This window comes from Lampris incognitus, chromosome 8, assembly GCF_029633865.1.
Source record: "Lampris incognitus isolate fLamInc1 chromosome 8, fLamInc1.hap2, whole genome shotgun sequence".
Lineage (NCBI taxonomy): Eukaryota > Metazoa > Chordata > Actinopteri > Lampriformes > Lampridae > Lampris > Lampris incognitus.
In genome coordinates, this window is record NC_079218.1 from 44,359,656 (window position 1) to 44,490,933 (window position 131,278).

Here is a 131,278-nt window from a genome sequence, read left to right on the forward strand (position 1 = left end):
CTGGTAGAGGAGAAGACAAACTAGCCATCCTACTGGGAGAGGAGAAAACAAACTAGCCATCCTACTGGGAGAGAAATCAAACTAGCCATCCTACTGGGAGAGGAGAAGTAAACTAGCCATCCTACTGGGAGAGGAGAAGTCAAACTAGCCATCCTACTGGGAGAGGAGAAGTCAAACTAGCCATCCTACTGGGAGAAGAGAAGTCAAACTAGCCATCCTACTGGGAGAGGAGAAGACAAACTAGCCATCCTACTGGGAGAAGAGAAGACAAACTAGCCATCCTACTGGGAGAGGAGAAGTCAAACTAGCCATCCTACTGGGAGAGGAGAAGTCAAACTAGCCATCCTACTGGGAGAGGAGAAGACAAACTAGCCATCCTACTGGGAGAGGAGAAGACAAACTAGCCATCCTACTGGGAGAAGAGAAGTCAAACTAGCCATCCTACTGGGAGAGGAGAAGACAAACTAGCCATCCTACTGGGAGAGGAGAAGACAAACTAGCCATCCTACTGGGAGAGGAGAAGTCAAACTAGCCATCCTACTGGTAGAGGAGAAGTCAAACTAGCCATCCTACAGGGAGAGGAGAAGACAAACTAGCCATCCTACTGGGAGAGGAGAAGTCAAACTAGCCATCCTACAGGGAGAGGAGAAGACAAACTAGCCATCCTACTGGGAGAGGAGAAGTCAAACTAGCCATCCTACTGGGAGAGGAGAAGACAAACTAGCCATCCTATTGGGGGAGAAGAAGACAAACTAGCCATCCTACTGGAAGAGGAGAAGTCAAACTAGCCATCCTACTGGGGGAGGAGAAGACAAACTAGCCATCCTACTGGGAGAGAAGTCAAACTAGCCATCCTACTGGCAGAGGAGAAGTCAAACTAGCCATCCTACTGGGAGAGGAGAAGTCAAACTAGCCATCCTACTGGGAGAGAAGACAAACTAGCCATCCTACTGGGAGAGGAGAAGACAAACTAGCCATCCTACTGGGGTAGGAGAAGACAAACTAGCCATCCTACTGGGAGAGGAGAAGACAAACTAGCCATCCTACTGGGAGAGGAGAAGTCAAACTAGCCATCCTACTGGTAGAGGAGAAGTCAAACTAGCCATCCTACAGGGAGAGGAGAAGACAAACTAGCCATCCTACTGGGAGAGGAGAAGTCAAACTAGCCATCCTACAGGGAGAGGAGAAGACAAACTAGCCATCCTACTGGGAGAGGAGAAGTCAAACTAGCCATCCTACTGGGAGAGGAGAAGACAAACTAGCCATCCTATTGGGGGAGAAGAAGACAAACTAGCCATCCTACTGGAAGAGGAGAAGTCAAACTAGCCATCCTACTGGGGGAGGAGAAGACAAACTAGCCATCCTACTGGGAGAGAAGTCAAACTAGCCATCCTACTGGGAGAGGAGAAGTCAAACTAGCCATCCTACTGGGAGAGGAGAAGTCAAACTAGCCATCCTACTGGGAGAGAAGACAAACTAGCCATCCTACTGGGAGAGGAGAAGACAAACTAGCCATCCTACTGGGGTAGGAGAAGACAAACTAGCCATCCTACTGGGAGAGGAGAAGACAAACTAGCCATCCTACTGGGAGAGGAGAAGACAAACTAGCCATCCTACTGGGAGAGAAGACAAACTAGCCATCCTACTGGGGGAGGAGAAGACAAACTAGCCATCCTACTGGGAGAGGAGAAGACAAACTAGCCATCCTACTGGGAGAGGAGAAGACAAACTAGCCATCCTACTGGGGTAGGAGAAGACAAACTAGCCATCCTACTGGGAGAGGAGAAGACAAACTAGCCATCCTACTGGGAGAGGAGAAGACAAACTGCAACACAGCAGCCAAATATATTGTTGCATGTCACAATCTGAGGGACAGTGAGTGAGCGCCCCGTCCACACACTGACACACACTCCGACACACACCTACACACACATACACACACATACACACACAGGTTTCTTCCTTTTCTATATTTTTGTTCTTCTCTTCTTTGTCCTTCAAGTTCAATTAACGTTTGCACTACTAAATTCATTGTTAAACTGGTTGATTGTTTGTTTCTTTTTAACAATACAGCAACTTTTCTTCCTGTTATTGTTTGTATGTTATAAACGGTGCTGTACTGTTTTGTACCACCTTGGGCTTTGGCAATACTGTGTAACAGAATAGGGTCATGCCAATAAAGCCCTGTTGAATTGAATTGGAGTACTGGAGGGTAGAGACAGAGAGAGAGAGGGGGGGGGGGGAGTAATGGAAGGTAAAGAGAGAGAGAGAGAGAGAGAGAGAGAGAGAGAGAGAGGCAGTCGTCACTGCCGTCACCGCACCTCAAAGCGACGTGAGGCAACCGTGTCTAAATAATGTATGGTACCCGAGGGATTAATATCTGTCTAATATTAAACATCGTGCTCTAACATACTTCGAACGGCATACGGTGTATCTGAAAGAGTGATTACGGCGTAATACATCCCGTCTTGTGCAGCCTAAGTCCTTGTGACATCTAATCCAGCGCTCCACCTCCCTGCCCGGCGGGCTGTCAGTCACAGCCCGCCGGGCAGCTTCACCCAGTGTAGTCGGCGATGGGTTTCATATGCACGCCGTACCAGCGCAAACGGTGGAGCGACTCCAACTCCCTCTGCCGACTCCACCCGGGTAGAGGAGGGCTGTGTGCCCAAAACCTTGAGATGTTTTTTTTTTTTTTTTGGTCTTACGAGTGAATCCTTTTAATTATAAAGCCCCAAGCTTTTAAGGCCCCTCCCGAGAGAGTCCGTCCCGCAGTCACCTTACGCAGCGCCTCCTCCATCAGAAGACACTGATGAAATAAACTGCTGCATGTTAGAAGAGAAACCAGACTCGGCAGCTGACTTTGAATCTCTCTCTCTCTCTCTCTCTCTCTCTCTCTCTCTCTCTCTCTCTCTCTCTCTCTCTCTCACTTTACCTTCCACAACACTCTCTCTTTCTTTACCTTCATTTCTCTCTCTCTCTCTCTCTCTCTCTCTCTCACTTTACCTTCCACAACACTCTCTCTTTCTTTACCTTCATTTCTCTCTCTCTCTCTCTCTCTCTCTCTCTCTCTCTCTCTCTCTCTCTCTCTCACTTTACCTTCCACAACACTCTCTCTTTCTTTACCTTCATTTCTCTCTCTCTCTCTCTCTCTCTCTCTCTCACTTTACCTTCCACAACACTCTCTCTTTCTTTACCTTCATTTCTCTCTCTCTCTCTCTCTCTCTCTCTCTCTCTCTCTCTCTCACTTTACCTTCCACAACACTCTCTCTTTCTTTACCTTCATTTCTCTCTCTCTCTCTCTCTCTCTCTCTCTCTCTCTCTCACTTTACCTTCCACAACACTCTCTCTTTCTTTACCTTCATTTCTCTCTCTCTCTCTCTCTCTCTCTCTCTCTCTCTCTCTCTCTCTCTCTCTCTCTCTCTCTCTCTCTCTCTCTCTCTCTCTCACTTTACCTTCCACAACACTCTCTCTTTCTTTACCTTCATTTCTCTCTCTCTCTCTCTCTCACTTTACCTTCCACAACACTCTCTCTTTCTTTACCTTCATTTCTCTCTCTCTCTCTCTCTCTCTCTCTCTCTCACTTTACCTTCCACAACACTCTCTCTTTCTTTACCTTCATTTCTCTCTCTCTCTCTCTCTCTCTCTCTCTCTCTCTCTCTCTCTCTCTCTCTCTCTCTCTCTCACTTTACCTTCCACAACACTCTCTCTTTCTTTACCTTCATTTCTCTCTCTCTCGCTCTCTCTCTCTCTCTCTCTCTCTCTCTCTCTCTCTCTCTCTCTCTCTCTCTCTCTCTCACTTTACCTTCCACAACACTCTCTTTCTTTACCTTCATTTCTCTCTCTCTCTCTCTCTCTCTCTCTCTCTCTCACTTTCTCACTTTACCTTCCACAACACTCTCTCTTTCTTTACCTTCATTTCTCTCTCTCTCTCTCTCTCTCTCTCTCTCTCTCTCTCTCTCTCTCTCACTTTACCTTCCACAACACTCTCTTTCTTTACCTTCATTTCTCTCTCGCTCTCTCTCTCTCTCTCTCTCTCTCTCTCTCTCTCTCTCTCTCTCTCTCTCTCTCTCACTTTCTCACTTTACCTTCCATTACTCTCTCTCTTCCTCTCTCTCTCTCTCCTCCCCCCTCCCATATGTACTGTGGAGATGCAGGGCTGGGGAGGTTGTTTGCTGGCATTGGTGTTGGCGTGGCCTCTGGCGTTCCAACAGGAGCAAAAGGAACGTACACAAATGCCCTCTGGCAATACCGTCATGGAGGAGAAGGAGAGAGACATGGAGAGAGAGAGACATGGAGAGAGAGAGAGACATGGAGAGAGAGACATGGAGAGAGAGAGACATGGAGAGAGAGAGACATGGAGAGAGAGAGAGACATGGAGAGAGAGAGACATGGAGAGAGAGAGACATGGAATAAGCAAGAGACTGGGCAGGAGACAGGGTTTATAAAGCGTGGTGGTTGGTGGGAGGGAAACAAAGACAAGTAGAAGATGAGAGGAGAAGAGGTTGCGGGGCGGCGGGGAGACGGAAATCAATGAAGAGCCTTTGAGAGAGACGGCCGGGCAAACACGACAGCCATGTTGTAGGCGGAGAGAAAAACACAAGGCAGCATCGGGACGGAAGAGGGGGAAAAAAAAAAAAGACGGATGAGGAGGATAATGGAACAAGTAGGGAGAGGGGGAATCGGATAATCTAAGCAAAGAGAGGAAGGAGGCGAGCAGAGAAAAATGAGGGGGGGGGGGGATGGCCTCCGACGAGAAGAGCCGCAGCAAGGGGGCAAGCTGAGGGGTGCGGTGAGGGAGCTGCAGAGCGGGTCCCCGTCTCCTCCCTCCGCCTTAACACCTGCGCTACTGTCCCTACAGCTCTGTTTAAGTAGGCTAACGGAGCAGACACACACACACACACACACACACACACACACACACACACACACGAGTCCTATAAATACTGTTCCGAGCGTGTCCTTGGTGACACAATAAAACCCCTGCACAGACGCATCCGGTGACAACTTCTATTAAAATGTGCCGGTGGAGATGAAGTCTGCAAGCCAGTACGCGCAGTAGCCATCACTGCTGCGGGGGGGGGGGGCGCTACGCCCTACATCGTGCGGCTTAATGCATCTTCTGGGTGTCATAATTTGTCTTTGTATGGACGTCGAGGCGCAGCACACACATACCTGATGAGACACTACGTGCAAGGTGAATTCTCGGGTGGGAGGGGTGGGTGGGTGGGGGTCCTACCGGTCATCTGGTGTAGCAGACACCCTGCAGCATGGCCACGCTGCAATGTCAACACCCGCTGGCCTTAATATAAAAAAAAAATCAAGCGACGACACAAATAAATGACACGTTCCAGAACAATCTGGCCACAGGATGACGCACATTTTCAGCAAGTCTGTCAGAGATGACGCATCAATAAAAAAAAAAAATAGATTAGTAATTAAATCCATAATCATTTTGCCAACAGGCACTGAAAAACCAACATGAGAGAAAGAAACGAAGGCCGGTTAATGGAAGCTGCTATATTCTTCCTCGTCTATCACTTCTGCGTGTATGTGAACAGAAGCCATGCTGCAGTAACGACTTTCCCGGGTCGTCCATTTTATAAACCGCACTGAGGGGGCTTCTGGCTGGCGTGGCGGTCTATTCCGCTGCCTACCGCCACGGGGATCGCCGGTTCGAATCCCCTTGTTACCTCCAGCTTGGTCGGGTGTCCCTACAGAGACACAATTGTCCTGGTCGCTGCACTAGCGCCTCCTCTGGTCGGTCGGTTGGGGCGCCTGCTCGAGGGGGAAGTGGGGGGAATAGCGTGATCCTCCCACACGCTACACCCCCCTGGCGAAACTCCTCACTGTCAGGTGAAAAGAAGCGGCTGGTGACTCCACATGTATGGGAGGAGGCATGTGGTAGTCTGCACCCCTCCCCGGATCGGCACAGGGGGCGGAGTAGTGACCAGGACGGCTCGGAAGAGTGGGGTGATAGACCGGATATAATTGGGTAGAGGGGGGGGGGTCACACTGAGCTACTGCTTTTCACTTGCCATCAAAGGCTTTTTTTAAGCTCTTCCTCCTCGGTGAAGGTGAACATTTCCACAAACTGATCATCAGATCCAACACTCCTCCACTTGGGCTCTGACATGTCCCTAGAATTACACCCACACACACACACACACACACACACACACAAATGCTAGCATGCACACACACACACATGCACACACACATGTACATGCACACACACATGCACAATACATGCATGGTACATGCACCAACATGCATGCGCGCACACACACACATGCACAAACACATGCATAATACATGCACAAACATACACACGCGCGCGCACACACACACACGCATGCACATGCACAAACACATGTACATGCACACACACATGCACAATACATGCATGGTACATGCACCAACATGCATGCACGCACACACACACATGCACAAACACATGCATAATACATGCACAAACATACACGCACGCACGCACACACGCGCATAATACATGCACCAACATGCACACGCGCGCACACACACACACACACGCATGCACATGCACAAACACATGCATAATACATGCACAAACATGCACGCACACACAAACAAACACACACACAAAAACACACACACACACACAGCACTGGTAGTCGCACACAGGGAGGCTTGAGTAAGCCAGGTGTTAAGATAAGAGCACAGCAGAGATAGACTTTGATCAGGGCCATGACTTGAGTGATAACCACTGCTCAACTCAGTCAGCTGTCCTTGGAAAACACACACACACACACACACACACACACACACACACACACACACACACACACTGCACTGACACGGACAGAAACGGAGAGGTAGCGAGAGAGAGATTCAGGGGAACATATTCACCCTGCTGCAAAGTCCAGAACTCAAACGGCACACCGGCAGTACACGTTCCCGAGAGGAAGATATGACGACCCCACCGCCGCACAGCGATAAAGCTCCTGACGGATAATACGAAAATGTATTTTCTTTAATCTCTGCACTCTGCCACCGTGCTCCTCTGCCCCATAATGCCTCGGGGCTGGATGGCGGCGGGGGGGGGTGTGCAGGCTGACGCCTCTCCATCTAAAGTCTCAATCACCGCTTACCCCTTTCCCCAGCGAGGCAGCGGGAGGAGGGCCGGCCCGGAGCGGGCGGCTAAACTCCAGCCTGCTCTCCGCATTCCGGCAGCCGGAGAAGCGGAGCGGCACCAGCCGCGTGCTGCGCTTCCACCGAGAACCACGACCGCCGACCAGGCCTCGAGACGCAACCGACTTCCTGATCTCACGTGCCCTTTGACCTTTCTGTGCAAATGTGGAGATACTCTCTTGCGCCAGAATTACAACGGCAAATTAAAAAAAGACTCCATGTCCAGAATGACACAAGTTTTCTTTTCTTTGACCCGAAAAGCTTTTTAAGGAAGAGCCAAGAGCAAGCCTAAAATAACCAAATAAATGTAACCGGTTATTTTCTTGCCCGGTGCGGGATTCGATACGCGGTGTACTGCACCATAAGGCGACATCACTAACCGCTCGGCTAAAGGGTCAGACCCATTAGCTACGGGCTAACGTGTCTTATTAGTAGTTTACATAAATAATCAGAATTACCGACTTATTGCTCATCGTACTTTTGGGGAAAGTAAGGTGAGCTTCCCGTCACCGCTCACTTTTCTCGTCGATTATCTCCGCCTGTCAAACGTCCAATATGACATTTACATCCGGGGCAATACGGCATCCCATAATTGCTGCCGTTATGGAAATAAGGGAACGGAGCCGGCAAAAAAAAAAAAAAAGAAAAAGAAAAAAAGAGTTTGCTGAAGTCCCAAACTCGGAACACCCTCTGCTTGGAGATAATGGAGGGGGAAGTTGAGGTGAAGGTGACGCGAGGATAGAGATCAGTCGGTGTGTGTATGTTTTAATCTTCCAAACCCTCTCACTTGTGCACATGCGCGCCCCCACCACCACCACCACAGAGCACGGCTCCGAGACAGCAGAGGGCCCTGATGGTAGAAGGAGGGAAAGAAGCAGCTTACTGCCACCATGAATCAGCGTCTTGCCCTTGAGCCACACCTTATTTAAAATGGCTGCCACTAAGAAACTTTCTTTGACCTTAGAATCTTTACCGCTTCCGGTGTGGGAAGATGGCGGCGCGAACTTACATTTGCGGCGGCCTCACCCAGTGCCGTCTATGCAGTGTCTTTGCCCGCGTCTGGGTTTGTGTCTTCGTCTGACTGCCGGGAGAGCTGGCGCTGGATCGGCTGGGGGAGCCTGGTCTGCTGCGTCCCGTGGGCCCAGGGACCGGGGCCTTGCCCGGAGCTGCGCCCGAAGAGGAAACACCGAGGGCGGTCTGACAGGACGCGGAAGCGGGGCAGGCTAAGCTAACTGCTAGCTCATGCAGACCGGCAGTTCTTGACAGTCATCCTGGCTGGCGTTCGCTCTCTTGGACAGCAAATTTTTATTTTATTTTATTTATTTTGTGTAACGGCTAAACTGTACTCATGTAGTGGGGTGTTGCCTTTTGTGCGCTGGTATCGGCCTAAGTGAACGTGTACCCACCTCACAGCTTCCCACCCCTTTCTCTGAAGCTAGCAGACAGAATTGGTAGAATGGTGAACTGGAACAACAACAAATTTATTTAAACTTCACCCAGCAGTTACTCTCCAGGAAAAAAAATAAAAATAAATCTTCACCGTGTCTCTACACACCTTGATACAGTATAAAATCAAATCAATAAATGCAGTCTTTTCTCACACCGGTGGGGTTTCTTCAAAGTGTCCCAGGGCAATAAAACAACCCAATTCCTATTTTCGGTATGAAATTCCTGCCTAAACTGCTTTACTCTGCTACTGAGAAAAAATGTGAAGGCAGCGCTTCCAGAATGTAACCCTAATACAAGATTAGGGTTACATTCTGGAAGCGAAGCCTTTCAGGGGTGATCAGGGCCATTACCCCTGAAAACCAGACTTTGAATGTTACATCAAACCCGGACGGCAACCTCACTCAGTCTGCTCTTCCAGCAGTACAACAAACATTTCACAACAACACAGTGTTGCAGTCATCATACCGTAACGTGCACGGGTAAGTAGACACGTTAGCCCTTGGCCAACGGGTCGGACCATTTAATCGACTGGTTAAGGTAGTCGCCCGTGGTGCGGGAGATCCGGGTTCGCGTCCCGGCTGCAGCGATTCCCGGGCTTGCCTGCCCCCCCCCCCGAATTCGCTGAAGCAAACTTCCAGAAAACGTGCAGAAATACGGACGAAATGAACGCGGAGTACGGACAGAAGGCTCCGTCCGTCCGTATACGTATTTAACGTTGAGCATAAACGAGGCTTTAGTCGACTGGTTAACGGAGTCGCCTGTGGTGCGGGAGACACGGGTTCGCGTCCCGGCTGCGATGATTCCCGGGCTGCCCCCCCCCCCCGAATTCGCTACAATACATTCCGTCGCACAATTCGGATAAAGTTGGTAAATTGCCACTCGTGTAAACCGTCAACAGGGTCCGTTTTCCTATCCATCCGTTATCCGAACCGCTTATCCTGCTGTCAGGGTCGCGGGGATGCTGGAGCCTGTCATTGGGCGGCAGGCGGGGAGACACCCTGGACAGGCCGCCAGGCCATCACGCAGGGCCAACATACACGCGCACACGCGCGCGCGCCGATTCACCTGACCTACATGTATTTGGACTGGAGGAACCCGGAGCTCCCGGGTCAGGCACGGGGAGAACACGCAAACTCCACACAGAGGACGATCCACCAAGGTTGGACTACGCCGGGGTTCAAACCCAGGACCTTCTTGCTGAGAGGCGACCGCGCTAGCCACTGCGCCACCGTGCCGTTACCCAGCCATGCCATTCTTCACCTCATTAAAGACCAAGTTGTGGAGTTAGAAAACAACGAGACAGGAGACGTGAGAGTAGACGTAGTCGAGGTAGTTTACTAGCTCCAACTTAGCATGTCATACATTTAGACGATACTGAACTCTGAACCGGAAGCGGAAGTGCATTATCTGACCCCTCGCCTCTTCCTTTAAAGGTACACCGTCCTCTTAGGTGAATGTCTCCCGTTATATAGATGTGGGTCACCACACAGTCATGATTTTCTGATTTTTCAGCAGTTTAAAAAAAAACCCATCAGTGCCTCCGTGTGACGGTTAGGCGCCCTAATCAGGTGCATTTTGAGCAAAACGGACTGGTTTCAAACTTTTCTTTGAACCCTGCCCTAACCATATCGATTAGTCTCTGCTGAACCCTGCCGTGACCATATCGATTAGCTTCTGCTGAACCCTGCCCTGACCATACTGATTAGTCTCTGCTATGCTAACTGCATACCACATGTAATTCCTCCAGTCTCTGCCGGAATGTACCAACATTTCAGGCTATATCGTACCACGTGTGCTTAGCAGAGGATGGAGTTGACATCGGAGGCATTTCCCCCACGATAATGAGCCAGCGAGGTGCTGCTTCATTCTGAGTGCAACCGGAAGATATGGATATAAAAACAAAAAACATCAGCCAGCTAGCAGCTACATCAAATCAAATCAAATGTCTTTATTTCGAACATGGAAAAAAAAGACCAAGCATAAAAAAAAAACTAAAGCCATTAGAATTCAACAACACAATCCTCAATACAGAATCCAACAAATGCGTGTTCAGAAATGAGCAGGAGGAAGTTACCACTTGTAATTTCCTGCCCCCTCTTCATCCATCCATCCGTTATCCAAACCGCTTATCCTGCTGTCGGGGTCGCGGGCACGCTAGAGCCTATCCCCTATTCCAGCAGGCATTGGGCGGCAGGTGGCAGGGAGACACCCTGGTCAGGCCTGACCAGGCACTGTCGGAACCTCGTATCACTCCGCCAAGCTCGGTAGGAAATGCCCACTTGGAGATGGACGCATGAACATAAACACACCATGGAGATGGTGTAACACAGTGTTTCTCAACCGGGGGTCCGCGGACCCCTAGTGGTCCGTGGTGTAATTGCAAGGGGTCCGTGACAATAAAATATCCTTTAAAAAAAGATCCTATGACATTTATAGAAATAGGATTATTTTACTCAAATGTGACTAAGACCTTTATCTACCTAAACTATAAAGGGTAACGGGAATTTTTTCTCTACTTACATCTGTTTCACAAGTGTAATTTATTGTATTTTAATAAGAGATCTCGATCCCGTTTGCATTGTTAAAAGTTACTGCATAAAAATTCTGTTGTTACATATATCTGAAAGTTACTGAATACATATTCTGTTTTGTTACATATATCTGAAAGTTACTGAATACATATTCTGTTTTGTTACATATATCTGAAAGAGTGAATAAATGCTGTAATGCAATTTAAAATGCAGTTTCTACTGTTTCTACCAAATTGCAACCCCCCTCCCCCAAGATCAGGTGGAGGGGTCCTCAGGGTAGATCAAAAATACGCAGGGGGTCCAGGACCCCAAAAAGGTTGAGAACCACTGGTGTAACACATTTAACACTCATAACAATAAAACGCGCGTCAGTGCAAACACGTTCACTTCGCTCGTCTCGCAGGCGAGCCGCCACGTGGGCGTAAAAAGGACATTTAAAGAAAACAACAGAAATATCCCGAGACTCGTCTCCTTCTGTATGTGATTCGACAAACAACGAGCGGGAGAAAACCGCAGATAAGAAGCAGGCTACTGCGACCCAAATTAACAAAATATCTCCTACATAACATATATTATATATTTCTTTAAAATGTTTATTCTTCTTTTTGAATTTTTTTTTAAAAAAGCCAAAAAAATAGGGCTGTCAACGTTAACACGCTAACATTAACGACGGTGACGCTGAACATTCCAATGCAAATCCTTCCGCCTCCCTCCGCTGCCTCGTATCACTCCGCTAGGCCCCTCCCACCAAACGACCTCGCGTCGCTCTTCAGCCCCTCGTGTACAACCAGGATTAGTCAAAGCGAGATTCATGAAGCTCTCGTAGTTGATATTTTTTTCAGTGACTCTCTGAGTTACACTAATATTGTTCACGTGAAGCAGCCATTTCGAGGTGGTCTTGTTGATGTTTAGGGTTACAACCACAAGGCGACCAGCGGGACGGGGCGGAGGCAAATTGATCATGTACACGCGCATCTCTAGGTGCATCACAGCCAATAGGAACGCCCTATCTCTGAACTGGCCCGTGATTGGCTAAAATCTTCAGTCCTGGGCTCGATTTTACTCCCCATGTGAATCAGTGCCTTCTAAAAAAGATTTAAAAAAAAAAGAAAAAAATCAGCTTCTTCCCCTTGAGCCACACCTTCTCTAAGATGTCTGCCACTCCTGCCATGCCATGCATGACAAACTAATCATGCATTTCATTATTGCAATACCACACGTGTTTATCTCCCCCAAAACACTAGCATCTTAAACTTGTGCTTAATCATGATTAATCACAGCTTATTATTGTGATTAACGTGATTAAATGTTCTATCGATTGACAGCAGTACAAAAAAATAAAATGAAATTGTGAACCAAAGTACTGCAGTGAATTCAGGGGGGCAGTCGCGGGAACCGCCGCCACCAGGACGCGAACCTATACGTCACGGTCTCACCATCCCACTTCTGACACCAATGCAGCGAATTCAGGGGGGCAGCCCGGGTACCGCCACAGCCTGGACGCGAACCCGTATCTCCTGCATCGCGGGCGACACCGTTAACCAGTCGATTAAAGGGTCCGACCCGTTAGCCACTTATTCGTGTTGTTACACTACCCCCCCCCCTCTTTCGGGAAGTGCGTCCACGCGCTTCAGCAGATCAGCTCCCTGAAAAAAAAAAGTCAGACCTCTTCTCAGTTCTTAAAGAGGTGGTTTCCTCTGTGAAGCAGGGGAGTCCCAGTCTGGTCCAGGGGAAGTCAGAATTCCCACACATTAAAGAGGAAGAGCAGGAACTCTGGATCTGTCAGGAGGAAGAGCGGCTTCAGGGAGTGGAGGAGGAGGCTGCTATCATCAAGTTTCCATTCACTTCTGTCCCCCTGAAGAGTGAAAATGATGAAGAGGAAGCTCAGTCCTCACATCTTCATCAACGACAAACTGAGGAGGAAGCAAGCAGCTCAACTGAACAGATGAAAGCAGAAGCTGATGGAGAAGACTGTGGACTGTCAGAACCAGCCAGGAACTTGGATCCAGCTGCTGATGTACAACCAGCGAGTGATGGACAGTTCCTCTCCTCACACTGCTATGAAACCAAGATGGAGATTGGTGAGGATGAGGGAATGTAGACCAGAGAACTTCAGTCAGGTTTAAAACACTGACAAGTAAGAATCTTGTTAGTGGTATCTTGTTAGTGGTAAGAGTTTTACAATGGAGAAACCCTCAAGTCATGCTCAAAGAGCTCATCATTTGGGGAATATGCAGGCCCACATTAGATAGGTCAGCAGAGAGAAAGCGTTCAGTTTCCATTCACTTGAGTCTTATCCTAGCATAGCGTACTAGGTACCAGTCATTTACCCCAGCAACCGTTCAGCATGAACTATTACTGTAACACATCAGATTCACAACATGATACTGTATTTCCAATGCAGCGAATTCAGGGGGGCAGCCGGGGAACCGTCGCCACAGCTGGGTTGCAAACCCATATCTCCCGCACCGCGGGTGACAACGTTAAGCAGTCGACTAAAGGATCTACTTATTCGCGTTGTTACACTACCCCCCTCTTTCGGGAAGTGCGTCCCCGCGCTTCAGCATATCAGCTCCCTCAAAAAAAAAAGTCAGACCTCCTCTCAGTTCTTAAAGAGGAGGTTTCCTCTGTGAAGCAAGAGTGGAGTCCCAGTCTGGTCCAGGGGAAGTCAGAATTCCCACACATTAAAGAGGAGGAACTCTGGATCAGTCAGGAGGAAGAGCAGCTTCAGGGAGTGGAGGAGGAGGCTGCTATCATCATGTTTCCATTCACTTCTGTCCCTGTGAAGAGTCAAAATGATGAAGCTCAGTCCTCACATCTTCATCAACGACAAACTGAGGAGGAAGCCAGCAGCTCAACGGAACAGATGAAAGCAGAAGCTGATGGAGAAGACTGTGGACTGTCAGAACCAGCCAGGAACTTGGATCCAGCTGCTGATGTACAACCAGCAAGTGATGGACAGTTCCTCTCCCCACACTGCTGTGAAACCAAGATGGAGATTAATGAGGATGAGGGAGTGTAGACCAGAGAACTTCAGTCAGGTTTAAAACACTGACAAGTAAGAATCTTGTTAGTGGTAAGAGTTTTACAATGGAGAAACCCTCAAGTCATGCTCAAAGAGCTCATCATTTGGGGAATATGCAGGCCCACATTAGATAGGTCAGCAGAGAGGAAGCGTTCAGTTTCCATTCACTTGAGTCTTATCCTAGCATAGCGTACTAGGTACCAGTCATTTACCCCAGCAACCGTTCAGCATGAACTATTACTGTAACACATCAGATTCACAACATGATACTGTATTTCCAATGCAGCGAATTCAGGGGGGGAAGCCGGGGAACCGTCGCCACAGCCGGGATGCAAACCCATATCCCCCGCACCGCGGGCGACAACGTTAGGCAGTCGACTAAAGGGTCCGACCCGTTAGCCAAGGGCTAACGTGTCTACTTATTCGTGTATGTTATAGTACTTTATCAGCAAAGTAACTCAAATGTCTTTCTGAAAATAATTATGAAATAAAAGTAATTCAGATGGCCATTTTGCGGATGCTGCTGATGAGTCTCCTGCTGTACTCTCTGTGGTTGACTGGTTGAACTTCCATCACTGTGGCCTTCACTCGACTCTCATCCTGAAAGAGAAAAACACAGTATTGACATGATTGTACCATTGTCAGACCAACTGACACGTTCTACTTTTCTCATTAGAATATGGACTGCTGTAACTGGAAGAAGAAAAACATTTAACAAACTTAGTACATTTTATTGGCAAGTAAATGGCCTTTATTGATCGCATTCATACAACTGTTAGAAAAATATATTCTAATTTCCGCGTTGCACATATTAAATTTCAACGTTTCGAGTGAATAACATGTCACGTGGCATTTTACTGAATGTCCACATTCAAGTTTTCAAAATATTTTTTTCTTTTCAAGCAGTCCTATCCAAACAATCTCCACGGCCAAAGAATTAACGTAAGTTACACTCCATACACAATATATTCAAAGTTTTATTTTCTCCTAAAGGCTCAGAAGTCAGTAGTACTTCCACTCTCACCAAATAATCACGGGATGATTCATTAATCACACAATTATAAATTCAACTAACAATCTTGGGAACAACACCAACAATATATCAATGTTTACGTCCATTATCGCGAATGTGACTCAACACTTATTAATATTTTCCAATTTGCATCTACTTGAGGATGGCAGACAAATTAAACTTATCAGGGAGGCTGACAAGAAACTGGTCCAACTTGAAATAAGGTGACAATTTGTTTAAGAACAATAGTGGTCCAAAGAGCAGAGCGTAGAGTGTGTGTGTGTGTGTGTGTGTGTGTGTGTGTGGGTGTGTGTGTGTGTGTGCGTGAGAGAGATTTTTAATTTGATGTCTCGCCGCTAATATCGCAATCACATCTGGAGAAAACAATTACTGAGGGGCCTAACAATCGCCACCTATTCTGTGATTCAATTACAAACTGGGATGTGCCAGTACACATTACAATGCACCGGCACAACATCCTGATGCTCGAAAACAGAAATGTTGCTTAACACATATGAACAAAATCTAACACAAGCAGCACACAAGTCAATAACATGGGCACTTGCAGATACGTAAAACACACAAAATCTGCAAGGGACAGGTGTTGATCGAATCCAACGGAAGTTTGATATTTTAAATGGCTGGTTTTTGGAAAGAGCTGACATCTGCATGCATGGATTGCAATACGGACTTCCTGTTTTGATTTATAAAAGGATTCTCTCAGACAAAGACATCTCATTCAATGGGGTGTTGACAAGGTCCCCTCACAGAGTGGATTGGTCCACAAACGCCAAGTGAATGATGCCGAGTGCGTTTGTGTGGCTCTCAATGGCCCAGCTGATAAGACAGAGAGGGACAACTTCAGCCCTCTGACATTAATGGATTCATCAGGACACACTTTCAAAAACCGAACCGAGCAAAAATAAAGCCAACTGAAGGTGCCAACTAAATCTGTTGTTCTTGTCATACAGCACATCACAGACTGGCTGACTTCAAATGAAAGGAAAAGTAAACTGATAGTAAAAATACAGCTATGAAGATGGATTAATTCAGCTTTTTAGCAGAACATTCTCATCAAGCACGACGTAGTGAATGCCGCCATTGAAACTATTTTAGCCGCTCAGAGAAATCCTCGGGGCTGCTTATGTAAATGCTCTGATTTCATGTCATTTCGGCATGTGGTGATTAAGACTTGAAGCGGTGTGATGGTATGTCATTACATCCACCGTTTTCTACACCGTTTCCCTACACTGAAGGGCACTGGTAGCCAAATTCACATCGGCTGCTAAGTCGCTTTCTGCTATCATGTCTGTGGGAACTGATTTCCATTTATGCGTTTTGCCTCTTCTGTAATGAACACTGATGCCGGTGGAGTCTCTCGGGGTTGAGTCTATGCGTGGCTCTTCCTGAAGACTGCATGGTGCCTCTCCTAATGGCAACAGAACAGCCATACAGAAATGCCCACAACCCTCTCTTAAATTGTCTGAACATTTCTGAAAACCAGCCGTGCATTTATTTATGCTACATTTTCTTTTTTTTTTCCAAATTTTTTTTCTCCCAATTGCAACCCGGCCGATTACCAATTAGCTCAAGTTGGACGGTTTGGAGACAAAGCAAGAGAGGCAAGATTGAGATGGCTTGGATATGTGTGGAGGAGAGATGCTGGATATATTGAGAGAAGGATGCTGAATATGGAGCTGCCAGGGAAGAGGAAAAGAGGAAGACCAAAGAGGAGGTTTATGGATGTGGTGAGGGAGGACATGCAGGTGGCTGGTGTGACAGAGGAAGATACAGAGGACAGGAAGAGATGGAAATGGATGATCCGCTGAGGCGACCCCTAATGGGAGAAGCCAGAAGTAGTAGTAGTATTCAGCCAATTACCCCACTGTTCTGAGCTGTCCTGGTCGCTGCTCCACCCCCTCTGCCGATCTGGGGAGGGCTGCGCAGACTACCACATGCCTCCTCCGATACATGTGGAGTCGCCAGCGCTTCTTTTCACCTGACAGTGAGGAGTTTCGCCAGCGGGATGTAGCACGTGGGAGGATCACGCTATAACCCCCAGTTCCCCCTACCCCCTGAACAGGCGCCCCAACTGACCAGAGGAGTTACTAGTGCAGCAACCAGAACACATACCCACATCCAGCTTCCCACCCACAGACACGGCCAGTTGTGTCTGTAGGGACACCTGACCAAGGCAGAGGTAACACGGAGACTCAAACCACCCATGCACGTGGTGGTAGGCAACGGAATAGGCCACCACGCTACCTGGACTCCCCTGTGCTACAATTTCTATCTCATTGAGGATGGAATGTGAAGGTGTAACTTGACTTTTACATAACTTATTGATAGAGCTGATAATGTAGTCCTCTCTCCCTTTACAGGAAAGCTGTAATCTGACATCTCGATTTTAATGCATCACCTGCTCAAGACTTGAAAATGAAGTCTTACTAAATTAAAATCCTCATGATCATTCTCCTCTCCCAAACTCCCTCTGTTGTTCAGTCCATTGACTTTTTAATGCAACATTATACGACAAGAAGCCCTTTAAATACACTGCCTAAATCGCTTTACCTTTGCGACACCTGTCAAGTCCTCTAAACGTTTGTCTTTTGTGCACTAATGTTGCTGTGGGAGTATGGGGTACCGGGGCAGTTGCTACAAGCCATCTGGTCCTTGTATAACCAAAGTGAGAGCTGTGTCCGCATTCTCAGTACAAAGTCAAACATGTTTTCGGTGGGTGTCGGACTCCGCCAAGGTTTTCCCTTGTCTCCGATTCCGTTTGTGATATTCATGGACAAGATCTCAAGGTGCAGCCAAGGTGAGGAGTGTGTCCGTTTTGGGAACCTCAGAATTGCATCTCTGCTCTTCACAGATGATGGGGTTTTGTTGGCTTCATCAGCACTGGGGCATATTGCAGCTAAGTGTGAAATGGCCGCAATGAGAGTCAGCACCTCCAAGTCTGAGGCTATGGTTTTCTACTGGAAAATGGTGGATTGCTCCCTGAGTTGTTGCCTCAAGTGAAGGAGTTCAAATATCTCAGGGTCTTGTTCACGAGTGAGGGTAGGATGGAGCGGGAGATTGACAGGTGGATCGACGCAGCATCAGCAGTAATGTGGACGTTGTACCGGACCGTTGTGGTGAAGAGGGAACGGAGCCGGAAGGCAAAGCTCTCAATTTACCAGTCAGGCTTCGTTCCAACCCTCACCTATAGTCATGAGCTTTGGGTAGTGACCAAAAGGGTGAGATCGTGGATACAAGCGGCTGAAATGAGTTTCCTCCGTAGGGTGTCTGGGCTCAGCCTCAGAGATAGGGTGAGGAGCTCGGCCATCCGGGGGGAGCTCGGAGTATTGCCGCTGTTCCTTCGCGTCGAAAGGAGCCAGTTGAGGTGGTTCAGGCATCTGATTAGGATGCCTCCTGGGCACCTTCCTTTGGAGGTTTTCCGGGCACGTCCAACTGGAAGGAGACCCTGGGGAGGACCCAGAACTCGCTGGAGGGACTACATGTCCAATTTGGCCTTGGAACATCTTGGGATCTCCCAGGAGGAGCTGGAGGACATTGCTGGGGAAAGGGACGTCTGGAGTGCCCTACTTAGCTTGCTGCCACCGCGACCTGACCCTGGAGAAGCGGCTGATGATGAGATGAGAACTAAAGCCCAGTATAAGACAGCCATTACCACTGCTCCTATTCATTTTCCATTTGAAAACTACATACTTTTGAAAAATTGATTTCTTGATTGTAAATAATATTTTGATAAAGACCAAACCACTATGTCAGTTCTTCTGGCCTGCAAACAAATATGGAAATGCAGCCAATAAAATACTCTGTTTTAGAGCCGAATATTCATACAAGTGCAACATTCAGAATTCTCTGCAATCCCCAAACAATTTCAAGACCTGGAAAACAGCACATCAATTTAAAATTTTACCCAAATCTGTACAGGCTTACATAGGACCCCTGCACTATATTTCAGATGGGGATTGGACGACAGTGTGGATAAAGAGCGCAGGTTAAATTCCGAAAAACATCCTAGATTCTGGCCAAAACCTCCTTGCACCAGACTCTGAATCCCTAAACTGCTTGCTCACTGTAACTCCCCCTCAAAAAGACTGTTTACTGAATCACTTAAAAATGACAGCTGTAATGAAGTTCATACGTCACGTAACCTTGATGAGATCACACACGGGACAGCTCTGAGCCTGTGCTACAGCCAAATCATCCCACTCAAGACTCCCACAGCATGCACCTCCAGTAGAGAATTACCCTTTCAATAATTAAGCTAATTAGGCTTAGACAGACAATAGCTAAATGCTAATTAGTGCCTAATTAAGAGAAATGGATCTGGAGCCATATTTGTCTTGTACAATCCAAAGTGCAATGACCACACAATTCCCTTGTCGCGTAGGGAACTATGGGAATATTTCCAGATTTACATTGTCTGGTTTACATCCAGTTCTCATTATACTGGTTTGTGTGTATCTTGTTTCGTAACCGTACTTGTAAGACATACCTAAGTGTGTGCTTGGCTGTTAGGAATTAATGAATGACTTGGAGTATAATAATTAACAGGACGTAGTGTCAGGTACGGACTGGTTTACACAAGGAGATTACTGCCACAGATTATTAAATCAACAATGTTCATTTTTTCTTTGACTATAAAGGTCACTTGTTCACCGTTAACCTTGAACAAATTTTAACTCTTAACTAAAAGTGACTTTCTCTTGTTCTTTGGTAAATAATAGCAGCAAGTTCATTTTATATGGTCAGCCCACCCCTTAAAGGTTTCCCTACTTTATGGCAATTATTGAACACAAAGCTGATTTCCTGACCATCATGTTGTTACAATAATATTAGGTCAAAAAAAAAGGAAAGAAAAAAAATCTTGATCTTCCACTTATTTAATTACCCCATTTCTACTTTTGTAACTGACAGTGCCGTCGGTCAAGGGAAAATCAGGGTTGTGCTTGCTCGCTAACCAATAATAATAATAATAATAATAGTGCAGAAGTTAGTTGTATTTTGACAAGACAAAAAAAAAACCTGTAGGATAGTGGCACTTTATCAACACCTTGAGCATTCTGAAGGTCTAATTATTCAAACCATTATGCTAGCTGATATGCAACGCCTGCAAGCACATTAGTTTGGAACGGTGGTAAGGCTGCTGATGTTAAGATACTCCTACCAGCCGGTCAGACAGTATAGCATTCACATGAATCAGTGGAAACAGAGGAAATCACTGAAAGAATTCCCATTGCTAGGGATGCAATAATGTGCTCCATTGTACGCCATTCAATTCTTCTGTATTCTAACGCGGGCTTTAAATTCCATTATGTCACGTTCTATTGTTGCTACTTACATTGTAGGTCTCCAGCTTGACTCGGATTTTAAAGATGTGAGTGGTGCAGTTGGCTTTTTGGAAGACTTTGTCGAATTCAGCCTCATCCTTCCGAAATAGGCGTGTGGGCGCACGGCATAAGACACACACACACACACACACACACACACACACACACACACACACACACACATTAACATGTAGAAGATGTAAAAGTCAGGCCATCATGTGGGAGGGCGGGACAGCAGTTGCTTTACAGAAGGGAGTCAGCTGAAGTTCGAGCTTCCTGAAAAACTAAACAAGTTTTCTTCTTTGCACGGATATTTACAATAGCTGAAGACGGAACTGGTTTGTGTGGTTTTGTGTGTGTCTGTGTGTGTCTCACTGTTTCTCTGAGATGTCCCAGTGTTTCTGCGTTGTGTCCCAGCAGGACCTCGGCTGTCTCCTGGAAGCACGTTACCCACTGGTTATCCTCATAGTCTGCTATGTTAGCCTGGAAGAGAGGAGAGGGAAGGGAGGGGAGTGAGTGAGGGACAGTGTGTGTGAGAGAGTAAGACTGTGTGTGTGTGTGTGAGTGAGAGAGAGAGCGAGAGACTGTGTGTGTGTGTCTGAGAGAGAGAGTGCATGTGAGAGAGTGAGAGAGTATGTGTGTGTGAGAGAGTTAGAGAGTGTGTGTTTGTGTGTGAGAGAGAGAGTGCATGTGAGAGAGTGAGAGAGTATGTGTGTGTGAGAGAGTAAGAGAGTGTGTGTTTGTGTGAGTGTGTGTGAGAGAGAATGAGGCTGTGTGTGTGTGAGAGAGAGTGTGCATGTGTGTGTGTGTGTGCGTGAGAGACAGAGAGAGAGAGAAAGAGCAAAAGAGTGTTGGTTTGTGTGAGAGAGCGTCTGTGTGTGTGTGTGTGTGTGTGTGTGTGTACACATCACAATATTCCTCAGAGCGAGGGGGGCTGCGTGTTTCGATGGCAAACAAATATGTACAGAGGTGTTTGTGCGTTGCACCCACAGAGAGCAGGAGTCTGTGTTTAAAGTTGGGGTACTCTCTGTTGCACTTCTCACAGCGGTACAGCCCGTTGTGCTGGTCTATGACCTTCTTGCTGCAGTCTGCAGAGGGACACGCCTGGTAGAGACAGTTCTCCTTACGGCAGTACAGCATCGTGGCCACACAGCTGAAGTAATCTGCCTGAGGTCCAAAAAAAAAAAAGGAGGGGGGGGTATTAGTGGAGAACTGGGCAGGGCCGCTGGTTCACACAAGTTTTTCCCATTCATTTCACCAGCTGGAAATCTCACTTTTATAACGATTACCACAGTAATCCCAAACGCAGGGAAACGGGAGTCTCCCAGACGATTCGGCCTTACTGTTGGGTTGCTTCATGGCTGCGGTTATAAAAGTCCCAACTTCCTTTCTGAGAAATCACGTTTTTTAGTCTTGTTTGGTACATAAAATAAACTACAGTGACCTCGAGCTTCAACGGCCGTTACGACGGAGAACCCGCCGCGCCTTCGCAGAGTTAGCCGAAGGAGGGCGGCGGAGTAAACATCGACGCGCTTCAGACCAGCGGACCTGGCCAGGAACACAACAATACCACGTCGTTCTCCGTGCTGAACAGACCGAAATGACCGCCGAGTTATTTTATCCGAAGCTCCACCGGTGCGGGCAACAGAATTTCAAACTCTATAATTGGATGTTTCTTTAAACACAATGCTCGTTGGGACTCGTCGCGGGCTTCTCCCGCGCTGGTTATGAAAATAGTCTCGTACCCTTCACATTTCTTCAAGGAACCACAATCCTGTCCACTGCAGTAGCCCGCTGTTTATGCTGATGACTCAACCGGGAGAGCTTCATCGCCACCCAACTAGTAAAAACGCCCAAACGGCCGGTCACGTGACACATCGTATGGAAATAATGAATGGGATTTTTCTTCCAGGATCCAAAAGGCCCCCCTGATATAACTCTGGCCATTTCTCCACCTCATTTCTTCCAGTATATTCATTTTCTGTCAGTTGCTGCATTGAAACCGATTAAAACCAATAGTGCAGATAGGAAATATACCAACTCATTAGCTCATGAGAGTAACCAACATCCATCCATCCAGTATCCAAACCACCGATCCTGCTCTCAGGATCGCAGGGATGCTGCAGCCTATCCCAGCAGTCATTGGGCGGCAGGCAGGGAGACACCCTGGACAGACCACCACACACACACACACACACACACACACACACACACACACACACACACACACACACACACACAGGGACAATTTAGTACGGCCAATTCGCCTGACCTACATGTCTTTGGACTGTGGGAGGAAACCGGAGCAACCCCACGCAGAGAACATGCAAACTCCACACAGAGGGCGACCCGGGACGACCCCCCGAAGGTTGAACCATCCCGGGGCTCGAACCCAGGACCTTCTTGCTGTGAGAAGATGGCGCTGACCACTGCGCCACTCTGTAACCAACATCCATCCATCCATCCATTATCCGAACCGCTTATCCTGCTCTCAGGGTTGCGGGGATGCTGCAGCCTATCCCAGCAGTCATTGGGCGGCAGGCGGGGAGACACCCTGGACAGGCTGCCAGACCATCACAATGTAAGAAACATAAGCCCAAAAAATTAGAAAAAAAAAACTGATATTAATGTGTCCTCCTAGAGTTTGTCCAGCTAAAATCACACCTGTTTGTGACTTCCAAATGAACTCGGATCAGAACACAGTTTGAAGAGAGATGAGGGAGAGCATGGGACTGTAGTGCATAATAAATGGAGCGTGGACCTGATCTAATACATACATAAGACAGCCACACGAAAAAACACACGAGTGCACATGCAACCCCGCATCAAACCTACACATTTGCAAAACAGATCCAGTGACTTAACTTCTTCAGTTATGAATTTAAATTAAGGTGTGCACACTCAAAAAGAATGAAATTAAAATACGGCGGCGTTGCGGTAATTTGAACGGATATTAGCACCCTAGGCGGCAGAACTCACACTGGTAGAGTCAACAGCTAAAGAGGGAAGAAATGCTAATTTTGAGAGAGAAAAGGGCTATTCTCTCATCCTGTGGAGAGGCATGGCATTGCATTTCCATAAATATAAATAAATATAAAGGACGCACGCAGCAGATCATCTCTGTCTCCCAGGGATGAGACACACACACACACACACACACACACACACACACACACACACACACAACAACACATCAGTGTACCCTCTGACATAGACACACCATATGCAAACACAGAGAGATGTGAGGGAGACCGAGCGGATGTGGACAAATCTGTCTTGACAGCATTACTCTCCACCTCACCAGAGAGCACTTTCCTACCAGGAGTGCAGCTCTAAAACAACATGGTGGAATTAGAGCCAGAATTAAACAGAAAGACTCCTTCAAAATGGATGGAATCCTGAACAAGAAGCTACAGCGGGGCCAGACTCATTACCAACGCTGGCCTAAATGAGTCTATCAAAGACTCGCTCTAGGATTCAGGCCAAATTCACACTGACTGAGCTAAGCCGTGCCTCCGTTTTTATGACCCCCCTGTTTTCTGTTTAGTGCCGATCACACGACTCCACTGGCCGGAGGGGGAAAAGGAAGACGCCTTTGTGAGAAGCCAGCTGCAGCCCTGTGTAGCTCTACTGACCTGGCTGTCACATCTATGGACGTTTGACGCTTTACTCCGACATACTGTCGAGTCCCTACCTCCTGCTCTGTCCATCTGTCCATCTACCCATGCCACACAGCGACGACCTCTCAGAAACACCAACTAATGAGGGTGCTTTTAATTAGGAGAATTCTCCCCGAACGCAACAGCCCCGTCTCTCGCTGGCCAACCCTCACCGCTCCACCCATGTGCTCACCCATGTCTGCCTGCATGCTTCATCAGATTTTGCAGACCAGGGGAGATGGGAGCGCTGCAAGGCTGGAGAGGGGGGAATGCCGTGGGTAGGGAGGGTGGCCGTGGCAGAATGGAAAGAATTCCAACTGCAGCGATTGTGTGTGCATGCTGTGTGTTGTGGGTGGACGAGGCTGGGGGGGGGGTATATGTTAGTTGTGATGGACACGAGCATGAACCTGGACCATAGAAATTCCATCACACTTCAACTACACACTAAACAAACCCCTCTTTGTCATCTTCTCTACCATCTCTGGATCCTTGTTTTAGTTTCTTTCTTTTTTTTCTTTTCTTTTTTTTCCTGCTTCATCTCATCATCAGCCGCTTCTCGGGGTCGGTTTGTAGTGGCAGCAAGCTAAGTAGGGCACTCCAGACGTCCCTCTCCCCAGCAACACCCTCCAGCTCCTCCTGGGGGATCCCAAGATGTTCCCAGGCCAAATTGGACATGTAGTCCCTCCAGCAAGTTCTGGGTCTACCCTGGGGTCTCCTCCCAGTTGGATGCGCCCGGAAAACCTCCAGAGGAAGGCGCCCAGGAAGCATCCTAATCAGATGCCCGAACCACCTAAACTGACTCCTTTTGACATGAAGGAGCAGCAGGTCTACTCCAAGCTCCCTCTGGATGGCCGAGCTCCTCACTTTATCTCTAAGGCTGAGCCCAGACACCCTACGGAGGAAACTCATTTCAGCCGCTTGTAGCCGTGATCGCACCCTTTCGGTCACTACCCAAAGCTCATGACCATAGGTGAGGGTTGGAACAAAGATTGACTGGTAAATTGAGAGCTTTGCCTCCCGGCTCAGCTCCCTCTTCGCCACAATGTCCACATTACTGCTGATGCTGCACCAATCCGCCTGTCAATCTCCCGCTCTATCCTACCCTCACTCGTGAACAAGACCCCGAGATACTTGAACTCCTCCTTCATTTGAGGCAACAACTCATCCCCAACCCGGAGGGAGTAATCCACCATTTTCCGGTAGAGAACCATGGCCTCAGACTTGGAGGTGCGGACTCTCATCCCGGCCATTTCACACTCCGCTGCAAACCACCCCAGTACAGTGCCTGATGGAGGTCGCGTTCTGATGAAGCCAACAAAACCCCATCATCCTGTCCATGAATATCACAAACACAATCGGAGACAAGGGATTTTTTTTCCCCGCTTCTCTTTCCGTATTCCAGTGCGCACAGAAGCTTTGGGCAAAGTCTTAACCTTAAACACGGGGTGACTGGAAGAACAGCATGACTAATACTGCACACAAAACACAGGCTCAGCATGGATCCAAACATAGAGCGTGAGAACAGGGACACACACATACACACACATACATTCAGCATGCTCACGCAAAGGCACAGCTTTTTGAAAATAGTTTACACTCCTATCACATTAAATCCATGTGCCACCTCCTAGCGTCCAAATGCAATTAAAATGTGTGTGTGGCAGGGCACAGAAGCAAGAATCCCTCTCAAATAAATGACCTTATTTCATATGCCAACCCTGCCCCAGTACGCCAACATACAGAAACACGCATGAAGCCACATTAGAGGTTGCTTGTACATATACTGCTTCATCTCACACACACACACACCCACACACACAGAATCCTAAATTGGATTTCTTCAAACTGAGGCCTAATGAATGGGATTCCATTATAACCGATGCGGCAGCTTCAGAGAAGTTGATGGACAACCTCCTTAAAGCCATTCCACTCCACAGCGGGGGAGGGGGGGGTACAGAACGAGCAGAAGGGGTGAAGAAGATGAAAACGAGAACGAGGGCAGTGGTAGAAAAATAAAAATAATGAAACAGCCGAGGAGAGAAAAAGAAACGCGGCTTCGTCAATTTATTTATTTACACACTCACCTACCTGTCAACTCCCCTTTTCCCACTCCAGCCCTTTAACCGTTCCCTCGTTGCATCCCTCTCTCAATAATCCCCCTGCCACCTCTCCAAGTCGCCGTCCCCCCATTTTTTCTTTTAATGGCCTCATTTCCTTCCCCTCCCTCACCGTAAGTTTAGAAGTGACATGGAGGTTTGAACAGTCTATCAATCTCTCTCCTCTGTTGTCTCTTACTCCTCTGTTGTCTCTCTCTCCTCTTTCTCCGTCAGTCTCTCTCCTCCATCTCTCTCTCTGTCTGTCTATCTCTCTGTCTCTCCTGTCTCTCTCTCCCCTGTCTCTCTCCCTCCTCTTTCTCTCTCTGTCTCTCTCCTCCATCTCCTCCGTCTCTCTCTCCTCTCTCTCCATCTGTCTCTCTCCTCCATCTTTCTCTGTCTCTCCCTCCCTCCTCTTTCTCTGCCTGTCTCTCTCCTCCATCTCTCTCTCTCCTCTTTCTCCGTCTGTCTGTCTCTCCTCCAGCTCTCTTTCCTCTCTCTCTCTCTCCCCTCTCCTCTGTCTCTCTCTCCGCTGTCTGTCTGTCTCCTCCATCTCTCTTTCTGTCTGTCTATCTCTCTGTCTCTCCTGTCTCTCTCTCCCCTCTGTCTCTCTCCCTCCTCTTTCTCTCTCCTCCATCTCCTCCGTCTCTCTCCTCTTTCTCTCCATCTGTCTCTCTCCTCTATCTTTCTCTGTCTCGCCCTCCCTCCTCTTTCTCTGCCTGTTTCTCTCCTCTTTCTCCATCTGTCTGTCTCTCCTCCAGCTCTCTTTCCTCTCTCGCTCTCTCTCCCCTCTCCTCTGTCTGTCTGTCTGTTTCTCTCCTCTCTCTGTCCTCTGTCTCTCTCCTCTGTCTGTCTGTCCGTCTGTCTCTCTCTCTCCATCCCTCCTCCCTTTCTGGTCGTGCTAAGCCCCCACAGGCTTCCTCAGCCTCCGTCGCATAATTAGAACTTTTTATTGGAAATGACATTAATTAGAAACTGCTGGCGGCTTCCTTCAAAAAACACACTTGAACGAGGGCGATCTGACGATGATAAACTTAATTCATTTGTTGGAAAGTTTCGAGTGGGGCCGTATCACAGTGAATAAGCCAAGGCACAGTGACTCATGCAAAGTAAAAGTTTGTTTCGGCAGGTCCGACCCAATAATCACAGACGGGTGTGCACCAAAACAACCACGCAACTAGGAGGACTTTTGGATTAGCTATCAAATGTGCTGTGAGCCACGGTAATTTCCTTCTGCTTTTCTCCCAGTGTGGTTGTCAACGAGGAGGAAAATGAGTCAGATTGCGGCAAGCTCACTATTTTTTTGCCTTTTGAGGTGCCGTTTGGAAGCCGACTGAAATTTGGCATTCAACTTGTAAAATGGGCACATGAACCAAAGAAGGATTCCTAAAGGGATTTATTAAAGCAGGTGATTTTGGGGAATTTGACGTCGTTTCAAAGTTTTTGGGGATAACACCAATGAATAAAGAAAATGTTTTGCCAACAAAGCAAGCAACCGCTCTCGAGTGGCTCTGTTCACGAATTGTGCCGTGCTGGAAATTGCTGGGGAAAACAAATTCCAAATAAATGTTGTCATGGCACAAAAATACTGGCTCTGAACGTAAACCAATTCTCAGATGTGACCCAAAGAGAAACCCGGACTCTACCAGCAGGGGTGGACTTGAGGGGCAACTCAAGATGATGCAATTTAAAAAAAAAACAAAAAAACAAAAAACAAAAAAAAACAAGAGAACATAAAGCATCCTGTTTGTGAAATTGCCATCACCTCTTTCCAAGCCCTCTGGACTCAGGGTTCAGTCCAACATCATTTATTTACCAACGTTTCAGTTCCAGCCATACGGTTCAGTAGAAGCTTCCAGCAGCCTTCTGCGTGGCTGCATCGGGGCTTTTCCCTTTCAGCAAACTGGAATGAGCTACTAGGAGCGGGGACAATGTAAGCATCAGCCAATCGCTGAATTGCTTTTCTTGGAAGAACTCCTTCGCCGTGCAGATAAATCTTACTCACAGCGGGCACAGCACCGAGCGCGGGCAGTGGGGAAAAGGGTTGTGTGAATAAGAAGGTGAAGAGCGAGGTAGCTGGGCAGAACACAGGTGAGATATGATAACCAGTGCCGAGTTCATTAATGCACACTGTACGCTGTTACACTGACTCTCTGAATTATTTTACGACAGTTACTGTGGGCTCCACTGAACCGGGTGAGGAGGTCCAAGCTATTTGGTTTTTCTTTACGGAGGGAATTTTAATGTATCGATGGCCAAGTTTCTGTTCAAATGTAAAAATATATATATATATATATATATATATATATATATATATATATATATATATATACATATGTAATGTGTTTCAATTAGCTGGTTTTAAGTGAATAAACAATGTCCCTGTGCACAGGACTCAGTGAGACTGTGTCGTCAGAACAATGACACTTCAAGTCCAATAACTGCACTGAACTATACTGTATTAATTAATAATTAATATAATGTATACTAATGGTTTGACTGTCGAAAACCCTGTGTCCATTACCCTTTCTCACAATTTATTTTTTTGGACGGGGGGGGGGGGGTTTGCCCCCTTTCTCTCCCCAATTGTACTTGGCTCCACTATTCCGAGTTGTCCCGGTCGCCACTCCACCCCCCTCTGTTGATCCGGGGAGGGCCGCAGACTACCACATGTCTCCTCGGATACATGTGGAATCACCAGCCGCTTCTTTTCACCAAACAATGTTTCACCAGGGGGACGTAGCATGTGGGAGGATCACGCCACCCCCCCAGTCCCCCCCCCCCCAACAGGCGCCCCGACCGACCAGAGGAGGCGCTAGTGCAGCAACCAGGACACACACTCACATCCGGCTTCCCACCCGAAGACACGGCCAATTGGGTCTGTAGGGACGCCCGACCAAGCCGGAGGTAACACGGGGATTTGAACCGGCGATCCCCATGTTGGTAGGCATCGGAATAAACCGCTACGCTACCCGGACGTCCCACAAATTCTCTTTATCCTCACTAAGACTGTTACACCTCAAGTCAGTAGGAATTCATCTTTGCAATATTTGGGTTTTTTTTAGCAAATGATAGTTCCATTCAGCTTTTGTGATATACAGTTTGAAAATTAGCCTTCTAACGTTTTGATGGAAAGTGGCGGTTTGGGGGGAGAAGTGACGGTGGCATTGTCACACCATGTCAACACCTTCACACAGCAAAGTCATTGCTGAAGAATACAGCTACAGAAAGGAAATGGCAAAAGAAAATGTAACTCAGTTAAACACAAATTTTTCATTTGTTTAAAGGCTCTTACATCAAATGAATATAGAAATAGAAAAACACCAAATTCTTTGTTATTCCATGTTGTTTATGTGTTGACATAAAAGCGGGAGAGTAACATCACAAATCTGAACTTGATCAGATAAGATCAGAAATGGTTTTATTACTTCTTTGTTCTTGCAGAGGTTTTATATATATATAATTAGTTTAAGGATACATTACAAGGAAACTGCAACACAATGTTTGTGTTACATCATCCACCCACCCCACCCCTCCACAGATGGCTGTTCTCACCACACATCACTATAAACCCTTGTAAAAAAGGTACAATTACTACTGCATCCACAAGGGCTACTGCATGCTGCATGTAAGTACCAGTGTGTTGGGACTACATTGATTTTCTTTAGTTAAACTTTCTGTTGCATGGCACAGTGTAATAGTGAGGGTGGGACTGAATGAGGCTGCTTGTGTGTGTGTGTGTGTGTGTGTGTGTGTGTGTGTGTGTGTGTGTGTACCTTCTCTCCGTGTCCCAGGTATTCATTCTTAACGTCGCTCAGCGTTTTCCACTTGTCCTTGGCTCCACCACCCGGCGACCTCATCTCTGTCACAGATTGGCCGTCGAGTGCGTGGCCTACCCGGTCATACCTATGGTATGCCAACATTGGCACGCATGGCATATACAACACACACACACACAGACAAGAGCATGTACATACACACAGACACACACACACAGATTACAATATTTAGGAAGCTGGAGCTGAAGAGGAAGTAGTGCTTGTGGAGGAAAAGGCGAAACAAATGCAGTGTGCATCACAACACAATGATTGCTGGATGCTCAGGTAATTATACTGCTTGTGTTACACCATCAGTATTAGTCATCTGTCTGTGTGTGTCTCTGTGTAGATGCCTGCTGACCTGTCCACATTCACGTGTGTGTGTGTGTATTGCCAAAAAACAAAGCAAATGGACGTCTGGGTGGCATAGCGGTCTATTCTGTTGCCCACCAACACAGGGATCGGCGGTTCGAATCCCCGTGTTACCTCTGGCTTGGTCCGGCATCCCAACAGACACAACTGACCGTGTCTGCGAGGGCGAAGCCGGATGTGGGTATGTGTCCTGGTCGTTGCACTAGCGCCTCCTCTGGTCGGTCAGGGGTGCCTGTTAGGGGGGGAGGGGAAACAGCGTGATCCTCCCACATGCTACGTCCCCCTGGCGAAACTCCTCACTGTCAGGTAAAAAGAAGCGGCTGGCAACTCCACATGTACCGGAGGAGGCATGTGGTAGTCTGCAGCCCTCCCCAGATCGGCAGAGGGGGTGGCGCAACGACCGGGACAACTCAGAAGAGTGGGGTAATTGGCCGGATACAACTGGGGAGAAAAAGGATGGGGGGAGGGGATCCAAACAAAAAAAGAAGGGGGAAAAGAAAAGAAAAACAAAACATGAGCTGTGCCCCGTGTCGGGTTATCTAAAAGGGATCAGCTACAACACTGGCTGGCCTGCTCCCTTTATTGACTGACAGCCTCTGTATCTATATCCTGCCATATTTTGATCTGCCCTCCATCTGTGACAACCGTATTCCCACATAAGACTTCTGTTAAGCCGTTTATCTCTCTGTTGGTGTAACTCTCCTGTCATATCAATGTCAGTCCCTCCGTCCGCCCATCTAAAGGACATGTACACATACAGACAGAGACGTTCTTCTCGTGTCGACCGGTCTAACAGCGCCACTCTGCTATTGCGACCAACGTTGTGGTCGGAGGGGGAATTACATCTGAACGGGCACGGCACTAGTCAAGTCAAGGCAAGATTATTTTGTATAGCCCATTATCATAACTGTCCCTCCAATTGTGCCTGTTTATCTATCGATCTGTTCATCTGTCCATCTCTTTACTCCACATACCTATTCAAAATTTCAATGCATCACAGTGATTTCTGCTTTTTCCTCACCAAGCAGAGCAGAGTGCGAATAAGGCATCATGCACGTTCAACAAGTTTTTGTTTGTTTGTTTCAATTAGGCAAGCAAGCCTGGCCAAAACAATCCCATAATGCACCACATTAATACCGCAGGAACCAGAATCAGTCTGATGTGTTTGTGGAGTGCAGACCAAAATGATAACAAGGAGAGAAAATATTCTCCTGTGCTTTTCTCTTTATCTGCACCTCTTGAATAAAACTCGTTGTCATTCATTCCACCGCTGTCAGCCTGTCAATGAGGGAAAGGACAAAACAGCAGGCAGAGATCAGTGAAAAACCAGGGATTAGAGGCAGAGGAGGGAACGAACAGAGGGAGGCGGTGCATTCGTTTTTTTTCCTGAGTTATTTAGTCCTTTGAACATCGGAATGAGAATGTGTATTGACCAGAGTCTAATAAGACCAAGATAAAAGCCGAAGCAATTGAGCATCTCTCTCTCTCTCTCTCTCTCTCTCTCTCTCTCTCTCTCTCTCTCTCTCTCTCTCTCTCTCTCTCTCTCTCTCTCTCTCTCTCTCTCTCTCTCTCTCTCTCTCTCTCTCTCTGTAATGCAATGCCCTCACAAATGTGGACAACTCACAATGACGAGGCCAATGCTCGTACAGTAATTATCTGAGTTTGTCTAAGAGACACTAAAAACTGTGAACCAAGCAACAGCAGTGCTCTGACAAAATGCCCACAGGTACAAACAAACGTACCCCTTCATTTACCACATTCACACCTGCAACCCGCAAACACACACACACACACACACACTGATGCAATCTCTCGCCTAAGAATAGCACTCCTTTGCCTGGCACCATGCACATCTCCTCAGTACACCAACATATTGTTGGGTGCAAACACACACACACACACGGAGTAAAAATGAGCTACTGAGGAAGACAGAGCAAAGGAATGATGGACACAAGGTATGAGGGAAACAGAATGAGAGAGAGAGAGAGACAGAGAGACAGAGAGGTACAGAGCAGCAAAGAAAGAACAATATAGATAGACAACGAGTGACAGAGAGTGATAGAGTGACTGGAGAGAGGGGGGGAGGCAGAGAAGAGTAATACCCTTTTCCCACTGGCCAAAAAACCTGCTAACATCCACCTTTTTACACTAACCGAAGGTGGACATTGGCGGGTTTTTTGGCCAATGGGAAAAGGGTATAATAAGAGAGAGTGACAGAGAGAGAATAAGAGCAAGAGAGGGAGTGACAGATGGAGGCAGAGAGAAAATAAGAGTAAGAGAAAGAAAGAGAGAGGTACAGACTGGCAAGAAAGAGCAATACAGATAGAGCAACAGAGAAAGTGAGAGACAGTGACTGGAGAGAGAGAGAGAGATGTTTCCTTGCTGTAGTATGTTTGTTTTCAATCATGTTTTCCAATTAATGTTGAGCTCTTTTCAATGTTTAAACTCTTGTGGTGGCAATATGTACATCGTTATGTCATGCCAATAAAGCCATCTGAATTTGAATTTGAGAGAGAGAGAGAGAGAGAGAGAGAGAGAGAGAGAGAGAGAGAGAGAGAGAGAGAGAGAGAGAGAGAGAGAGAGAGAGAGAGAGAGGGAAAAAAAAGGGATTCATATTTTAGCAGTGGCCAGACTTGGGGAACAGCATTAATGAGTGAATGAGTCATAGCTCAAAATCCCTCCGCAGGAAGTGCTAATAAGAATCCAGCTTGATGTGCCTCGGTGTGTCCCTGCATGCGCACACGGTAACCATTCAGCATTCAGTGGAATCCAGAAATATCCGTGTTGCCTTTACTCTGCTATTCCCTCCATCCCGCCTAGTGCGTCCTACTGGGGGCTGAGCAGGCATGTGCTGCATATCTCCCGACACGTGACCAGCACAGCGTTCTGCCTTTCTGCATGCACACAGGAATCCATGCACTTGTGGCTCTGTGAATGTGTGTGCATGCATGTCTGCATATGTTTGCATGTGAATTTGTGTCAAACCATGGCCCTGACCCCGAGGTCTGTCCCTGTTGTGCTCTTATCGCAACACCTAGCTTACTCAGGCCTCCCTGTGTGTGACTACCAGTGCAGTGTGTGTGTGTGTGTGTGTGTGTGCGTGTGTGTGCGTGTGTGTGAGTAGGCATGTGTGACTCACCAGGTCCTCAAACTTAAGGCCTCAGGCATGTCTGGATTGACCATGAGTGTTGAGCTGAATACAGCGGAGAGCGACCTGCCTCCAAAATCAGACAAGCGAGCTCCTTTGATGGCAACCACAGGCTGCCTGGAGCCATCAAACTTCTCTGCCTTACGAGATAGAAAAAAAGAGAATAAGAGAAATGAGGAGAGTGGAAAAGATAACGATTAAAAAACAAAACAAAAAACAAACAAGAAAAAGCTAAATTATTGTCTTTTTGTATTGAGTCCATCCATCTCTGCAGCTCGGCACTGAAGGAACAAAAAGCGACACGCATCACGTCGTGCTTTTACAACTGGACAGTCTACAAGTTATACAAAACCTGTTTCAGGATTCTGGCGGAGGGAGGTCAGTGCTGACAGACTGAGTGCGGTTTGAGAAGAATAGTCCATTTTGTGCACATTGTTTCTTCAGTCTCCTGTCTGAGATATACGACTCCGGTGAAAAACCCCAAAAGGACACAAGGTCGAAATGAACAATTTGACTTTTACTGTCTGGAAGGACCGACTATACCCACAATCCCACGCGGGGGATATGAGCACTCAACAAAACGTATTCAGCCTTTGAAAGCATGTTCACGGACACCCACATGAACGCCACGGCGGTTGTGTCTAAATCTGCACCATCAAGCACACGTTACGTTCAACTTCAAAACCACGGGATGAGTCACGGAGAGGAAGTCAACAGGGAGGACTCGGCTCTGCGGTGTGTGTGTGCGTGCTGTACATCAGAGAGACCGATTATAGTCATTACCTCTTCTCCCCACAGCGTGACTGTCACCACTTTGCCGCTGGTGTCCATTAGGCTGAGGGCCCTCTTGGAGACTTCTCTGTTGGTCTTAGTGGTGATGAGGGACACCTCCTCCGCACTTTTACACACTCCAATCACGTCTGTTGACAAGAGGGAAACATCTCACATCTCGATCCGCACACCGTGGGTACACAATCAGGATACGTCTTGGGTACCAAACTAACACATACATCTAAATTAAAACTGTCCAGGAGAACAAACACCAGCCAGGATGACCGTCACAACTGCCGGTCTGCATGGACTAGCAGTTAGCTTAGCCGGTCCCGCTTCCGCGTCCCGTCACACCGCTCTCGGTGTTTCCTCCTCGGGAACCGCTCAGGGCCGTGGTCCCTGGGCCCACAGGACGCGGCAGACCAAGCTCTCCCAGCCGATGCAGCGCCAGCTCTCCCAGCCTTCAAACGAAGACAAACTTAAAATGCGGACAAAGACACCGCCATCTTCCCACACCGGTACTGGGTGAGGCCGCTGCAAACATGAATTTGCGCCGCCATCTTCCCACACCGAAAGCAGAAGTGACGGGAGGGAGGAGAGGAGAGACCCTCTAACAACTTGGCACTTTTCTGGCTTTCTGAATGGTCTCCTCGCGGTGGAAATAGCCCCTGGTTGTAGTTCACATAAGGTGAATTGGTATCAGAATGCAGCAAACATCTAACATGGCAGTGAGTTTACACCTCCTGGCTGATGACGAGCTATGAGAGCCAGACTGACGTAAATGCCATAACATGCTGGCAAACCACCCAGGTCTCGATCCTCCCAACCACAACACATGCATCCTCATTCATGTTTCCTGTCACGCTCAAGGCCCTAACAATTCCTTCAGGATTACTGTGCCACAGCGAAGCGCTCGGGGAAGGTAAGAAGCGACCCTGGCTAATGATACAACCTACCAGGAATAGGTCTGGAACAGAATTAAGGCACATCAACTCACGTTCATTTACACAGAGATTAGAGGATACGGGTTTGTCATTAAATGCTTTATGGAGAACAAAGAAGTCGTGTAGGGACGAGATTTGAAAACGAGGCACGATTAAAAAAAAAAGAGAGAACGAGCACAGTCACAATCCCCATGAAAAGGGGCTGAACCTTTTCTGCGCACATGTCCGCATGTGTGTGTGTGAGCATGGAGTAAAAAATAAGTGCGAATGAGCTTCCTGCCTCTTCGACAATGTGATCGAACTCGTTTGTAAGCACGTGCCTGTGTGTGTGTGTGTGTGTGTGTGTGTGTGTGTGTGTGTGTGTGTGAGTGAGTGAGTGAGTGAGTGAGTGAGTGAGTGAGTGAGTGAGTGAGTGAGTGAGTGAGAGAGAGAGAGAGAGAGAGAGAGAGAGAGAGAGAGAGAGAGAGAGAGAGAGAGAGAGAGAGAGAGAAAATGAGAGAAAAATATTGGGGGGGGGGGGGGTCATGATATCAGTTCCATAAACACAGCCCTTGTTCGCACTTCATTCACCGTCTTGTACCTTGGCTATCCCTTTTCCCACTCTTTCACACTCCTTCTATCCCCCTCCCCCACCCCTTCTCAGTTCCTTCTGGTCTGTGCTCTCTTAGACCTCCTTAATTCCATTATGATTAAGGTGATGTCATCCACCTCCGAACTCCATTATCACCACAGGAACAGGCTGACAGTTCTCATTACCATGTTATAATCCCCTATTTAGCAAGGGAGAGGAGAGAGGGGGAACACACAGAGAGAGAGAGACAGAGAGAGAGAGACAGAGAGAGCGAGCAGACGGCACATCACACATGACCCTGCTCTGACCAAACATCCATGTAAACTCTTCAGTGTCCTCTGATGTGTCTACAATGTTATCATCATCATCATCTTTACCATATTACTATCATTAGGATTCATTATGTTATTCCTGTTGGTATCATTATAAAAAATTGTTTGTAATATTTATAGTGAAAAATATGAGATACTGGGTATATTGGGAGGAGGACGCTGCCAGGGAAGAGGAAAAGAGGAAGGCCAAAGAGGAAGTTTATGGATGTGGTGTGAGAGGCCATGCAGGTGGCTGGTGTGACAGGAAGATGCAGAGGACAGGAAGCGATGGATGATCTGCTGTGGCGACCCTAGTAGTAGATGGTGAAAAAGCATATATATGAACCGAAAAACATTTTCATTCAATAAAATGATAAACACAAACTAAGGATGCACCGTTATCCATTTTCACTGTCGATACCGATTCTGAGCGCCAATTTTTAATTATCAGCTGGTACCGGGAACCGATCCGATCCATTACTTTTACTGCGGACTAGAACCATTAGTTTGAGGTTTGTGGGCAAAGTAATTGAAGTAGAATCTTTCTTTTTTTGTTTTCCACCGTTAAAGAAATGCAGTCTGACATGCACCAAAAAGTGCAGTAAATCAAACCATTTTGCTTTTATTTATCATGCTACTCACTGCTTTGGATATTGGACTTCATTCTTCAGTTTAGTGTCCGATACCTATAATTCATTTAAGCCTAGTATCAGATACCAGTATCGGTATCACTGCATCCCTAAAACAGATAAAATATGAGTGATAGTAGAAGAAAACAGAAAAAGTATGAAAAGTCATTATGCGAAAGCAAATCCGTAGAATTAAGGGCACACTGGTTGGCAGTAGTGGTGTTGTAGTGACCTGTGTTGCTCATAGGACACGTTCAAAATCATTCAGTGTCATCACACTGAATCTAAGTTGTATTGGGTCCTCCGGTTTTTGAACCCCCCCCCCACCAAAAAAAATCTCCCTCTCAACCTTTATCGGGGGGTGTGTATCTTCCTCAAGCTTGGGTCCTCCACTAGAGGTCTGGGAGTTTGAGGGTTCTGTGCAGTATCTTAGCTGTTCCTAGGACCGCACTCTTCTGGACAGACCTCAGATGTTGTTCCTGGAATCTGCTGGAGCCACTCTCCCAGTTTGGGGGGGTCACAGCCCCTAGTGCTTCTATTACCACTGGGACGACTGTGGATTTCACCTTCCACATCCGATCCAGTTCTTCCTTCAGCCCTTGGTATTTCTCTAGCTTCTCATGCTCTTTCTTCCTGATGTTGCCGTCCCTCACTACTGCTGTCTTCTGCTCCTTGTCAACCACCACAATGACTGGTTGGTGAGCCAGCATCTGCTCGTCAGTCTGGAACTTGAAATCCCACAGGATCTTAGCTCTGTCATTCTCAACCATCTTTGGCTGTGTCTCCAATTTGGACTTGGGGACTTCCAGTCTGTATTCAGTACAGATGTTCCTGTACACTATCCCAGCCACTTGGTTATGCCTTTCAGTGTATGCTTTCCCAGCTAGATTTTTACACCCTGCTACTAAGTGCTGGACTGTCTCAGGGGCATCTTTGCACAGCCTGCATCTTGGGTCTTGTCTGGTGTGGTAGACCCCTGCCTCAACCGATCTGGTCCTGAGTGCCTGTTCTTGTGCTGTTATGATCAGAGCCTCTGTGCTGTCCTTCAGTCCAGCCTTTTCTAACCACTGGTAGGATATATATATATACACACACACACACACATATATATACATATATATACATATATAAATACACACACACAATATTCCAACTCGTGTGTTACGTTCCCTGCAATTTTCTAAATCTTCTAGATTTTCTAGGTCTTCTAATGTTCCCCATTAGTGGCAATACATACCTCACCGTCAGTACAGTTGGGTTCAAACAGAGACCATGTGTCTATCATGAAGCGCTTCCCTATTTCTTGAATCTCTGTTTTTAACATTTTTATGCGGTCTTGCTTGTTCACGCTTACCCATTTTATATTCCACTTCTATTACTGTGTTATGGTTTAAGTGCCCTGTGCGAGCAGCCCACCAAGTCAAACTCCTTCTAAATGCAAAATCATTTGGCCATTAGGTCTGACCAAATCTGAACGTGTAATGTCATTTCCTCCCCCCTATTGAAAATAAGTGAAAACCACCAGCCAGATGGAGTTCATCGCAGCAAGCACAAATTACAGTAACAATTACAGCCTCGTTCCCGAACCATTAGCGGCACGCCACCGTCAGACACGTACATTATCTCCCTAATAAGACCGAGCAGAGACTGACTGCCAGCACACTGAAATAGCTGAATTCAACCCCAATCTTTCCCAAGACGATCCCAATTTACCTGTCACGGAGATAAGACATTGACGGGAGCAGGAGAGGGCAGATACTGCTACTAACTTTCACAAAAATTATGAAATGAACATCTTTTTTTTTTTTAAATCTCTCTTCTGCGCCGTCTGCCTGAAATAACTTTGTCCCCCACTCCGTGATAATGTAGGATTCCAGGTCGTCCGCTGCACCATTGACTGGCAGAGGTCTTTTGGATTGCTGTAATTATTTTCATCCACATCTACATCCATTGCCATTGCCTTGGGTGGGCATGGTGTGCTGAATGGTAAGAGAGGAGATCCAGGGTCTGAAAGGTTTCTTTTTTTTCCCCTTTTTTTTTAGTTTTTATTCTTTCTATTTTCTCCCCCGTTTTCCACCCCAATTTGAAATGTCCAATTCCCCGTTCTCTTGGATCTCACCACTGCATGAACCCTAAGGCGGGGGGTTCTCCAATACAAACGGAGCCGGTCAGCCGCTTTATTTCTACACCTGTCAACAGCAGGTTTTCCCCAGGAGGTCCACACTATTTACTCCACATCCACCCACATCGCTTCAAGTGCCCCACCACCTGTAGGAGTGGCAAGTTGCAACGGTGAGACAGAATAACTGTGCTGGCTCCCCCAACCCAGGATTGCTGTCAACTGCACTGCCAGAGGGCAGCACCGGCATCCGAATTAAAAACCTCAGTGTTGGGGAGCAAGCATAGTGGTCCGCCGCGCGGTCCAACCACCCCTCTGCACAAGTGATCTCGAGCAAGCCACTGACCCGCCTGCTTGCTCACTGCAAGCCGCCCTGAATACGAATTTAGCCGACGTACGCACGCACACAGAGACACACAGACACACACCACCACCAACTCACCGATGATGTCATCTTTGCTTCTGTTCTCCAGCTCAGCGATGGGCACAAAGTCACATTGCACCATGGGGATGCCCCAGCTTTCGGCGCATGCAATGATGGAGCTGTTAGCGTGGAGCGTCATCTCGTAGTCATTCTTCAGTTTTGTGTACTGCTTGTTGGCAACCTTCAGCGAGGCCTTGGATATGTAGTACACCTACCGAGAAAGGGATGAGGCAAGGTAATGCAATTTAACCACGTCCAATTACAACAGTTGTTTCCCCGTAAATATTCAGTAGTCATGACTGAACACACTGGAGGAACGCTTTGTGGGTCCTCTCGAGTTAATTATTCTAGGTCACTATGGGGTCAGCTTTTTATTGCCGTTTCTATTACCACCAACAAAACAATAGGAGTGGAAAAATCTCAAGATCCTACTGAGATGTGGTGCCATATCAGTGCCATCAGCTCCCTAATTCACCAGAAAATAGAGCTGGCTGAGCGCGAGCAAGCTAAACAGTGCAATTTAAACTCAATCTGCTCCGAAATATCCTAATATTCCCTCTCTCTTTTTCCCGCCCTGTCTCTCTCCCTCAGATCACCCCACCCAGACACAGGGACGAGGAGCCAACGTGACAGGCATACTCAACCGCGTGGAGCCGGGCACGCCCACTAACAGTTCTGTCAATACTCCAACTGGCAAGGGAAAACGAATTCATTCCTTTATTTATCTTTGGAGGGCACAGGGCACAAATTGAATTCGGGGCTGTGTTGGGAGTCACTGCCGGTGGTTGATACCTGAGCCAGAGGGGCCGGGAAAGTGACGGCTGAGGTTAATTGAGTTATTAAGCTCTGTGGGGCTGGACTGAGATGAGTGAGAACCTCAACATGTGCCCTTCCTGTCTGTAATTACATAGGTAGCATAACATGTCCTGGGTATACAAAGTGAGTACTGTCCATCTTAACACAAGGGATATAGTCCTTCACCAAGACTCGCACAGTAGGAAAAAGAGCAGCAAGTATATGCCATTCAGCTGGCCAGTGATTAATCTTGAGCTGAAATACGTGTGCTTTAAATGGTTTTAACGTACACCATCCAGCCAATCAGAAACGGGTATTTCTGGTTACTGTGGTATCAACTCTATTAACCCATGTAGAGTATTTTGCTTGCTTTCCTCTTGGGAGGTCAAAGCGGAAACTAAGATAAAGTCACAGTGCTGCCAGAGGTGGAAGACATTAAGTGTCTTGCTTGAGGACACTTAAACAGATGTTTGCCTTGCAGGGTCCTGAATCACACTTCTGCAGCTAAAGGACAGCGTCTCCAACCCTTCAGCCACTTTACTGTCACCCACAGCCTCTGAAGGGTAATAAAGGCTGGTCTCACAACAGATTCGACAAAGACATCATCAAGCACGAATGGAAAAATGCCACTTAATCTACTCTTTAAAACAAAAATAAATAGATACCCAAATATCTTCCATGCTGGCATCACTTGTTTATCTGCCCAGGACAAATGTATAAGCAAGGAATGAGGTCACTCACCTTCCCTTGTTCCACAAGAGGGAGGAACTTCTCAGCCTCTTTGTTGAAAGCCGTGACCTTGATCTCCCCCTGCCAGCAAAGACACGTTCTCTGAGCAACACTGCGTGCAGTAAAGAGGGAACATGGCACATGTGGCTGACACACATTGACGCACATGCACGTTGGACAGAGTCCTCTACTTACGCTCTCATCCACAAGCTCAAAGGAGAAGAGCTTGCCCTCGCCTCTGGAATTGCTCCATGTACGGAGATTACCCTTGTTGGTGACACGGGCTCTGATGGTCCATCTGAGGAGACAAACAACAAGAGGTGATATGCTGCTTTGTCCACTGGTTTATTCATTTTACATGACATGTTCACGTGTAATGATGATACTGTGTTCAGCGCTAGGTGTCAAAAACAAATACTGTAGGGGGTCCAGGCAGCGTGGCGGTCTATTCTGTTGCCTACCAACAACAGGGATCAGCAGTTTGAACCCGTGTTACCTCCGGCTTGGTCGGGTGTCCCTACAGACACAACTGGCCGTGTCTGCGGGTGGGAAGCTGGATGTGGGTATGTATCCGGGTCGCTGCACTAGCACCTCCTCTGGTCGGTCAGCGTGAGCCTCCCAACACACTACATCCCCCTGGTGAAACTCCTCACTGTCAGGTGAAAGAAGTGGCTGGCAACTCTATATGTATTGGAGGAGGCATTTGGTAGTCTGCAGCCCTCCCCGGATTGGTAGAGGGGGTGGAGCAGTGACCAGGACGGCTCGGAAAAGTGGGGTAATTGGCCAAGAACAATTCAGGAGAAGAAAAAAAAAAAGGGGGGGGAGGGTCCAAAAAATAAATAAATAAACATCAAAGGAAAAAAATTGGCACAAACACAGAAGCAAAGATTTAAAGATTTCTATTTGGGAAGTGAGGAGCTTTAATGATAACATTATCCTGTGTAGGGATGCTTCCTACAAATGTGACCCCTGAAGTTGACTTTTTGAGCTTTTTGCCGTCCACCGTCTCGTATAAGCTGGATGGAAGAGCTCCCTTCCTCCTTTCCCCAATGTTTTCAATTCAGAGTCCCAATGACGGCTTGCTTTCATTCGAATGCCCACAGTGACCCTTTATTCTCCTTTCTTTTCCCACCAAAATCTGATATATAGTTGGGTTTTTCCTTCTTTGATGAGCAAGGAAGTTTTTAGCAAGGGAACGAAGTTACACATGAAAGCTGGTCTCAAGGTAAACGTGAAAGAAATCTGCAGAGTCATACTTTGAACAACTCCATCTCTGCTCGCAAGCGTAGCGACTCGGCTCACATCATTCTTGCTAAAGTGCAACACAACGAAGTTAAAGGACGGCTCCCGGGGAAATTGGATGTGTCTTTCCATTATCTTTCAAGTTCCGTGTCACACAAAAAAAAGAACAAGAGAATCCAGCAACTATCTTCTCAGACTGAGCTAGGTGTTGTGCAATTGCCAAGTCCTGGATGCATTCAGGATGTGCTGCTTGTTTTGTTTTTTGACAATAGCCAGCCAAGTGCGACCGCTTACACAGCGGTGAGACTTTTCACGGCGTTGATAATTGTGCAATGGAGGATATTCATACCCTCACTTTGCCAGCAATTAAATCCCCTATCATGAGAGCAGCTGCTGGCCCGGAGTGAACCCCAGTCCCTGCTCAGTATGGATAAGACCGCTACACTGAGCTTTATGGCAGCTAAAAGCCAATAACAGTCTGCTCTAGATGGTATTACTTAACATCAGCAGGATGGGATGAGAGGACCATACACACGCACATAAAAGCAGCATGGGTGTATGTGTGAACATGCATCACCACGGAATTCATGTAAGCCTCCTCTTTCTCCCTCTCTCTTTTACACACACACACACACACACACACACACACACACACACACACACACACACACACACACACACACACACACACACACATCATGGAAACTGCCTGTAAACACTCAAGACTCAGGAATAATTACACAAACACTGGTGACTGATGGTAAAAGATAAGTTGTATTGTATACAATATGAGGGTACACAAGCAGACCTCAGGGGCCAACACCCTGCAGACTCCATCCATCCAGCTATCATTCAAGCCGCTTATCCTAGTTAGGGTCACGGGGGATGCTGGAGCCTATCCCAGCAGTCATTGGGCAGCAGGTGGGGAGACACCCTGGACAGGCCGCCAGGCCATCACAGGGCCAACAAACACACACACACACACACACACACACACACACACACACACACACACACACACACACACACACACACACACACACACACACACACACACACACACACACATATTGACACCTAGGGACAATTTAGTACGGCTGATTCACCTGACCAACATGTCTTTGGACTGTGGGAGGAAACCGGAGCACCCGGAGGAAACCCATGCAGACACGGGGAGAACATGCAAACTCCACACAGAGGACGATCCGGCACGACCCCCCAAAGGACGGGGGTTTGAACCCAGGACCTTCTTGTTGTGAGGCGACCGCGCTAACCACTGTGCCACCCTCCCTGCACATTCACTTTCCTTAAACAAAGAGACGTCTCACCCTTGGTCAACTTAAGCTGTACATTTTCCCTATACGTTGCATCACGGCTTGGCCATCGCCAGCTAGACAAGACACCACGAAATGCCCCCATGTGTGGAGCCAGACAGAGACTTTCAGGGAGCTTGCTATATGATTTAGCCCATGACAGGTCCCAGGGTATTAGTAACAGGACATTCCTCACACTGCTCCTCTCTGGAGGACTCGGAGCAGAGCACCAGATGACACAGACCTCTTTTCAGAGCAGACCTGACCAACATGGTAGAGAGACACAACTACACAATAATACACCAACAATGAATACACGACAGCTTTTAGTGTTGCCTGTTAATTTTCCTTCACAACACACACACACCAGCATGGATGCAGGTGCTTGCACATGCACATGCACTCCATCTTTCGTGCAAACCTGAGCAAAAGAGCCCGGGTTGCTGAAGTCATCGGTTTCAGATACTGTAGGTGCTCCTAACTTCAAAGTTAAAACAGTCATCAGTTTATTACACCACCTGGAGGCGCAGTTATCTCCGCAGCTTGCAATTCCAAATTTCTGGTTTTGTTATCGAAAACCACAACGGGGCACCCCTGTTGACAGGATACCTATATACTCCGATCGGGACACAAACCGCTGCACGCCTTGTAAATTTTCGTGGCCACGCTTAAGGTCGGCGAGGGAAAATAGAAGTCTAATAACGTGATAGGAAAAGGGGTTTGGGTAGAGGACATGGCAGCAGTAAAAATTAAACCCTGGAGGGGGAAAAAAAAAAAAAAGGAGATTGTGCTGGGGGAGGAGGAAAAGTACAGGTCGGGCAAAATCCCCAACGGGCCAAATAACGGAATCAAAACCTCAGCAGCCAACCATAAAAACCCAGCGGTGCCTCTCGTTAAAAGCGTCCATTTCTGAGGTGCAAACGGCCGTTTCATTTCATTTCCATGCAAATGGGCTGGTGCTCGTGCACATGGCGACAGTCACGTAGGAGTAGGTACACAGACTTGTGTACCGACACTTGCAAAAATGAATACGGGAGGACACACAAAAACACGCACGCATGCACAGGCACAATGAAAAGAATAAATAAATAAAAAACAGAAACGCACACTTGTATACATACACCCACCTCTCCCAACTCAGGAGTGGCAGTAAGGGGGGCATGGGAGTCACAGCGGGAAAGCAAATGGTTCGGCTGACAAATGAGCAGCAGGAAATATAAGTAGCTGCAGAAATTAAGTGAATTCACATGAGCCGGCAGAACACACTATTTATTCCCTTCATACGTAGGCAGGAAACTCGCCGCAAAACATCTCCACCTCCTCAACAAATTGAACAATATGCAATCTTAGCGGTGTTTGTTATGTTTAATTCATGTTTACTCGTGCTTTTATCCAAAGCAACTCCCGAGAGAGTAAGCAATTAGCAGATACATCTGAATGGTATTACTAGGCATCACAGAATCACAGTAATCATATAATCAAGAATACATGTTATGTCAGACGCATTTAGTGTAAATACACCTCCAATCATCAAGAAGAAGTGACAGGAGAAATAAATTACAAAGCATCTGGATAATACAACGCCAGCATCACAGACACGTAGCCATGAGTGCACGTCACCTCAAGTACAGGTAGAAGGTGGGCACGTCAGTAAACACCATTAACTTTACACCATTAACAACATCCATTGCACGTTGTCCGTCTTGGGAGAGAGATCCTCCTCTGTTGCTCTCCCTGAGGTTTCTCCCTGTTTTTTCTTCCTGTTAAAGGTTTTTTTTTTTTATTAGGGAGTTGTTCCTTATCCGATGAGAGGATCTAAGGACAGAATGTTGTGTTGCTGTTAAGCCCACTGAGGCAAATTTGTAATTTGTGATATTGGGCTATACAAATAAAATTGACTCGACTTAACACTGGTGTCTAAGTGAGCAAGGACACCATACTAGTATCAGACAACGGTAATTGTAGAAAGTGATTTGCATTGGCTAGAAATCGCCACTAGTGGGGCGTCCAGGTATCGTAGCGGTCTATTCCGCTGCCTACGGACACGGGAATCGCCGATTGGAATCCCCGTGTTACCTCCGGCTTGGTCGGGCGTCCCTACAGACGCAATTGGACGTGTCTGCGGTTGGGAAGCTGGATGTGGGTATGTGTTCGAGTTGCTGCACTAGCGCCTCCTCTGGTCGTTCTGGGTGCCTGTTCAGGGGGGAGGGGGAACTGGGGGAATAGCGTAATCCTCCCATGCGCTACCTCTCCCTGGTGAAACTCCTCACTGTCAGGTGAAAAGAAGCAGCTGGAGACTCCACATGTATCGGAGGAGGCATTTGGTAGTCTGCAGCCCTCCCGGATCGGTAGAGGGGGTGGAGCAGTGACTGGGGCGGCTCGAAAGAGACAATTGGGGAGAAAAGGGGGGGAAGGGAAAAAAATTGCCACTAGTAGAGTCTTACTTCGATACCATTTAAGGATTAAGGCACAACGTTTTGGTATCAGAAGTGTTCTGGTTTCTGTTTCCATTTTATCAGAGTAGCATTGACCAATCACATTTGAGCAGGTGACAATCTCTACAGGAACACGGTAACAGTCCATGTGGGGGGGGATGAAACACATTGGCTGAAATGTCGTCTGGACCTAAAACACCTACAAAAAGCATCAATGTTTGTGTATTGTGTGGAGAGATGTTCCAACTCCTGTTGACCACTTGTGAACCAATCCTGTTGTAGACATCCCCCTCTCAACTCCAACTCCATCCCTGCCTTTCAAATTGCTAATCTTTTGTCCCCAGAGTTAAATCGTCATAAGACGATTTAGTCTCTGGGTTCCGAGGCTGGGGAAAAGTCTGGACCTAGAGCTCGTTGCTTTTGGAGAAGGCATAGATAGTAGTCTACCAAAGGAACCGAAGAGGGTGTGCCAGAGTGTACATGTTGACATGGGTTTGCAGGTAACTCAGTGCAGCTATGTCTTTATGCATGCTCAATAATCCACGTAAGGAAGTCACAGGAAGTTGAATCAGTTCATCTTGACTCAACGTTTCTCTCAATAAACACTGACTCCAGATGAACTGATTCAACTTCCTGTGATCAATGCCGTTTATCTGAATGGCACCAGGAAACCAAAACTAAAGTTTAGATCTTTCTGCGGGCAACAACATGGGGCCAGCGAGAAGGGCAGAAACAGCCATACACTGTGCTTAAGTGTGAGAAAGCAAGCGAAAAGAAGACAACAGAAGGGCGCACATGGCACACATCTGACGAACACGTCTTAACTTACTTTGTTTGGTAGGGGTTGAGGCTGGCAATAGGGATCACTTTAACTGGAGAGGTTTGAGAAGGACCGGGAGAAGCCATGGCTGTCTTCTTTCCAAAACCACCACCACCACGCCCTTTGCTGGGAGACGGGCCTGTTTGGAGACAACACAGACATGACGTTTGGAGAGCAACTTCACATCTACACAATGACATCCATCCAGCCATTATCCAAACCGCTTATCCTGCTCAGGGTTGCATGGATGCTGGAGCCTATCCCAGCAGTCATTGGGCGGCAGGCGGGGGAGACACCCCGGGCAAGCCACCAGTCCATCACAAGGCCGACACAGCCACACGTAAGGACAATTTAGCATGGCCGATTCACCTGACCTACATACATCTTTGGACTGTGGGAGGAAACTGGAGCACCCGGAGAAAACCCACGCAGGCATGGGGAGAACATGCAAACTCCACACAGAGGAAAACCCTGGACGACCCCCAAGGCTGGACCACCCCAGGGCTCGAACCCAGGACCTTTTTGCTGTGAGGCGACCCACTAACCACTAAGCCACCATGCCGCCCTATACAATGACATGACAAAAAGAAATATCATCTAGGCATATGATAGCAGACTGAAATTATACACCTTAGATGCATACTATATACAAAAAATGTGTATCATTTGAATATTTCAAGGGAATCATAACTATTTTTACTTGTTAGTTAGGCAAGTAAGGACAGTCACCATGGTACAGCAGGCACAATGGTAAGCCTATAGCAAGGCAGCAAGGTTATTTCCATCTCAAGGGAATTGTTTAAATTACAAAATGCCTATTAAATTCTGTGTTGCTTACTGCAAAAGTTATGGTTTTGGCCTGCAGTTCAACCATCAATAATTTAAAATCTTAGGCGACTGTCCCGAGTCTGCTGACTATTTTTTTAATCCTTCGGACTGGAAGAGAGAAAGAGAGAGAAGAAAAAAAAAGATAACCGAGAAAACCTCTGAATTATGTAGTGTGCCGTCCTTTGAATATTTCACTTACTCTGCTGATAATGTTGAGCTGGTTTCAACTGAAACCACCTCAACATTATCACTCACACACACACACACACACACACACACACACACACACACACGGCACATTTGTCATCGTTGGAGGAAAACTACATAATTATCGACATAATTATTCAAATATATGTCATGATTATAATGCCAATTATGTATCCTTAATGTAAAGTTATCAAGCAAATGGCCTCCATGGTGGTGCAGGGGTCTGGTGCAGCTTTGTGTCGATGTAGTTGCCCACCAGGGACCGGGGTTCGTGCCTCAGTCTCGCCAGATCCGACTATGGCCGGAGTCAATGAAGCAGCATCAATGGCAAATGCTGCTTCGGGAGGGGGGGGGGGGTCGGCTTGTGTTCATCACGTCATATACGTACATCTTCGTGTGTGCCGGGAAAACAGGTGTTGGCTTGGTTCGCCTCGTCACGGAGGTGGCGAGGCAGTTCCCCCGACACCGCCGGTCAGAGAGATGCAGTTGGCGAACGCATACAGTACAAGGGTGGGTGTTTGATCTAGAATAGGGATCAACTGGCCGCTAAATTGGGAGAAGAAAAAAAAAAAGGGGGGGGGGGGGGACAAATAAATATATTTTAAAAAAGCGCAAAAAAAAAAACGGCTTTAAAGACCCAATGAATGCTTTAATTGACAATATAAAACTGAGGTACATTTATATAAATAATGAGAGCTGAAAATAAGCATTTTCAGCTTATTTTCATTTTCAGCTTAGACTGAAAATAAGCATTTTGTTTCTTTCTCAACTATTTATCTGAAGAAAAAAAAAAGGGCCCATTTTACTCTAATGCATACATATACACTGTATAATATACACTATATGTACAAAAGTATTGGGACACCTGGCCATTACACCAACAGGAGCTTTTATGACATCCCATTCTAAATCCATAGGCATTAATATGGAGTTGATCCCCCCTTTGCAGCTATAACAGGTTCCACTCTTCTAGAAAGGCTTTCCACAAGATTTTGGAGTGTGTCTGCGGGAATTTTTGCCCATTTGTCCAGAAGAGCATTTGTGAGGTCAGGCACTGATGTTGGATGAGAAGACCTGGCTCGCCATCTCCGTTCAAGTTCATCCCGAAGGTGTTCAGTGGGGTTGAGGTCAGGGCTCTGTGCAGGCCAGTCAAGTTCTTCCACACCAAACTGACCCAACCATGTTTTAATGGACCCTTGCTTTGTGCACTGGGGCACAGTCATGCCGGAACAGAAAAGGGCCCTCCCCAAACTGTTCCCACAAAGTTTGAAGCATAGAATTGTCCAAAATGGCTTGGTATGCTGAAGCATTAAGATTTCCCTTCACTGGAACTAAGGGGCCTAGCCCAACCTCTGAAAAACAACCCCATACCATTATCCCTCCTCCACCAAACTTTACAGTTGGCCCAATCCAGTCAAGGCAGGTAACGTTCTCCTGGCATCCACCAAACCCAGACTCGCCCATCAGACTGCCAGACAGAAAAGTGTGATTCGTCACTCCACAGAACACGTTTCCACTGCTCCAGTCCAGTGGCAGCGTGCTTTACACCGCTCCATCCGATGCTTGGCATTGTGCTTGGTGATGTAAGGCTTGCATGCAGCTGCTCGGCCATGGAAACCCATTCCATGAAGCTCCCGGCACACCGTTTTTGTGCAGATGTTAATGCCAGACGAAGTTTGGATCTCTGCAGTTATTGAGCCAACAGAGTGTTGGTGACTTTTACGCACTATGCGCCTCAGCACTCGCTGACCCCGCTGTGGGACTTTACGTGGTCTGCCACTTCATGGCTGAGTTGCTGTTGTTCCTAAATGCTTCCACTTTTCAATAATACCACTTACAGTCGACCGTGGAACAACTAGCAGGGAAGAAATTTCACTAACTGACTTATTGCAAAGGTGGCATCCTATGACAGTACCACACGTGAATTCACTGAGCTCTTCAGAACGACCCATCCCTTCACAAATGTTTGTAAATGCAGACTGCATGGCTAGCTGCTTGATTTTATGCACCTGTGGCAATGGGTCTGAAAGAAACACCTGAATTCAATGATTAAGAGGTGTGACCCAGTACTTTTGTACCAATAGTGTATTACTGATGTCAACAAACCTTTTACAGCATCAGGAAACACTCAGATTTAGTTGTTGTTTAGAGTTATTACTGTTATCAAGAGACCCGTCAATCAATTTGGGAGTGACTGCAGGTTCCAATCCTGTCTTTTGCACCCCCCCCCCTTTTTCTCCCCAAATGTACCCGATCAATTACCCCACTCTTCCCAGTTGCTGCTCCACCCCCTCTGCTGATCTGGGGAGGACTGCAGACTACCACATGCCTCCTCCAATACATGTGAAGTCGCCAGCCGCTTCTTTTCACCTGACAGTGAGAAGTTTCACCAGGGGGATGAAGCACGTGGAAGGATCACTCTATTCCCTCCAGTTCCCCCTCCCCCCGGACCGACGCTAGTGCAGCGACTAGGACACATACCCACATCCGGCTTCTTACCCGCAGACACGGCCAATTGTGTCTTTAGGGACAACCGACCAAGCCGGAGGCAACACAGGGATTTGAACTGGCAAGCCCCGTGTTGATAGGCAAAGGAACAGACCGCTACGCCACCCCGACGCCCCCTGCATTTTGACAATCTGTATTTGAACCAAGAATTGTACATTTGAATTAAGGACTATGCCTTTAAACAGTGTCTAAGGGGTCCAGTTTTACCTTTCAACAAGTTCATTAATTCAGCAGTGGAGCTGTATCATAAACTTTTGACATTTCAGCCTTCCTAATTTTCCTCCAGAAAGCGACAAAACCGAGTTTTAATGGTGCTTCAAAGTTGACATCGCCAACTTTGGGGGGGGGGGGGGTTAACGATAGAAATTGTCAACTGCACCGAGAACGGACGGCTCCTATTGTAGAGCACAACAAATAATCACCTTTTGGATAACCCGTGTTTGTGTGGGTGTGTGTGTGTGTGTGGGGGGGGGGGGTCCATGAGCACATTCCTTGGGGAAATCACAGACAGAGCAGCTACTTTCAGATGAGGGGTAATTAACATCAATATTCATACACACGCTGTCTGGATGGAAACAGAAGGAGGCGAAGACAAGATAGTGTGAGAGCGGGAGCAAGAAACCAAGAAAAGAAACGGGAAAAAAAAGAAAAGGACAGGGGAAAGAAGGTGTGAAGATGGAGGAAAACTGACAACAGTGGACACAACGGGATGGAGACCACGTCTCTTGGATGTTTTTGTGTTATTAATACCTGTGCAGGTTCTCATGAGCCATGCTACCAGATGCCCTCAGTGAGCCTCCTCTGTGAGGAGTGTGTGGTGGCAGGGGGTGGACCAGACAAAAAGCAGGAGAGAAAGAGAGAGATCAGTGTGTAGACGTTTGTGGGAGAGTGTGCATGTGTGTGTGAGGACTAGACTACATTGGCAGTTCATCCAGCAGAAGAATTTATGAATTTTGTGTTGCGGTTTGGAAAGGTTCTAGGTGAGAGAAAAAGAGAGGGAGCAGAACAGGAGGAGGACACGGAGTGGAGGAGCTGACCGGAGGAGGAGGGAACAATGATGAATAAGGTTCATGAAGAGTTTGTCACCGTTTTTATCTGCACATGCAGACACCGTTTTGGCATTTCAACGCCTTTAAATGTATTCTGAGGGTGATGTAGTGAGAGGACGGTGGTAGATGGAGCTGGTTAATGTCATGACTATTAACCTACACCTGATGATTAAAAAAAAGAGAAGATTTTTGCACAGTCATTCAGTCTAATATACACCAATGTACACCTGAACCTAGTGAACGCTCAAATGATGACCACTGACTGAAAGATGCTTTGCTGTCGAACTTATCTCGTCTTTTCTAACCTTTATAACAAGCGAGAGGTCCCGCCGTGCAGCCTACCACAGCAGGCCGGGGAGGGGACAAGGTGAAGTCAGGTCACGGGCGGAGGCAGAGTTTCCCCCTGCTCGTGTTCTGATTTAGATTTCATCTTATTCAGCTGTGCCTGCTGTACAGCTCAACCTCAGAGCGGCACATTCTTACTGGCTGCAAGACTGTGAAAGGTAGCACGGATCACAGGATATCGCAAGGACTGTGTTTGCGGAGTAAAATTAGCAACACAAAGCCCCCCCTCCCCCTCTAAGGGTGATTCAAATCACAACACAATATTCGTGAAGCCATAAAGTGAGGGAACCATGGGCACATCCACGCATAAGACCCACAAGCACACACGTGCATGCATGTTGCATGTACACACACACAAAACCCACCAAACACTCATTACGCACACCCACACACTCCACAGAGCCCTGGTGGGTGTGCTTTTGGCACATAACAAAAATCAATGTTTTCCTCCAAAGCAGCTGACTGTTTAGAACAACAGACTGTAACAGACACAAAGCTAATAAATAAAACCAGAGCCAATAAAATAACGGCTACTTCTGAAGGGACAAACCGCACCAGCCACTGTGGCAGGTACCCCCTGCCATCACTTGGAGGGTCCTTTTCTTCAATTGTAAAAATCTAGCTGGCTAACGAAACAGTTTTAAGAGGCAAGTGAATCACGTGAACCACCAACGCATGATGCCGGTGGGCAGGAAAAATGGTTTCCTGCCCCGACAGCCACACAGGAAATATAACGGAAGAGAATAATGTAATGTAATGATACGTGAGCTGCAGCGATCACAGCTGGCCTGAACGATAGCTTCTTCTTCTTCCTAACTTACGATTTATTGGATGTTGGTGTGCCGGGTGAGAGACAGCAAACGCACAACAGCAGCACACAGGTTATGCAGCCGTGGTATTCAGGTTTCAGCTGACCTCATCTGAATTTCACCACAATAAAACAGATAAGGGAACTGGATTTATTCTATAGGCCTGGAGACTAGCTAATGTGTAGAAGTAGTAAGGTGAATCATGGAGAAAACTGGAAGTTGAAGATCATGTTGGCCCAGACTGTGTGTGTGTGTGTGTGTGTGTGTGTGTGTGTGTGTGTGTGTGTGTATAAAGGGTTTAAAAAAGTCAGTTCCTCTGCACACAATAATTTGCAGAGGATCTGATTTTTTTAAACCCTTTTTGTATTTTACAGTGTATGTCTCCCTCTGCTGGTAAGATTGAGTTTTAAACAGATGCATCATGTAAAAGATTAATTAATATCAAATTGTCTCTGAAATTGCTGAGACAATAATGTACATTGACCAGTGACTGCAATAAGTCTTCCTCTTTCTCAATTAACATCACATCGTTAACAGTTTGCAACCAGACTGGGTATTACTTCCATCCATCCATTACCCGAACCGATTATCCTGCTCTCAGGGACACGGGGATGCTGGAGCCTATCCCAGCGATCATTGGGCGGCAGACGGGGAGACACCCTGGATAGGCTGCCAGTCCATCACAGGGCCGACACACACACACACACACACACACACACACACACACACACACACACACACACACACACACCTAGGGACAATTTAGTAATGCCGAGTCACCTGACCTACATGTCTTTGGGCTGTGGGAAGAAACCGGAGCACCCGGAGGAAATCCACGCAGACATGGGGAGAACATGCAAACGCCACACAGAGGACGACCCGGGATGACCCCCAAGGTTGGACTACCCTGGGGCTCGAACCCAGGACCTTCTTGCTGCAAGGCGACTGCGCTAATCACTGCACCAACGTGCCGCCCTGCTGGGTATTACAACCAAAAGTATTTCAGTTGATACTGATGATGCATAATGAGTGATGTTAATAGTCGATACAACACACATTTAATAAAAAAAATAAATAACTAAGGTTTGTGGTAGGGCTGGCTGATTTATAAGAAATTGTCATGATAATCAAAGGGACTTTTGCACAAGGTAGACAGGCGTCAAGAATGCTTATTTAAACAAAAATACCAGGTTTAAGAATCTATCTGGGGTTCATGTATTGAATGTCTGGTAATGTCAGGTACTATATCAAACCACTAGATGTGGTTTGATATAGTACCTTAAATATAGTACCTAGATACTTTCCCTCATCAACGAAGACAACAAAATCGTTTTTCATTTGAAATGACAAAATCCTTATTTCATCCCACTGAGAGACGATGAACAACAGGACTGAAGTGTCCTGCAACGTTAGTTTGAGAGGAACTGAAACTAGGACTGTTTGAGAGGAACTGAAACTAGGACTGAACCCTTTCTAACCTACAAGGTTCATCTTCGTTGGTCTAGTGCATGTAAACATGAATCAAAACACAAACTAGCCTCACGTGTAAAATAGTCGGTGAAAAGACGACACCGGGAGGAAAATTTACAACATTCAGGTCTACCGACAACCTTCTCTTTTCAAAACATGTAATTACATATATATGACATGTATACAAAGCTAAAAACCGATATTTAGAGGACTAAATTAACTTGCAAAATGAGGAAAAATCTTACTTGACTCAAACCATTTACCACTGTGACGTTCTTTCCAGACAAGTAGTTTAACGGTGTATGAAATCTTAAATACAGATGCTTTTTGGGCTGTGAATGAGACATTTGTGCCAGAATTGTGACAGTTTGGAACAATTTGCAAATGCCTTTTGTGATACACTTGGCATTTCATCAATCCCGTTGGCATGAAAAAATTACTCCAGAGAAATGTGTGATGGCTATAATAGCTGTGCAGACCACTGTACTTTTTGAATTGAGCGTTCGTCCTCCTCATCCTCATAACTTGAGAAGGACAGGATTTTGCTATTGTACATTCTCACAAGTCCCTTGGTTTCATTATACCACTCACTGCCGTTCCAGTGTGCCGCTTGACTTGTCACACACAGGTTGGGGGAAATAATCTGGTCTAGTGAGAAAAGGAAGATGGCTGAACAACGCCTTAATGTCATAATTTTTCAGCTGAATCTTACTCATTCATTCATCCATCCATTATCCAAACCGCCTGTCCTTACTCGGGGTCGCGAGGATGCTGGAGCCTATCCCCGCAGTCACTGGTTGGCAGGCGGGGAGACACCCTGGACAGGCAGCCAGGCCATCACAGGGCTGACACACACACACACACACACACACACACACACACACACACACACACACACACACACACACACACACACACACACCTAGGGACAATTTAGTATGGCCAATTCACCTGACCAACATGTCTTTGGACTGTGGGAGGAAACCGGAGCACCCGGAGGAAACCCAAGCAGACACGGGGGAGAACATGCAAACTCCACACAGAGGACGACCCCCAAGGTCAGACTACCCCGGGGCTCAACCCAGGACCTTCTTGCTGTGAGGCGACCGCGCTTACCACTGCGCCACCCCTATAATCCTATTCATATTAAACATAATAACCAGAAACTGCCAGCCACTTTCAGACAGATCATGAACAAGTTTAGAATTTTTTACCCGTTGACTCAGAAAAAAATGTTCAGCTTCAGCTCCTACTCAATGTGGCATCTGTTTTGCAGAGAGGGCATACACTTCACAACTTTCAAGCTGCTGGCTTCTCTAATTTTGATAAACTTGGCTTGGATGAGCAAATGTGACAGAGGGGAAAAAAACCCCCGACTAAGTTTACAGGTTGATAATCACAATTATAGCAAATGTAAGTGTAATTGTTCTCATGGTCCATGATTAAAGTTGTGCCAGAACAGCATAACCATCATGAATAAATTTACTTGACACTTACCACTGTAGTAATTACGTGAGGGTCCAGGTGATTTTGCTGGTGAAGTGGCTGGTGAGACAGTGGGACTGGGAAAAGGCCTCTGGGTAGATTTAGACATATCTGTATGTTGAATAAATGACAAAGGAATTTTAATTGACTTGCCTTGTTCATGGAGACAGTGCTTTATTGTCACTAGTTTAAGTATGGCCATACATAAATGTATGTATAGCCACACAAACCAGACTCAACACCATAACAAGGAGCTCCAATTTTCTCTATAACTTCCTCCGCTGACTTTATGACTTCCATGTCCAGCACGATCACATTTCTTTTTTAAAAAGTTTTTATTGAGTTTCTTTAAGGAACATAAATACAAATGATAAAGTACAAAAGACCAAAAAAAAAAAAAAAAGAGAAAAAAGAAAGAAAAAAGCAAACAAAAACAACTAAAACAGCAATGAATTAACAAAAGCACAGCATCATCTCGGCAGCATGTGCGACATTAATGATTGTACAGTCCCTCAGCACATCGTCAGTCCTTGAAGGAGTCAGCAAGTGAGCCATTCTACACCTCAAACCTGGACACCAGAGACCTTCCTAAATGACAGTGTTTTAGTACTGGAGTCCAGGACTCGGACTCGAGTCCTGATTTTCAGGACTCGTGACTCGACTTGGACTTAAGCACTGATGACTCGGACTTGAACACTGACTGCATTTGGACTCGGACTTGTTAAGTGATAAAGACCGTTTGTTTTGGGGGTTTTTTGTTAGCTTTTTTTGTTTGGCTGTTGTGTCACAAAGTAAATAAACTCCCTTTGAAGTGGTGACAGCTGTGTCATTCTTGTTTCATGTAGACCTTTTTTATTTCTATGTCAGCTTTTTTCAGTGCCAGAGTGGAGCACTGGAGCCCATCTTGGAACTCGACTCAGACTCAACCTTGATGACTCGGACTCAGGTAATGGGGACTCGACTCGGACTCTTCTTTGGGGACTCGAGACTCGATATCGATGTTTAGTGACTTGACTACAACACTGCGAAATGAATAGTCTAGGTACAACTATCTAGGAGTATTTCAGATTTAAAAATGTCTTGTAGGGCATTGTGGATTACTCTCCAATAGTCTTTGATAACAGGGCAATCCCAGAAAATGTGGTAGTGGTTTGCATTTTGGTTTCTCCTGTTTCTCCAGCAAACAGGGAGGTTAGTATCAGAACGTGATTTCTGAGAGGGTGTAATAAAACACCGTATCAGGTTTTTCCAACCAAACTCCCTACATTTCTGCCAAATAGTACACTTCCATTGATACCTTCATATTGTTGTCCCTCCTTCCTTCTCCCATTTTGTTTTAATGCATAAAGTCGAATGTATTTTAAGATTTAACAGACCCTTATACATGCATGAAATGATTCTACTATCAGTATCTGAATTATATGCTTTTCTAAACAGTTCTATCAGACAAGTACTTGCCTCGGTTACATTTTTCATCTTCATATTAACATAATGTTGCATCTGCAGATATCGATAAAAGTTTGTTTTTCAAATATATGTTTCTTTTTAAGCATTTCAAAACTGAGCAGTGTTCCTTCTTTCATTATATTGCATAGAGCGGTTATTCCTTTAGCTGTCCAGTCCTTAAATCTAGTATCTAGCTTATTTGGTGTAAAATCTGAGTCATATGCACACCATTTAAGAATTACAATATTTCCCTCTGGTTTATATTCTTTTATAACAGTTTTCCATGTTTTGAGAGTTATCCACAGTGTTTATATCGCCTTTGTAGATTGTTATCAGCTAAGATTGTCTGTATGGGGATGGAAGATATCCTCTCTTCAATGTTTTTCCATTGAGCAGCACATGATGGGTTACACCAGCATATCATACCTCTCATTTGTGCTGCAAATTAATAATCTTTAATATAAGATTAAGTGTAATTGTTCTCATGGTTCATGGTAAAGTTGTGCCAGAACAGCATAACCATCATGTATAAATTTGACACTTACCACTGTAGTAATTACGTGAGGGTCCAGGTGCTTTTGCCGGTGAAGTGGCTGGTGAGACAGTGGGACTGGGAACAGGCCTCTGGGTAGATTTAGACATATCTGTGTGTCGAATAAATGACAAAGGAATTTTAATGGACTTGACCATGGAGACAGTGCTTTATTGTCACTAGTTTATGTATGGCCATACATAAATGTATGTATAGCCACACAAACCAGACTCAACACCATAACAAGGAGCTCCAATTTTCTCTCCAACTTCCTCCGCTGACTTTATGACTTCCATGTCCAGCACAATCACCACGTTTCTTTTTTCTTAAAAGTTTTTATTGAGTTTCTTTAAGGAACATAAATACAAATGATAAAGTATAAAAGAACAACAAAAAAAAGAAAGAAAAAAGCAAACAAAAACAACTAAAACAGCAATGAATTAACAAAAGCACAGCATCATCTCGGCAGCATGTGCGACATTAATGATTGTACAGTCCCTCAGCACATCGTCAGTCCTTGAAGGAGTCAGCAAGTGAGCCATTCTACAGCTCAAACCTGGAAACCAGAGACCTTCCTAAATGACAGTGCTTTAGTACTGGAGTCCAGGACTCGGACTCGAGTCCTGATTTTCAGGACTCGTGACTCGACTTGGACTTGAGCACTGATGACTCGGACTTGAGCACTGACTGCATTTGGACACGGAAGTTGGAGATGAGGACTCGGACTTGTTAAGTGACCGTTTGTTTTGGGGTTTTTTTGTTAGTTTTTTTTGTTTGGCTGTTGTGTCACAAAGTAAATAAACTCCCTTTGAAGTGGTGACAGCTGTGTCATTCTTGTTTCATGTAGACCTTTTTCATTTGTATGTCAGCTTTTTTCGGTGCCAAAGCGGAGCACTGGAGACCATCTTGGAACTCGACTCAGACTCAATCTTGATGACTCAGACTCAGGTAATGGGGACTCGACTCGGACTCTTCTTTGGGGACTCGAGACTCGATATCGATGTTTAGTGACTTGACTACAACACTGCGAAATGAATAGTCTAGGTACAACTATCTAGGAGTATTTCAGATATAAAAATGTCTTGTAGGGCATTGTGTATTACTCTCCAATAGTCTTTGATAACAGGGCAATCCCAGAAAATGTGGTAGTGGTTTGCATTTTGGTTTCTCCTGTTTCTCCAGCAAACAGGGAGGTTAGTATCAGAACGTGATTTCTGAGAGGGTGTAATAAAATACCTTATCAGGTTTTTCCAACCAAACTCCCTACATTTCTGCCAAATAGTACACTTCCATTGATACCTTCATATTGTTGTCCCTCCTTCCTTCTCCCATTTTGTTTTAATGCATAAAGTCGAATGTATTTTAAGATTTAACAGACCCTTATACATGCATGAAATGATTCTACTATCAGTATCTGAATTATATGCTTTTCTAAACAGTTCTATCAGACAAGTACATGCCTCGGTTACATTTTTTCATCTTCATATTAACATAATGTTGCATCTGCAGATATCGATAGAAGTTTGTTTTTCAAATATATGTTTCTTTTTAAGCATTTCAAAACTGAGCAGTGTTCCTTCTTTCATTATATTGCATAGAGCGGTTATTCCTTTAGCTGTCCAGTCCTTAAATCTAGTATCTAGCTTATTTGGTGTAAAATCTGAGTCATATGCACACCATTTAAGAATTACAATATCTCCCTCTGGTTTACATTCTTTTATAACAGTTTTCCATGTTTTGAGAGTTATCCATAGTGTTTATATAGCCTTTGTAGATTGTTATCAGCTAAGATTGTCTGTATGGGGATGGAAGATATCCTCTCTTCAATGTTTTTCCATTGAGCAGCACACGATGGGTTACACCAGCATATCATACCTCTCATTTGTGCTGCAAAATAATAATCTTTAATAGAAGATTAAGTGTAATTGTTCTCATGGTTCATGGTTAAAGTTGTGCCAGAACAGCATAACCATCATGTATAAATTTACTTGACACTTACCACTGTAGTAATTACGTGAGGGTCCAGGTGATTTTGCTGGTGAAATGGATGGTGAGACAGTGGGACTGGGAACAGGCCTCTGGGTAGATTTAGACATATCTGTATGTCGAATAAATGACATAGGAATTTTAATTAACTTGACTTGTTTATGGCAACAGTGCTTTATTGTCACTAGTTTATGTACGGCCATACATAAATGTATGTATAGCCGTACATAAACTAGAATCAACACCTTACCCCTTGAACCATAAGAAGAAGGAGTTCCAATTTTCTCTCCAACCTCCTCCGCTGACTTTATGACTTCCATGTCCAGCACAATCACCACGTTTCTGAAACACATATGTATAATGAAATAACAAAAAAACCCATGACCATAGTTGACAAGTGAGTTACGTCCTGGGTACAACGTTAAACTGCAACCGTTGGGCAGGGCCGTCTTAACGCATGGGCACGCTGGGCAGTTGCCTGGGGGCCCCACGAGCATAGGGGCCCCATGCTAATCTATGTATGTTGTGACTTGCTGTCAATGAACAAATAAATACTATAAATATTTGTTATTTGAAAACGCATATTTAGCGTGTGTTTTACTAAAGATAATGAACGATATTAATGTTAATTTTATGATAAGTGGACATTGGCATTCGCCTCTGATTTAGTATCACGATCACCTCTGCAACCACATGTGCATGTATGTGTATGTATCTCACACGCCACATAATGTAAAAGCATATATGTTAACGTCACTTCAACTCAATGTTTAAACACTGATTTTGTTGAAAGTACCAATAAATATATGTTTAATTTTATTGACAATTTACATTTTTATTCCTGTGAGTGGTTGTGTAGGTAGGGGCCCCAGTGCACTGCTTTGCCCGGGGGCCTAGAATGCTGTTAAGACGGCCCTGCCATCGGCGACAAAACCAGCACCCCCACTTCAACCCTTGGTTTGTTGTGATGAGGGTGTGTCCACACCCAGCAGGACTAAAAACAAAACCTGTCAAAGGGCGGATGAGTTCCTCTGTGAACCAACATACCTGGAGAGGAGATAGGGACCACCAGATGCTCCCCCTACTGAAACACAATGATAACTCAACCTGTTGAAGCATCAGCTGTGCTCCTACGACCTCCATAGGTTATGGAACTGATGATGATGATAGTTGACAAACTGATTAAATGTGAAAATGCAATGAGAAGCCAAAGAACAAAACAGAAGAAGGAAAGAACACAAACCTTCCATCCGACAAAGTGTTGGTGATGGTCTTCTTCACCTTACACACACAGTGCGGCACCAAGATATTCTCCTCAGGCAGTCTGTTTAGCTGGGTGGCCAGCATAAAAGCTACACACATAGACACATGCACATATTCAAAAAGTGAATAGCCAACCATTTGAGCTCATCTTTCTCGTTAATTTACTATGGGCACACAGAGAGACAAAAAAAAAAAAAAAGAAAGAAAGAAAGAAAAAAGGTGGAACTTTTTTCCCCCCGCAGGGTTACACGCTCATCAACCAGTCCTATATCCAGATCACAAATCTTTTTATACTTCTGCTCTATACTTTCTCCGACTTGTGATGATATAACTCTTGGGAGTTTTTACATGTATTCATCTATCTCAGCTGTTGACAAATATTAAGTTACTACATGCAGCTTTACAAGTTTACGAGTGGGGATTTTTGTTGGCTTTGCATGACCCATGGACAAAAGTGGAAGTGTTTGAAAGAAGAATAACTTCATTTCACGTAAGCATTGCCTCTTGTCGCAAAGATCTAGTATATTCACTCTCTGGTATTTTGGAAATACAAGTGTTTTTAAGTGTTACGGACTAGTCGGGTCTAGGGGTTAAACACACAATACTAGTCCTAACCTGGAGTGTGTAGAAAAGATGGAAACCAGGGAAGACACAAGAAGAAGGACTGATTTCCAAGACGAGAGAGATAGCGGAGGTGGGCTAGCTTACCGAGGTAGCGGGCAAGCAGTTAGCAGGTCCCTCCGACAAGGCCTCGGCCAGACACTGTCTTGGTAGTTTAGTTCAGTTTAGGTTGATAATGGATGGATCCTCAAAAATAGAAGAAACTTGGTTTTCTTCAAAGTCCTTCAAGGCTGGAATGGTGTGAACCTGTACTGCGTTTTCAAAGCGGCGTATCCTGAGGCGTTTATGCAACCTCCCGCCATTAACAAACTCCAGGAGGCGCACCCACACCTCACGGTGACGTCCTCTTATAATCCCTGCTTAACCACACCTCCAATCATTTCTCAATGAAAACCAGTCCAAGTAAGTAGGAAAAGAGGCATCTATAACCCCTAACACTTTTAACATTCCTCCCCTTACAAAAAAAAACTGGTTTCAACAGTTTTTTTTTATCCTTTTTATATTATTTTCTCATTTCTTAAAACAACAAGACTAATGTACGGTTATAATATAATTCGTTTTTTTTTAAACTCCACTGATTCAAGTGCATTACTATCAGCAATGCATTCCCAAACTTTTCAAAAATACCCAAACCATGTTCATCCCCTTGACAGGGTGTCCGCAATAACATTTTCTCTGCCTAGAAAATGCACTACCGTCAGGTTATATGGTTGTAAAATTAAACTCCAACGGAACACTCTCTGACTGGATGTTCTGAACTTTGACAGGAACGTAAGTGGGTTGTGGTCAGTGAGGACTACTAGATCAGCTCCAGCACTACAGACGTACATCTCAAAGTGTTGGACTGCTAGGACAAGAGCCAGGGCCTCCGCCTCGATGGAGGAATATCGCCTCTGATGGCGATTCAGTTTCTTGGAGAAATATGCAACAGGCCTGTCTATTCCTGACCCATCAGTCTGTAGCAGCACCACCCCCACTCCAACATCACAAGCATCCACTGCAAGCTTGAATGGGACAGAGAAGTCTGGAGCAACCAGCACCGGTTCAATAGCTAGAATAGCTTTAACCATTTCCAGAGCTGTCCGACAATCCGCTGACCAGCTAAACTTAACTCCCTTCTTCAACAGGTTTGTAAGCGGTGTTGTCACAGCTGCGAAGTTGGGAACAAACCGCCTATAAAAACCACACATGCCCAAATGGCGCATTAGCTGGCGTTTTGTTTTCAGAGCAGGCAGGTCTAAAATGGCTTGCACCTTGGCAGTCCTTGGTCTCACTGAACCTTGACCGACCTGATGCCCCAAATATGTGACTTGCCCCTTTCCAATCTCACATTTGGACAAGTTGATTACCAACCCTGCTTGTTTAAGACACTCAAACAGCTGTCTCATGTGGCCGATATGATCAGACCACAAAGTGCTATAGCAAACCACATCATCTAGATATGTGAGTGTTCTGTAGTCTGGAGGTTACCAAATTCATTAACCTCTGAAAGGTTGCCGGTGCGTTTTTCATGTCAAACGGGAGAACCTGACAGCAATACAAACTCTCCCGTGTCACAAATGCAGACACATCTTTTGCCCTTTCTGTCAATGGGACTTGCCAGTAGCCCTTTAACAAGTCAAATTTCGACACATACTGTGCATTGCCAATCTTATCAATACAGTCGTCCAGCCTGGGCATAGGATATGCATCTGTTTTAGTTACATTATTTACCTTTCGGTAATCAATGCAAGGACGCACAGTTAAATCAGGCTTGAGAACAGGGACTAAGGAAGAACTCCATTCACTTGAGCCTTGCTCGATCACTCCAATTTCTCCCATGTAGAGCAACTCTGGTTTCACCTGAGCCCATTTCTGTGGGTTAATCCGGTATGGATGCTGTTTAATGGGGGTTGCCTCACCAGTGTCTACATCATGAGTTATTAAATTTGTTAAGCCAGAGGTATCGTTAAACAGAGGACTATACTGATCCACTAGATGCAATACATCCTCTTTCTGCTCTGTGGTGAGATAACTCAGTGACTCCCTTGAGATTGGCCAGGGCATTGGAATTCTTAAGCCCAGTTGTGACTGGTTCAACTGACCCAACCCCATCATCCTCACGCTCCTCCTCTTCCACAGTTACCTGAGATGTGATACACACAGCGGATGGACTGTCACGAGTATAATAAGGTTTCAGGAGATTGATGTGACAAGGTCGTGATTTCTGTCTCCGGTCGGGTGTCTCAACAACATAACTGCAATCACCCAACTTCTTGATTACCTTATATGGACCATAGAATTTCACCCCCTGCTTACCTCCACCCATGGGCAACAACACTAGAATGTGGTCTCCTGCTTTGAAGGTACGCTTCACTGCCTTTTTGTCATAGTGAGCCTTCACCTTTCCCTTAGCTGCTTCCAAGTTATTCCTGGCTAAGTCACAAGCTGCATGCAGCCAGTCCTTGAAGGACACTACATACTGCAAAACCCCACCAGGAGCAACTTTCTGCAAAGCTGACTGCAACAGCTGTTCTTTCACCATCTTCAGTGGCCCTCTCACTTGATGTCCATAAACCAGCTCAAAAGGGCTAAAACCTGTAGCCTCATTCACAGAGTCTCTGACAGCAAACAATAAAAATGGTATGGCTACATCCCAGTCATTTGAGCAACCAACACAATAGGTCTTAATCATAGACTTTAAAGTCTGATGATACCTCTCGATTGCACTTTGGGACTGAGGATGATAGGCAGATGACATAATTTGTTTAACTCCCAGCTCTTGCATCACTTCCTGGAATACACCAGAAATGAAGTGGGACCCACGATCATGTTGGACTTCTAGAGGTAAACCTACCCAAGAAAAGAAATGGAGCAGAGCCTCCACTATCACCTTGGTCTTAAGTGATTTCATTGGCACCACCTCTGGAAATCTGGTGGCCACATCCATAATAGTCAGGAGATACTCATTCCCTTTCTTCATTTTTGGCAAAAGGCCAACACAATCAATAAGTACTCTTGAGAACGGTTCCTCCATAACAGGTAGAGGGCAGAAAGGAGCAACTGGAATTGTCTGGTTGAGCTTGCCCACAACCTGACAAGCATGACAGCTACGACAGTACGAAACCACGTCTTTATGCATTTTGGGCCAGCAGAAATGTCTACTGATTTTCTCTTGCGTCTTACGGATGCCTAAATATCCTGCCAAGGATACTTCATGGGCTAAACGCAGGACATCCTTCCTGAAACTCTCAGGCAACACAATTTGAGTCATAACGGCCTACGGTTCATCCGCAGGACAATCACGAGGCCGCCATTTCCTCAACAAGACCCCATCTTGGAGAAAGACACCTTCAGCCACAGCCTTCATGTCCTCAGCATTATCAGCCGTCTGTCTTAATAAAGCTACAGAAGGATCTTTTCCTTGCTCTGATATAAGGGCTTCCCAAGAAAACTGGGAACAGGGTGGCACCTCAGCTAGTCTAGCAAAAAAGGTATCAGCCAAACCACCAGACAGTTTATCCTGCTCACTGAAATTTCCCTTTTCAGCAGCCAGCACCTGAGCACGTGTCACCACACATGCCGTAAAAACCTCCAGATGTTCTTTCTCCAAAGCCATGGTCTCAGAGACCTCACAAGGTGTCTCACTCACAACAGGTGTCACACAAACCTGACTACCAGCCAAATCATTGCCCAACATGAAGGCAACTCCTTCAATTGGCAAGGAAGGAACGATACCCACCACTACCGGTCCATTTACAGAGGGGCACTAACAAAACCACCTCCTACCCCCTTCACTGGGGTAGAAGCTTTTAAATAGGTGGTGGGCGGTAGGTCTATGACACCCTGAACCATTAAGGACTGTGTGGCACCTGTGTCCCTCAAAATTGATATAGGGACCACTTCACCATCAGGTGCACCAGAAACTGTTCGTCCACTATTGGGTAGGAAGGCAGGTTCAAACTGTCCAATTCACAGGAACTGATCTGAGTCTGGGCTCTAATCAGTCCCACAATTTTCCCATTTCCATTTTTCCTCTTTAGATCGTGACAACTGGACTTTATATGGCCAGGTTTTTTGCAATAATGGCAATGACATCTTTGTGGGAAAAAAAATGTTTCTCATATCTTTTCCCTGGCCCTGGAGACTGAACAGAGGTGGGCATAGATTCTGTCATGACAGCCTCACCAGGCCTGTCAGTTGCAGCCTGCCTCCTATCCTGTCTCCCAAACTTTCCTTTCCATGACATTTCTCTGTGAGTTAACTCATAAGAATCTGCTGCCATAGCAGCTTTTCTTAACTCAGTAATGCCCATCTCATTTAGATGCATCTCCATATGCCGGGGTAAACTGGTTTTGAACTGCTCCACCAGCATGAGTTGCCGCAACTCTTGAAAGGTGTGAGTGTTAGTGCTTGCTACCCACCTGTCAAACACAACCTCCTGTTGCCTAGCCAAATCAAGGAACGTTTCACTTGATTTACGCTGCAGAGACCTGAACTTCTGTCGATAGGCTTCTGGCACCACCTCAGGCTGCCAGAACCACCTTCCGCACAGTATCATAGCCTCTGCTGTCAGAAGCATCTAACGCAGCATCAGCTTCCTGGGCTCTGCCCTCAAGCACACTCTGGACAAGCAACATCCACCTATTCTCAGGCCATTCTAGCTCTTTGGCAATTTTCTCAAAAGCGTCAAAGAAAGAGGCCACATAATCTCCGTTAAATTTTGACATAAGTCTCAAACAGCTAGAAACATCAAAACAAGCTTTGCGCTTATGTTGTAAGTCAATGTTGTTCACTTTAAGCTTCTCTTGCTCCAATGTCAGCTTTGCTAACTCACGCTGAAACACCTGCTCCCCACTTTCTCTCTCGCTCTGCTCGTTCATGTACGTGATCTTGTGGTCGCCACAATCTCAGGCCTTTTCGTCTCTGGAGTGACGTCTACCTCACAATATTGAGCTACTGAAAGCAAATCTTCCTTTTTAAGCTTATGCAACTCCTTGCGCCCAAAATCACTCCCACTAAACTCCTCTACATTGAAGGTTGCCATGGTTATCATTATCAAATTCTCTCAAAAGTTAGGCTAACCAAAAGAGACAAGACTCTCGCAAAATTACCTCTATGCTAACTATTGTAAACTACTAATAAGACCGATTAGGCCCTAGCTAACGGGTCTGACCCTTTAGCCGAGCGGTTAGTGATGTCGCCTTGTGGTGCAGTACACCCCGTATCGAATCCCGCACCGGGCAAGAAAATAACCGGTTACATTGGTGGCAACGGTGGGATCCGGAAGTGTGCAGATCCTCAGAAGTCTCTTCGGAGCGCGGGAATAACAAAGCGCGAGGGCGCGCTTCTGGGGAGGGTGGCGACTGTAAACTACTAATAAGACACGTTAGTCCCTAGCTAACGGGTCTGACCCTTTAGCTGAGCGGTTAGTGATGTCGCCTTGTGGTTCAGCACACCCTGTATAGAATCCCGCACCGGGCAAGAAAATAACCGGTTACACTATTACCAAATAGCCTTACCGACAAAACTTATAACCTGCAACAAATGTTAGCTCATAAATCGAAATATTCCCAGAAATTGATATGAACAGAGCGCTCACGTTACTCAAAGACCCAAAACCGATACACACCAGTAAAACACCTGCCACCATTAGTCAAGTAGCTATCAGCTAACAAGCCAAACCAACCTGTTATCAACCAGTAGACCTATATCCCCGTTTTTAACCTCAACAGACACGATAAATGCATTCACTAACTTCCCTTCTAGCTAGCTTAGTTTTACATATATACGCAACCATCTGTTTTAAGTGAGAAGTTAGCACCGCGCAGCTATTCTGCACGTAGCTGTATGTCCGTGGCCTACTTCTAAGCCTAGCAACATACGGCTTTTCCGCGCTGAATCCAACTCATTTGTGCCTCTTCTCACAAACAGAATGCTTGGCTGTCACTCGCTACTGACGTCTAATCGCTAACCGGTTTCATCAAACATTAATATGCACTTAATCTTCAAATAAATCGTGGACGAGCGCCCCAAATTATGTTACGGACTAGCCGGGTCTAGGAGTTAAGGGTTAAGCACGCAATACTAGTCTTAACCTGGAGTGTGCAGAAAAGATGGAAAAAAACAAAAAGGACTTATTTCCAAGACGAGAGAGATAGCCAAGGTGGGCTAGCCGCTAGCTTGCTGAGGTAGCAGGCTAGCAGTTAACATGTCCCACCGACAAGGCCTCGGCCACGTGGGTCTCGGCTTCCGTTAGCAGCGGACACTGTCTTGGTAGTGTAGCGAATCCGGGGGGCAACGCAACCACAGGAACTGCCGCGGCCGGGAAGCGAACTCGTATCGCCCGCACCGCAGGAGGCATCGCTAACCGCTCGACTAAAGGGTCAGACCCGCTAGCCAGCGGCCAGCGTGTCTTCTTATCCATGCACGTTACAGTAGTTTAGTTCAGTTTAGGTTGATAGTGAACGGATCCTCGAAAATAAAAGAAACTTGGTTTTCTTCATAGTCCTTCAAGGCTGGAATGGTGTGAATTTGTACCGCGTTTTCAAAGCGGTGTATCCCGAGGCGTTTATGCAACCTCCCGCCATTATCAAATTCCAGGAGGCGGTGACGTCGTCTTATATACCCTGCTTAACCACGCCTCCAATCATTACTCAATGAAAACCAGTCCAAGTAAGAAAAGAAGAGTGGAAAAAGCAAGCTATAACCCCTATCACTTCTAACATAAGATATGCAGCAATGTAGTGAGTTATCTAATTCTGGTTATGTATGTCATCTGTGTGCCATAAATTGTTTCAACAGGTTTTGTATGAAATTAAACTGAGACAGATGAATAACCAGTGAAAAACTCCTGAGGCAGCTTTAAACAGTTTACAAATAGACAAAAGAATCACAGTGTAAGTGAGGTCTGGTTGTATGGGATACTTACAGGACAGGAAGTGTAGGCCATCACTCATCATGAGGCGAAACTTGGCTGTACCTGAGGCAGTCTCCATCCGTCTGATATTCTGAGAAACCACATAGAGGCAAGTGCATGTGTAAAACAACAGAAGAGCAAAACTTTGAGATTATAAAGCCAAAACTGGGCTTTAATTCTACTAATTTGGGGGCATGTAGTGAGATGTTATTGTAATTGAGTGTCAGTACTAAGTGTTAGTCCAAGATGTAACTGTTGTATTGTAGGACTGCAGGAGTTTGTTTTCTGAGTATGGTGGAATCCTCAAAAGCACTCACCAGCAGCTGTAGCACAGGACTGGTCACATCAGAGCCGGTGGCTAGGGCCTTAACAAAAATAGTGAATTTTTGTTACTTAAAGCCTGGCCTCACTCTCAGGAATTGGGAACACTTTGTCAAATATCGTTTCCCCAGCCCACAAAAGTGAAACAAAACGACAAAAACAGATATCCAAAAACTACAAGAACTTCAAAAACACTCATAGCTAAACTAACATATCGTCACCTTCTTAAAATAATGGCCTAAGTCATATTTCCAAGTTTTTCAAAAATCAGAATAAACTGAAACAAATATAGAATATATTATATTTCTTATGACAGCGTTATTTGTATGTCAATAGTCATATATTGTCATAACCTTTTTGTGTGAAATGATTAAGAAATATCATATATTCTATATGTGTTTCAGTTTATTCTGTTTTTTGAAAAACTTGAAAATATGACGTAGGCCATTATTTTAAGAAGGTGACGATATATCCAAACAAAAAAAAAAACACTGTCTCTTTACTTTGCACAAACAATCCTTAACATGCAACTTCACCACAACCTTAGCATGACAATAGGTCTAGTTATCACAGTCCATAGACAATAACCACTGTTGGGCAGAATAAAAGGGAATAGAAAAGGCTTGACTGCGCTGGGGTCAATATTTTCAGGACTATTAAATGCCATCAGGCAGATTCGGCAACATTTTTTACCACTAGTCTCTTCTTTCTCTGTGCATCAACCTTGGGTGTCTAATTGTTGCAATACCATTTCATTAATTGAAGCTATCAGCTCTGCCACTGTCACAGTATCGTGATTCTAACTATTTTGTTGTACATATTTCGCAGTGTGATCAGTAAAATGACTTAGGGTTGCTAAAGAAAGCTATCTCACTGGGGTGCTAAACGAATAGCGGACTACTGCTGTTCCTGCTATAATCCAACATAGCGACAAGGCAGTTAGCAAGTTAACAAACGCCATAGTTCGTGCATTTTATTACAACTACCTCAATTGCCCCCTCTGAAAGTTTTACACTCATGCTCAGAAACAGAAACTTCCTCCGATGAACGCCAATGGCTTCCGCTTCACGTTTAAAGCAGGTCTCTGCCGAGCGTGTTTTCGTTTTTGTTGACGTAGGAGTTAAAAGTCCAAACAGCAGTTCTCGCGAGAGCTGGGTTTCCACGCTGCTGACGCAACCGGATGTGTACGGACGGGACACAGCAGAGGGAAGTGACGCATCACGAAGTGAGGATTTGAAAACACAATGACTCGTAGAGCAAACATGAGCCGTATAGCGACACAATAATTCCATTATCTAAACCAATGTAGACAGAATACATAAATGGGGGTGGAAGTAGGTGGCGGGGAAAATGAAGGTTTGAATACTGTAGAGAAGATTAGCAGTAGGTAGGCGAAAGCGAAGGGAAAAAAAACAGGCAGCAAAATGAAGGTTCACGCTGAGAAGAAAATGACGCGCAAAATATAGTAGAAGAAGTCGACATGAAGACTACAACGCAATAATTAAACTGGTTCAAGAAGGTGCTTTATTTGGCAAGTGGAACCCGGTTCAACAAAACCAAAGCAACATGCAGATTGATAGTTGGGGTGAAGGGTGCGAGAGGACAGTGTGCAACAAGGCAATGATATAAGACCCTAAGAATTAACAGATGGACGGTAAACCAGTGCAAGGAACGCTGATTGATGATAAAAATGTGATCCGAGGCGTAATTTGGGGAATACCCGCTAGTGTGCCGATAGAGCAGACTAAAGGAAAAGAGGTGGGAGCAAAAGTGGCCGAGGCAAAACGCCTGAAAACCACTCTTATGGCGAGAAACGTGACAGTCTGTCAGTAATGTGGTTCTACGATTATACAAGATTACCGTCTATGTATTGGGTATATGAGCTACGACAGTGTTTCTCAACCGGAGGTCCGCGGACCACTATTGGTCCACGGTGTAATTGCAAGGGGTCCGTGAAAATAAAATATCTTTACAAAAAAGATCCTATGACATTTATGGAAATAGGATTATTTTACTCAAATGTGACTGAGACCTTTATCTACCTAAACTATAAAGGGTAACAGGACTTTTTTCTCTAATTACATCTGTTTCACAAGTGTAATTTATTGTATTTTAGTAAGAGATCTCGCTCCCGTTTGCATTGTTAAAAGTGACTGCATAAAAATTCTGTTGTTACATATATCTGAAAGTTACTGAATACATATTCTGTTTTGTTACATATATCTGAAAGTTACTGCATAATAATTCTGTTTTGTTAACTACATCTAAGTTACAACTGAAAGCTCTTATTTTTGCCCCAAAGAGTGAATAAATGCTATAATGCAATTTAAAATGCAGTTTCTACTGTTTCTATCAAATTGCAACCCCCCTCCCCCAAGATCAGGTGGAGGGGTCCTCAGGGTAGATCAAAAATACGCAGGGGGTCCAGGACCCCAAAAAGGTTGAGAACCACTGAGGTACGAGGTAAGGCCCTATATGAGGTGCTTTAAATGCCGCAAGTATGGGGCATGTACCAGCAATGTGCAAAGGCAAACGAGGATGTGGAAAACATGCCGGTGAATACGGATGTGGAACGTGTGAGACAGGAGCTAAACTTAAGTGCTGCGACTGTGGAGGGGAGCACAGCTCCGTTTACCGGTGGTGCGAGGCCAATACGAGGGCAGCAGAGAAACAGCGACTGAATCATTCATGGGATTACATATACCGAAGCAGCTACAACAACAGTGGTGCAGCCAGACAAATCTAAAGCGAAGCTAATTAGTCCAGAGAACAACAAAATGAAACCATGTGAGGGATGCAGCAAAGTAAAGGAAGACACGCTGATTGTGTGTGTGTGTGGGGGGGGTGAGTTTGTATTGTTCGTGTTCTGCACAAACAGACAGGATGACAGAAAATAGCAAAAATAATTACATCAACAGAAAATATCCAGGAGCCGAGGGTCTTGAATGGGAAGAAGTTGAGGAAATGTTAACTGGAGGGATTTCTGGCTCACTATCAATTATGGGGTCATGGACGATCATGGAATTAATTATATTACAGTGGAATGCCAATGGCCAGGAATTTTCAAAAAATCACATCTATAAAGATAAACCCAATATAATATGCATACAAGAAATAAGGCTGAGACTGCTGTGGGATTTTGTAATACAGGGTTATACAGCAATTAGCGATGATAAGATCGGGGAAAGGTAGTGGGGGTGTGGCAACTTTTGTGCAGAATGGGACGAGGTTTAATCTTGTAATTTAGGGAAAACAAAATCAATAGTGGTAAGGAAAGGATCAATTAGTATTAATTGCTATAACCCATGTAATAGTATGGTGTGGAGACCTAAACGCACTGTGTAAGAACAGATGCTTTGATCATAGAGGATAAGGAATTAGTATATGTGAATGACAGGAATACTAGGTATAACTCAAAATAAGGAAAGTGCAATCAATCTAACACTGGCATCAAATGGAATTGTGGGCATCACAACCTGGGAGGTGTTTAGTAAGTCACCAGTGGGCAGTGATCATTATCCCATAAGAATCGGAGTAGAAGTACACCAAGAAGAGAAACAGCAGTCAGCAATTTAGAAAAGGTAGAATCGTTAGTAAAAATGCAGTTCAGTAAAAATTCAGTGGAGCATTTATAAGTCATGTCCAGTAGCTGCCATATAAATTGAGATGGGGGAACTGCTATTAAAGATAAGAAGAGTGAAACTTATGCTGACATTCTGGGTTAATCTGCAGGGTCATAATTTTAGAAACGGTGGATGGGTAGGAAATATAAAAGCAGAGCGTGTTGAGTGTTAAGAAACATACAATACAGTCCAACAGTCCCATCTTCAGCTATTCCTCCCTGGTTATTTGTGATGCCACCAGTAGATTTAAATATACAGCGTCAACTGAGGAAGAAATCTGAATGGGGATCTGCTGGGAGGATAGCACCAAATTACATTGAGCAGCACTTTGCAGCTAGTTGGTGTTATTTACAGATGGTTCAAAATACCCTGAGACAGGATGTACAGGAGCTGCAGTTTTCATCCCACGATGTGAGGTAGCTATTAAGGAAACAACCACAGATCACTTATCAGAATATGCAGTTGAGCTCCTAGCTATTTTGTTAGCTCGACAATGGTTATAAGAAAACAACAAAAATAATGCACCAATTGCATCTGATAGTTGGGCAGCACTCACAAGCATTACATCTGTGAAATCGTGCAGACAAGATCTTAGTTTTGAAATTTGTCGTTTAATATACAGACTGCACAATAAGGGTCGTTTGAGTTCCTGCCCATGGAGATGCAGCATGGGGAATATACAGTTACCTAATGAACTATCTGAAGGAAACATGGTTCATAGAGATTTTTTTGTGTCTGCCAATATGCTGTTTCATCTTCCAGTCCGGTAGGTGGCGGTAATGCACGATTAAGCTGGTTGCCAACCACCAATCAAAACGAGGAAGAAGACGGTCGCGGACGGGAGCTGTGACGTGTGCTTCTTATCAGGGGGTGATGAGTTTGCGCTGTTTATTGTGATGGATCTCCCACGTCCTCAGTGGCAAGACCACGTTGCGCAGAAATGGACCGGACTCGATTCTGACCTAAAACAGCGATTCGCTTCGCTGATGGTCATAGACGACGTATTCAAATGTGCCCTCACCCACACAACGTGAGTTCGTGTTCTAGTGTTTGGTAAAGTGGACTGTGGTGGTGACTGACACGAGCCCTGTAATTTCAATTATATCCTTTCACGTCGTCACACCCAAGTTCGTGTTATTGGTACGATACGGTAAAAACACCTTTAACTGTGCTGAACTGCAACGAGACAAGCGTGAGAAAACTGGCACACCCAAATCAACAGGTTGTTTGCCACTCAGACAGCAGTAAAGTCAGTGCTACACGTCATTAACGTGGTTATAACGGTGATTTAGTTGTTGATAACATGTTAGGTGACTTCTAAATGCAGCGGTGTGTTGGCTGCTTGTTCTCTGCTGTCTGTCTGTCAGCCATGAGGATCTGGGCTTCCTGCAGAGCATCTCCAAGCAGCTCTCTGTACACAAGGACACAGATGAGGCAACTCAATGTAGGGGAAGGGGTAACTCCAGCTTCAAGACCAGAGACTATACTGCAGCTGCCCTTCACTACTCAAAGGTGTAGTGGAGACTATATTCCATATTTTGCTGTTCGAGTCGTATTGCCAGTAAAAGGACAATTCAAATCTGTACAAGTACCGCTCAGAGTAAGCGTTCCAAGAGAAAAGCTACATCGCTCCATATAAATTGCTATACGCTTGGAGAATGGTAACTACTGTGCTTGTTTCAACTGATGACTTAAGTTTTAAAGACAGTTTTTTGAGTGCTAAAATCTCTAGGAAAAAAAAGAAATCAGTGGAAATTAAATAGCATGTTCATCGGTAGGGTTGCCACCTCAGTCAGGTAAAACTCATGGACAACCTATGACTATGGACAACCGATGATGACTAAAAATATACAAATAGTGGTCTTATTAAAGACGAAGCATACCTTCATAACTGTAGTATAGGCTATATTTCATGGTGAAATGGCACAAATGGTCATCTATCATTTCCTTGTGTTATTGTAGCTACCTGAGTACGTTACATTTAAGATAACCTATAACCTATTGTATTTAGCCAATGGTTCATAATGTTACAAGAGGCCCCTTAAAGTCACTGCCACAAATGGGGGCAGTATGTTGTAATGCAAAGAATTATTAGCATTTGTCATTAGCAAATGACATAGCTCTGCTCCTTCAACACTCACTTCTCTCTGTCCTCTCTCCTCTGTTTGAAAGGGTGTGTGCTTCGCTCCCCAAAGTTCAGAACAGTTGTCTCTGTGCTACGCCAACCGCTCTGCAGCGCTCTTCCATCTGCAGCGCTACCAGGTAAGACATAATTGCCACTGGACATGCTTTCATGTCCTAATGTGAAGAGACATTTTGGCTCAAGATTTGTAGTGCCATTACAAACTGATTCGGTGAGCACTGTACAGTTCATGGGCATGCCTTGATTCTAAGTAAGACAATTGTTTTTGTTCTTTTCCCTGAATGTTTTATTCAACATTGGACAGCCCAGAAATTATAGACTATGTATGTATATATTGTAGTGAATTCGGGGGGGCAGTTTGGGAGACCGTCGCCACAGCCGGGACGCGAACCCGTGGCTCCCACACCGCAAGCGACAACGTTAACCAGTTGATTAAAGGGTCCGACCCGTTAGTCAAGGACCAACGTGTCTACTTATCCATGCATGTTACAATATGTATATATATAAAGTAATATTTTGCAGCATTTATTTAGTACATATTAGATGCCTAAATGAATGAACTTGATGTATACTGCATAATATAGTTTTAAGGAAAATAATTTCAACAATTTTGGTTGTAAGAAGTTGAGTTGGGACCAATTCAATCCATTATCGATATTGGGTGCCGATACTGATGGATATCGGACTGACGTTACTGATCCACGACCGATCCAGATTCCATAGTCTGATGTTTTTATGAATTATAAATATGTAATAGTGCAATTTTAAGCCCATAGCCAAGATGGCATATGTAAGTTCAAATAGTATGAACTGTTTTGGGTGCAGGAATGTGGGACACAAGCGCTTTACTTGCCCACATAGAGAGCAGGAAGTGGTGGATGCGGGAGCCGCCGACTAGGTGGCTGAGGCCAATGGCTGCCAGGAAACAAGTGAAACCCCACAAAATCCCTAAACACCATAGTAATTTGGAGAAAGATACAATGGCCATAGGTGACATAGTAACTGTATCAGAGGGAACCAGAGTGCATGGAGTTAGTGGCGCTGCTGCGTGCGTAACCTCCCCAGCAGCTGCTGCAACCGAGCCCAGGCAGGAGGCGCAGAGTGATGGGGAGGCAGCGGTGGACCTGCCTGTCACAGAGAGCCAGGAGGAGGAGGAAATAGAGTACAATTCTGATTCAGATGGTACAGTAACAGATTCCCAGCGATCAAACAGTGAACTGCACACTTTGGAGGAAATCAATGTTTTTTTGGATGAAACTTTTGGCAAGTGTCTCAGAGCAATTGATTATTTTCCGGACAAAACTAAATTTCTCAAAACTGTCACTGCATTGCAAAAACTTGTAGGGTTTGATTTATTAGATGAAAAAAAGTGCAATCATTTAAGAAGGCCTTGAGAAAAAAAACACCATATAATTGTAATGAATCACAAGGTCATTCACTCAATATTTTCTTTCTATCTGTCCCATTTGTTTGTTTTTCTGATTTTCATCTTTCTTTTCCCCATGCAAATTTTAAAGTTTTGGGTCTTTAAACTTTAGTGGAGGGAGAGGTAGGCAGATGAGAGCCGGTACTTTTTGATATAATTTTTCCTCAGGAAACACACACAGACATGGGTGGGGATGGGCATTGCACTACAGATTTCACACTGGACAGAACAAGGGAAGAATCACATTTACAATCTTCCATCACTATCCAGGTTATTCTCACAATTTGATTTAATTAATGCTTGGAGGATAAAAACTTCAAACACCAGACAGTACCATATTTCCCAGACTACCAATCACACAAGGGTATAAGTCGCACTCCGCAAAAAGTGTGTTTTGTGAGGGGGGGGGGACATATATAATTCGCTTTGGTGTATTAGTCGCATTTTTAAGGGTGGTACCGTATTTTCAGAGTCACGAGATTAAATAGTGGCTTTAGTTGAAATGCGGTGTATTCGTGCAACAAAATTACATCGTACAAGTCGCTTTGGAATATAAGTCGCAGGACCAGCCAGATGAGTAAAAACAAAAAAAACAAAAAAACCAGTGACTTATAGTCCGAGAAATACGGTACATATGGGTAAAGGTTTCAGGGAACAGCGTCAGTGGTGCGAGGCTAGACAGGGTGTATATCACCAGGCACCTTAACACCTGGTTAGTCAGGAGCAACATTATTTCCACTTGGTTTTACAGAACACCACAGTCAGTGTTGATTTATGTCTTTGACCAACACAAAAATATAAATCTTTCTGGAATTCTAACATGAAATGACTGCAGGATAGGTCTTTTTGTTAAATATATATATATATATTTTGGGGGGGGGTAAATTGGAGAGGGGAAAAAAAAGCAGTTTGACGCTTCAAGTCAACCAACACATTAAAGGAGTTGCCATTGCAATTTGCACCCCTACTCCTGTTTGTATGTGAAGCCTACCTAAACTACAGTTCAAATAAATTGCTTTGGAATGCATTTTAAAATTAATATATTTTTGTATATTTTTTGCTCTTTTAATAAGAAGTGCTGTGTGGTTTACTACAGCCTCATGTAACCTTACACATAATACCTACAGAAACAACAACAGTAACAACAACAATAACAACAATAATAATAATATATTCAAGAAAAAAAAGAGCCCTGGTATCGGTATCGGCAGATTATTCAAATTCAGGTATCGGAATCAGAACTGAAAAAAAGTGGCTCGTGCATCTCCACTAAAAGAGGCCAGAGTTAAGCTGTAACACTCGAGTTTTATAACTTGTTTACCCTTTCCTCAGTAAGTGCGCTGATTATTGATTTTCATGACTGGCCACTCTTACTACTGACATCTATTAATACCAGCACACTTATCACACTTAACGGATAAACAGCTACCCATGTCAGATGCCATGTAGATTGCTTGATAACTGAACCACGATAACATATAATAAAAACCATAAAAAAGAGTGAATCGCGTTCTTTCCCTTCCATCAAATTACTTCAGAATAATGGAAAAATGAAGTTTAAAGGTAGAATGAGTAGGATTTGTCGATTGCCATTTTGTAAACAAAACATTCAAAGTTGCTTCCCCCCGGCTCATCGTCACCAGAAGGACATGCCCCCTGACTACAGCTGACAGAACACATCCCAGTGTACAGGCCAACTCCGCGTTGCTCTTCATCTCCATCCTCTCCTTCAGTGCTCGCCAGCGGGTAAAAGCCAACCCCAGATTCACTCTCATTTTGGAATGAGCTTTGTCCGCTTGGCGTTTTGCCTCGCTATATTTGTGTCTTTTCGACGCTGTGTCCGCCATTGTCGTAAGCTTGTGTGCATGCTTACAATCTCAATCTGGCACTTGACCGCTGCCTTCTTATAGAGTCCTGTTGCCCAAAGGTTAACACCCTGAAACGTCCCATACACAGCAAAATAAGAAATGTAAAAAAAATACAGACAGAAGACAGGGTCTTGCAGATTCAGACACCACCACACATGTCTAGTAGGTCATCAGTGATGATTGAGAGGGATTATTTTTGCACGAGTCTAGACACTGATTTTTAGGAAAATCCTACTCGTTCTACCTTTAAGTAATTAGCTGGTGGCCGAAATGCTGGGTTGGATCGGTAGCTAAAACCTCCAGCTACTTTACATGTTACTGACAAGTTGAACATCCTCGGTTATTCACACTGTGATCTTTTTTTTGCTTGGTCATAGGATTCCCTCAATGACATCGACAGGGCCCTGAAACATGGCTACCCATCTCATCTCCAACACAAACTGCAGGAGCGCCGCCTGCACTGCCTCAATCACCTCTCGGTGGCTCAAAGAGGAAACCAGGATGATCCCAAATGTGCCTCAGAGGACCAAAGAGAACCACAGAGAGGAGAAAGACTAAATGTAAAGCCAACCACTGATCACATAGATGATAACGTCAATCTCATTTGTCACATCTCTCCTCAAGCCGCTGTGTGTTTCAGCCCAGAAAAAGGGCGACACTTGGTGGTTACAGAGAGGATAGCTGCTGGGGAGGTGATCCTGACAGACAGGCCATACAGCTCTGTCCTTATACCAGGCACAGAGGAACTGAAAGGGAAGGAAAAACGAAACGAGACAGAGAATGCAGGACTGTTTGGAACAGAGGACAGGTGCTGCCACAGATGTCTGAGGGAGACGGTGTGCCCTGTGCCGTGTGACGAGTGCAGTTACAGCCGCTACTGTTCAAGTAGGTGTCAGCGAGAGGCCTGGGAAGAACATCACCGCTGGGAGTGTCCACTTGGGGCAGAGCTGATGGTGCTGGGGCTGATGTCACAACTGGCTCTTCGGGTTACTGTAAAGGCGGGGCTAAGAAATGTGGAAAAGGCTCGAGAGCCAAATGGAGACAAGAACCATAAAGGGTCGAAAGATGACTCGGTGCCATTTCATTCAAGAGAATCGGAACCTTCAGCCTCATATCACGGTGACCCATATCTTAACGTCTACCACTTAATGCACCACCTGAATTCCCACAGCCCGATTCTGCGCTTCCTTTGGGCAGTTACCACAGCAGCTCTCTACCTGATTTTAATCAGAACACGGCCTCCACCTGCATCTTGGGACCTCAGCAAATCCAGCACAGCAAACAGCCAGTCACAGGGTCCTGCAGATGAGACAGGAACTGCAGGTTGGAGCTCAGAGCCATGGCTGCTAGGAAGTACTATTCTGAGGCACATGTTGCAGCTAAGGTGTAACGCCCAGGCTGTGAGTGTCATCCAGCATACAGGTGACTAAGTAACCTTAAAGAGGAATGCCACTGAATTTCAACCACCACAGTTATAACCTAGTCCTAATACAGCTCTGTCAAAGTGAACAACCTCACGACTTGTGGTCAGATATGAGAGAGGAGAGGTTGTTTTACCCTTTAAATCTGGGTCACCATAGTGTAACGGCCCATTGAATCAGTAGAAGATGTGATCAGTGACCGAAAACAAGTTTCCAGGGTTAAGAGCACATTTTTTGCAAGTTGGCAAGTATGTCAGCAAAACCAAAACACAAGCCCCCTTTCAAAATCTCATAAGTGAGATTTTGAAAGGGGGCTTGTGTTTTGTCAAATACTTTCAGTTTATTGGTTAATAGCCTTGGAATCGCTGTCTGCGGTCACTCACAACATCCTGGGTTTCATGAGTGATTTCATGGATTTGTACTTGCAACCATATTGCTAGCATTCATACAACCCTCTGTTTAAATGTCGGCGCTTTTTTTTTTCCTGTTTAACACTTGCATCACATACTATGCATCTTCTTGCACCATAGTGACCTTCCCTTTCATATCCCCTATGCATCTTCCAGGTGGAACAAACTCAGCTGTGCAGTCCAGCCAAGAAATCCGCATTGCCACGGCATTGTTCCCAACACTGAGTCTTCTGAATCATTCCTGCCGTCCAAACACCAGCCTTGTGTTCAGTACTGGAGCCGGTAGTGACCTGGATCCATCTGTTGATCCTGATGAAGGTGTGGCTGGTTTTGGTGGCGGTGCCACCAGCGGTATCACCATCTCAGTGAGAGCAGCCAGAGTTATCAGCCGTGGTCAAGAAGTCCTGCATTGCTATGGTAAGAGAGGGTACTATGCGGTAATGCCTGCCTTTGTCATAATTGCTTTAGGTCACAAAGTGACCGTCAAGTCAAATTTACTTGTATAGCCCATTATCACAAATTACAAATTTGACTCCGTGGGATTTACAGCAGTACAACATCCTGTCCTTAGACCCTCACATCGGATAAGGGACAGCTCCCTTAAAAAAAACCATTAACAGTGAGGAAAAAAAAGGAAGAAAGCTCAGGGAGAGCAACAGAGGAGCGATCCCAGTTGAGTAGATATACTACAAGTCTTTATGTAGAATAGATCCACCAAGACAGGAAAGTGAGGTAGCTCTGGAAATGCCTCACCCAAAGTTTTGTGCATCGTATGTGTGTGTGTGTGTGTGTTTCGTTACATCCATCTACACTGTAGTTTAATAACAATCTTGTTGGATGATGCTTTCACGAATGCCTGCCGTACCTCTCTCAGGTCCTCACAGCAGTAGGATGATGCTGAAGGAACGTCAGCGCCTTCTCCAGGAGCAATACTACTTTGAGTGCACCTGTGAAGCTTGCAACCTGCAGCAGGAGGATGAAGGGTCAGAGGGCAGTTGTCAGGGGCCAGGACTAGGAGGGGGGCCAAAGGACTCTGGTCTCCAGTGTGGCAAGTGCAAAGGGCCTTTAAAAGTAAGCGTTCACTGCTGTTTTTGTTGTGACTCTTCTTTCTGTCATTAGCTCTAACCTCTCCATTGTTCTGTTCCTCGCAGCCTTCAGAACTGTTTGACTGAACAGAATCACTTGTCAGTAAACTTTCATAATTATGGATGGAATGTAGTGCTGAAATGATTACAATTTACAAGTTCATTTAGCAGACACTTTTATCCAAAGCGACAGATATCTGAGAGTTAATACAACGCAATTAGCTGATTAATCAATTAGTCGATCAATAGAAAATTAATCGAATACAATTTTGGTGGTCTATTAATTGTTCGAATAATTTATCGAGTAAAAATGCCAAATGCTTGTTGGTTGCAGTGTCATAAATGACAAGGTTTGCTGGCCTTCCTCTGATTTGTATCGTTATGAAATGAACACTTGGGGGTTTATTTGGCTGTTGGTCAGATTAAGTAAACAGTTTTACTTTGGATTCTGGAAACTTAAGATGGGAATTCATCAGTACTGTTTACTTTTAACAGACTATATGATTAATTGATTAATTAATAACAGATTTAATTGAGTATGAAAATAATTGTCAGTCGCAGTCCTACTGGAATGACTATCCTGATCAATTTGCCAGAAATTGTGATAACATTACCAATCAAGATTGTTATTTTGAAGAAAGCGTTATTCCACAGCTCGTTTTGAATCGTGTATCTCCATCTTGACTGTTTTCAGTGGCATTTCTACATGGGAGATGGGCCTATAGTCTAATTTTACAATTCATGGACAGTAAAAACACACATTTTGTGACGTACGATTCAGATGTGTGGTCGTTCTGTTATACTTTTCGATAAATTCAACCTTTCAAGGTTTACGGCGTGTCATTATTATTGCCAGTTACAATCAGCTCACTTGACAAATCCTGTCTTCGTTTCAGAGACGCGGTAAGGACAGAGGACCCGGACTTGTATGTTTGCGGTCATCTTGCAGGCTGTCCATGTCGGACTCTGAAGTGAGCCGTAGCTTACAGGAGGTCAGGAACCACCTTGAGAAAGCTGTGGACCTCATGGAAAGAGACAGGCCAGGTGTGTGTGAGAATGAAAACTTTTATATCACACAATGACATTTCCTCATCACAATGCCAGTATGCAAATGCGGAAATTAGTCTGTTTGAACCTCTCTTTCTTCTTTTTTTTTTGAAGACGTTGCAAACATGAGCTTTTTATTGTAATGCACCCTTTCGTTTTAGATGAGGCCCTGAGGTTGTTGCAAAGGACGAGTCATGAGGCTGGTCTGATCCTTACGGAGACCCATCCTCTACAAGGGGAACTGGCAGATGCCATGGCCAGAGCACACGCAACATTGGGTGAGAATAGGACCCCCCCCTTTTTTTTCCTCCCCAATTGTACCTGGCCAACCACCCCACTCTTCTGAGCCGTCCCGGTCGCTGCTCCACCCTCTCTGCCGATGTAGGGAGGGCTGCAGACTACCACATGTCTCCTGCGATACATGTGGAGTCGCCAGCCGCTTCTTTTCACCTGACAGTGAGGAGTTTTGCCAGGGGGGGACGTAGCGCATGGGAGGATCCCGCTATTCCCCCCAGTCCCCCCCCCCCGCAGGCACTCTGACTGACCAGGAGGCTCTACTGCAGCGACCAGGACACATACCCACATCCAGCTTACCACCCGCAGACACGGCCAACTGTGTCTGTAGGGATGCCCGACCACGCAGGAGGTAACACGGAGATTCGAACAGGTGATCCCCGTGTTGGTAGGCAATGGAATAGACCGCTATGCTACCCGGTCGCCCGAGGATGGTTCTGAAGCATGCGTGGTGTCCGCTTAAAATTTAGATCCACCTTTATTGGACATGTACTACATCAAGCCCAATAGTCATATTGTGATCATGTTTTGTATATTACGATCTTTCAAGTGGCCAGTCGCCAAGTCCCTTTCACAATTGTAAATGTGCCATACAAACTCCAGAGCACCCTGTTTGATTGCCTTGGCAACTTACCGATTCGTGACCACTAAGCCAAGGCTGACTGCTGTCTCGCCAATGGGCATACTGCACCAAAACACCCCTGAATTATGTCTGCTCAGCTCCATTCCCTTCCCTTTTCTGGTCACAGCTCTAATGGTCCCTTGCAAAAAAAGGAAGTGTTTGAGAGGACAGAGAAACAAAACTACAGTAGAATGCTCAGCAGGCCCGAGTGCCACTCTTGACGAGTTGCCTTACTGCATTTTTCCCCCTCCTGTGTTTCTGTAGGTGACTGGACTAGTGCAGCCTCCCAGATGGAGCAAAGTGTTGTCGCCACTGGCTCCCAATACGGGGAGGACAGTATTGAGTTAAGTCGACAGCTCTTCAAACTTGCTCAACTACACTTCAACAGGTGAGAATAAATAAGCATCTGGCCTACTCAGATATTTCAAGAAACGCCTTCCTCATAGCCTCTTGTGTGTAATGTGATCACACTTTGTAGTGCAACTAAACAAGGATATATAGATTGATGAAATATATTTCCTGATGTCATTGTAAAACTGGTTGCTCTTTGACTGGTATTCTCATAATCTCATTCATTTTACTGTCGACAGTATTTGAAGTAAAGGTCCTTAAAACATTTTGAACCCTCTAATCTCCTGTCCCACCAGTGGTGCCATAGGATCGGCCTTGTCTGTCATCCCCAAAGTCAGGCCACTCTTGTGCCTCCACTTTGGCCCCGACTGCCCCGAACTACAGGAACTACAAGCCATAGAGGACTGCCTACACTCATAACACACACACACACACACACACACACACACACACACACACACACACACATATATATCATAGTTTTTTTATTGTGCCTAAAGTGTAGTATTGGGTATTGTGTACAGTGAAGTAAAATAAAATCTATACAACTATCAAACTGTCATAGAGATTTACACATACACTGTAGCTTAATACACTGTAGCTTTAATAACCAATGTCAGGCTTGACAAATTTAATTTCCTGCTTGAGTGGAAGTCCTGCACTGAATCTTGACATTATCCACCTGCTATTTTCGAGTAATTTCGTTAAATGAAACGTGAACATTTGTAATAATAACCAAATCAAATGTCTTTATTTCGAACATGCAAAATAAAATAAAAAATGACCAAGCATAAAACCAGAAGAATTCAACGAAAGAATTCTCAACAGAGAATCCAACAAATATTATATGTTGGAAAAGGAGCAGGAGGAAGTTACTACTTATAATTTCCTGCCCCCTCTCTAATGCTCAGTTGATGAACCTAAATAATAAACATAGTTTTTCACACACCAGAGTATGTCATTCTCAATATCTATCTCAGAATGACTCAATAAAAATAAAAACCATAAAAAAAAAGAAAACAATAACAGCATCCACCACCCAAGTATACGAATCGACGGTTAGGCCCGCCATGCTCTATGGTATGGAAGCAGTGACAACAACAGGGAGGCTAGACTCTACATTACGGGTAGCAGAGATGAACATGCTGTGTTGGTCCTTGGGAGTGACTAGAAAAGACCGGAAGAGAAATGAAGAAGTGAGAGCTACGTTCAAGATCAGAGGAACGGATGAGAAGTTGAGAGAGACAAGACTGAGATGGTTTAGACATGTACAGAGAGGAGGCATAGACTATACTATACAGGGAAGAAGGTACTGGACCTGGAAATACCTGGCAAAAGAAAAAGAGGAAGACCAAGGAAAAGATGGAGAGACCAGATAGAGGAGGAATTGAGGAGGGTGGGACTGCAGGAGAGGGATGCGTCAGACAGGGAGCTATGGAGGGCAAACATCCGCTGTGGAAAAAATGTGCTGCTCCCTGAGAAACGGGGAACAAGCCGAAAGAAGATGAACAATAACAGCATCCACCATGGTTGTCGTGGTCATGAGAGGAGCAAAACCTCCTCCTCATGCTTGTACCTCTTTAAAACAAATTTTTGGTACCTCTTTTTGAATTGGTTTAAACTTGTGCTTTCCTTGAGTTCTTCATCTAGACCATTACACAAACACAACTTGAAATACACATGCTTTGGGAGTGGTATGAACACAGTGTTTCTTAAAATTCAGTTTCCTCTTAAATTGAACCCCGCCCTCCCCATCTGAGAACAATTGTTGTATGTTGCCAGGAAATAGATGATATCTTGCTTTGTGCAACATTTGTGCAGTCTTGAATTCTACCAGGTCCATGAACTTCAGCTCGTGAATTTAAAAACAGTTTGTTAGTGTGCGCCCTATATCCTATATTGTTTACTGTCCTTATTGCTCTTTTTTTATAGTGCACATAATGATTGTAGGTTGCTTTTGTAGGTGTTCCCCCGTACCTCCACACCGTCACTCAAATATGGCAACACAAGCGAACAACACAGAATGTACAATGTTTTATGATCCACAATGTGCCTTGCTTTTCCCACAACTCCATAATGATAATAGTAATAATTAACAATAAGGGACCTTTCATTATACTGTTTTAGCACCATAAAGGAGAGGGTTCCCACATGTCTTGGAAAACCTGGAAATCTATGGACTAGTTTTCCAGTAATGTAAAACGCTTGGAAAAATTATTAAACTGTTAAAATGTCCTGGGAAGTCATGGAAGACTGTGAAATTGGGTAATGAAATTGTATTTTTACCCGTTGAGATTGCAGCTGAGATGTCACATCAGTGTTTGCAGTTTGTGTGGTTTAGAAACTGTTGAGGCTTCTACAGGTAGTTAATACTGAATAAGATGACCTTTCGTAAGCAATGTCTGTCTTGTACGTCCAAGCAAAAGTTATGGAAAATGTCAAAGAAATCCAAAATCCATAAATCCATCCATCCATTAGCCAAGCAACTTATCAGAATTCGGGTCGCAGGGATGCTTCAGCCTATCCATTAGTCACTGGGTGACAGGCGGGGAGACACCCTGGACAGGCCACCAGGCCATCACAGGGCTGACACGTTCTCACCTAGGAGCAATTTAATATAGTTGATTCACCTGACCTACATGTCTTTGGAAAACCGGAGCACCCAGAGGAAACCCACGCAGACACGGGGCGAACATGCAAACTCCACACAGAGGATGACCCGGGACGACCCGCCAAGGTTGGACTACCCCGGGGTTCGAACCCAGGACCTTCTTGCTGTGAGGTGACCGCGCTAACCACTGCGCCACCGTGCTGCCCTATCCTAGTAAATGATCTCTGAAAAAGCGTGGGTACCCTGAGGGATGGGTTTAGGCTGCGGCAGAGTCAGCAGTTAAATTTCGACGACTACATACAGACGTGCGACAAATTAAAGTTAAATATAACATAAAGTGTCTTAGTAATGTGTTAGTCCACCACGAGCCTCCAGAACAGCTTCAGTGCTTCTTGTCATAGATTCTACAAGTCTCTGAACTCTGCTGGAGGGATGGACGCCATTCTTCCAGAAGATATTCCCTCAGTGTTTTGATGATGATGGTAGAGGGCACTGTCTAACACGTCGGCCCAAAATCTCCCATAGGTGTTCCAACTGGGTTGAGATCTGGTGACTGTGATGGCCATAGCATGTGATTTACATCATTTTCATACTCATCAAACCATTCAGTGACCCCTTGGGCCCTGTGGATGGGGGCATTGTCGTCCTAGAAGAGACCCCCCCATCAGGATAGAAATGTCTCATCATAGGATAAAGGTGATCACTCAGATCACAGGAGAGTTGAGCGATGACACGTATCTGTCAATAACCAGATGAACTGATTCAACCTTCTTTGATTTTCTTGCCTGGATTATTGAGCATGCATCAAGACATGATCACTCAGAATAACTTTGCATTGATTTGCAGTGACCCTTCCCTATAAACGGACAAGTGGACCCAAACCATGCCAGAAAAATGTCCCCCACAGCATAACAGTGCCCATGGACCCCCTCACTGTAGGGGGTCAAGCATTCAGGTTCTTCCATTCATTTCTCACCCGTCTATGTCTGCATACATAGACGTAATACATAATGTCTATGTATGCTTTCTGAGCTTTAGGTGGCAGCAGTTGTCCATTAACCAATTCAGCAGAAGTTGGAGACAGCGGAGGCTGCTTGATTAGTGGAATCAGGTGTGTAACTGCATGGTTGGGACAAAAACCTGCACCCACACCGGCCCTTTCTGGATAAGATTGCCCACCCCTAAACTATCCACATGCTGCTCCACAAGTCAGGAATCAGAAACGCTTTCTTTGTCATTTGTCATGGGGGAAATGCCGTTTCCCCCAGCCCACAGGAGTGCAACACAAAGACAAAAACACATCCCAAAACTACCAGAACTACATGAATACACATATCCAACATAACACATATATCCAAACTATACAAAACAATCACTGCCCAAGGGAACAAACGCCAGCCAGGATGACTGTCAGAACTGCCGGTCTGCATGGGCTAGCAAGTTAGAATAGCCTGCTCCGCTTCCGCGTCCTGTCAGACCACCCTCGGTGTTTCCTCTTCCATGTGTAATCTAAACTGTTAATCTCCGCAGCCAACAATTAGACAGCTGTCATGTTCAGTATAATGCGAAGGTTTTGTTCTGATTTATTGGCCCTCGATATTCATATGTCAACAAGTAGTGGATGTGGAGTAACTGCTAGTGTGATGGGTACATAGGAAGGAAATGGGGTGGGGTGGGGGGGCGGGTCAGGATCACAGTGTGAGTATTACTGTAAAGGTTGGCCAGCTGTCAGAAAATGAGAAAGGGTTCCCGTTGAAGCAAAGATGACGAACTGCCCATCACAGCTGAAGCTCCTTAAGACATCTGCCAATTAGATTCCACGAGGATCTGGAGGGCTGCCAGTCAGACGGCTTGGAGGTCACAGACCGAAAGTCAAGGTCAGAGAGGAAGCTGCAGAGACGGCCGAGGTGGAGTACAGCCAAAGAGACGGCAGCAGAGATTCATAAGGAGAGAGGAGCACCACTGGGTGTATTTTTGGTTGTTATGACTTTGTCAAGGTCGCTGGAGAACCTCGGCAGAATGTAGTAAAGGAACTAAAAAAAAAAAACTAATGAAAGTGAGATCAACTTAAAGTCAGGAGGATTGGGTATTATATTCTGGATGGAAACTCCTCTGGCATCGGAACGGCCCCAGTGAAAGTCACGGCTGTGCTGAAAGTGTCCCGAATGTGAACACGACCACCATAAAAGCACTCGGTTTAAGACCCAACGTGTCATCTTCGCCATTTTTTGAAGTTGGGCTTCTCACAAGTGGTGGAAAACGGATGATTTTCCCGTCGACCCCTCTTGACAATTTAGGGTACATTTTCAAAGCGTTAGGGCTTGGCAAGCGCATACTGAAACATCTCATTTGCATACTGTCGGTGACTACAACAAAGAAAAGCGAAAACTCAAAAAGGTAATATCGAAGATGCAAAATTTACATAGGATGTCAGCCAACAGGTTATATCAGCGAGATGGGTTTAATCAGTACTCTTGAGTATGAAAAATGTTCTACTGCTAGAAATCAGATACCCAAGAATTTATCTGTCAGGTTATGGTGATGTACAAACTAGAGCTGTCGCTGCAGATAGATTTTTTTTTCTTATTGAAATAACCTCAGTGCTGCACCCGCATCCTAAACAGAATCCCTATTCCCTAAAAGTACTTGGTACTTTCCATCCTGTCCAATTTATCACACGTGGAACTTGTACGTCAAAATGACGCAGATAGAAACTTCCTCCCCCTGATCACGTTGGGAGACAGTGGAGGACGTTTAATGAAACACCAAGGAAAAAAAAAACAGTCAAAGGGCACAAATGTAAAGATAACAAAAAGGCACTTTAGTGTCTAAATCTAATGCCGCTCCTTCGGAAAAGCCCGCGTCACTAAGGAGTCGTGCCTCAGACGTCACAGGGCCTAATAAAACGTGAGCAGCTCTGTCTGTCGTGTCGCCATTCCTTTCACCGGGACTCTGACAAATTGGGTAGATTAAAGATGCAAGTTGCACTTGCTGCTCCCTTCGATCAGATTTCCGAGCCTGTTAATCTGCATGTTTGTGGTTTTGTTGTGGGGTTTTTTTCCACTCTTGTGCAAGTTGCATTGTGTGTTTTAAAATTTAGCTTTGTTTGTGTGTGTGTGTGTGCAATTATGCACATTAATCCATATTTCCCCTACACAGGGGGCTCAGGTGGAAAAAGGCAATTCCATATTAGAAAGATGGGGCACCAGTGACAGCATGGTGGAGTAGGAGGAGGAGGAGGAGGAGGAGGGGATGAAGAAAAGGACTGACATGAAGGAGACTGCAGACATATGCGTCATACTTCAGGCGTCCTCTGCAATTTGAGGTCATTTCCCATACCTGTGATCTTACACTCATCAGTTGTCCCGTTATACATAATGCAACCAAAACCGGCCAGACCACAAAAGAGAAAAAATGTTGCCCAATGTGTATTCTATAACAAGACCTGCGTCACCACCTGTAACACAGACCGGCACGCTGACAAACGACTAAGAAGCCCTGACTCATACCCTGTCCGGTCAGTCACTGATCATCAGCATAACAGCCGCCACCCCATGAATTATCCATATGGAGGGGTCTCCATGACGATGAAGGCGTGGCTGGAAACAGCCGAAGTGACCGGGGGAGAAGACCGACACAGCGGGCGCCTCTACACCCGTGGGCAGATGGAGAGTTGTGTTTCCTCACAGGTGACCCATTCATCTCACAGTGTATATTTATAAATAGTGTAAAGGACTATAATAGGGGAGAGTGTTATTCTGGGTATGAAATTACTTATAATGATGACAAGCATTACTTCATCATTTTCTCAAGAACACATTTAAGGACTACCTTAAATGTGCTCATTTGTTATAACAAATACTGCTACGACACATACTAATATGCCGTAGCAGTATTTGTTATGAAAGTCATCTTATTTGTACCACCACCAAGTAATGAGCATGCAGGAGAACTTGCATATCCCCACTGAATTACACCTCTCCAGGGTATCCGGGGAACATAGCGGTCTATTCCGTTGCCTACCAACACGGGGATCGGCGGTTCGAATCCCCGGGTTACCTCCGGCTTGGTCCAGCATCCCCTACAGACACAATTGGCCGTATCTGCGGTCGCTGTTGCTGCACTAGCGCCTCCTACTGTCAGTCGGGGCGCCTGTTCAGGGCTGGGGGTGAATAGAGTGATCCTCCCACGCGCTACATCCCCCTGGCGAAACTCTTCACTGTCAGGTGAAAAGAAGCGGCTGGTGATTCCACATGTATCGGAGGAGGCATGTGGTAGTCTGCAGCCCACCCTGGATCGGCAGAGGGGGGTGGGGCAGAGATAGGGACGGCTTGGAAGAGTGTGGTAATTGGTCAAGTACAATTGGGGAGGAAAAGGGGGGGGGATAAGTAAATAAATACATCTATCCAACGCATAAAATATATCTTCCTTCTTATCATCAGGAATAATGCACCACATTCAACTCCACTCCTCTACGACCAGTAAATCACCTTTTTAGCCGTTGTAGCAGAATACAGTATGTGGTCCTCTGCCGCTGTCACTATATGGCAAACTCTGTGGGACTCGGCGGGGGTCGTTGTCTATGTTAATTAGCTGCCATACAGAAGGGGAAAGTGGGGCTAGTAGACTGAAAGAAGCAGGGCCGAGGCAAAGACTTGGCCTTTCACCACTTCCCCATCACCACCGCCAAAAGGCCCTGACGTTGGTGACCCCCGTTAAAGTTTCTGCTTCATGAGACACTCACCCCCCCGACTCTGATAATTATAGTGGGCCTCATCTCTCTCTCTCTCTCTGAAAGCCCCCGACCCCCACACGCTCTCCAGTATCCTGCCCTGACTATCTTTAAAGTGGACTTCTTCACCGGATTATTCTCTTCCGTCGCTCCGTCTCTCACCCCCGCCCGTCCCCCTCACGGAGCAGGATATCTGATACATGATGCAGATGATGGTAATGTCACTCGGGCTCATGTAAAAATAAAGTCCCCATCACTCAGGCAAGGGTATTACGGACTATTGCCGCAACGTCTGGCGGTAAATCATAGCCGTTGAAGTCTGAATCTTTAATACGCCGAAGCACTGAGACGTATTGATGGCCTGGCGAGGCTAACGGGTCCTTGATTTCTGTTGGAGTACAAGTAGAAACTTTGCATCGCACCCTTTATATCTCGCCCGTGCTGCTGGGCAAATGTTTGAGCCCGTGGAGATAAGTGATGCTGATAAAGAGAAGCGAGAGATGGAGGGAAAGGTGGGCGGGCGGCTGAAGTTCGAAACGAGTCGCCCGCTTTTGAGAGCCGATGTAATTTCAGCTGCCAGAGATGGTCGTTCTACATGCGGCGCGTGTCGGCGAGAGCCGCACACGCTCGCCGTACGAGGCGAGGGTCAGCCGAGCTGACAGGCCCACCGGCTATGCCTCCCCCCCCTGAAACCCTCCGCTAACCTGGCTGCAACATGTGACCGGGCGGCTTTAAATTTGTATGTGACGCTTGATGAAAATTCATCTTGGAAAGATTGGGGGGGGGGGGGAGACACCATTTGTCATCGTAAGCAAGCAAACAACACAATTCAAGGCTGGGAAGGTGGGAAAAAAAGCAAAATCCCCTCGATTGTCTTTGCGACACTGACGTATAAGATGCCACCCAAATCCAGACGGTAACCTGGTGCCGCTTTAATGCGGTTCTTACTCAATTTTATGAACTCGTGTTGTTCTCATAAGGCATGATAATGTGTTCCTCTCAGCACGCATCCTGATGGCAAACGCAGTGCAGGAGTGTTTTCTAACCTCCCTAGTCTAGGAAGTCTGGTCTCCCGCTGTGATGCTCCCCCGCGATAGGGATGCTGGATATTGCAGACATTATTCATCCCGGTGCCGGGAACAATAACCCAGGTGACAAGCCTCAAATAGCAAATAAAGGATATTGAGGTGAAAGTCTCTGGGAGAATTATTTTTATTTATTTACTCAGCCTTTATTTGTGTGTTGTCAGCCCTCCGTCTGCAGCCCCGGGGTACAAAATAGGTGAACGGGAAAATAAAACGCCTGCAACTCTTCAGGGACTGCTATAAAAATGGATTACACTGACACACCAATAATAATATAGGAGCAGATGACTACAGTTGTGAATCACACACACTGTGTGTGTGTGTGTGTGTGTGTGATGAGGCGGTCATCTAGTAGAGGCAGGTTCTAAAATGGGACCGTGTAAAGCGGCAGATCGGTCATGTCAACCAGCCATAGGGTAAAGCGCTAAGAATAGGCCTCTCTTCCTCCCGTTCCTCTCCAGATAAAAAATAATGACCTCCCCTCGTTCATTTGCTCAAGCGTAATAAATGTAAGATAATCTCTTCCTTCTCCCCGTCCATCCATCCACGTGCTCTCTCTCCTGCAGATGTCCCACTCTGTTCCAAGACTATAATAATGGAGGGGTATTTTCGGCACCATGTTCATACATGGATGGATGATGTAGTGGACATGCTCACTTCTATGCCCCCCCCCCATGGAAATTCTCTTTTTTTGCTTGTGTGCATTTCTGTGCCCCAGGGTCAGCTTGGACAGCAGCCCCCCTGGAGGTAATGGAGATTTCAGTTCCTCCCTGAAGGACACCACTGGGAACTCCTTACTCGTTCTGCCCAGCCCCCTGACCCAACGGAGCAATATTTTTTTCCAGGGTAATCTGAAATATTCCTCGCTTTTAGCTTCTAGAAAGAATGCACGCAGCTTTGGCAGGCTTGGCGCTTGCCGGCAAGTGGGGCTTCAGCGTGAGGTCTTCTGGTTGTCGAGTGGTCTCTCTACTCACTTCACCGCTCCGCTGTCTTGCAGCCCCATATCACTAAGTAGCAATTATTCCCTCAAAATGACATGACCAGAAACCCCCTTAGCATCTGTGAATGCTTTTTAGCTCAAGGTCAGGTACTCCGAAATGCTAATTTCCTATCCGGATAAAATGGCTTTTACGCAGTGGTGCCAGCTGAGCTTGCTGGGCAGCTTTATCCTGAAGACACTAACACTCGCTAACTAACTCGTTTCACCACGCATAGTACCAGGGATCTCGGATCGCACATCTCTCAGCAGCTACACACACATCCATTATTGAATAGATGAGACGTGAGAGCACTGGACTCGGCCGGTCGTCCATCTCCACAATGCCAGGTTGCCCGGGGGTGCGGGGCAGCGGCCCTTTGGCCAGAAAAGTTCACCCTGAGAGGGGAACAGGAGTGATGAGCTCCCTGGTGCCTGATGGATGGGGAAAGCTGTTTCACAAGGTCCCCGTCAAACATAAATATTGTCTTGTTCTTGGCCACACCAACAAAGTCTGGTAGGATGTGACAGTATCAAAGGTTTATTGAGTGATACTGAGGGAGCTCTGCTGGCCAGCCGAAGTTGTGATCAGCATGCTGATCGGCTCTTCTGACCAGAAAGGTTGGCTCATTTTGAATTAAGGTAAAGACTGTACAATATGGGGCAATGTAATCAGGGTTGAAATGAGTGGCAGCTCATATTTTCGAGCAAAGCGAGACTGTATTGAACAGTATTGCCAACATAATTACATGAAAGTTGTTTTGTCTCGGTAATTTCCATTATTTTGGCAATGAAACGGGGTTGATTTACTACTGGGTATGGTAAACCCTTCCTAATGGGGCTGGCAGTTGGCCAGTTGCTGTTACTGTGCCAGAGTCTTTCCCTCGCTCAGGCGTTTGCTTCTCTTTCCAAGGTGTCACTGATATGCTGCTCCCTGCACAAGGAGTGTCTGCCAACCACAGGGTCTTCAGTGTCGTCGCTCTATAACAGCCCGAAGGACAAATAGCGGTCACCTGAACATTAGATATCAACTGTTTTGTAATTCAATCTAAATAGCCGCATAGGAGTTCAAGTATCCATATCATTTGGCAATTGATTGTTACATGATCATTGCAGACTTAATATTCCTTACAGACATTAATGAAACCCTGTTCAAGAACAATTTAGTACTTTGCTGGAGGCAGTATTGCTGTGTAATGCAGACTGTCTTGAAATATATCAAATCATAAGGTTTTTTTGGAACTATTTTAAAATGATGAGTTTGATGTTAAGTGTATTACCTCTGTTTCCACCAAATGTCTTTCACATATTATCTTTGCAAACAATTGTTACCAAATAGTACTGAGTTCAGATGTAAATCTGAGTGCAGTTTAGAGCACCAAAAAGTAAGACCATCCTAATACGAACACTAATAGGAACACTAATACTAATATAAACACTAACACTAATACTAATGGTAAAACTAATACTAATGCTAACGCCAATACTAATACCAACGCTAATACTAACATTAACACTAACAGTGTTAGTATTAGTATTAGTATTACTAACACTAATACTAACATAAACACTAACACTAACAGTATTACTGTTGGTACTGGTATTACTAACACTAACACCAATAGCAATACTAACACTAGTACTAATACTAATGTCAATATTAATATTAAAACTATTACTAATGCTAATACTAATACTAACACAAACTAATACTAATGCTAATACTAACGCTAATTCTAACACTAATACTAACACTAATACTGATACAAATGCTAATACTAAAAATAAAACTAACACTAAAACAAATACTAATGCCAATACTAATACTAATGCTAATACTAAAACTATTACTAGTGCTAATACTAATACTAACATTAAAACTAATACTAATGCTAACACTGATGCTAATACTAGTACTAACACTAATACTAATGCTAATACTAACAGTAAGAATACTAATGCTAACACTAAAACTAATGCCAATGCAAATATTAAAACTAAAACTAATACTAATGCTAATAATAAAACTAATACTAATGCTAACACTAATACTAACACTGAGATTAATACTAATCTCTACTACTACTACTACTTTCGGCTGCTCCCGTTAGGGGTCGCCACAACAGATAATCCGTTTCCATTTCTTTCTGTCTTCTGCGTCTTCCTCTGTCACACCAGCCACCTGCATGTCTTCCCTCTCTACACCCATAAACCTCCTCTTTGGCCTAATACTAATGCTAATATTAATGCTAACACTAAAACTAATACTAATGCTAATACTAAAACGAATACTCATGCTAATACTAACACTAAAACTAATAATAATGCTAATACTAATACAAACACTAAAATTAATACTAATGCTAACACTAAAACTAATGCTAATACTAACACTAAAAGTAATACTAACACTAATACTAATACTAATGCCAATACTAAAACTAATACCAATACTAACACTAAAACGAATACTAATGCTAATACTAAAACGTATTCTAATGGAAACGATACAAGTTATCACCGCTATCAATGATAATCCTAATAATATAAACAATAATATTAATTGTATTAAGATCATGAAAGACAAGGAGGAGGACAGCAGTAACAACATCAATGATATCACAGATATGTCTTTTTTTCCTTTCTTTTTTCAAGACAATGCCATGACTCTGAATGACAAACAGTATCCTTAAGTGGCTCTCGGCCGTCTGTGTGCCTGAGAATGGAAGAATCTTTTGAGCTCTTTGTAATTCAATCTTAATACCACCATAGCGGGTCAAGTATCCATATCAATTGATTGTTACATGATCATTAGACACTCTCTGCTCTTCAAATCATGGAGAGATCTCAGTTAACCATCTTGCACTTAGATAGAGGAAGTGTTTTGGAGTAGGAATACCATAGGGGGGTCCTTGCATTTTAAGCAGTATAGGGCATGTGTTTGGGAGTTCACCATTTGTAGAAGTAATGAATTTGACGTACACTTGGTTGTCTCTTTCCACAAATACATAAAATGTATAAAGACATATTTGTGCTATGTATATTCCTTCTTACTGCTCCTTTCATTCTCAGATCTTAGTGTGACCAAAATTAAAGTGTAAAAAAAGGTCATTTTTTTCAGTGATTTGAACAGCTGCTGTGATTACTGCAAGAAAATTATTCCGAATCAGTATTTTCATGGAGTACTGAGAGTATGCATGTAATATGTGATGGTAAAGAGCACAACCTCTACTGTCTTTGAATTTAAACATCATGACAACTTAAGAGGTTCTGAATTATGTGGTTCAAAATCATTCAGCATTAATTTACATGGACTTGGAGTAAAGGCTCTTTATGTAAAAGAAATTTATTTTTGTAGCCCGTCATGTAGGATGGATAAGATAATACAATACCAATCACAAAAATAGAAATATTTGCAAATGGAAGGAGTTATTTGATCTATGTGTGTGTGTGCAAGACTAAAAGAGTGGCTCACTCCAGAGCCAAGGCGGACGTACAGAGACGGGTGAGGGATCTTAACAGCTCTTGGTGGACAGAAAAGGCTCTGGAAATCCAACAAATGGCAGACTCAGGTGACACCAGAGGCTTTGTCAGTGCTACTAAGGCCATCTATGGTCCAAGCAACCATGGCTTAAACCCCCTGCACTCAAAGGACAGGCAGGAGCTGCTGAAGGACAACGAGTCCATTAACACCCGATGGAAGGAACACTTCCAGAAACTTCTCAACCACAACAGCACAGCTGAACCAGACATTGCCCAGAGTCCCATCAGAAATTACATTGGGGAGCCTCCCACCATGACAAAGGTTCGAGATGCCATCAGGAGCCTTAAGAACAACAAGGCTGTTGGTCCAGATGGGATCCGGCACAGTGGCGCAGTTGTTAGTGCTGACGCCTCTCAGTAAGAAGGTCCTGCTGCTGAAGGACAACGAGTCCATTAACACCCGATGGAAGGAACACTTCCAAAAACTCCTCAACCACAACAGCACAGCTGAACCAGACATTGCCCAGAGTCCCATCAGAAATTACATTGGGGAGCCTCCCACCATGACAGAGGTTCGAGATGCCATCAGGAGCCTTAAGAACAACAAGGCTGTTGGTCCAGATGGGATCCGGCACAGTGGCACAGTTGTTAGTGCTGACGCCTCTCAGTAAGAAGGTCCTGGGTTCGAACCCCAGAGTCGTCCAACTTTGGCGGTCAGCCCAAGTCATCCTCTGTGTGGAGTTTGCATGTTCTCCCCGTGTCTGTGGTGGTTTTTCTCCGGTTTCCCCCACCATCAAAAAAGACCTGCATGTTAGGGTTAATATTCCTGTCTGTGCCCCTGACCGAGGCATGGCAAGACCAAATGGAGTTGGTCCCCGGGTGCTGCACGGCGGCTGCCCACTGCTCCTAGCTACACAGCTAGGATGGGTTAAATGCAGAGAAAGAATTTCCCTACGAGGATCAATAAAGTATCTCTAAATAAAAATAAAAAAGAATCCAGGAAAGTGGACCAGTGCTCCTGTATCATATCCACGCCCTCCTCTTCAAGTTCTGGGAAAAAGAAAAAACTTCCCTCAGAGCTCAGGGATGCTCTAATAGTGGCCATATTCAAAAAAGGGGACAAGGCAGAATGTGGAAACTACAGGGGCATCTCACTCCTGTCAACAACAGGCAAAGTCCTCGCTCGTGTCCTCACAAACTGACTGCTACCACTGGCTGAGGAAGTATTCCAAGAATCTCACTGTGGCCTCCATCCATCCAGAGGTACAGCAGACACGATATTTACAGCATGCTAACTCCAGTAAAAATGCCATGAACAAAGGCAGCCTTTGTACATGGCTTTCGTAGACCTGACAAAGGCCTTTGACTCATTAGACCGACAGGCTCTGGGGAGCATACTATCAAGATATGGCTGCCCTGACAAATACACCAGAATATTGAGGCTTCTACATGATGGCATGTCAGTCACAGTGCTCAGCAACAGCAGCTATGAGTCAGAGCCCTTCACTGTGGAAACAGGGGTCAAACAGGGATGCATCATCATACCCACCCCGTTTGCCACCTTTATTGCTACCATACTGCACCTCATTAGCAAATAGGTGCCACGAGGATCCCAATCCTATACAGAACTGATGGAAGGCTCTTCAACTTTAATAGGTTCAAGGCCAAGAGCAAAGTCTACAAAACCACCATCATGGAGCTTCAGTATGCAGACAACAACGTGATCACAACACACTCCACAGAAGACCTCCAGGACATTATGAATGTCTTTGCCAAGGCATACAGAGCCCTGGGTCTACTACCATTAAATATCAAGACCCAGGTCCTATATCAACCTCCACCCAACCAGTCATCTACCCAGCCTGCTGTATGGAGCAGAGTCATGGATCACCTACAGCAGGCGCCTGAGAGCCCTGGAACAATACCACCAAAGAGCCTTACAAAAGATCCTGAGGATCACCTGGAAGGACAGATGCACCAACATCAGCATTCTGGAAGAAGCCAACATGACTAGCATCACCACCACAATAATAAAGCACCAACTCCGATGGACAGGCCATGTCATCCGCATGTCCAACACACGTCTCCCCAAACAGATCCTGTACTCCCAGCTGAAGGAAGATCCACAAGCTCCTGGCGGGCAAAAGAAACGTTTCAAGGACAATATCAAGACCAGTCTGAAGAAATTCAACATCACATCGAGCAACTGGGAACACGTTGCACTGGATAGACTCCCCTGGAAGAAATTCATGCAGGAAGGAGCTGCACGTCATGAAATGGAAATCCAGTGCCGCAGGGAAAAAGCGACAGCACCATAAGGACAGAGACAAAAAGGTTCCACCACTACCACCAACCTCCACCACCTTCCCTGTCCACACTGCACAAATGTGGATCATGAATTGGCCTCTACAGCCATCTGAAGACCCACAAGGAGACAACCCAATGACGATGACAGTCATATTCACTTCGAGTGACTGCCAGTGATGATGATGATGATGGTGGTGTCTGCGTGCATGTGCATGTGTGTGTTGTAGATTTAGTCGTTTGGCAGACCGCTTTAAACCACTCACCACCAGGTACATAGTGCGATAGTCAACAGCTAAAGCTAACTCCTCTGACTGAGTGACTTGGCTTTGTTTGGCCAGTTGTGTCCGTCTGGCCACAGCTCACTCCATTACAACTCTAAATGACTAATTAATGGTCCCGAGACAGGCGACACCATCTCCTCAGGATCCGTTTACACCCTCATCCCCTGCAGGCCTCTGCCTGGAGTCAGCTTGACCAACTCCTGCACCTCTTCACTTCTCCCTCACCGTGCCCCCCCCCCTTCCTCTCTTCTCCCTCATCCCCCCTCATCTCTTATTCATGTGGTGGTGGAGTACTGTTTAAGGAGTACGTCTCCAGATAGACGGATGGACAGATGGAGAGACAGGCGGATGGGACGAATGGAGATGTAGACAGTGGGCGTAACGGACTGGAGAGAAGTGCAGGGAGAGAGAGAGACATACTATAACGAGAGGTGGGGATGTGTTGTTAACTTTATTGCTCCTTTCAACACTGAAGTATTTTATAGTAGTTTGTCTTTGATGTGGAGGACTTTGGAGGAGATGGATGAACCCTGATCTCCACCTCCTGCCTACAAATACACCACACCAAGACTCTACTCTGAAGAGTTTTATGTAAACCTGGCGCCTTGGCTTGATGGGCTTGTGTGGTGTCTATGCACCGCATTACTCTCTCGCCGCTGCCAAGTCCTTCAACTCTTCACCCTGTTTCCTGTTTTTAGTAATGGACACACACACACGCACACAAACTCTCACTCACACACACACACACTGGCACACATACCGTGCAGGGAGACAGATGAAGGAGCACCCGTGTAGCACAGTAACTCCCCTAGTGCCCATCTAATGGGACAGAAGTCTGTGTGTGTGCATGTGTGCACCCTTTTTGTGTATGTGCATGTGTGTGTGTGTGTTTGTGTGTGTGTTTGAGTGAGCGTGTGAGGTTAGGTCCCAATCAGTAATAATCCTTTACAGCACAAGGTAGTAAAATACACATACACACACACACACACACACACACACACACACACACAATCATCCCAAGTCACTTTCATAGTTGACAGGTTTATGTTTCCCATGGAGCTTTTCCGTCTCTGTGGAGCGGGAGGGAAAGAAAAACTCATCATGCAAACAAATGGCGAGAGCAAAGCAGGTCCTACTCATGCACAACTCATGACGGACACGGCTGACACACAACAGGGAGGAGGAGAGAAGCTGAAGACTGGGATCCAACATGGCTTGGGAGGGGCAGCACTTTGGCCAGCTGAATGGGGACACTGTCTTATAACCAAATTTGTCATAAATTTGATTTTTTTTTGTTTTTTTTCCCAGAACGCTTCATGTCCTGTTGAAGTATAAAAACCTGCTTACTCATAGTAAGTTGCTCTTGATAAAACATGGAAAGTAACTCCCACAGACTTAAATATAAGGTGCAATTAGTCCCTCCGTCACCAGTGGACATCAGGCTATGCTTAGCCTCTTTACTTTTCTGTTTCCTTTCTCTCTCCCTAATATATAATCTCCCTCTCACCCTTTTTCGGGTGGTGTGTGTCTTCCTCAAGCTCGGGTCCTCTACCAGAGGCCTGGGAGTTTAAGGGTTCTGTGCAGTATCTTAGCTGTTCCTAGGACCTACACTCTTCTGGACAGAGACCTCAGATGTTGTTCCTGGAATCTGCTGGAGCCACTCTCCCAGTTTGGGGCTCACAGCCACTAGTGCTCATATTACCACTGGGACTACTGTGGACTTCACCTTCCACATCCGATCCAGTTCTTCCTTCAGCCCTTGGTATTTCTTTAGCTTTAGTCCATGGGCCAGAGCCCAAAATTTCCTATTTCGGTACACTCAAGGTGGCAAAACTTACTTATAATTTTTGAAAGGATCCATGTCTGTAGATGATATTTTGGTATGATAACCATTCCTGAGTGGCACCCCCCTAAAGTAAATTACATTTTAGACGCTGGTGCATATCCTGATTTAGCCTCATGGTCAGGACATTTTTCAATGTTCTATAATATTGTCTTTGGTATCATTTTAAAGGGGACCTTCTTAGCTTTCATTCAAGCCCTGTTGTGGATATTTCTCACAAATATAGAGGTCACTTGAGCTCTTCAACCCGTCAATAACACACATCTTTCTGCAATGTTCGCCTAAACTATATACTTTCTTTTAGCCCTGTGGCATCTAGGAATATCAGGGACACAAAACACAAAAACTGGAATACTCACAGGACTGTAAAGATTCAAGAAATGTATAATATACCCATACTATTTCATTGTGTGAGGTGATTGTGAACCTTAAATTAGAAGGGCATTATTACTAAGAAACTAACTAGACCAAAGCCAGTTAGTCCATGGGTCAGACCAGATATCGATATCACCCAAGGTGACACAACTTCACTGGTGCCATTTTATTTGGTACACTAACAGAAGTAAAATAATACATGATAACCTTTCCAAATGAGCAGCTATTTCATTTTTCTTTCAGGAAACCTGTTTCTGTGCCTCTCACGATTGTGTATTTGCCCAGATTTTTACAAATATAGCATTTCAACACCCCTGGTACTGATTAGCCTAGCTTAAACTCTGGGACAGTTCTTAGTTGGCCAACAACCAAGGATAACCAGTACTGTGTACTTCCATTCATTGTGCTAAGCTAGGCTAACGTGCAGCCAGATAGCTTTCTACTAAACACATATAGAGGAAACTGGTATCTATCTTCTTGTCTCACTCTGGAGAAGATTGTAAGCTAATTTCCCATAATGTTAGCATGTTCTTTTAATGTATATGTTAATATGATTAGTTAAAGTGGCTACGAGGAACTTTCATCTTGTGTTGATTTTAGCGGCCTCATTTGGACAAAATACAGCTGTTGCATAGCAACTAGGTAATGTATCTATTTGTGGCTATGTAAGATAAATAATGGTAATATGACGCTGGTGAAGCAAAGTCAACTTTGTTTTAGTAGTGTTCATACACCTAAGTTACATGTATTTGTTTGTATGTGGCAGGTGAAAACTGACTGAATATGGCCACTGGTGAACAAGCAAGTTTTTACCCAATACCAAAGCGCCCACGGGTGGAGTGCATTATCCACTGTTCTCATGATACAGATAAGCTGGTTTCACTACAAAGTGTCGACTCATGGAGAACTCTGCTCAGGGCAGCTCAGATACGAAATCATGCACCAGTTTTGAAACTGGCAAAAGACATTCCTGAGGGACAGATTCCAGCAATCTACTACCACAGAAAGTGTCGCAGTATCTTCACTATGAAGCAAATTCTTGATGGCCTCCTTGCAAAAGAAAAGAAAAGTTGTGTCTCTGCTGAAGAGAAACAATCTAAGAGAGTAGCTCGACATGCTCCAAGTACATCTAGGACTTATGATGCAGAGTGCATATTTTGTCAGAAAAACAGCAAATATTCCAAGAGACAGAATACGAGAGAAGTACTGGTGCAGTGTCGAGAACTGCGAGCTGATGCAAAGATCAGGAGTGCAGCCACAAAGAAAAGGGACAGCAGAATCCTTGCCATTGTGAGTAGAGACCTTGTAGCAGCTGAAGGGCACTACCACAGGTCATGCTATAGACTTTACACCAAAGAAGAGGTTTCCAAAGGAGAGGTTGCCAGCAATGAAGATGATGATGCTGCAGCCCAGTATGAAGCTGCTGTGAATAAGGCATACAATGAGCTGTTCCTCTTCATCAGGATGGAGCTTTTTGGCAATCCTCAAGTGATGACAATGACTGATCTCTCTTCTAGACTGGTAGCTTCAATGAACTCCCAAGGCATTGCCCAAGTCAAGGAATCAACCAAGAAGCACATAAGGCGAAACCTGGAGAGTGAATTTGCTGGAGCCTTGCAGATATTCCCTGATGAGAAAGGAAAATTCCTCCTCTATCCCGATAACTTGTCCATGAGGGAACTTGCCAAAGAAAATCAGTCTCTCAAAAGGGAGCTGCAGACCCTGAAAAGTGTCAGTGCACAAGATGTTATAGCCAAAGCAGCCATCAAATTGAGAGCAGACATTAAAAGTCAAGATGTTCCTCAAACCTGGCCGCCTGAAGTCAAACCAGAAGCAGAATGTCCTACCATTCCAGAGTCGCTCATTATCTTCCTGTACTCTCTACTCACAGGCTCAAATGATCCTGATCATGCATCCCAGAGAGTGCAGTGCCTTCTGCAGTCATTTGGCCATGACATAGTATATGCAGTGACATGTGGAAATACCAAGCCTTCCAAGCACATTGTTCTGCCATTCAGTGTCAAATCGTTGACAGGAAATGTAGAGTTGATAAACATCCTCAACCGACTTGGTCACAGTGTGTCCTATTCACAGATGGAAGAGATCAACACTGCCCTGTGTCTCCAGAAACTCTCATCATCAGGGAGTGGCATTGCCCTTCCAGCTAACATCCATCCTGGCATATTCACAACTTTAGCCTGGGACAATATCGACCGTCTTGAAGAAACTGTCAGTGGTGAGGGAACATCTCACAGAGTCAATGGGATTGCTGTGCAAGCAAAGCCAGTCAACCCACTTCCTGTCCAACCCATGCCCACTGTTCCCAAAACAAAGAAGAGAAGCATTGATGGACCCCCACCAATGTTACCAACTTACAATGCTGGACAACGGGTAGGGCCACCACAAAGCAAAAAGTCAGATGCCGATACTGCAGCCAATACTAAGCTTGCCAGAGAGAAAAACCTTCTTTGGGTCCTAGCACGCATGTCACAACAAGAAGAACAGTCAGTCAGCAGCTGGACAGGCTTCAACATCCTGACTCGAGGAGAGATGACGGTCATCCCCGACAATATAGGCTATCTGCCTACCATCAATGCTCCAGCGACACAAATGTCTACTGTCAACGAGGTGCTTAACCAGTCACTGAGCATCATGCAGTGCTTAGGCCTGAGGAAGATTGTCTGTGTCTTTGACCAAGCCCTGTATGCGAAGGCTGTCGAGATCACATGGAAACACCATGACAAGTTCCATGATATCATCATTAGGCTTGGGGTATTCCACACCATCTGCACACTGCTGGCAATAATAGGAAAGCGTTTCCAAGATGCTGGACTCAAAGACCTCTGCATTGAGTCTGGCATGATTGCAGAAGGCTCAATTGCTGGTGTTATGGATGGCCGCAAGTACAACAGGGCAGTGCGACTACACAAGCTCCTGTATGAGGCTCTCATGCGACTGACCTTGAATGGTTTCCTGTCCTGGTTGGAAGAAACTCACAGGAATGACATGGTTCACCTGAATGAGACACTGAAGACCATTGACAGCCTTGGGAAAGAAGTCTCACAACATGCTTTGAAGAAGGTCCTCGAGAACAGCTCTTGTACACGCATCATGGATCTATTTGAAGTCTACCGTGAGTTCCTTAGAGGTGGAAACGGCAGCCTCTCGAACTTCTGGATGTCCTATTTGGACATGGTTGAAATCTTGTTGGGGCTCATCCGAGCATCCAGAGAGGGAGACTGGATGCTACACTTGGCTAGCATTCGAGCAATGATCCCATGGTGCTTTGCTTATGACAGGATGAATTATGCACGCTACCTCCCCTACTACTACACCCAGATGTCTGAGCTGCCCATCACACACCCAGATGTGTACACAGAATTCATGGAAGGAGGCTTCTCAGTCCAACTGGGCTCCACCAATCCCTTTGGCCGAATCCCTGTTGACCAAGCTATAGAAGAAACGGTGAACAAAGACACCCAAACAGCTGGAGGGACAAAGGGATTCCGCTTGAAGCCAGGAGCTGTGACCAAATATTATCTCACAGCTGAGTATAGAAGCATGTACCTCAGACAGCTGAGAGACCTGACAGGTCAAGGCAGGTGCAAATGGTCTCATCCAGATCTACAGAGTCCAAGGATCAAGAGAGACGAAGCAGATGTCCAGTCTCTCATGGACCTTATGGAGAATAACTGGCTCAATCCTATGTCCCCTGATGAGATTGATTTGGTTAGCCTCTCCACTGGCAACATGGCTCCACCTGATGTGACCATAGATCTCTTGAGAGCTCTTGAGAAAGGAGAAGAGGCCTACCAAGCATTCCAGCAAACAAGGTTAGATGCAGACCCACCACCTGTGAAATTCCACGACAAGATGACCAAGCAAAGTCTGAAAACATTCTCCAATGTCAGCACAAAACAAGGTCATGGAAAGAAAGCACAGGATGTGGTTCTGAAGGCAGATAGAAACCTTTTCAGTCACATGATCCTGGTGGCTGAAAGCAGGAAGGTGAATCTGAAGGATGTCCTTGCCTACCCATTGGGCCCACTACCATGGGCACTGGCAAATGCTGATGGGTCCTTACGAAAAACAAACAAGGCTGCACTTGCCAGAGAGCTTGAAAAGAATGTATCTCCTGCAGAAGACATCCCAATCCCATCTACTTCCATCATTGATGGGATGAGCCTGGTCCAAAAAATGAATGGCAACAACAAAACCTTTGCACAGGTGGCAGAGTCAGCCTTGACCCAGGTCCTCCATGAGGGAGCACAGAGTGGGAGGATTGATGTTGTTTTTGATGTCTGTCACCAGACTTCGATCAAAGATGCTGAACGACTGAACCGGGGTGGAGACATCACTCTCCAGTACAAGAATCTTGCAGGGGGACACCACGTCCAGCAGTGGAGAAAATTTCTGTGCAGTTCCTCTAACAAGACCAGTCTCATCAAGTTTCTGGTGGAAGAGTGGAAACTCCCACGATACAGAGCTATGCTGCATGGCAAGGTGTTGTACATGACCTGTGAGGAAACCTGCTACAAGTTGACAGAAGATGGGTGTGAGGAAGCAGCAGAACTGCACTCCACACATGAAGAAGCTGACACCCGTCTGCTCCTGCATGCATTGCATGCAGCAAATGCGGGCTCAAAGTCAGTTATCATCACAGCTGAGGACACTGATGTCATGGTGCTTTGTCTTGGCTTCCAGAAGGACATCACCTGTCCCATCTACCAGAAGTGTGGGACTCAGAACCGCACACGGTTTGTCGACATCACCAAACTGGCAAGTTCACTTGGAGACAGCATCTGTGACAGCCTAATTGGCTTACATGCCTTCACAGGCTGCGACACTGTCAGTGCATTCGCTGGTCGAGGGAAGCTGAATGCCCTGAAGATAGTGAGAAAGCACACTTCCTGCCAAGAGACTTTTAGTCAACTGGGACAGACATGGAATGTGAGTGATGAGCTGTTCCAGAAAATTGAGCAGTTCACCTGTCGGATGTATGTTGCTAATAGCAGCACTGCTGAGGTGAACAAACTGCGTTACCAGCTCTTCTGCACCAAAAGGGGAGAGGTTGAGTCCAGCCAGCTGCCACCATGTAGAGACTGTCTCTTTATGCATGTTCAACGAGCCAACTATCAGGCAGCAATATGGAAGTGCTGTCTGCAGGCTAACCCTGTGGTGCCAAGCCCTACTGAGTATGGATGGACAGACGATGAAGGCAAGCTGGCCATTTACTGGATGCGCTCCCCACCTGCACCAGATGTGGTCTTGGAAATGCTAACATGCAAGTGTGTGCATTCATGCAAAATGCCAAGCTGCATGTGCCTGTCAAATGGACTTCCATGCACAGACATGTGCAGGTTACAGACCTGCAGTAACCAAAAACAGCAGGATGGTCCAGAACTGGACTTTGAACTTGGGGAGTCAGATGATGAGAGAAACGAGCAGTTTGATGAATGACAGTGTGATGATTCTGATGGTATTACTGTGGTAGTAGTCTATTGATGCACAGGATGTTGATTCTGGACTTGGTTACCCAGAGCTTGATAACAATAATGTAACCATATTCACATATACCCATTACCCTACCCATTACCATTACATATACCCACTAATGATATGGGATTACATGTATCATTGACTAAGTATATGTAAATGTCAATGTTGTTTAAAATATTAAAATAGTTCATTACCTCACTATGGTATTCCTTTTTATCATGTATTTTGATTGTGTATTTAAACAAATGTATAGAGACCAGTTTGTGACCTAACTGGCTTTGGTCTAGTTCTCATTTAAGGCTCACAATCACCTCACACAATGAAATAGTATGGGTATATTATACATTTTCTGAATCTTTACAGTCCTGCGAGTATTCCAGTTTTTGTGTTTTGTGTCCCTGATATTCCTAGATGCCACAGGGCTAAAAGAAAGTATATAGTTTAGGCGAAAATTGCAGAAAGATGTGTGTTATTGACGGGTTGAAGAGCTCAAGTGACCTCTATATTTGTGAGAAATATCCACAACAGGGCTTGAATGAAAGCTAAGAAGGTCCCCTTTAAAATGATACCAAAGACAATATTATAGAACATTGAAAAATGTCCTGACCATGAGGCTAAACCAGGATATGCACCAGCGTCTAAAATGCAATTTAGTTTAGCGGGTGGTTAACTTCATGAGCTGATAACTGTGATACAGCTGCCACTCAGGAATGGTTATCATACCAAAATATCATCTACAGACATGGATCCTTTCAAAAATTATAAGTAAGTTTTGCCACCTTGAGTGTACCGAAATATCGTCTGGCCCATGGACTAAGCTTCTCATGCTCTTTCTTCCTGATGTTGCCGTCGCTCGGGATTGCTGCATCCATCACTACTGCTGTCTTCTGCTCCTTGTCGACCACCACGATGCCTGGTTGGTGAGCCAGCATCTCCTCGTCAGTCTGGAACTTGAAGTCCCACAGGATCTTAGCTCTGCCATTCTCAACCATTTTTGGTGGTGTCTCCCATTTGGACTTGGGGACTTCCAGTCTGTATTCAGTACAGATGATCTTGTACACTATCCCAGCCACTTGGTTAGCCTTTCAGTGTACACTTTCTCACCTATCATTTACCCCCTGCTACTAAGTGCTGGATTGTCTCAGGGGCGTCTTTGCACAGCCTGTATCTTGGGTCTTGTCTGGTGTGGTAAACCCCTGCCTCAACCGATCTGGTCCTGAGTGCCTGTTCTTGTGCTGCTATGATCACAGCCTCTGTGCTGTCCTTCAATCCAGCCTTTTCTAACCACTGGTAGGATTTCTTGATATCAGCTACGTCTTTTATCTGTCGATGGCACATCCCACGGTGGGGCTTAGTCTTCAATGATACTTCCTCTTCTTCTTTCTATATATATATATATATAAATAGTATATATATAAAATCCAGTGAGACAAGTAAATTCTTTCTGAGACGGTACAAGCCTGTTTCAACATCCTGTCATGATCAGCCGTCAATAAAGCTTTATTGACAGCTGATGATTGCTTATGGCATGAAACAGGCTTGTACCGTCTCATAAAGAATTTATTTGACTCACTGGATTATTTTGCTCCTTATTTATTGAGCACTTTCCCTACCATTGAGTGTTATATATATATCCAGCCATCCATTATCCAAGCTGCTTATCCAAACCAGGGTCACTGGATGCTGGAGCCTATCCCTGCAGTCACTGGGCGGCAGGCGACCCTGTACAGGCCACCAGTTCACAACAGGGCTCTCTCTCTCTCTCTCTCTCTCTCTCTCTCTCTCTCTCTCTCTCTCTCTCTCTCTCTCTCTCTCTCTCTCTCTCTCTCTCTCTCTCTCTCTCTCTCTCTCTCTCTCTCTCTCTCTCTCTCTCTCTCTCTCTCTCTCTCTCTCTATATATATATATATATAGATATATATATATATACACTCTCACACACACACATATAGTTGTGTAAAAGAGAGCTGGTGAGGATCCCCAGGAGGCGATAATGCTTATGACCTGCTGGATGTGTTGAGTCATGTTGGGAGCTCTAATTCCCTTCCTGCCCACACTAAGTCTTCTGTACATCTTTACACCCTCAGGCAAAACAACCTTTGTTTCCACAGTGTTTGACATGCGCGCGCATGTGCGCGTGCATGTGTGTGCGTGTGTGTGCGTGTGTGACAAATTGTGCGCCCAAGCGGGCTTATGTGTACATTTGTTTGTGCTTCTTGGGTCATAGGATCAGACGGTAAACCACCCTGCTGTGTATCAGTCATGCGCCAGCCAGAGGCCAAGGGGAGAGAGAGAGAGAGAATGGGGCGGCTAAGGAGTGATGACAGGACTGGAGGCTCTCGCAGCAGGGAGTCGGAAGGAGGGAATGGAAGAAAAAGGGCGGTAGAGTGGAACGAAGCGCCAAGGCACCCGAGATTTAGAGCCAGTAAGTACTAGTTACACGCCGCATACACAAAATTGCTATCACACGCACGAGGACAGGATGCTCCCCTACCAATTTAACACATATGCACACGAGCTGTCAGCAGCCATGACATAACTTTAATTCTAAGGTAATGGCCAACTGGTCATCCACACATACATGTGTACACACACACACACACACACACACACACACACTGTAATAGGTGATGTGGATGGGCAGCGTTGGGTAAATCAATTACAAGGTTCAATGTCAAGGTGAAGGCCATGAGGAGGGCACCATAACAATATCCAAGCAAAAAACTCTGAAGAAAAGCCACCACTCCATCAGCCCCCTGGATGGGCAGATCTAGCAGACCCCTGCATGGAAAGGACACACAGGGTCCTGGGCAGGAGGGATGAGCAACGGAGCAGGTGTCCTTGCAAGATTGGATCAAGAGGCGCAATCCTTCAGGACTTGATGGAGAAAAACACTGCAACATTAATTTGAACCTGTGCTTATCAGGGAAACGCCAGCAGCAAGGCTCCTCTCCTCTTTCAATCAGTCTCCGTCTCTCTCTTTTTCCCCTCCCTCTCTGTCTCTCTCCCTGTCTGTCTTTAGATCCTGATGCAGCCAGTGTCCCTCCATCACAGTCAGCGTGCCCTTGACCATAGTAGTGAACCCCTGCGAGCTCCAAGGGTGGCAATTCTAGCAACAGACTGGCCTAAACAGTGATGCACATATTTGTTCTGGAGCACTCTGAACAAACTCCTCGGCAGTACTCCACATTTCACTACCTTGAACGTTAAAATAGAGAAGAGCATAATTAACACCGGGACATATCCATGGGCCAAACCAGGCAACACGATATCACTGCGTTTATGCTGGATGATCATTTGAAGCTTCTGACAAATTATATCATGGTGGATGTTTGTTTCTCCAAGTGATAGTGGGACAGTACAGAAGTGAAAATGTCTGCACTACAGATAGGAATTTAAAGCTGCTATGAGCAGTTTGGGATTTTTGTTGACTTTGTATGCCCTGTGGAGAAAAGAGGTAAAGTTTTGCAGAGGAACAACTTTATTGTTGCAAACTCACCACCTGACAGTTTGTACATTTGTTCTGAAGAGAACAGTGAGAGACATAGTGGAAAAACAGCCGTTTATGAGATATACTGTGATAAGTTTATATATACACTTTAAAGCCAAAAGAATGTGGACACCCCTTCTAGTGAATATGGCTATCTTCGCAACATCCATTGCTGGTAAATGCATAAAATCAATCACCATAGACAAACACTGGCAGTAGAATGGGTCATACTGAAAAGCTCAGTGACTTCCAATCTATCTCTGTCAACGTGTCACCTTTCCGACAAGTCTGTTGGTCAAATTTCTGCCCTGCTAGATCTGCCCGGGTCAACTGTAATTCCAGTCAACTGTAAGTCTGTTATTGTGAAGTGGAAATGTCTTGGAGCAACGACAGCTCAGCCGTGAAGCGGTAGGACACACAAGCTCACAGAACAGAACTGCCGAGTGCTGAAGCGTGTCTGTCCTCGGTTGCAACACTACCTTTTTTTTGTTTTTGTTTTTTTAGGGAGTTGTTCCTTATCTGATCCAAGGGTCTAAGGACAGGATGTTGTTTTGCTGTAAAGCCCACTGAGGCAAATTTGTAATCTGCGATAATGGGCTATGCAAATAATATTGCCTTGACTTGACTACCAAGTCCCAAACTGCCTCTGGAAGCAGTATCAGCACAAGAATTGTTCATCAGGAGCTTCATGAAATGGATTTCCACAGCTGAGCAGCAGCACACAAGCCTGAGATCACCATGCATAATGCCAAGTGTTGGTTGGAGTGGTGTAAAGCACACCGCCATTGGATCTTGGAGCAGTTGAAACACGTTCTCTGGGGTAATGAATCACATTCTCTGGAGTGATGAATCACACTTCACTTTCTGGCAATCTGAAGGACCAATCTGGGCTTGGTGGATGCCAGGAGAACACTACCTGCCCAAATGAATAGTGCCAACTGTAGAGGAGGAATAATGTTCTGGGGCTAATTTCATTGTTTGGGCTAGGCCCCTTAGTTCCAGTGAAGGGAATCTTAATGCTACAACATACAATGACATTCTAGAGAACTGTGTGCTTCCAACTTTGTGGCAACAGCTAAGGGAAGGCCCTTTCCTGTTTCAGCATGACAATGCCTCCATGCACAAAGCGAGGTCCATAAAGGCATGGTTTATCAAGTTTGAACTGGCTTGCACAGAGCCCTGACCTCAGCCCCATCCACCATCTTTGGAATGAACTGGGACGCCAATTACAAGCCAGGCCTTCTCCCCAACATCATGTTCTGACCTCACTAATGCTCTCGTGGCTGAATGGAAGTGAATCCCCACAGCCATGTTCCAAAATCCAGTGGAAAGCCTTACCAGAAGATTGGAGGCTGTTATAGCAGCAAAGGAGGGACCAACTTCATATTAATGCACATGGTTTTGGAATGAGATGTTCAACAAGCATATTGGTGTGATGTTTAGTGTCCACATACTTTTGGCCATGAAGTATATCTCTAATTATATGGCTACGTATCCTGTCTGTGTGCCATAAATCATTTCAGCAGATTTCTCAATTTCCCCTCGGAGATAAAAAATTCAATTCAATTCAATTCAATTCAATTTATTGTCATTAAAAACAATGTGCAGGCACATGTCAAAAATTAAATGAGAGTGTGGCTTCACCAAACAGTGCAAGACAGACAGACAAACACAGCAAACACAGTATAAGATATACACACATGAAGACCAAAAGCTAAAAATAAGTCAAAAGAGAGCTGGAGTACAAAATATTTTTTTTAAATATCTACAGACATTCAGTGGGTAGCCAGGTTCAGGTGAGTAACAGCTTGTGAAAAGAAGCTGTTTTTGAGCCTGGTAGTGCGGGCTCTGAGGCTCCTGCAGAGCCTCCCAGAGCGCAGGGGGGGGGAACAGTCCATGGTTGGGGTGGGTGGGATCTCTGCTGATGCTCAGACCCCTTCGAAGGCAGCGTTTGTGATAAATGTCTCTTATGGCTGGGAGAATTTTTTACGGCTCAGCTAGTATAAAACATAAGTATTGATCATTGGTTCAAAGGCTCAGAGAGAGAAATTGGCCTCCAAAGTAAATTCCTTAGAACACAACCAAAGCCAAGAAGCAAGAAATCTAGGAGTGATTTTTGATTTTGATTTTAATTTCAAGGCTCATGTGGGGTGTCACAAAAACAGCATTTTATCATTTGAAGAACATCTTCAAAGTGAGGCCATTTCTCTCTCTGAGTAACACAGAGAGACTGATGCACACTTTTATAACTAGCAGGCTAAACTACTGTAATGCTCTCCTTTCTGGTCTATCAAAGAATACAATAAATCAGCTACAATTAATTCAAAATTCTGCTGCACGAATGCTAAGACCAAAAGGAGAGCACACATTACACCCATTTTAAAACCTTTACCCTGGTTATCTGTTAGATTTTGTATTGATTTTAAAATTGTTTTATTAATTTAAAAGGCATTATATTGCCTTGCACCAGACTACCTCCCAGAAGGCCCCTCAAATCCTCTGGTTCTTCTCTTTTAGCTGTTCCACAAAGCAGAACAAAAACATTTGGTGGCACTGCTTTCATCCATTACGCTCCAAGCCTCTGGAAGATCCTACCAGAGGATCTGAGAGGAGCAGAAAATATTGATATTTTTAAAAGTAAACTAAAAACCCATCTATTTAGTCTGGCTTTCATGCAGTGTTTTATAGTTTTATGGTTTCACTATTTATGCTTGTTTTGTTTTTATCGTCGTTATTATTTATTTTATTTTATTAACACTTTACTGTTTAACTATAATCTAGGTAACACTTTTTATTAAGCTTGCATCTATAACGCCCTATAAGCATCTATTGTATCTATAATGCCCACACTTCCTATAATGTGTATTACAATGACTAACAGCTATGGCTGAAGACTGTGAAATAGCACTGAAGTCTCATTATGCATCTCTACAAAACTTCAGCAAAACAAGTTGGCTATGATGCATTATGACATTTGACAGATAAACAGGCTAATAATGACATATTTATAATGCATAAATCCGTTTTAAATTGACATAATGTATCATAAAGGTGGTTATGAGGTGCTGTAGGGGCGTATACATAGTTATAATAAATCTTACAATGACTTATAGCTACACTTATAGGGCGTTATAGATGCTTACAGGGTGTTATAGATGCAAGCTTCATAGAAACTGTTACCATAATCTATTTATTTCATGTAGTATTTCACAATTCTATTTTATCGTTACTTTTATTGCTTTTATTATTTATATTTTATTCTCTTAACTAGCCATCTTTTATTGTTGTCTTATTCCATTTTTGTTCCTGTTTTGTCAGTCGCTTGTACAGCACTTTGAATTGCACTTGAATTGTGTGAAAGGTACAATGTAAATAAAGTTTGATTGATTGATTATTAAATAGCACTCTTTAATCTTATCGCTGATGGTCTCATTTGCATATGTTGGTCATATAAAGACTTTTAAATAAAACAGTCAATGAAAAACTTGTTGTAGCAGCTTTAAGTAAAGCAGTTGAATCCAGATTGCTAATTCTCACAACACAGAGATGATGCTCCTGTGCCCTTTGTTTGGATGTGTTGTATCCTTTCACCCACTCAACACACACACACACACACACACACACACACACACACACACACACACACACACACATACAAAAACACAAGGGAGAAAAGTTTGTTGATAAATGCGAGTTTATTGTTCCTGTACATCTCCCCCATTTAGGTAAATATTTGATTTGCAACATGCCATTCAGTAACTGATGCCAAATAACTCCTCAATAACATTAACACTGCCAGTGACAAGTTAGCTAGATAGCTAGCTAGCTAGCTAGATAGACGGACAGAAAATTAGATCTAACATTGTCAGTAATGTGTGTTGGTGTGCGTGTGTATAAGTGCGTTAGCCTGGAACCCTTTGTTTTCAGTTCCAGTGAATGAGCGCTCATTTTAATTCCGCACAGCTGCAAGAGCCCTTTTCTCGCAGCTGTTCTGTCACCCTGTGTATTTTTCATTCACATGCTATCATATGCACTCTATCTCATACACAAACACCTGCACTATTGTACACAAGAGCAGGCAAATGTGCACAGACACATGCACAAAACACACACCCCACCCACTTCCATGCAAACAAACCTCTTAGTGAAGGCTGCCCGTTATCACTTGAAATTACTGTGACCAGTGGACCAAAAAACACACACATCCTTAGCACATGTATGCTTGCACACACGCATGCACGCACACGCACACGCACACGCACACACACACACACACAAATATATATAACTTTCTTAAAAGAAATACTCATCGGTAGGGAAAGTGCTCAACAAATAAGGAGCAAAATAATCCCGTGAGTCAAATAAATTCTTTATGAGACAGTACATGCCTGTTTCATGCCATAAGCAATCATCAGCTGCCAATCTGATTGACAGCTGATGATTGCCATTAATCAGAAGTGTGTATGTGTGTGTGTGTGTGTGTGTGTGTGTGTGTGTGTGTGTGTGTGTGTGTGTGTGTGTGTGTGTGAGTGAATAAATAACGCTGATTATCTCGTTACAATGGCACCTGCCAAGGGGAGGGATATATTAGGCAGGAAGTAACCAGTCAGCTCTTGAAATGTATGTATTGAAAGCAGGGAAAATGGGCAAGCAACTTTGACAAGGGCCAAATTGTGATGGCTAGACGACTGGGTCAGAATATCTCCAAAACGGCAGCTCTTGTGGGGTGTTTCCGGTATGCAGTGGTCAGTACCTAGCAAAAGTGGTCCAAGGAAGGACAACCAGAGAACCGCAAACAAGGGTCATGAACACCCAAGGCTCATCAAAGGCTAGCCAATCTGGTCCAATCCCACGGAAAAGCTACTGTCGCTCAAATTGCTGAAAAGGTTCATGCTGGCTATGATAGACAGGAGTCAGAACACACAGTGCATCACAGTTTGCTGCGTATGGGGCTGTGTAACCGCAGACCACTCAGTGCCCATGATGACCCCTGTCCACTACCAAAAGCACCTACAATGGGCATGTGAGTGTCAGAGCTGGACCATGGAGCAATGGAAGAAGGTGGCCAGATGAATCACATTCTATTTTACTTCATGTGGATGGCCGGGTGCATGTGCATTGTTTACCTGGGGAAGACATGGTGCCAGGATGCACTATGGAAAGAAGGGAAACCGGCAGAGGCAGTGTTACACTTTGGTCAATGTTCTGCTGGAAAACCCTGGATCCTGGCATTCATGTGGATGTTAATTTAACATGTGCCACCTACCTAAACACTGTTGCAGACCAAGTGCACCCCTTCATAGCAATAGTATTCCCTGATGGCAGTGGCCTCTTTCAGCAAGATAATGCGCCCTGCCACACTGCAAGAATTGTTCAGGAATGGTTTGAGGAACATGACCGAGAGTTCACGGTCTTGCCTTGGCCTCGAAATTCCCCAGATCTAAATCCGATCGAGCATCTGTGGGATGTGCTGGAAAAACAAGTCCAATCCACGGAGGTCCCACCTCGCAACTTTAAGGACTGGTCATCGGCAGAGGCGGCTGACAGCTCGGGAACAGACTGGTCATCGGCAGAGTCGACCAACGGCTCAGGAACAGAGCGGGCATTGGCAGAGGCAGCCAATGGCTCGGGAACAGACCGGGTATCGGCAAAGGCGGCTGACAGCTCAGGAACAGATTGGGCATTGGCAGGGACCAGCCGACCACTCTGGATGGGGAAGGTCTCCGTAGCATGGTGTTGGACAGCTGACACTTGGAGACGCAGGGCAGCTGACACTTAGGGATACTGGGCAGCTGACACTCGGGGGCGCTGGGCAGCTGACATTCGGGGGTGCTGGGCAGCTGCCACTCGAGGGCGCTAGGCAGCTGACAATTGGGGGCGCTGGGCAGCTGACACTCAAAGGCACTGGGTAGCTGACACTAGGGAGTGCTGGGCAGCTGACACTGGGGGGCGCTGGGCAGCTGACACCCAGGGACGCTGGGCAGCTGACACTTTGGGATGCTACAGACCACAGGGAAAGCTCGAAACAGGATGTGGCGCATCCGGCGACCAAGAGTCCATATGTGTGTATGTGTGTGTCTGCATGACGATCCGCCAAGGCAACCAGGGGGAATATATAACCTGAGACAGTCAATCAGGGAAATGGTGGACAGATGAGCAGGACAGGGCAAGAACAGGCTCGCCAATTAGGGAATGGGGAAAAGGTGAGCAGGGCAGGAACAGGAACCGCAAGCCAAATAAGGGGCCGGGGATCAGGTGAGTACTGCATGGGCAACTTGGGGCAATCAGGGTTACTCATGTAAATGGGGAGCAGGTGAGCTGAAATACCAATCAGGGGATGGGGAACAGGCGAGCCCCCAAGACCCAGACCACACAACCATGACACCAGTAAGCACATATAATTGGCATGGTAATTTAAAAACTAAAATAATTCTTGATGATTTTAGAGCCATTATTATCAGTAGTAGTAGTAGTAGAGGTAGTAGCTGGGATAGGCTCCAGCATCCCCGCGACCCTGAGAGCAGGATAAGCTGTTCGGATAATGGATGGATGGAATGGATGTTACAAGGTGCTTCACACCAAAAAAAGAAAGAAGATAAAACCAGACAAGGCAAAAATAAGTGTAAGATGAAATGAGAGTAAAAAAAAAACTGTATAAATAAAAAAATATATCAAACATTTGTAGAAGCTTTCATAAAATGAAAAGTTTTAAGACGAGATTTAAAAGAAGCTGGAGACTTAGTTTGTCTGAGCTCAACAGGAAGAGAGTTCCATAATGTGGGGCTCTAACAGCAAGAGCCCGATCACCCTTATTCCCAGGTCTCGGTTTGTAGCAAACCGAGACCTGGGAATAACTAGCAGGGCTCTATCTGCAGACCTTAATGGTCGAGGGGAGATATACCAAGTCAATAAATCACAAATGTATGAAGAAGTAAGACCATTTAAAGCCTTAAAAGTGAGCAGTAAAATTTTAAAATCAATTCGAAATATAACAATGAGCCAGTGTAGGGAGGCAAGCACAGGAGTGATATGGTCATGCCTCCTTGTCTTGGTAATCAGCCGAGCAGCGGCATTTTGTACCAACTGCAGATGGTGGAGGGAGCCCTTGCTGATACCAGAATAAAGTGCATTGCAATAACCAAGCCAAGAATAGATAAAAGCATGTACAACTTTTTGCAGATCGGCAATTGATAAAAATGACCTAATTTTGGAGATTAGCTAGAGCTGGAAAAAGCAGAACGCACCAGAACGCTCAACACACATCAGCTTGAGGTTGAGAGGGAGGAATCACTGAGCCAGTTATATGGGGGGGATGATTAGGTGGCCAGATGGTAACAACCTGGTTGGGAATTTTGACAGGACACCGGGGAACCCTCTACTCTTTGTGACAAGTGTAATGGGATCTTTAGTGACCATAGTCAGTCAGGAACTGGGTTTAACGTCTCATCCAAAGGATGGCATCTCCTACAGCACAGTGCCCCCCCCCCCCCCGTCACTGCTCTGGGGCATTGGGTAGTAGTAGTAGCGGTAGTAATAGCTGTAGTAGTAGTAATAGCAGTAGTAGTAGTATTAGTAGTAGTAGTAATAGTAGTAGTGGTGGTGGTAGTAATAGCTGTAGTAGTAGTAATAGTAGTAGTGGTGGTGGCAGTAACATTTCTAGTAGTAGTAGTAGTAGCAATAGTGGTGGTAGTAACAGTAGTGGTAGTAGTAGTAGTAGTAGTAGTTATTGTTGTATTAGTAATAATAATAATAATAATCTACTACTACTCCGTTTGGCTGCTCCTGTTAGGGGTCGCCACAGCGGATCATCCGTTTCCATTTCTTCCTGTCTTCTGCGTCTTCCTCTTTCACACCAGCCACCTGCATGTCTTCCCTCACCACATCCATAAACCCTCTTCTTTGGCCTTCCTCTTTTCCTCTTTCCGGGCAGCTCCATATTCAGTAGTAATAATAATAATATTAACAAAAAAAGACAAAGACACTATTTGGCATTGTCTATACATACAACAAAATTACTCTGCATTTAACCTATCCTATACTAGGAGCAGTGGGCAACCGCCGTACAGCACTTGGAGACAAACTCAAGTTCTTCTTGCCATGCCTTGGTCAGGGACACAGACAGAAGTATTAACCCTAAAATGCATATGTCTTTTGAAAATTAAGCTCACCTTACGTCAAATACTATTTAAAAAAAGCAGTACAAAACAATAGTACAATCAGCAATAAAACACACAATATGCAATAGAACATACATCAGCAGGAGTTAAAAAAAATAGTGATGCTGTTAATGTTGTTAAAGTGAGTATGCTAGTTTTAAAAAGGTGTGTTTTAAGAGCAGTTTTGAATTCTGTAATGGGAATCCAGTAAGTGGATGTGACAGGGAATGGAGTCCCAGAGTATGGGTGCAGCATAGGAGGAAGCCCTGGCACCCAGGTTGATGGCTGGTAGCACCAACAGACCTGCTGGTGAAGACCACAGTAAGCGAGATGGAGTGTAAGTCTGAAGGAGGTCTGTGAGATAAGCAGGGGATAGATTATGAAAAGCTTTGAATGTTAATAATATTTTTTTTTAAATTAACCCGCTGTGACATGGGAAGGCAGTTTAACTGAATCAGCAGGGGAGAGACATGGTCAGTGGACTTCCAACATGTAATAATCTGTGCTGCATTCTGGATGAGTTGAAGTCAGTGAACAAATTTGTTGGGGATGCCTGCCAGGATCGCATTGCAGTAGACAATGTGTGATGTGACCAAAACATTGACTAAGACTTCCGTGGAGTGTTGTGTTAAAGAAGGACGTAGTCTGGGCATGTTTCACAGATGGAAAAAGACAATCCGGGAGACATTGTTTATATGACTGGAAAAGGAAAGGGTACTATCTAGGGTAACATCAAGGCTCTTAGCCTGGTATGAGACAGGTATGTTGGCTCCAGCAATGGAGAGTGAGCAAATAATAGTTTTTGAGAGTGTAGATTTAGTGCCAATGAGGAGTAGCTCCGTTTTACTACTGTTGAATTTCAGATAATTGTTAGTCATCCATATCTGTATATCGTGGAGATAAGCAGTGAGAGTACTGGAGGGGAGAGTGGAAGTGGACTTAGTGGACACATAAAGCTGTGTATCATCAGCATAGCAGGGGAAATGGATACCATAATGCTGGAAGATGTTGCAAAGAGGGAGGAGGTACATAATAAACAGGAGTGGCCCCAACACTGAATCCAGTGGAACTATCAAACTTTCTGACCGGTAATTCTGAATTTGCACAAAATGTGTCATGTCTGTAAGGTAGGAAGCAAACCACTGATACACAATATCCCCAACTCCAATGCTAGCCAGACGATCCATGAGGAGCAGATGAGATATAGTATCAAAGGCTGCGGTGAGGTCAAGGAGGATGAGGATAGAGGGTAGACCGGAGTCAGCTGCACGAAGGAGGTCATTAGTGATCTCAACCAGGGCTGTTTCTGTGCTATGTTTGGGGCAAAAGCCAGACTGGAATTGTTCAAAGAAATTATTTTTATCAAGGTAGATTTGGAATTGGGATGCAACTACTCTCTCAGGGATTTTGGAGTTGAACTGTAAATTGGAAATAGGCCGGTAGTTGTTTTGATCATTAGACTCTAAATTGTTTTTTTTGGGGTTTTTTTTTCAGAGTTGGTCTAATTATGGCAACCTTCAATGAAAGGGGAACTGTACTAGTGGACAGAGAGGAGTTGATGATGGTGGTTATCAGGGAGATGATAGAGGGCAGGCATGGTTTAACTAGGGCCGTAGGAATTGGACCCAGGTGACATATGGAGGTGCTAGACTTAGCAATTAAGTTCAGAAATGTGATTTTCAATTAGAAGACTGAAGTCGCAAAGGACAGTGAATGGGGACAGTTTCATGGCGCTTGCTGATGGTAATTCAGTCTGCATGGTGTTAGCAGAGGCTAGCTACTCATGAATGGTACTCATTTTGGAGTTGAAAAATTTTAAAAAAAGTAGAGGATTGTTCATTAGAAAAGTTACGTTCGTATTGGTTTCAGGAGGATTTAGTACACTTTTAACTGTGGAGAAGAGAGTTCCAGTATTCCCTTCAACTGTACTGATGATATTTGCATACTAGGATGTTTTAGCTGCTGAAAGAGCGCTTTTGTAATGGAGTAGATGATCCAAATACATTGTTTTGAACAGCAAGTCCAATCTTGGTGCAAAGCCTCTCAAGGCACCAACCTATAGCCTTGAGCTGACATAATTCAGGTGTGTACCGGGGAGCATTATGGGCAAATGAGACAACCTGTGTTTTCAGGGGGGCTGAAGTATCAAGTGCAGAAGATAAAATATTATTGAAGTAGTTCATAAGATCAGGGAGTGAGGAGTTGGGAGCAGGAACTGGGTTCAAGGTAATTAAACTGCTGATATCATCTGGATTAACATATCTAATGTTGTGGTATGATATGGTATGATGCACCCTTGATTTACTGAGCCGTAGGTTGGTGTTGAGAAACGCAGCTTTCTGGTCAGAGATGGGTAGTTCAGCAGAGGTGATGTTATATGGTGTGACGCTAGAACAGCAAATTAAGCCACAGATATGACCCTTGGTGTGGGTTGTAAAGTTGACATATTGTGATAGATCAAAGCAATCTAACATTTCTTTAAAATCTTTAGCAAACATGTTGTCAGTGTCATCAAAATTAACATTTAAATCGCCTATTAGGATTATATTCGGAGACATTGCACTAAGGGTGGTTAAAACTGTCGAGATTTCGTGGGTCTAGATGGCATAGTGGTCTAATTCCATTGTCTACCAACATGGGGATTGGCAGTTCAAATCCCTGTGCAACCTCCGGCTTGGTTGGGTGTCCCTACAGACACAATTGGATGTGTCTGCAGGTGGGAAGCCAAGTGTGGGTATGTGTCCTGGTCGCTGCACTAGCACCTCCTCTGGTTGGTTGAGGCACCTATTCGGGGGGAGGGGGAATTGGGGGGAATAGCATGAGCCTCCCACGTGCTACGTTCCCCTGGCGAAACTCCTCACTGTCAAGTGAGAAGAAGCGGCTGGTGACTCCACATGTATCAGAGGAGGCGTGTGGTAGTCTGCATCCCTGCCGGTATCGACGGAGGAGGTACAGCAGAGACCAAGATGGCTCAAAGCAGTGGGGTAATTGGCCGGATACAATGGGGGGTAAAAAAGAGGGGAAACCCCCCCCCCCAAAAAAAACTGTTAAGAGTTCATTGGGGAGGGGCAGAATAAATGTGCACTTCTGGGGTCGTGCTGTGAATGGGACACAGGAGCTGCCATTCTAAAATGCATCCTTTCTCCTTTCTGCGGGTGGGGAAAATATCCGATGCCTTAGGTGGTCTGTACAGAGCAGCAATAATGATGGGTGGAGGTCCATAGAGCTTAACAGCCAGCAGTTCAAAGGAATTAAGTTTCCTTTATTAATCCCCTTGGGGAAATTCAGTTACTGAATTAACCTATCTTAGCTGTGATCTGTGTGGCTAGGAGCAGTGGGCCGCCGTCTTCATGCTGCGACCAGGGACCAACTCTGGTTCTTTTCCCATTGCCTTAATCAGGGGCACAGACAGGAGTATAAACCCTTACACATGCATGTTTCTTTTAATGGTGGGGGAAACTGAAGCACCCGAAGAAAACTCACCACAGACACGGGGAGAACATGCAATCTCCACACAGAGGACGACCTGGGATGACCCCCTAGGTTGGAGAACCCCAGGGTTCGAACCCAGGACCTTCTTGCTGTGAGGTGACAGTGCTAACCACTGGGCCACCGTGCTGCCCATTAAAACTGATCAGGTAGAGAGAGTGGCATTAGTTATATACTACTACGATAGATCAGCACGAGGCCACCTCCTCTGCCCAAAGACAGAAGTTTGCATATGTACACAAATCCTGGTGGAGTTGCTGAATTTAGCTGTAGAAAGTAATTCTGTGACTACCAGGTTTCCGTAGTAGTAGTAGTAATAGTAGTAACAATAGTAGTTGTAGTAGTAATAGCAGTAGTAGTGATGGTAATAGTAGTAGTTGTAGTAGTAGTATTAATAGTAATAACAGTAGTAGTAGTGGTAATAGAAGTAGTGGTAGTAGTAATAGTGGTCATTATAATAGTTGTAGTAGTACTTGTTGTATTAGTAATAGTAGTGGTAGTAATAGTAGTAGTAGCAGTATTAGTATTAACAATAGTAGTAGTATTAGTAGTAATAATAATAGTAGCAACAGTAGTAGGAGTAATCGTAACAGTGATAGTAGTAGTAGTAGTAGCAGTATTAGTATTAACAATAGTAGTAGTAGTAGTAATAATAGTAGCAACAGTAGTAGGAGCAATCGTAACAGTGATAGTAGTAGTAGTAGTAATAATAGTGGTATTAACAATAGTAGTAGTAATAGTAATGTGACTGACTATTTAGATATCACTCTTCCCTCCCGGAGCCTCCGCTTCCACCTATGGCGGCACTTGAAGGTACTGTTCAAACTGCTGTCTCCCCCCGCTGGCCTCATCTCTCTTTGACCCTCTCGCTGGGAATTTTCCCCATACAGAGTATTATCAGACACTGTGCCTCTCATCCACATGTTGTATCAAATAGCAGAAACAACAACAACCGAATATCTGGTGCAAATATGTGCAGTTTGCATCCTATTTGTTGTACTCCTGTTGGTGTTAATTCTGCTGTGACACCATTACATTACATTAAATTACAGTCATTTAGCCGATGCTTTTATCCAAATGGACTTACAATAAGTGCATTTAACATAGGCAATCAGGAGAACTACTAGTCATCAGAGGTCATAAGTGCATCTAAACAAGCATCTAAGAGCAAAACCAGTGTTAAAGTAAAAGCCCAAGAAAGATTTTTTTTTCCTATGAGTGAATACAATAAGTGCTAAGAACAAGTAACAGGGTAGTAGTTCTTGAACAGGTGAGTTTTCAACCTGTGCCGAAAGATGGGCAGCGACTCGGCTGCCCTGACATCAATGGGGAGTTCATTCCACCACTGTGGGGCCAGGACAGAAAAGAGCCGTGACCGGGTCGATCGGCAGCAGCGCCCTCCGAGCAACGGGGCAACCAGGCGTCCCGAGGCAGCAGAGCGAAGTGGTCAGGCGGGGGTGTAGGGCTTGACCATGGCCTGGAGATAGGAAGGAGCTGTTCCTTTCACTGCCCTGTAGGCTAGCACCAGAGTCTTAAACTGGATGCGAGCAGCTATTGGGAGCCAGTGTAGGGACATGAGAAGGGGAGTTACGTGGGAGAACTTAGGGTGGTTGAACACCAGACGAGCTGCAGCTTTCTGAACAAGCTCCAGAGGTCTGCTGGCCGATGCCAGGGCGCCAGCAAGGAGGGAGTTGCCATAGTCTCGTCTATCCCCCTTGGCTAACGGGGTCGGACCTTTTGGGCGATCCAGGTTCGCGTCCCGGCTACCCCCCGAATTCGCTACATTAGTGTCAGACGTGGGATGGTGAGGCTGTGAGGCCATCGAAGGGCGTGCGAACAGAGGCGTGAGGGAGATGGGGGTAGTGTAACGACCACGGATAACTAGACTCGCTAGCTCTTGGCTAACGGGTCGGATCTTTGAGTTGACTGGCTAACGTAGTTGCCCGTGGTGCGGGAGACCCGGCTTCGCGTCCCGGCTGCGGCGATTCCCGGCTGCCCACTGAATTCTCCCCAATACAACGAACTTGACTCCCAATATAATATAGCAGCAACACACCACAGCGATGCAATACACGTTATGCAAACAGCATATCAAATAAACTCATTCACAATAAAGACAGCAACTCACAACAGATAATAGTGCTCAATGCAAAAACAACATAATCAAAGGGTTCTTACCTTTACAAGTTCTTCTGCTCTGCAATCGATCCCCATAATGCAGGGTCTTCACAAATGATGGGACCTGCCACTGCAAATGAGCTTGAAGTAACGTTACTTTCCACTGTTTGGTCATTGTCCTCACTAGTCTTTGTCCGTTTTTCATCTTTTTACCTATATTCTTGTACCCCTGGCAGAGGCAGTGTGTCGCTGCTGGAGCTAAAGACTTCCAGGCTAACATTTTCATTGCTCGCTAACTGAGGCTGTGCATTGCTGCAACCGATGGTAGACACTTCGTTGTAACTACTTTTGCTAGCTCGACAGCCTCCATCGTAATGCCCTCTTCTTCACTTTGTTTAGCTTTTCGGGAAAAAAATTATTAGCAGGACATTTTTCATTGTGGCCGCTTCTTTCGCTTCCTTTGCTTTTCTTTTCCATTCTTTTAGCAGCCCCGCTCGGCTTTTGGTTAACGCCGTCCATTTTCTGCGCCGCCCGCAATGACCGTGTACTTCCGGGTTACACTTTTCTTGGCGCTCTGCCTCCGATTGGCCAGTACTCGTTGCCTCCGTTGGTTGGGTTGGTTAAGGTAAGGTTAGCTAATCAGAGGCAGAGTCTTTAGCTTCTTTTAAATCTCATCTTAAAACTTGTCTTTTTATGAAAGCTTTACAAATGTTGTATATTTGTTTTTAATTTTACTGTTTTTAATTTTACTCTTATTTGATCTTACTCTTGTTCCTGCTTTGTCTGGTTTTATCTGGGGTTTTTTTGTTGTTTTTTTTTTGTGAAGCACTTTGTAACATTGTTTTAGAAAGTTGCTATATAAATAAAATTATTATTATTAGTAGTAGTAGTAGTAGTAGTAACAGTAGTAGTAGTGGTAATAGTAACAGTAGTAGTAGTAATAGTAGTATTAACAGTAGTAGTAATAGTAGCAACAGTAGTAGAAACAGTAGCAGTAGTAGTAACAGTAGTAGTAGTAATAGTAGAAACAGTAGTAGCTGTGGTATATTTTGTTTAAACTTGGCAGGAACTTGAATGTTGCTTCATGTGCACAAACAAACAAACAAACACAAAGCATGTGAAGCAGGAAGTAACACTAGCTGCCAGAGAACAACTGTCTTTCAAAACATTTTATCAGTCATTAATGCTTAGAAGACAACTGTTAGAAGACACTCACACGTGCACGCGCACACACACACACACACACACACACACACACACACACACACACACACACACACACTTTACTGATCGGCCAATAAACGAAATCACAATCTGTTGTTGGTGCTGTCAATGGCACTGGATCTAGGGTAGTAGTTTGAAGCACTTTGGGCTGTTGCCACCATAGTGTAGCCCACCTGAACACATAATAGACTATGTCTCACTTCACCCTCATCATACACCTATGCCTTTTATGTCCTATCGAGTCAGCACAGAAAAACAGACAGGCCCACTCCATAGGCTAGTCCGCTAAGCACGATAGCTTATCTAATTTATTAATTCAAAAGCATACTGATTTGTTTGCCAACTCCTCACTGAAGACATGGAGACGCATGACTTCTTTTCGGAAAATTATTTTTCCCCGTCTTCCTCTGGAGAGGGGATCAACTGCAGAGCCCTTACCAAGGACCATTAAATCGGCTCTGCCGGCCAATATAATTACAGCAGCTGATTTGCAACAAACAAGAGATGTCGTAAATCTACACTGTAATAATCGAAGCGTGATTGGGAAAGGACATGACTGCTTCTTTGGGCGGTAAATCCCCCCCTGTGAATCTGGCCATGATGAATTATCCTCTTTCACCGCCAAACCTCGGGGTATTGCTCATTGAGACACCAGGTCCCGCTTTGATAATTAAATTTCACACAACGGTGAATGCTGTTAAGACAGGCACCATTATTTAGGATTCTGCAACTCAAAATGATGAATGACGCAACCTCGTGATCTGCCATGGGTTACTTTATATTACATATTCCACGTTTAACCAGGCCTATTTTGAATGGGCCGATCTTAAAAAGGTACAACTCTTAATTCAAATGTAAACAAAAGGTTGGCCCCGCTTCCAAAACACAGAATTGGAACCGCTGTCATTCCTAAATTGACGGACAGGTCTTCCAAAACAAGGACTAACGCTCTGCACGACTACATCTGAGCTTTTAAGAAGTGGTTCGTCTACGTCAATGTGCAGCAGGCCCTCATTTTCAATACGTTTGGCTGAGAAAGACACAAAATTTTTATTTTCAATCTCCAACTTCATTCTCCAAAAGAATCTGAATTCTATATGATCACATACGTAACTTACAGATTGGGCCTTTAAGGGTTCAACACAAATAACGGGTGCTGTTTGTGCACACAAATTTTGGTGTGTTTGGAACTTATTACACTTTTACACATTTAAACACTGTCTGCTGAATTTAAATGTATCCATTTAAAAAAATACACATGTATATTAAATGGATGCAACATAAAATGTATTAACAGTTTCACCTATGAGATTCATTAACGCAAAATAAATGAGCTCAATGGGGACCGCCCTTTGCACATGGCAAATGGGTTTGAGCGGCTGGAATGAATTTGCGCTGGTTTTCCATGATTTGGGTGGGTTTTTAACTATGTTACAAATTAAATTAAATTAAAAAATATATATTCAGTAAAATGTATTCCTTTGTTATACAAACAAAACTAAATCATTTTCTCCACATCCAGTCACTCAGCACAACACCGATATGAGTTTCAAAGAAGGTAGAATCAGTTCATCTGGACACAACGTTTAATGACAGATACGTTTCATCACTCAACTAAATTACCTCTTCAGTCTCAACTGACTGCAGGTATCCCCACCCTTATAAACAATATAACGACCGAAAACAACGACCAGATTCATATGCAAATATGGATGTGACCATTAACTAGATTTACAATGGCCATGTGCACTATTCACAGAGGATTTGGGAATGTTTGCAGTCAGCGTTGTAAGATGGCAACAGATGCCCCCCCCCCCCCCCCCGGTTCAGGGATGGTCGTTCCCTCTTCACATAGGTGGCCTCTAACTGGCCCCGTTCAAACCAGCGTTCCTCCCTATCGAGGATGTGCACAACCTCATTCTTGAAAGAGTGGCCACTGGCCTGTAGATGGTGTAGACTGTGGAGTCCTGGCCTGATGTGTTAGCTCTCCTGTGTTGTACCATCCACTTGGCCAGCGTCTGTTTGGTTTCCCCAATGCACAAGTCACGGCAATCCTCCTGGCACTTAACAGCATACACTATATTGCTCTGTTTGTGTGGGGGACCCAGTCCTTGGGGTGGAACAACTTCTGGCGCAGCGTGTTGAGGTTTGAAAGCAACTGAGATGAGGTGTTTGGAAAATACACGTCTCAGCTTTTCTGACACTCCCGCCACATACAGACTGTAGTCAACTGTAGTTAACGGTCATGCCAATATTTGCATATGAAACTGGTCGTTGGTTTCAGTCGTTATACCACTGTATTGTTTATAAGGGTGGGGACACCTGCAGTCAGTTTAGACTGAAGAGGTCACTTAGATGAGTGATTAAACAAATCTCTCAATAAACGTTTTCCCGGATGAACTGATTCAACCTTCTTTGATTTTCTTACCTGGATTATTGAGCATGCCTCAAGACATTGATATGAGTTACCATTAACTAGTTACCAGGGGTGGCACAGTGGCGCAGTGGTTAGCACTGTCACCTCACAGTCCAACCTTGGGGTCATCCCAGGTCATCCTCTGTGTGGAGTTTGCATGTTCTCCCAATGTCTGCGGTGGGTTTTCTCCAGGTGCTCCGGTTTCCCCCACCATCAAAAAGACATGCATGTTAGCGATAATACTCCATGTCTGTGCCCTTGACCGAGGCATGGCAAGACGAACTGGAGTCGGTATCTGGGCCCAGCACGGCAGTTGCCCACTGCTCCTAGCTATACCACTAGGGCGTGTAAAACGCAGAGCATAATTCGGGGATCATTAAAGTATATCAAAATGTATTACCATGCCCACATCATTTTTATGAGAAACTCAAGGTCCCCATCTCCATTCTTTTAACTGGTTCTGTCCGCACTACGTGCAGTAGGTAGTTTTGTTCTTTTTAATAACAAAGATTTAATTGGTGAGGAGCCAGGTTCAACCTGGCCTTCCTTCTTTTCTTTTCTTTAAACAATGAATTGACCATTCAATGTTGAGCTCGGTCAAGCTTGGCCTCGATCTGATTGGCTAAAATGTTTACTTTTTTCTCTCTAAGGGAGGCCAGCCTCCCTTGAACGATGGTAGCATTTCACTGACCTTGTGACTTTATTTCTGTACAGAAGCCCTTTTGCACACTCCCAGGCAAGGCTAGATGAGTAACCCCAGGGGTCCCATAATCACACAACTATTGGTCAAAGGCTGAATAACCAGTCCAGCTGAGCAAGTATACCTGTACAGTTCAGTAGACCAAGTATTGCCATTTTACTCATAAATCACAAGACAAGGAAACAATGGATTAAATCACCCTAAGGCAGTGTATGACTCTAGACTATGCCAATATTTATGTTCATGGAAAACCACTCAAGCAGAAAGCACACCAGTTATTACTGATACATAATAATGTGACTTAGGATGGCATTGTTGTAATAGGCTTACAACAATGCCATCCTAGGGTAATCACACAGCACAGCTGAATGCAGGTTTCAAAATAAGGCTCACTAAGTGAGCTAAGCAACTTCACACAGCACTGCAAAAACCAACATATTGTAGCGCATTCGGGGGGGGGGGCAGCCGGGAACCGACGTGAACCCGGGTCGTTGACTAAAGGGTTCGCGTCCCGGCTGCCCCCCCCCCCCCCGAATTCGCTACATTGGTGTCAGAAGTGGGATGGTGAGACCACGAGGCCATCGGAAGCGCGAGCGCCCAGAGGCGTGAGGAAGCTGCTTTGCTGAAGTCGGGGACGCGCTTCCCGAAGGAGGGGGGTAGTGTAACGACCACAGATGACTAGACTCGCTTGCCCTTGGCTATCGGGGTCGGACCTTTTGGGCGACCCAGGTTCGCGTCCCGGCTACCCCCCGAATTCGCTACATTAGTGTCAGACGTGGGATGGTGAGGCTGTGAGGCCATCGGAAGCGCGTGCGAACAGAGGCGGGAGGGAGATGGGGGTAGTGTAACGACCACGGATAACTAGACTCGCTAGCTCTTGACTAACGGGTCGGATCTTTGAGTGGACTGGCTAACGTAGTTGCCCGTGGTGCGGGAGACCCGGGTTCGCGTCCCGGCTGCGGCGATTCCCGGCTGCCCACTGAATTCTCCCCAATACAACGAACTTGACTCCCAATATAATATAGCAGCAACACAGCGATGCAATACACGTTATGCAAACAGCATATCAAATAAACTCATCCACAAAATAGACAGCAACTCACAACAGATAATAGTGCTCAATGCACAGACAACATAATCAAATGGTTCTTACCTTTACAAGTTCTTCTGCTCTGCAATCGATCCCCATAATGCAGGGTCTTCACAAATGATGGGACCTGCCACTGCAAATGAGCTTGAAGTAACGTTACTTTCCACTGTTTGGTCATTGTCCTCACTAGTCTTTGTCCGTTTTTTCATCTTTTTACCTATATTCTTGTACCCCTGGCAGAGGCAGTGTGTAGCTGCTGGAGCTAAAGACTTCCAGGCTAACGTTTTCATTGTTCGCTAACTGAGGCTGTGCATTGCTGCAACCGATGGTAGACGCTTCGTTGTTACTACTTTTGCTAGCTCGACAGCCTCCATCGGAATGCCCTCACCTTCACTTTGTTTAGCTTTTCGGGAAAAAAAATATTAGCAGGACATTTTTCATTGTGGCCGCTTCTTTCGCTTCCTTTGCTTTTCTTTTCCGTTCTTTTAGCAGCCCCGCTCGGCTTTTGGTTAACGCCGTCCATTTTCTGCGCCGCCCGGAATGACCGTGTACTTCCGGGTTACACTTTTCTTGGCGCTCTGCCTCTGATTGGCCAGTACTCGTTGCCTCCGTTGGTTGGGTTGGTTAAGGTAAGGTTAGCTAATCAGAGGCAGAGTAGGGGCGGGTCTTCCTAGAATCACAGCGCCCGGATGTTACGCGGGGCGTGTTTTGTCAAGAAAAGCGGTGGGATCCGTAATAACGCGTTTTGTACGCCTCTCTTGTTACCTACACGTCATTCTGTAAAATCATCTATGCCCTTACCGGATCGTGTCTGTGACTTTGTGAGTGTCCTCACTTTATACTGGCGTGGTGGCAGCGTTTAACAAATTTACGCTCTTGATGTTGAAGATTATCAGTGCGGGAGTCCGGCACATCATACTGTAACGTGCGTGCATAAGAAGTCACGCTGGCCGCTGGCTGGCGGGTCTGACCCTTTAGTCGAGCGGTTAGCGATGTCTCCTGCGGTGCGGGCGATACGGGTTCGCTTCCCGGCCGCGGCGGTTCCTGTGGTTGCGTTGTCCCCCGAATTCGCTACAATACTCTTGTGAGTCACACTGTAGATTATCTCTACAGCCAAATACGCGCCGGTAAGCTATCGCTAACATGGCTAACGTGCACGGCGGACCGAAGCAGTGGTGTCAAACGAAAATAGAGACCGTGGATTCTTTCGAAAATCGAAAACTGACGTTAGAATCTTCTCTACACTCTGTTGCTAGATAATGAGTTTGCTCCTGTTCTTGTTGAGGACGTGCACTGGGAGAAAAGGTCTAAAGCGTCTGCATTGAGAGGTTTCACGGACGACGGTGACTCAGTCCCAGTTGCTCTGAGACGTGCCAGACAGCAGAAAAAATAATCTTGTAGCGAATTCGCGGCGTAGTCTGGGAGACCGTCGTCACAGCCGGGACGTGAACCCGTGTCTCCCACTCCGCAGGCGACAACGTTAACCAGTCGACTAAAGGGTACGACCCGTTAGTCAAGGACCAACGTGTCTACTTATCCATGCACGTTACACTACCCCCCTCCTTCGGGAAGCGCGTCCCCGCGCTTAAGCATATCAGCTCCTGCACGCCCGCGCTTCCAAGACCTCACGGTCTCACCATCCCACTTCTGACGCCAATGTAAGCAAATTCGGGAGGCAGCCTGGGAGACCGTCGCCTCAGCCGGGACGCGAACCCGTGTTTCCCACTCTGCAAGCGACAACGTTAACCAGTCGACTAAAGGGTCCGACCCGTTAGTCAGGGACCAACGTGTCTACTTATTCATGCACGTTACAATATGTTGGGGTTAATGCTGGGGCAAATAGCCAATTATTGCCCAGTCGTCTCACGCAACACAATCATCAGAAATTCCACGCCTGTAGCTTACATTTGGCAGACTAGTCGGGCGCACTGTGGATTCCAGTCTGCGGGTGTTCACCTTATAGACTTTGCAGCAGTCACACTAGAGGCAAATGAGAGACTAGAGGACATGTTTCAGAGGCTTATGGCCTTTGTGGAGGGTAATTTACTTCGCAAAGATTCTATTACTCATTTAGGCGCTCCTCTGACTGAAGATGAGGAGCTCGCTCCCACTGTAGAAAATTTTATCGTGCTCACCTGGCTCCACCTCATACACTCTGAAAGCTGGTGAAATAACGTTATGGTAGAGTTACAGTCACACACACTGGCCTCACATAAACCTGAGATTTCCCAGGCTCGTGATTCCTTGCTGGAAGAACTTCGGGCTTCTGAGGATACAAGAGCCATGCGCGCAGCTGTGTCTGTTTTGCCCCGTCCCAAACAGATCCCTGCGGTAAGAACAAAGAGGTCCTGTCCACTGTGCAAGGAGGCATGGACAGTTGAAAACCACTTCTTAAGCAAGTGCCCGTTTCTGTCACCTCAAGATAGAGTTTTTATTGGTCAAAGCCAGGCAGGTAGGTGGCTGAGGCACCAGACGACATAGGGAGTGAGCCAGTTGATTGTGAGGGTGACATCACGGCCACACCTAGTCTCATGCAGCGTGTGCTTATCCGGCAGTCACCATACTTTGACGTTTTCCATGACCACACCCCCGTGAGGCTCACCACATGCAACATGATGAGAGCATCAT

The 131,278-nt window shown here is 45.3% G+C and overlaps 2 protein-coding genes across 2 annotated transcripts; one reads left to right on the forward strand and one right to left on the reverse strand.

Annotated features, from left to right (window-relative positions):
- Positions 1–14,222: 14,222 nt before the first annotated feature.
- LOC130116409 (replication protein A 70 kDa DNA-binding subunit-like) lies at positions 14,223–69,590 on the reverse strand. The gene is made up of 18 exons (XM_056284322.1): positions 69,474–69,590; positions 68,484–68,531; positions 68,179–68,257; positions 60,628–60,736; positions 59,635–59,726; positions 59,398–59,496; positions 57,406–57,510; positions 46,729–46,858; positions 41,105–41,207; positions 40,922–40,990; positions 39,404–39,596; positions 34,400–34,536; positions 33,608–33,756; positions 30,055–30,184; positions 21,517–21,693; positions 20,902–21,009; positions 20,538–20,624; positions 14,223–14,772 (listed from the first exon to the last, which is right to left on the reverse strand). Exons 1-18 carry the CDS (start codon positions 69,504–69,506, stop codon positions 14,671–14,673), a joined length of 1,950 nt encoding a protein of 649 aa, XP_056140297.1. The 5' UTR covers positions 69,507–69,590; the 3' UTR covers positions 14,223–14,670.
- A 3,365-nt stretch (positions 69,591–72,955) lies between these two features.
- smyd4 (SET and MYND domain containing 4) lies at positions 72,956–83,722 on the forward strand. The gene is made up of 10 exons (XM_056285246.1): positions 72,956–73,140; positions 73,478–73,622; positions 74,283–74,372; positions 77,925–78,969; positions 79,535–79,795; positions 80,253–80,449; positions 81,360–81,507; positions 81,672–81,788; positions 82,691–82,814; positions 83,074–83,722. The coding sequence occupies exons 1-10, from the start codon at positions 73,007–73,009 to the stop codon at positions 83,195–83,197; spliced, it is 2,385 nt and encodes a 794-aa protein (XP_056141221.1). The 5' UTR covers positions 72,956–73,006; the 3' UTR covers positions 83,198–83,722.
- Positions 83,723–131,278: the final 47,556 nt, after the last annotated feature.

Bases quoted from the DNA above. Each gene is read 5' to 3' on its own strand.
- LOC130116409 (XM_056284322.1), bottom strand. From the start codon at position 69,506: ATGAGTGTAAAACTTTCAGAGGGGGCAATTGAG. The intron at 34,537-39,403 runs GTGAGTTGGTGG...TCTTGTCAACAG, and splicing joins AAGCAAAGATGACATCATCG to ACGTGATTGGAGTGTGTAAA. The intron at 20,625-20,901 runs GTGAGACACACA...CTATTTCGGAAG, and splicing joins TGGGACATCTCAGAGAAACA to GATGAGGCTGAATTCGACAA.
- smyd4 (XM_056285246.1), top strand. From the start codon at position 73,007: ATGGATCTCCCACGTCCTCAGTGGCAAGACCACGTTGCGCAGAAATGG. The intron at 74,373-77,924 runs GTAAGACATAAT...GCTTGGTCATAG, and splicing joins TCCATCTGCAGCGCTACCAG to GATTCCCTCAATGACATCGA. The intron at 82,815-83,073 runs GTGAGAATAAAT...CTGTCCCACCAG, and splicing joins GCTCAACTACACTTCAACAG to TGGTGCCATAGGATCGGCCT.